This window comes from Rhinoderma darwinii, chromosome 7 (assembly GCF_050947455.1).
Source record: "Rhinoderma darwinii isolate aRhiDar2 chromosome 7, aRhiDar2.hap1, whole genome shotgun sequence".
Lineage (NCBI taxonomy): Eukaryota > Metazoa > Chordata > Amphibia > Anura > Rhinodermatidae > Rhinoderma > Rhinoderma darwinii.
The window spans coordinates 35,015,611-35,159,789 of record NC_134693.1 but is presented as its reverse complement, the minus strand read 5'-3'; the positions used below and the strand labels follow the sequence as shown (position 1 = coordinate 35,159,789).

The window sequence follows — 144,179 nt, the reverse complement described above, 5'->3', positions numbered from 1 at the left end:
TTTTTAAAGTATTCTTACTTTGCAGCTTTTTTCCACAACTTCCTAAAACTTTTGCATAGTAAATGATTCTATTCTCAATGCGGTAGTGCCATTAAATAATGCTTTTGTTTTTACACATACTGATTCGTAATGTGACGATGGGACTAGGTCACATGATCGATGTATGTGATGTCACTATGGACAACACCTCACCAACAACAGCATTTTATACTTTTTAATGGTGGGTGACAATCCCCGATGGAGCAATACTACTACTAGTATCCGGACCACTGACAAAAGAAAATCCATGTTGCATTTAGGAGAGTGCATCATGGGTACTATTCTCACTGTGAAATCCACATATGGAAAAGATCATATACAATGAACTAACTAGATAGTAAGGACTTTAAAGGCTCATGAATATGGCAGAGCCATGCGTACAGAGCCTGTACTGTGACACAATGAGAGCCTATGAAGCCATATTACCCTGTGTGTCGCCGTATGATGCCTCTGTATGGCATTGTATTACAGAGGTATTCTTCCATAGTCATATAAATGGGTCAGAAAGAAACTGTATGAAATGAGTGGCATATGGAGATACAGTATGGCCCTATAAACTTCTATGGGTTCATATTACGGCTCTATACAACTTGGAGCTTGTACAGCTCACGCTCTGGCAGATTCCGGCTCTCCATGTATTACGTGGATAGTTGGCGACTTCAATGGCCGCGTGAAATACTACATTTAAGAAAATAAGCAGATGATGGCAAAATCAGTTATTTTACATGGGTTTTGGGAGCCAGCCCGAAGCGATTAGCTGATTGCAACGGTATCTCTCCTATTATAGGGGTGTCTGTGATGAGACAACTCCTTTAACAATAATTGTTATGTCTACGGCCACCTTTATTTATCATGGTTTCCAAGGAATACAAATAGGGGTGATACGAAACATCTTAAGATAGGTGTTTATTCAGAAAAAGCACTTTCATAAATGTCTGAGCTGTTCCAGATTCTCTATGTAAGGTATAACAATAAATTCAAGTAAGAGCCTCTAAAAAGGAGCAGATTTAGCATAAATTTCCTTTTTATAACATACTTCAGATATTTGGTTTTACATATGTTTGGGTTGGCAGAGATTGCTTGAAAATACATAAAGGTTATATTTCATATGAAAAAAGCATTAAAATCAACATGGGCTTTATTTGATGATATATCAATTTTACAAATGTGAAGGTGTATTAAACCACAAATAAGACTGAAGTATTAATAGAAAATTGAAATCCCTAACTTAATTAAAAGTAGAGTCTCCCTTGGGAACTTTTTAATTTGAAACCATTTTTATAAGAAATATTCAGACATTAATTCACAGTGAAGCCATGTTGATATCCATCTTAAATCTTTAAGAGCTGATCTCTAAAGGAAAGACGCAAATTGGAAAAAAAAAATGAGAAATTGACAACTAAGACTACTCAATTTTTTCGTTTTCTCTCCAGAGACGTTTCAGCTTCAAGTTATATATGCATTTAATTATTTTTTGTAATTTGCAAAATATTTAGTTAATGTTACGTGCATCTGTACTTATAGTTATGCTTCAACTTGATTCACGATCAAATACGTCAAAGAGTCATAGATTATTTTCTGTACCCTAAGTGCTTTCTTTGAGTACAGAAAAAAAGCACTTATTTAAATTTCCTTCTAGTGGGCTAGAATTGCTTTAACAGTCTTAGTTTCTCTGTTTTAGAAAGGGCTATTACCGATAATCCTGTAACATTTTTAAAGTGATATTACATTGGAGAGTTACATACTATAAATACAATTTTACTTTGCACAGTTCTTTTGAGTAGAAAAACTTTTCGAGTTTAGGAAATGTTGCATCTCTAGAATTGTACACACATAATGTTAACCTTACAGATTTTGATCAGGTCTCCCCTGACTTCCAGTCCCCAGCAAATATGGCCATCAAATTGACAACTGTTTAACCCGTTGGCAACATCCGCCTTATATATACTGGTCCTTCTCAATGAATTAGAATATCAACAAAAAATACATTTATTTCAGTAATTCAATTCAAAAAGTGAAACTCCTATATTATATAGATTCATTACACACAGAGTGATCTATTTCCAGCATTTTTTTCCTTTTAATGTTGATGATTATGGCTAACAGTTAATGAGAACCCAAAATTTAGTGTCTCAGAAAATTTTATTATTATATAAGCCTAATTTCAAACATGATTTTTAATACCGAAATGTTGGCCTACTGAAAAGTATGTACAGTATATGCACTCAATACTTGGTCAGGGCTGCTTTTGCATGAATTACTGCATCAATGCGGCGTGGCATGGAGGGCGATCAGCCTGTGGCACTGCTGAGGTGTTATGGAAGCCTAGGTTACTTTGATAGCGGCCTTCAGCTCGTCTGCATTGTTGGGTCTGGTGTCTCTCATCTTCCTCTTGACAATACCCCATAGATTCTCTATGGGGTTTAGGTCAGGTGAGTAACTAAAATAGCTATTCAAGGGGTTAATTTGTCCTCTAAATAATATGGGTAAGCATCAGCCACCTCTATTCACAAATCAAAGTCAATCATAGGGCCCCATTGTAAAACACGTAACGGGGCCCCATAGCAATTAGTGTGTGTTATATTACGTGAATGTTCACCTTGAACATCATTTCATTGTCGTACAAAAGTCTGTGCTGATTAATTTCATAATATATCTTTATAGGGGCTAGGGCTCCTTTTTTCTCATATAGAGCTCCAAATCCCTTACTTCCATTTCTACAGTAATAATGAAATTTGTCAGCTTGATTCAGTCGCTAGGGAGGCTTACTGCATTGACAGCTGTATAAGGCCCCATGCACACGACCGTAAAAACTCCCGTAATTACGGCCCATATTTACGGGCCCATAGACTTCTATTGGCCACGGGTACCTCCCCGTATGCTTACGGAAAGGTGCCCGTGCCGTTGAAAAAGATAGAACATGTCCTATTTCAGGCCGTAATTACGGCACGGGCAGCCCATAGAAGTTTATGGGGCTCCCGTAATTACAGGTGACTACGTGTGTGCACCTGTAATTACGGGAGCGTTGCTAGGCGACGTCAGTAAATAGTCACTGTCCAGGGTGCTGAAAGAGTTAAGCGATCGGCAGTAACTGTTTCAGCACCCTGGACAGTGGCTACCGATCAGAATATAGATAAAGCTGTAAAAAAAAAAAAAAAAAAAAAAAGACGTTCATACTTACCCAGAACTCCCTGCTTCTTCCTCCAGTCCGGCCTCCTGGGATGACGTTACAGCCCATGTGACCGCTGAAGCCAATCACAGGCCAATCACTGGCTGCAGCGGTCACATGGACTGCCGCGTAATCCAGGGACGTCGGACTGGATGTCAGGAGAGGGACGCGTCACCAAGACAACGGCCGGGTAAGTATGAATTTATTTTACTTTTATTACGGAAAGGGCTGTCCCTTCTCTCTATCCTGCACTGATAGAGAGAAGGGCTGCCGATTACTGCAGTGCAATTTTGCAGCCAAAAACGTGCCCCTAAATACGGGTGGAATACTGGTGACACCGGACCCATATTTACGGGCACGGGTCCTTAAATACTGGTGCAATACGGGTCGAATACGTGTGACCAAGGACCCGTATTTACGCCAGTATTTACGGGTGGACAAAAATATGGTCGTGTGCATGAGGCCTAAATCTGTAAGCACTGAGCTCCCCCTAGTGGAGGCTACAGGTAACCTAAATTTAATAGTTTAACTCCATGACAGTGTGAAGCACACTTTGTCCTGTAACCACATGTCCTGCTGCTTTTCTTCCTGAGATACAACAAGTATTTAGGTGTGCATACAGCAGGGCAGCAGGAGACGTGTTTGTGGCACCTAGCAGTGGCAGCCATATTTTCTAGTGACCGCTCAATAACTCAAATTGGTGATCCCCAGCATAAATACATCGCTAATAGGGGTGTTTGCGTTGAATCTGAAGACAAAGCTACATTTCAGTTTATGGCTAGAAAGTGACTGAATTTTGTTCATTGGCATCTGTTCTACAGACAGAAGAGATTGTGGGTGTGGGTTCACATACTTTGTAGTTTCTAAATGTTATTTTGTGACATATAAAACTAAGACTACTGTGACTGTAAGGTGGCACAGCACATGCACAATGTAAATGAACCCTCAGTTGATCAAAGGTTTTTACTAGGGAAAGCTGGAGGAACCTTCCATCGTAATCCAAAATAATGTATTCATTCTATTGGAATAAATGGAAGACATTTCAGTTTTTCTTGGCTGAATAAGCAGCAGACCTTCATATTCTAAACACTAATAGGTACAAATGTGCATAGAAATGAGGTTCTCTATGCTGAAATATTTACGTCCATATGTTATTCTAACATTGCCAGAAAATAAGCTGGAAAGAAAGCCCAGCTCATAAAAATGTCTGCAGAACCTATGGTAATATGTGTTACATATATGCAGTAAGTTTAAACCTTTTAGATCAGTGTTTCTCAAGCTGTAGGACCAGCCTCGCTGGTGAGACACCCCCAAATATTGATGAGGTGCAGCTGGGGGCAGTTTTGCTAGAAAAAGTCTACACACACCTGTTAAAATGCCAGGTTTTTGTCATATCAAAAAATCTGTACAAAATGCAGAAATTTCAGAACTTTTTCCACCTTTAATATGACCCATAATCTGTACAATTCTATTGAAAAACAAACTGCAATCATTTAGAGGGGAAAAATAAAAATAACAAAATTACAATAATGTGGTTGCATAAGTCTGAACACCCTATTATAATTGGCTAATTCTGAACACAACCACATCCCCAATCACATTTAAACTCGTGTTAAATAGTAGTCAGTACACAGCTGCCATTATTTAAAGTGATTCTGAGTAACCCCATATAAAGGTTAGCTGTTCTATTAGGATTTTCCTGATATTTTCTTTGTTGCATGTAGCAGCAAAAGTAATGGTCCGTAAAGTGCTTACAACACATCAAAGGGATATGATTGTTGAAAGGCATCAGTCAGAAGAAGGGTACCGAAGAATTTCCAAGGCATTAGATATACCATGCAACACAGTGAAGATGAAAATTGGTCCGGGAGGCTACCAAAAGGCCTACTGCAACATTAAAGGAGCTGCAGGACTTTCTGGCATGTACTGGTTGTGTAGTGCATGTGACAACAATCTCGTATTGTTCATATGTCTGGGCTGTGGGGTAGGGTGGCAAAACGGAAGCCTTTTCTAACAAAGAAAAACATTCAAGCCCGGCTATGTTTTGCAAAGACCTACATCAAATCTGCCAAAAGCATGTGGGAAAATGTGTTATGGTCTGAGGAGACCAAAGTTGAGCATTTTGGCCATAATTCCAAAATGTATGTTTGGCGCAAAGCCAACAATGCACATCACCAAAAGAACACCATGCCCACAGTGAGGCATGGTGGAGGCAGCATTATGCTTTTGGGGCTGTTTTTCTGCAGCTGGAACTGGGGCTTTAGTCAAGGTGGAGGGTATTATGAACAGCTCCAAATATCAGTCAATATTGGCACAAAACCTGCAGGCCTCTGCTAAAAAGCTGAGGATGAAGAGGAATTTGACCTTTCAGCATGACAACGACCCAAAGCATAACCTCCAAATCAACAAAAGAATGGCTTCACCAGAAGATCAACATTTGGAATGGCGTTTCATCCCATGTGACCGCCGCTACAGCCTGTGATTGGTTGCAGCGGTGACATGGGATGAAACGTCATCCCAGGAGGCCGGCCTGGAGTAAGATACACAGAGTTCTGGGTAAGTCTGCCGCTCAGAGGTCTTTGGCTGCTCACTTTTCCAACATTTCTGCACCTATAAACAAAGATAAAATTCTCATGGTGCCACACTCTATGCCCCTGAATATAATAGTATCATACACTGTGCCCCTGAATATAATAGTTCTACACAGTTCCCCTGAATATAATAGTACAATACACTGTGCCCCTGAATATAATAGTACCATACACTGTGCCCATTAATAAAATGGTGTCAAACTTCTAAAGTGAAGCACCATACACAGTGCTCCCTGCAGATAGTGCCACTAACACTGTCCCCTGTAGTCGTTTGTGCCCCATGTAGATAGTGCCCCTCATAGACACCACCTGTAGTGTCCCTCATAAAGCCCCCTGTAGACAGTGCCCCTCATAGAGCCCTCTTGATATGGTGTCCCTCATAGAGCCCTCTGTAAATAGTGCTCCCCATAGAGCCTCCTGTAGTTAGTACTCCCATAGAGCCTCCTGTAGAGTGCCCCCAAAGAGCGCCCTTTAGATAGTGCCCCCAGAGTCCCATGTAAATAGTGCCTCGCAGAGTTCCCAGTAGATAGTGCCCCCTGTCAATATTGGCCCCTGTAGTCTATAGGCTGTAAATAGTGCCCCTGTATATAGGGCCCATAAAGTCCCCTGTTGATAGTGCCCCCTGTAGTCTACAGGCTGTAAAAAGTGCCCCCTGTCGAGTCACTTGTAGATAGTGCCCCCTGTAAATAGTACCCCTATAGATGGGGCCCTATCTACAGGGGCCCTCTGTAAACAGGAACCTCTGTAGAATCCCCCTGTAGATAGGGCCCCCCATAAAGTCCCCTGTAGAAAGGGCCCCCCCATAGCATCCCCTGTAGATAGTGCCGCCCATATTGTCCCCTGTAGATAGTGCCACCTGTAGTGTCCCGTGGATAGGGAACCCTATAGCGTCCCGTGTAGATAGGGCCTCCAATAGAGTCCCCTGTAGCTAGTGCCTCCTGCAGAGTCCCCTGTAAATAGTGCCCCCTATAGCATCCCCTGTAGATAGGGCCCCCTGTAAATATTGGCCATGGTAGTGTCCCCTGTAGATCGTGCCCCCAACACTGCCCATTGTAAAAGAAAAAGATTATGCTCATCTGTACCCATTCCCTCGCTGTCCAGCGATGGCAGGCCTAATCCAGCGGAACAACGCAGCGGCGCAATGACATCATCGCGCCGACTGCATCATCACTAAAGCACTGAATGGCGAGGAATCCTGTGCCCCTCCAGTCAGCACTCGACAAATTAATTGTATCCGCGTCCTAAGGACCCGGATATACTTGAATGCAGGGGACCGGTTCTGGGTTCCCGATTCACTGAACTTGTTGTAATTTTAACAACCGGTTCGGGAGAACCAGGGAAAACAGGCCGGATCCCACCCCTGAGTGTGCACTTGCACACATTACATATATATATATATATATATATATATATATATATATATATATATTTATAAACAAAAAAACCAGCTCAAATAGCACGTGTGGGGCTGGATGTTTAAGGTATAACATACTACCCTAATAAGAGAGGGCAACTCCCGTATATAATGATATACACTAGAGACACAAAGGAGCATACTAGCCAGTATTAAAAGAAAATAATTTTATTAAACATATAGAAACATGTATGAAAGATAAAAAGGTACAGAGCTGGACATGAAGACTCTGAATAGTTACACTAAAACACAACTAGCAGGAATATCTCTATATAGCAGAATGAAGGGCAGCGTACAATACACAGACTAAAGTGAGTGGACCAGTATAATCATGACGCAGGTCATATACAACAGCACTGTAAGACAATAGTGTCTTGGGTAAATTTATAAAGATACAGTATCATAAGTAACAGGTGATGTATGACCTACAGTCACGCAAAAGTCTAGGAAGAGTTACAGACCATCAGTCATGTAAGATGAAAGATAGGAAGTTCACAGACTGCAGCCTAAATAAGCCGAACGTCCACCCACTGATACAACAACTTACCCATACTGAACGATAAATGCAGAGAGTCGAGCTAGTGTGAGTAGAAAAACCCCAACGCGCGTTTCGCGATGTGCTTCCTCAAGGGGTGTGAAGTGTCTAAAGAGATACGGAGTATAAGTAGCGCAAGCCCCAGGTGAATCGAGTCAAACTCAGTCCAAGAAGATTCCGGCGCACGTCATCTGCCGAGACCGGAAGTGAGGCATGCCCCACATCCAGCCCCCAGCGCTCGAGCGCACACCAGAGATCCCCGACGCGTACAGGGATCCCAGGTATGCGCAGTGCGCTATAGGGGGCAAGGAAGAGGGCCGGCCACACAACAGCGTCGCGCAGAGGACGCGCGCACCTGATTGGACGGTGAGCACGGGAGGAGAAGAAAGATATATATTGATATCCTACTGCCTATAATGAGCCATGTCAGAATCTCCTTAGTTAAACCGAAGATACAGTAGGTTAAGGGAGAGAAGACAAATGTCTAGTAAGCGGTATTACAAGTACAGTGTCAGAAATTCAATGAAAAAAGACATATATATTAACGTCAGACCCAAAGATAAAAGTAAAAATATATAAAAGTGAAGGTGAGTAATAAGACCCACACATATGAAAAATATGAGGGGAAATAGTAATGTAGCCATAAGCAGTGATTTAAATAAAAAATAATAAATAAAAAATAATAAAAATGAAATAATAAAAGTGAAACACATTACACCATAAAGTGACATAACAAACAAATAGAATCAATAATGAATAACATAAATTTACAAGTGTAGGATAAATAACAACGAATCAGAGACAATATATATATCAAATTGCAAATAACATGCACTATGCAAACAAAAGTGATATTTAGATAGCAGACATATAGTTGAGGGGATTGTTATATCCTCCATAAAGGATAGGGCTACGAATAGCCAGGAAATCTTCTCCCTCCGTTTTCCAAATGCATACAAATCAGGAAGGACGAGTTCTCATCACAGGGAGCTGTCAGAACTATGGAATAGCAAGTACCTATATGATTAAGAAAAAACAGACACACACAATTAAAATCCAAAATTAAAAACCAGTGGAAATAAGGGATTCTAAAGAAAAGAGGTGAAATTAAGTTGTTCGTTAAGACCAACAGGAGCCATGGATCCCAATTTTACAATCCACATGCACTCCTTTTGGGCTAGAACCTTCCTCAGATTGCCCCCTCTGATGCCACAATGCACATGTTCAATGCCACGAATCATCAAAGAGACAGGATTGCAATTATGGAATTGTTTAAAGTGTCTCGGCAGCGTTTTCAGCTGTCCAAGATCACTTATTGTTTTCGCACCGGAGATATCACGAACGTGTTCCCTTGTGCGAATCCTCAGCTGCCTGGAAGTCAGGCCAACGTAGATCTTAGGGCATGCACATAGTGCATAATACACTACATAAGTGGAGCTACAGGAGATGTATTCCCTGATTTTAAAAGTTCTTAATCCATCAGCTGTTGAAAAGTCTTTGGCTCTACTAATGTTAGGGCACGCCATGCATCCACCACATGGATAACATCCAATAATGGGTTCCCGTGGGCCAAAGGGGTTAGTATGTTTAGGTACGTAATGACTCCTGGTAAGAAGATCCTTAAGGTTTTTGCTCCTTTTGGCCGTCATCGTGGGTTTTAGGGGAAGACATTTAGCGAGGCACGGTTCTGATCTCAAAATAGACCAGTGATGTTCAAGGATTGATCTTATTTTGTCCCATTGACTATTATAGGTAGTAATGAAACGTACACTGTTGTCTACTGGTCGAAATGTCTTAGTTCTTAAAAGGTCACATCGCGGTGTTCTCCTAGCCCTGCTGTACCCCGATTTAATGAGACGTCTACTGTACCCTCTATCAGCGAATCTAGATTTTAATTCGTCTGATTGGCGCTCGAAGAGTCTATCTGTGGAGCAGATCCGCTTCATCCTGAGAAACTGCCCAACCGGGATGGCTTTAACTGTTGGACGAGTATGAAAAGATGATGCATGCAGGAGAGAGTTGACTGATGTGGATTTACGGTAAACATCCGTCTGAAGAAATCCATCACAGTCAGCAAAAATCTGAACATCCAAAAAGTCTATTTGTTGTTTATGAGCTTTATATGTCAGTTTGATGTTATACGGGTTCAGATTAAGCTGCTGCATGAACCCAGTCAACTCACTCTCCGACCCTTGCCAGATGAACAATACATCATCAATGTATCGTAACCAACACTGCACATGTTCGGCGGCCTGGGCGCCACCCCCAAGGAAAACCTGCCTCTCCCAAAGACCGAGAAACAGGTTTGCATAGGATGGCGCGCAGGCCGCGCCCATGGCAGTGCCGGTGGTCTGTAGATAATAGTGATCCTTGAAAACGAAAAAATTGTGGGTCAAAATATATTGCAGCAATTCTAAAATAAGATCACACATTTCTACATCCCGGTTGCTAGTCCCCAGGAAGAAGCGGACCGCCTCCATCCCATCACAATGCCGTATACAGGTATAGAGGGACTCAACGTCTGCCGTGACTAAAAGCATATCCGGTTCGATTTGGATACCATCTAATCTCCCCAGGACTTCCGTCGTGTCTCTAACGTATGAGGGCAGGTCAATGACTAGTGGCTTAAGATAGAAGTCAATGAATTTGCAGATGGGGTCACAGAGGCCTCCCATACCCGACACGATCGGGCGTCCTGGGGGATCCACAAGATTCTTGTGTACCTTAGGTAACAAATAGAGCGTTGGTATCTTGGGATCATCTGTTAGGAGTCCCTCATAGATTTTTTTAGGAATAAGTCCCTTGTCCAGCGCTCTATCAAGAATCTTGACCAAATCCGATGAAAAAGAGGATACGGGGCTATGTGTTAATTTAACATATGTGTTCCTATCACGCAATTGTTTAAAGGCCTCCCTTTCATATTTGGCCACAGGCCAGACCACGATGTTCCCCCCCTTGTCTGCTGGTTTAATGACAACATCGCTCAACAGTTGTAATTCACTCAATGCTTTCCTTTGGCGAGAGGTAAGGTTATCACCCTCCCTACGGGTAGATAGAAGTTTGAATTCATCCACCACCAATTTGGTGAAAATCTCAACTTGGGGACACAGAGACAAAGGGGGGAACCTCGTGGATCTAGGGATGATAGACGTGGGAAAAGGACCTGTTACCTCGATAGTCTGTTCACGTAAAAGCTCTTCAAGAGCCTGTAGGGCCTCTCTCTCCATTTCGGAAGAAGCAAAAAAATTGTCACCACTCCTACTGTGAAGTTTTTTCAGAATCAATTTACGGGAAAATAAGTGAAGATCCTTCAGCGCTGTAAAAAAATTGAAATGATTAGTGGGTGAGAAAGTCAACCCTTTACTGAGGACTTCACATTGGGCATCAGAGAGGGCATGTGAGGATAGGTTTATTACCTCTAATTTGTTGGTTGGGTTCCTGTCCTGTTGATAGTTGCGTGTGTTCTTATGCTTGGCATTTCTATCATACTGCCGCCTTGGACCAAAGGATCCCTGATTAGTCCCAGTGATGATATTGGTGTTAAGGTCCCTCGCTTTATTACCCTCATCACCTGACATTCGGGATGATACTGATGATGATCTTGAGTGGGAAAATGATCTGGATCTGGATCGACCCTGTCTCATGCGCCACTTGTATACTTTATTTGAAAGATAATCTTGGGAATCACGTTGGAATTTCCCAGATTTGATGGCACAAATATCCTTTTCCCACTTTAGATAGTCTTTGTCTAGATCATCTTGGATCTTGGCAATGATCTCGCTAGGGAAATCTCTTTTAAGGATACTCTGTAGCTCCTCTATCTCCTTCTCTAGGTCGACTAATGTGTTAGAGTTCGACTGGACCAAAAGGTCCATAAAACCCATGGAGCAAATATCAGCCAATTTTTCCCATTTTAGTTTAAATTCATCATTTTCTGTTTCAAATGAGGGAAACACTTGAACTCTTAGTCCCCTAGGTATCATGCCACGGGAGATATACTTGGTAAGAAAGGCCTTATTCCACCAGATTTTAGTTCTTTTACTTAAAAGGAGCTTCAATTTGTGGCTGAGCTCTCTACTGTCCCTATCACCACTGGTTGAAACTAAAACAGGGTCCTCATTGAATATCTTGTCCAGTTGTAAGAGCCATGTATCGTCACGGGCTCTGAAATTCATATTTAGCTGTGAACCAGTAGCTGTGAAAAACACAGAATGCAGAATTATAAACAAAAAAACCAGCTCAAATAGCACGTGTGGGGCTGGATGTTTAAGGTATAACATACTACCCTAATAAGAGAGGGCAACTCCCGTATATAATGATATACACTAGAGACACAAAGGAGCATACTAGCCAGTATTAAAAGAAAATAATTTTATTAAACATATAGAAACATGTATGAAAGATAAAAAGGTACAGAGCTGGACATGAAGACTCTGAATAGTTACACTAAAACACAACTAGCAGGAATATCTCTATATAGCAGAATGAAGGGCAGCGTACAATACACAGACTAAAGTGAGTGGACCAGTATAATCATGACGCAGGTCATATACAACAGCACTGTAAGACAATAGTGTCTTGGGTAAATTTATAAAGATACAGTATCATAAGTAACAGGTGATGTATGACCTACAGTCACGCAAAAGTCTAGGAAGAGTTACAGACCATCAGTCATGTAAGATGAAAGATAGGAAGTTCACAGACTGCAGCCTAAATAAGCCGAACGTCCACCCACTGATACAACAACTTACCCATACTGAACGATAAATGCAGAGAGTCGAGCTAGTGTGAGTAGAAAAACCCCAACGCGCGTTTCGCGATGTGCTTCCTCAAGGGGTGTGAAGTGTCTAAAGAGATACGGAGTATAAGTAGCGCAAGCCCCAGGTGAATCGAGTCAAACTCAGTCCAAGAAGATTCCGGCGCACGTCATCTGCCGAGACCGGAAGTGAGGCATGCCCCACATCCAGCCCCCAGCGCTCGAGCGCACACCAGAGATCCCCGACGCGTACAGGGATCCCAGGTATGCGCAGTGCGCTATAGGGGGCAAGGAAGAGGGCCGGCCACACAACAGCGTCGCGCAGAGGACGCGCGCACCTGATTGGACGGTGAGCACGGGAGGAGAAGAAAGATATATATTGATATCCTACTGCCTATAATGAGCCATGTCAGAATCTCCTTAGTTAAACCGAAGATACAGTAGGTTAAGGGAGAGAAGACAAATGTCTAGTAAGCGGTATTACAAGTACAGTGTCAGAAATTCAATGAAAAAAGACATATATATTAACGTCAGACCCAAAGATAAAAGTAAAAATATATAAAAGTGAAGGTGAGTAATAAGACCCACACATATGAAAAATATGAGGGGAAATAGTAATGTAGCCATAAGCAGTGATTTAAATAAAAAATAATAAATAAAAAATAATAAAAATGAAATAATAAAAGTGAAACACATTACACCATAAAGTGACATAACAAACAAATAGAATCAATAATGAATAACATAAATTTACAAGTGTAGGATAAATAACAACGAATCAGAGACAATATATATATCAAATTGCAAATAACATGCACTATGCAAACAAAAGTGATATTTAGATAGCAGACATATAGTTGAGGGGATTGTTATATCCTCCATAAAGGATAGGGCTACGAATAGCCAGGAAATCTTCTCCCTCCGTTTTCCAAATGCATACAAATCAGGAAGGACGAGTTCTCATCACAGGGAGCTGTCAGAACTATGGAATAGCAAGTACCTATATGATTAAGAAAAAACAGACACACACAATTAAAATCCAAAATTAAAAACCAGTGGAAATAAGGGATTCTAAAGAAAAGAGGTGAAATTAAGTTGTTCGTTAAGACCAACAGGAGCCATGGATCCCAATTTTACAATCCACATGCACTCCTTTTGGGCTAGAACCTTCCTCAGATTGCCCCCTCTGATGCCACAATGCACATGTTCAATGCCACGAATCATCAAAGAGACAGGATTGCAATTATGGAATTGTTTAAAGTGTCTCGGCAGCGTTTTCAGCTGTCCAAGATCACTTATTGTTTTCGCACCGGAGATATCACGAACGTGTTCCCTTGTGCGAATCCTCAGCTGCCTGGAAGTCAGGCCAACGTAGATCTTAGGGCATGCACATAGTGCATAATACACTACATAAGTGGAGCTACAGGAGATGTATTCCCTGATTTTAAAAGTTCTTAATCCATCAGCTGTTGAAAAGTCTTTGGCTCTACTAATGTTAGGGCACGCCATGCATCCACCACATGGATAACATCCAATAATGGGTTCCCGTGGGCCAAAGGGGTTAGTATGTTTAGGTACGTAATGACTCCTGGTAAGAAGATCCTTAAGGTTTTTGCTCCTTTTGGCCGTCATCGTGGGTTTTAGGGGAAGACATTTAGCGAGGCACGGTTCTGATCTCAAAATAGACCAGTGATGTTCAAGGATTGATCTTATTTTGTCCCATTGACCATTTCACAGCTACTGGTTCACAGCTAAATATGAATTTCAGAGCCCGTGACGATACATGGCTCTTACAACTGGACAAGATATTCAATGAGGACCCTGTTTTAGTTTCAACCAGTGGTGATAGGGACAGTAGAGAGCTCAGCCACAAATTGAAGCTCCTTTTAAGTAAAAGAACTAAAATCTGGTGGAATAAGGCCTTTCTTACCAAGTATATCTCCCGTGGCATGATACCTAGGGGACTAAGAGTTCAAGTGTTTCCCTCATTTGAAACAGAAAATGATGAATTTAAACTAAAATGGGAAAAATTGGCTGATATTTGCTCCATGGGTTTTATGGACCTTTTGGTCCAGTCGAACTCTAACACATTAGTCGACCTAGAGAAGGAGATAGAGGAGCTACAGAGTATCCTTAAAAGAGATTTCCCTAGCGAGATCATTGCCAAGATCCAAGATGATCTAGACAAAGACTATCTAAAGTGGGAAAAGGATATTTGTGCCATCAAATCTGGGAAATTCCAACGTGATTCCCAAGATTATCTTTCAAATAAAGTATACAAGTGGCGCATGAGACAGGGTCGATCCAGATCCAGATCATTTTCCCACTCAAGATCATCATCAGTATCATCCCGAATGTCAGGTGATGAGGGTAATAAAGCGAGGGACCTTAACACCAATATCATCACTGGGACTAATCAGGGATCCTTTGGTCCAAGGCGGCAGTATGATAGAAATGCCAAGCATAAGAACACACGCAACTATCAACAGGACAGGAACCCAACCAACAAATTAGAGGTAATAAACCTATCCTCACATGCCCTCTCTGATGCCCAATGTGAAGTCCTCAGTAAAGGGTTGACTTTCTCACCCACTAATCATTTCAATTTTTTTACAGCGCTGAAGGATCTTCACTTATTTTCCCGTAAATTGATTCTGAAAAAACTTCACAGTAGGAGTGGTGACAATTTTGTTGCTTCTTCCGAAATGGAGAGAGAGGCCCTACAGGCTCTTGAAGAGCTTTTACGTGAACAGACTATCGAGGTAACAGGTCCTTTTCCCACGTCTATCATCCCTAGATCCACGAGGTTCCCCCCTTTGTCTCTGTGTCCCCAAGTTGAGATTTTCACCAAATTGGTGGTGGATGAATTCAAACTTCTATCTACCCGTAGGGAGGGTGATAACCTTACCTCTCGCCAAAGGAAAGCATTGAGTGAATTACAACTGTTGAGCGATGTTGTCATTAAACCAGCAGACAAGGGGGGGAACATCGTGGTCTGGCCTGTGGCCAAATATGAAAGGGAGGCCTTTAAACAATTGCGTGATAGGAACACATATGTTAAATTAACACATAGCCCCGTATCCTCTTTTTCATCGGATTTGGTCAAGATTCCTGATAGAGCGCTGGACAAGGGACTTATTCCTAAAAAAATCTATGAGGGACTCCTAACAGATGATCCCAAGATACCAACGCTCTATTTGTTACCTAAGGTACACAAGAATCTTGTGGATCCCCCAGGACGCCCGATCGTGTCGGGTATGGGAGGCCTCTGTGACCCCATCTGCAAATTCATTGACTTCTATCTTAAGCCACTAGTCATTGACCTGCCCTCATACGTTAGAGACACGACGGAAGTCCTGGGGAGATTAGATGGTATCCAAATCGAACCGGATATGCTTTTAGTCACGGCAGACGTTGAGTCCCTCTATACCTGTATACGGCATTGTGATGGGATGGAGGCGGTCCGCTTCTTCCTGGGGACTAGCAACCGGGATGTAGAAATGTGTGATCTTATTTTAGAATTGCTGCAATATATTTTGACCCACAATTTTTTCGTTTTCAAGGATCACTATTATCTACAGACCACCGGCACTGCCATGGGCGCGGCCTGCGCGCCATCCTATGCAAACCTGTTTCTCGGTCTTTGGGAGAGGCAGGTTTTCCTTGGGGGTGGCGCCCAGGCCGCCGAACATGTGCAGTGTTGGTTACGATACATTGATGATGTATTGTTCATCTGGCAAGGGTCGGAGAGTGAGTTGACTGGGTTCATGCAGCAGCTTAATCTGAACCCGTATAACATCAAACTGACATATAAAGCTCATAAACAACAAATAGACTTTTTGGATGTTCAGATTTTTGCTGACTGTGATGGATTTCTTCAGACGGATGTTTACCGTAAATCCACATCAGTCAACTCTCTCCTGCATGCATCATCTTTTCATACTCGTCCAACAGTTAAAGCCATCCCGGTTGGGCAGTTTCTCAGGATGAAGCGGATCTGCTCCACAGATAGACTCTTCGAGCGCCAATCAGACGAATTAAAATCTAGATTCGCTGATAGAGGGTACAGTAGACGTCTCATTAAATCGGGGTACAGCAGGGCTAGGAGAACACCGCGATGTGACCTTTTAAGAACTAAGACATTTCGACCAGTAGACAACAGTGTACGTTTCATTACTACCTATAATAGTCAATGGGACAAAATAAGATCAATCCTTGAACATCACTGGTCTATTTTGAGATCAGAACCGTGCCTCGCTAAATGTCTTCCCCTAAAACCCACGATGACGGCCAAAAGGAGCAAAAACCTTAAGGATCTTCTTACCAGGAGTCATTACGTACCTAAACATACTAACCCCTTTGGCCCACGGGAACCCATTATTGGATGTTATCCATGTGGTGGATGCATGGCGTGCCCTAACATTAGTAGAGCCAAAGACTTTTCAACAGCTGATGGATTAAGAACTTTTAAAATCAGGGAATACATCTCCTGTAGCTCCACTTATGTAGTGTATTATGCACTATGTGCATGCCCTAAGATCTACGTTGGCCTGACTTCCAGGCAGCTGAGGATTCGCACAAGGGAACACGTTCGTGATATCTCCGGTGCGAAAACAATAAGTGATCTTGGACAGCTGAAAACGCTGCCGAGACACTTTAAACAATTCCATAATTGCAATCCTGTCTCTTTGATGATTCGTGGCATTGAACATGTGCATTGTGGCATCAGAGGGGGCAATCTGAGGAAGGTTCTAGCCCAAAAGGAGTGCATGTGGATTGTAAAATTGGGATCCATGGCTCCTGTTGGTCTTAACGAACAACTTAATTTCACCTCTTTTCTTTAGAATCCCTTATTTCCACTGGTTTTTAATTTTGGATTTTAATTGTGTGTGTCTGTTTTTTCTTAATCATATAGGTACTTGCTATTCCATAGTTCTGACAGCTCCCTGTGATGAGAACTCGTCCTTCCTGATTTGTATGCATTTGGAAAACGGAGGGAGAAGATTTCCTGGCTATTCGTAGCCCTATCCTTTATGGAGGATATAACAATCCCCTCAACTATATGTCTGCTATCTAAATATCACTTTTGTTTGCATAGTGCATGTTATTTGCAATTTGATATATATATTGTCTCTGATTCGTTGTTATTTATCCTACACTTGTAAATTTATGTTATTCATTATTGATTCTATTTGTTTGTTATGTCACTTTATGGTGTAATGTGTTTCACTTTTATTATTTCATTTTTATTATTTTTTATTTATTATTTTTTATTTAAATCACTGCTTATGGCTACATTACTATTTCCCCTCATATTTTTCATATGTGTGGGTCTTATTACTCACCTTCACTTTTATATATTTTTACTTTTATCTTTGGGTCTGACGTTAATATATATGTCTTTTTTCATTGAATTTCTGACACTGTACTTGTAATACCGCTTACTAGACATTTGTCTTCTCTCCCTTAACCTACTGTATCTTCGGTTTAACTAAGGAGATTCTGACATGGCTCATTATAGGCAGTAGGATATCAATATATATCTTTCTTCTCCTCCCGTGCTCACCGTCCAATCAGGTGCGCGCGTCCTCTGCGCGACGCTGTTGTGTGGCCGGCCCTCTTCCTTGCCCCCTATAGCGCACTGCGCATACCTGGGATCCCTGTACGCGTCGGGGATCTCTGGTGTGCGCTCGAGCGCTGGGGGCTGGATGTGGGGCATGCCTCACTTCCGGTCTCGGCAGATGACGTGCGCCGGAATCTTCTTGGACTGAGTTTGACTCGATTCACCTGGGGCTTGCGCTACTTATACTCCGTATCTCTTTAGACACTTCACACCCCTTGAGGAAGCACATCGCGAAACGCGCGTTGGGGTTTTTCTACTCACACTAGCTCGACTCTCTGCATTTATCGTTCAGTATGGGTAAGTTGTTGTATCAGTGGGTGGACGTTCGGCTTATTTAGGCTGCAGTCTGTGAACTTCCTATCTTTCATCTTACATGACTGATGGTCTGTAACTCTTCCTAGACTTTTGCGTGACTGTAGGTCATACATCACCTGTTACTTATGATACTGTATCTTTATAAATTTACCCAAGACACTATTGTCTTACAGTGCTGTTGTATATGACCTGCGTCATGATTATACTGGTCCACTCACTTTAGTCTGTGTATTGTACGCTGCCCTTCATTCTGCTATATAGAGATATTCCTGCTAGTTGTGTTTTAGTGTAACTATTCAGAGTCTTCATGTCCAGCTCTGTACCTTTTTATCTTTCATACATGTTTCTATATGTTTAATAAAATTATTTTCTTTTAATACTGGCTAGTATGCTCCTTTGTGTCTCTAGTGTATATCATTATATACGGGAGTTGCCCTCTCTTATTAGGGTAGTATGTTATACCTTAAACATCCAGCCCCACACGTGCTATTTGAGCTGTTTTTTTTGTTTATAATTCTGCATTCTGTGTTTTTCACAGCTACTGGTTCACAGCTAAATATGAATTTCAGAGCCCGTGACGATACATGGCTCTTACAACTGGACAAGATATTCAATGAGGACCCTGTTTTAGTTTCAACCAGTGGTGATAGGGACAGTAGAGAGCTCAGCCACAAATTGAAGCTCCTTTTAAGTAAAAGAACTAAAATCTGGTGGAATAAGGCCTTTCTTACCAAGTATATCTCCCGTGGCATGATACCTAGGGGACTAAGAGTTCAAGTGTTTCCCTCATTTGAAACAGAAAATGATGAATTTAAACTAAAATGGGAAAAATTGGCTGATATTTGCTCCATGGGTTTTATGGACCTTTTGGTCCAGTCGAACTCTAACACATTAGTCGACCTAGAGAAGGAGATAGAGGAGCTACAGAGTATCCTTAAAAGAGATTTCCCTAGCGAGATCATTGCCAAGATCCAAGATGATCTAGACAAAGACTATCTAAAGTGGGAAAAGGATATTTGTGCCATCAAATCTGGGAAATTCCAACGTGATTCCCAAGATTATCTTTCAAATAAAGTATACAAGTGGCGCATGAGACAGGGTCGATCCAGATCCAGATCATTTTCCCACTCAAGATCATCATCAGTATCATCCCGAATGTCAGGTGATGAGGGTAATAAAGCGAGGGACCTTAACACCAATATCATCACTGGGACTAATCAGGGATCCTTTGGTCCAAGGCGGCAGTATGATAGAAATGCCAAGCATAAGAACACACGCAACTATCAACAGGACAGGAACCCAACCAACAAATTAGAGGTAATAAACCTATCCTCACATGCCCTCTCTGATGCCCAATGTGAAGTCCTCAGTAAAGGGTTGACTTTCTCACCCACTAATCATTTCAATTTTTTTACAGCGCTGAAGGATCTTCACTTATTTTCCCGTAAATTGATTCTGAAAAAACTTCACAGTAGGAGTGGTGACAATTTTGTTGCTTCTTCCGAAATGGAGAGAGAGGCCCTACAGGCTCTTGAAGAGCTTTTACGTGAACAGACTATCGAGGTAACAGGTCCTTTTCCCACGTCTATCATCCCTAGATCCACGAGGTTCCCCCCTTTGTCTCTGTGTCCCCAAGTTGAGATTTTCACCAAATTGGTGGTGGATGAATTCAAACTTCTATCTACCCGTAGGGAGGGTGATAACCTTACCTCTCGCCAAAGGAAAGCATTGAGTGAATTACAACTGTTGAGCGATGTTGTCATTAAACCAGCAGACAAGGGGGGGAACATCGTGGTCTGGCCTGTGGCCAAATATGAAAGGGAGGCCTTTAAACAATTGCGTGATAGGAACACATATGTTAAATTAACACATAGCCCCGTATCCTCTTTTTCATCGGATTTGGTCAAGATTCTTGATAGAGCGCTGGACAAGGGACTTATTCCTAAAAAAATCTATGAGGGACTCCTAACAGATGATCCCAAGATACCAACGCTCTATTTGTTACCTAAGGTACACAAGAATCTTGTGGATCCCCCAGGACGCCCGATCGTGTCGGGTATGGGAGGCCTCTGTGACCCCATCTGCAAATTCATTGACTTCTATCTTAAGCCACTAGTCATTGACCTGCCCTCATACGTTAGAGACACGACGGAAGTCCTGGGGAGATTAGATGGTATCCAAATCGAACCGGATATGCTTTTAGTCACGGCAGACGTTGAGTCCCTCTATACCTGTATACGGCATTGTGATGGGATGGAGGCGGTCCGCTTCTTCCTGGGGACTAGCAACCGGGATGTAGAAATGTGTGATCTTATTTTAGAATTGCTGCAATATATTTTGACCCACAATTTTTTCGTTTTCAAGGATCACTATTATCTACAGACCACCGGCACTGCCATGGGCGCGGCCTGCGCGCCATCCTATGCAAACCTGTTTCTCGGTCTTTGGGAGAGGCAGGTTTTCCTTGGGGGTGGCGCCCAGGCCGCCGAACATGTGCAGTGTTGGTTACGATACATTGATGATGTATTGTTCATCTGGCAAGGGTCGGAGAGTGAGTTGACTGGGTTCATGCAGCAGCTTAATCTGAACCCGTATAACATCAAACTGACATATAAAGCTCATAAACAACAAATAGACTTTTTGGATGTTCAGATTTTTGCTGACTGTGATGGATTTCTTCAGACGGATGTTTACCGTAAATCCACATCAGTCAACTCTCTCCTGCATGCATCATCTTTTCATACTCGTCCAACAGTTAAAGCCATCCCGGTTGGGCAGTTTCTCAGGATGAAGCGGATCTGCTCCACAGATAGACTCTTCGAGCGCCAATCAGACGAATTAAAATCTAGATTCGCTGATAGAGGGTACAGTAGACGTCTCATTAAATCGGGGTACAGCAGGGCTAGGAGAACACCGCGATGTGACCTTTTAAGAACTAAGACATTTCGACCAGTAGACAACAGTGTACGTTTCATTACTACCTATAATAGTCAATGGGACAAAATAAGATCAATCCTTGAACATCACTGGTCTATTTTGAGATCAGAACCGTGCCTCGCTAAATGTCTTCCCCTAAAACCCACGATGACGGCCAAAAGGAGCAAAAACCTTAAGGATCTTCTTACCAGGAGTCATTACGTACCTAAACATACTAACCCCTTTGGCCCACGGGAACCCATTATTGGATGTTATCCATGTGGTGGATGCATGGCGTGCCCTAACATTAGTAGAGCCAAAGACTTTTCAACAGCTGATGGATTAAGAACTTTTAAAATCAGGGAATACATCTCCTGTAGCTCCACTTATGTAGTGTATTATGCACTATGTGCATGCCCTAAGATCTACGTTGGCCTGACTTCCAGGCAGCTGAGGATTCGCACAAGGGAACACGTTCGTGATATCTCCGGTGCGAAAACAATAAGTGATCTTGGACAGCTGAAAACGCTGCCGAGACACTTTAAACAATTCCATAATTGCAATCCTGTCTCTTTGATGATTCGTGGCATTGAACATGTGCATTGTGGCATCAGAGGGGGCAATCTGAGGAAGGTTCTAGCCCAAAAGGAGTGCATGTGGATTGTAAAATTGGGATCCATGGCTCCTGTTGGTCTTAACGAACAACTTAATTTCACCTCTTTTCTTTAGAATCCCTTATTTCCACTGGTTTTTAATTTTGGATTTTAATTGTGTGTGTCTGTTTTTTCTTAATCATATAGGTACTTGCTATTCCATAGTTCTGACAGCTCCCTGTGATGAGAACTCGTCCTTCCTGATTTGTATGCATTTGGAAAACGGAGGGAGAAGATTTCCTGGCTATTCGTAGCCCTATCCTTTATGGAGGATATAACAATCCCCTCAACTATATGTCTGCTATCTAAATATCACTTTTGTTTGCATAGTGCATGTTATTTGCAATTTGATATATATATTGTCTCTGATTCGTTGTTATTTATCCTACACTTGTAAATTTATGTTATTCATTATTGATTCTATTTGTTTGTTATGTCACTTTATGGTGTAATGTGTTTCACTTTTATTATTTCATTTTTATTATTTTTTATTTATTATTTTTTATTTAAATCACTGCTTATGGCTACATTACTATTTCCCCTCATATTTTTCATATGTGTGGGTCTTATTACTCACCTTCACTTTTATATATTTTTACTTTTATCTTTGGGTCTGACGTTAATATATATGTCTTTTTTCATTGAATTTCTGACACTGTACTTGTAATACCGCTTACTAGACATTTGTCTTCTCTCCCTTAACCTACTGTATCTTCGGTTTAACTAAGGAGATTCTGACATGGCTCATTATAGGCAGTAGGATATCAATATATATCTTTCTTCTCCTCCCGTGCTCACCGTCCAATCAGGTGCGCGCGTCCTCTGCGCGACGCTGTTGTGTGGCCGGCCCTCTTCCTTGCCCCCTATAGCGCACTGCGCATACCTGGGATCCCTGTACGCGTCGGGGATCTCTGGTGTGCGCTCGAGCGCTGGGGGCTGGATGTGGGGCATGCCTCACTTCCGGTCTCGGCAGATGACGTGCGCCGGAATCTTCTTGGACTGAGTTTGACTCGATTCACCTGGGGCTTGCGCTACTTATACTCCGTATCTCTTTAGACACTTCACACCCCTTGAGGAAGCACATCGCGAAACGCGCGTTGGGGTTTTTCTACTCACACTAGCTCGACTCTCTGCATTTATCGTTCAGTATGGGTAAGTTGTTGTATCAGTGGGTGGACGTTCGGCTTATTTAGGCTGCAGTCTGTGAACTTCCTATCTTTCATCTTACATGACTGATGGTCTGTAACTCTTCCTAGACTTTTGCGTGACTGTAGGTCATACATCACCTGTTACTTATGATACTGTATCTTTATAAATTTACCCAAGACACTATTGTCTTACAGTGCTGTTGTATATGACCTGCGTCATGATTATACTGGTCCACTCACTTTAGTCTGTGTATTGTACGCTGCCCTTCATTCTGCTATATAGAGATATTCCTGCTAGTTGTGTTTTAGTGTAACTATTCAGAGTCTTCATGTCCAGCTCTGTACCTTTTTATCTTTCATACATGTTTCTATATGTTTAATAAAATTATTTTCTTTTAATACTGGCTAGTATGCTCCTTTGTGTCTCTAGTGTATATATATATATTTGTAGCAGTTTGGGGAATGTAGATAGGCAAAGAGACACTCTCGGCGCAGAATTCTTTTTTAACCAGGACTTTAGATGCTTTATTTCTATTTCAATCAGGGTAATCCAATAACCACAACAGTAGCTTGTCTCATCAGCATACACAAAGGTTAGAATAGCAAGAAACTTTTCACGTAACAAAAGTCCAGGTATAACTCACACAGTCCAGCCCTTTGCAGGGGTTAGCTCTCACCCCTCTGTAAGGCTGGGTTCACACGACCTATTTTCAGACGTAAACGAGGCGTATTATGCCTCGTTTTACGTCTGAAATTAGGGCTACAATACGTCGGCAAACATCTGCCCATTCATTTGAATGGGTTTGCCGACGTACTGTGCAGACGACCTGTCATTTACGCGTCGTCGTTTGACAGCTGTCAAACGACGACGCGTAAAAATACAGCCTCGTCAAAAGAAGTGCAGGACACTTCTTTGGACGTTTTTGGAGCTGTTTTCTCATAGACTCCAATGAAAACAGCTCCAAAAACGGACGTAAAAAACGCCGCGAAAAACGGCGCGAAAAAACGCGAGTTGGTCAAAAAACGTCTGAAAAGCAGGGTCTGTTTTCCCTTGAAAACAGCTCTGGATTTTCAGACGTTTTTGGTCACTACGTGTGCACATACCCTAAGGCACATACCCTAAGGGTATGTGCACACGTAGTCAACAAAAACGTCTGAAAATCCAGAGCTGTTTTCAAGGGAAAACAGGCCCTGCTTTTCAGACTTTTTTTACCAACTCGCATTTTTCGCGGCGTTTTCACGCCATTTTCGCAGCGTTTTTTACGTCCGTTTTTGGAGCTGTTTTCATTGGCGTCTATGAGAAAACAGCTCCAAAAACGTCCAAAGAAGTGTCCTGCACTTCTTTTGACGAGGCTGTATTTTTACGCGTCGTCGTTTGACAGCTGTCAAACGACGATGCGTAAATAACAGGTCGTCTGCACAGTACGTCGGCAAACCCTTTCAAATGAATGGGCAGATGTTTGCCGACGTATTGTAGCCCTATTTTCAGACGTAAAACGAGGCAAAATACGCCTCGTATACGTCTGAAATTTGGCCGTGTGAACATACCCTTAATGTCAGATCTGGTCAGTAACAAATCAGTCTTCATCTTCTCTGCTCCCTCTCTCTCCGTGACACACTCCCCCAGCAGTGTTTTTCTCTTAGATAATTACCCTCCACCTGTGTGGAGGGAAGAGCCTATGTTAACCTCCTAATAAGCGTCTAGCGATATATCTCCCTTGGCATTCTAACCCCCTCAACATACATACATACATACATACATACATACATTCAACTATCGTTCAAAAGGGGTCACCCAGACAATTTTGTGTTTTCCATGAAAACTCACACTTCTATTTATCAAATGAGTTGCAAAATGACTAGAAAATATAGTCAAGACATTGACAAGGTTAGAAATAATTATTTTTATTTGAAATAATTATTTTCTCCTTCAAACTTTGCTTTCGTCAAAGAATGCTCCATTTGCAGCAATTACAGCATTGCAGACCTTTGGCATTCTAGCTGTTAATTTGCTGAGGTAATCGGGAGAAATTTCACCCCATGCTTCCAGAAGCCCCTCTCACAAGTTGGATTGGCTTGATGGGCACTTCTTGCGTACCATACGGTCAAGCTGCTCCCACAACAGCTCTATGGGGTTGAGATCTGGTGACTGCGCTGGCCACTCCATTACAGATAGAATACCAGCTGACTGCTTCTTCCCTAAATAGTTCTTGCATAATTTGGTGGTGTGCTTTTTGGTCATTGTCCTGTTGTAGGATGAAATTGGCTCCAATCAAGCGCTGTCCACAGGGTATGGCATGGCGTTGCAAAATGGAGTGATAGCCTTCCTTATTCAAAATCCCTTTTACCTTGTACAAATCTCCCACTTTACCAGCACCAAAGCAACCCCAGACCATCACATTACCTCCACCATGCTTGACAGATGGCGTCAGGCACTCTTCCAGCATCTTTTCAGTTGTTCTGTGTCTCACAAATGTTCTTCTGTGTGATCCAAACACCTCAAACTTCGATTCGTCTGTCCATAACACTTTTTTCCAATCTTCCTCTGTCCAATGTCTGTGTGCTTTTGCCCATATTAATCTTTTCCTTTTATTAGCCAGTCTCAGATATGGCTTTTTCTTTGCCACTCTGCCCTGAAGGCCAGCATCTCGGAGTCGCCTCTTCACTGTAGACGTTGACACTGGCGTTTTGCGGGTACTATTTAATGAAGCTGCCAGTTGAGGACCTGTGAGGCATCTATTTCTCAAACTAGAGACTCTAATGTACTTGTCTTGTTGCTCAGTTGTGCAGCGGGGCCTCCCACTTCTCTTTCTACTCTGGTTAGAGCCTGTTTGTGCTGTCCTCTGAAGGGAGTAGTACACACTGTTGTAGGAAATCTTCAGTTTCTTGGCAATTTCTCGCATGGAATAGCCTTCATTTTTAAGAACAAGAATAGACTGTCGAGTTTAACATGAAAGCTCTCTTTTTCTAGCCATTTTGAGAGTTTAATCGAACCCACAAATGTAATGCTCCAGATTCTCAACTAGCTCAAAGGAAAATCAGTTTTATAGCTCCTCTAAACAGCAAAACTGTTTACAACGGTGCTAACATAATTGCACAAGGGTTTTCAAATCATCCATTAGCCTTCTAACACAGTTAGCAAACACAATGTACCATTAGAACACTGGAGTGATGGTTGCTGGAAATGGGCCTCTATACACCTATGTAGATATTGCATTAAAAAACAGACGTTTGCAGCTAGAATAGTCATTTAGCACATTAACAATTTATAGAGTGTATTTCTGATTAATTTAATGTTATCTTCATTGAAAAAAAACTGTGCTTTTCTTTCAAAAATAAGGAAATTTCTAAGTGACCCTAAACTTTTGAACGGTAGTGTACATACATACATACATACACAAAACACATACACAGAAATTATATATATATATATATATATATATATATATTTACACATACAGACACATATAGACATACAGGCAAATATATACACACGGACAGAGACACAAATATACACACATACTGGAACATATACACATATAAACACGGGGACATATATAAACATATATAGAAACACGGGGACATACACACTCAGAGACACATATAAACACCTGTAGGCACATATACAGGCACAAACCGCACAAATATACTCCAAAAGGCACCTGCCTCCTCTCTTGCTGGACAGTCTGACAGGCTTCTTGCAGGGCAGCCGCCACTTCAGAGTAACGAGCGGGATCGCGCTCGAGCGCGATCCCGCTAGTTTAACTTGTTAAATGCTGCGGTCAATACCAACCGCAGCATTTGAATCGTTAGAAAGAGGGGGCAACCCCCTCTAACAGCTCATTGCGGCCCCCGCAATGCAATCGCGGGGTGGCGATGGTTGCTATGGCTGCCTGGGGGCCTAATTAAGGCCCCAGGTCTGCCATCTTTGTGCTCCTATTAAGCCCTGCCTCCGCACTCTCAGTATCACAATATACTGCAATACATTAGTATTGCAGTATATAGTGCAAGTGATCTAACGATCGCTGGTTGAATTAGTAAAATAAAGGGGTTATGTAAAAAAAATTACAAATTAAAATTAAAAAAAAAAAACTTTTCCCATTTTCCCCCTAGAGCATAGCAAAAAAATTAATAAAAATAAACATAATTGGTATCGCCGCATCCGTAAAAGTCTGAACTATTAATATATAATTATTTAATCCGCACAGTGAACACCGTAAAAAAAATTTATAAAAAGTGATCAAAACGTCGCATGTACCCCAAAATGCTATCATTAAAAACTACAGCTTATCCCGCAAAAAATAAACCCTCATACCACTTAAATTGACGGAAAAATAAAAAAAAGTTATGGCTCTCAGAATTTGGCGACACAAAATAAATTACATTTTTTACACTTAGGTTTTTACTTGTAAAAGTAGTAAAATATAGGAAAAAAAACTATATATATTTAGTATCGCCGTAATCGTGTTGACCCGCAGAATAAAGTTAACATGTTGTTTTAATTGCACAGTGAATTCCGTAAAAACAATGGAGGATTTGCTGTTTTTTTCATTTTCTACCCCACAAATTATTTTTTTCCGTTTCCTAGTACGTTATATGGCACAATAAATGGTGCTACGAAAAACTACATCTCGTCCCACAAAAATCAAGCCCTCATAGGACTATATCAATGGAAAAATAAAAAAGTTATGGCTTTTGGAAGGTAGGGAGGAAAAAACGGAAATGAAAATTTGAAAATTGGCTGCAGCGGGAAGGGGTTAAAGAGGGTGGTGTGGACCTAAAGATTAGTCAAATCATTTTAGGATGTGTAAGTAATACGAGATCTGTATCGGTCTAATAACCCTGCCCCTAATCACGAAAATTAAGTAATCTTAGCCATTACAGCCCCGCTCTTATCCATAGCCTGTGTTTGGTATTGCATGCTACAATAGAACCAGGTAGCTGGTGGGCACATTTAAATGGTCATTAACACTGACTTGCCAAAAGGAAAGATAAAGGTACCTATAGGCTGGTAAATATAGAACTAAAACATAACTTTTATTCAATATAAATAAACTAAACCACACATCTTTACAATATCCTCTGCAGTCTGATGATGAGTTGTGATTCAATCTGAATTTGGCCCCAATACCCGAGGATGCCAAGGCCACTGGCGTAGCTATAGGGGTCGCAGCGGTCGCAATTGCGACCGGGCCCCGAAGCCAGGGGGGCCCACGGCCCCCCGCACCACATCAATAAAAAGTTACTATAGTAACTCGGGCCGCGGGCCCCTGTTACTATAGTAACATACTTTACTTACCTTCCTGGTTCCGAATCGCAGCGGAGGTCCTGACGTCAAGCGCTGTGCGCAGCGCATGACGTCACAGCGCTATGCGCCACGCACAGCATCGAGACGACAGAACTCCCGCCGCGGCCGAAGAGGAAGGTACGGTTAGCCCTGACTGGCGGGGTCCGACTCCCGGGACCAGCCAATCAGCTGTTTTGAAGGGGCCGCAGCACTCGTACGAGAGCTGCTCCCCTTCATTCCTGTCACTTCATTCCGGTCACACTGTGAATCCGTGTCGGCGATTCAGTGTGGGCGAGTAGTGAAATGAAGGGGAGCAGGTCTCGTACGAGTGCTGCGGCCCCTTCAAAACAGCTGATTTGCGGGTCCCGAGAGACACATCAGCTATTGATGGCCTATCCGGAGGATAGACCATCAATGTTTAGGGACTGTACAACCCCTAAGCCTACGATGTAGCAGGCTTAGGGGGCCCATGAGACAGGATCACAGATTGTGTGATCCTGTCTGCTGGGCCCTGTATCTAAGCCAATCACATGGTAGGCTTAGATACATGGCCCATGCGTGATCCTGTCTGCTGGGCCCTGTATCTAAGCCAATCACATGGTAGGCTTAGATACATGGCCCATGCGTGATCCTGTCTGCTGGGCCCTGTATCTAAGCCAATCACATGGTAGGCTTAGATACATGGCCCATGTGTGATCCTGTCTGATGGGCCCTGTATATAAGCCTACCACACTGTAGGTTTAGATACAGGGCCCCAGCACACAGTAATCTTATACTGTATAAGATTACTGTATGCTGGACCCTGTATCTAAGCCTACGTTGTGGTATGCTTAGATACAGGGTCCCACAGACAGTATCACACATGGGCCCTGTATCTAAGTCTAACACACGTGTTACTAATCATTTTTTGTGTGTTTTCTTACAGGTTCGGTCTTTGGACTACGGCGGATTCCAGGACTACTTCGATGACAGCTTTTTTTTTATTATCAATAAAATGGTTAATGAGGGCTGTGTGGGGGTTTCCTTTATTTCAATAAAATATTTTTTCTATGTCTTTGTGGTTTTTTTTAAACTATATTACTACCGCCTTATTAATGGCCGCCGGCTGATTGACAGTATCCATTGCTAAGGCGGGGCTTAGTGTTAGCCGATGCAGAGGCTAACACTAACCCCCTTTATTACCCCGGTACCCACCGCCACCAGGGGTGCTGGGAAGAGCCAGGTACGATCCAGTACCTGACAATCTGTAGTGATGGTCGGCCACTGGGGTGGCCGCAGGCTGGTATTATCAGGAAGGGAAAGGCCAAAAACAGTGGCCCTTCCTACCCTGGTGATGCTAGGCTGCTGCTGCTTTATTATATCTGGCTGGTTATGAAAAATGGGGGGGACCCCACGTCATTTAAAAAAAAAAAATAATAATTGGAAAGAACGATGTGGGGTCCCCCCCAATTTTCATAACCAGCCAGATACAACACAGCAGCAGCAGGCAGCATTACAAGGGTGGGAAGGGCCACTGTTTTTGGCCTTCCCCAGCCTAATACTACCAGCCTGCGGCCACCCCGGTGCCTTCCCGTCACTACAGATGGTCGGGTACTGGTTCGTACCCGGCTCTTCCCAGTACTCCTGGTGGCGGTGGGTACCGGGATAATAATGGGGGTTAGTGTAGCCTCTGCACCGGCTAACATTAAGCCTCACCTTAGTAATGGAGGTTGTCAATCAGCCAGCGGCCATTACTAAGGCGGTGATAATAAAGTTTAAAAAGATACAAGCACATAGAAAAAATATTTTATTGAAATAAAGAAACAACCCTCATTAACCATTTTATTGAGAATAAAAAAAACACCGTCATTGAAGTCCTCAAATCCGAAGTCCAACAACCGAACCTGTAAAAAAAACACAAACACACAAAAATAATCAGTAACACATAAAGAAGCAAAATTATTATTCTTACCTATCCTGAGTCCAGCGCTGGAGACGCAATGTCAGCGAGCTGAGCCCTGTATCTAATCCAATCATGTGTGATACTGTCTGCTGAGCTGTGTATCTAATCCTATCATGAGTGATACTGTCTGCTGGGCCCTGTATCTAATCGTATCTTGTGTGATACTGTCTGCTGGGCCCTATATCTAATCCGATCATGTGTGATACTGTCTGCTGAGCCACTGTATCTAATCCGATCATGTGTGATACTGTCTGCTGGGCCACTGTATCTAATCCTATCATGTGTGATACTGTCTGCTGAGCCACTGTATCTAATCCTATCCATAGTTTATATGGTCGTAGTGCTATAGATATGCTATGCTGTCTCATATGCACACTTTTTTTTGGGCGGACACATATGTATTGGGGCTATTTCCCTGACATTTTAAGCCCTGAGGGTATGTTCACACGGCAGCATCCGTTACGGCTGAAATTACAGTGCTGTTTTCAGGAGAAAACAGCACCGTAATTTCAGCCGTAATGGCATGTGCAGGCGTCTTTCGCTGCGTCCATTACGGACGTAATTGGAGCTGTTTTTCTATGGAGTCCATGGAAACAGGCTCCATTTACGGCTGAAGAAGTGACAGGCACTTCTTTGACGCGGGCGTCTTTTTTACGCGCCGCCTTTTGACAGCGGCGCGTAAAAAAATATGACCGTCGGCACAGAACGCTTTTGAGCCGCATTTTCGGACGTAATTCAATGCTAAAACGCCCAAATTACGTCCGTAAATAGGGTGTGTGAACCCAGCCTTAGTGACGCCCCCGGCTGCTAGTGCTGCATTGTTGGGTCACTTAGGAGACCCAGCGATGCAGCTGAAAGCTGCGGACCGTCGGCCATGAGAAGTTTGCGGGGGGGGGGCCCAGTAAGAATTTTTGCATCGGGGCCCATGAGCCTTTAGCTACGCCCCTGGCCAAGGCTGTGGCGAAACATGTCGGGGGGGGGGGGCTCTGTGTATTTTAAAGCAGTAGGGTTATCTGATATCAATATACTAAAAGCTGCAAGTTCAGATAATATACAATGGAGATATTTGATTAATCCTGAAAAAGTTATTGCTAAATGCAGATTGAATCACCCCTCTTATCAGATCGCAGTGGAAATTTTAAAGATGTGTGGTTTAGTTTATTTATATTGAATAAAAGTTATGTTTTAGTTCTATATGTACCAGCCTATAGGTACCTGTGAAATAAGGGATTTATCTTGCCTTTTGGCAAGTCAGTGTTAGTTGGTATTGCATCTCAATACCAAAAAAGTAAAATAACCTGAGCTGCAATACCAAACACATACCTTGTATGAGAGCAGTGCTGTGTCTGGTAAAACTAGGAACTGGAACTTTGTTCTTTAGATTGGTCGGGGTCCCAGTGGTAAGACCTGCCCCAATCATACATTAATGGTATACCCTGGGCATAGGCCATCTGTGTTTAGGACCTAGGAACCATATTTTTGTAAGAAAATCTATTAAAAGTGGGAAACCTACTGAAAAAGTCCTTGTCAGCTGTCAATACTGGCATGGTGCTGTTCCTCTGTTATTTCTCCTGAAAATATATGCATAAATTGACAACTGTTACCATTCTCCTTGTCAATGGGGCGTGTCCTCTGGTACTGTCCAATCAGTGCTGACACTATCAGACACACCCGTTTTAGTCTACAATAGTGCTCAGCATTGCGATCATTGTGTGATTATCACAGAGCATGCAACGTATATGTAGAAACCGAAAGGCATCAGGACAATTACCGTACTCAGATCCCAATATGTTATTTGTTCCCTGTATGTCTGTATATTTCATTGTGCGATTTAATAAAATAATTGGATATCCGTTCTCGAACTTCACACAAGATTGCTTCCTCATTCCCGTCATCCACAGAAGATTGACTGGAAGGTTAAAACACTATCTTTGATAGCATAAAAGAAGGACATTCACTTTTATGTTCTTTTTCAACAGCCGACAAGCTGTACTCACATCACCTGCCAGAGTATAAGGTTATTAAAGTATGCCAGATTAAGCAGAAAATCTATAGTCAGTCCTGGAGTTGTACCTGTCACCCGCACAGAACTTTCCCATTTGAGAAAAATTGTAGATATGGCTTTTCTTAAACAAACTGACAGTTATTCACTTACAGAAACAATGTAGGTGGCTACCTGTTAAGAAATATGAAAGATTAAAGCAGGTATTATTTCAGACACTCACAAATTGATTAAAGAAAACTCACTGGCCTGTCTGGCTGACAATTTCCTCAGCGTATACTCAATGAAACATCTCCCCTATAAAGATAGAATTACATTACAGAAAATTGTTTGAGAGTCTGCCAAACCGGATCTACCAATCTGTCATGAATAGTATCCTACGGAGAACAGTCACCCGCCTGCTAATTGGGAGATACGGAAATAGCCAGATTGTATAGCATCAGCTGCTTCAAGAGCTGAAAGCCAAGTATGAGTTAAACTGATGATCGGCATAACAGGCTAAATTCTGACCCCAAATTATTTACAAAGATCCCCAAGTTTTTTTTTATTTTTCTTCCATCAAGGGGTTTAGTCAACAACAGATTGTAATAAATACGCTGTTAATGTCTGATAGATACGGGTCCCACACATATCCAAAATGGGGGTCCCCCAACCCCATCCGATCCGGCGAGGTGTGGATATGCATTCACTGTATCATGACACAACCCCTTTAAAGACTCATATGGCTACTTTCTTACAAAAACAGCATCACACCTGTACAAAGGTTGTTTCTGGTATTGCAGCTCAGCTCCATTGAAGTAAATGGGGCTATGCTGCAATACTACATACAACCTGTGGATAGGTGTGGCACTGTTTTTGGGAAAGAGCAGCCAGGTTTTTCTAATTCTGGACTACCCTTTTAATCAGAATTATTTGATCAATTTTTACATATAATCGTGACATGTATGTAGTGAATTACTTCATAAAATTCAAATCACAATTACATTTAACCATCATTGTAAAATGCTAAAACATGTTAAAGAACCTTAACGAATGATTGAAACCATCTCAACTTATCATATCCAATTGGTCTGGTACAGCAGAAGGATATCAATCCCAATGATTTGAATGGGGCCCCTGGCTGAAAGCACCAAGGCCCATACATTCTAGGGGTGCACCCAGCTTATGGTTCCCCACTTGTGAATACTTTTGATACGTCTTTATGACATGCCAAGAGCTTTAGAAAACTGCGGCGGTACGTAACATATATAAAAAACATACAAAAAAATTAAACAAAATCCAAAAATGACCACTTTCATTACACCTAACAAAAACTACCTGGGATCTATCCCAATAATCTATTTACTTGTCAATTTCCATATGTTGGGAGCTCCGGAGATGACATTGAAAATGAATCCACTAATAAATAAAGTCATGTTCAGTAAGGTATTAAACTATTTTATACATCAAACAATTCCTTGAAATAAGCAGGGCCGTCGCTACAGATGGTATGTAAATTTCTTAAATAAATCACTTCTCAAAACTAAATGTAATTTTAATTAAAGATGACAAATCTAAGACTCTATGCGCCGTTCTGAGAACATGAATGGAGGAGACAACAAAGTATATCACGTCACGTACACTTAACCTATGATGTGAACTTCACATGTTAGGGAGCTTTCAAGTCGGGGTACAACATAACCAAGAGGATTTGTTTATGTAAATGGGGACCCGTCAGTACGGCTATTCTTCTATATTATTTTCTATGTGTATCATGCATCATCATTCAGAAAGAATTTAAAAAAAAATCATAGTAGTGCTGAGAACGTCTATTCTGTGTAAGGTGTTTCTTCCTATGCCAACCGCGTGATGCACTATGATGGAGTATCATGTACAAGTAACTGTATATATATTTATACATATGAGTAATTGTTATATCTATTTATATGTAATTCATCAAGTTCGGAGAATATGTATGCAATGTACACGGGTTTACTAACAAATTATTTTTATTTATATGTATTATAGGAATTACAATGGAAAGACAGATCGCTGGGTTTATTAACGTTTTCATTGAAATGTACCGCTCCTGTACCGGTTTGTGGAAAGTAAAAAGCCCAGAATATTGCAATCGTCGGAAGAAGACTGAGGCTTTTGAAAAGCGAAGAGAAGTTAGTAAGAAGTATTGTGGTATATTCATACAGGGCAGCTACGCTTTGTAAAAGCATACAGCGTGCCCGCCCTGTGCGCCGAGGAGGATTCCTGACAAAAAACTGCACCAAATTGTGGTGCAGTTTTTCGACCGGAATGTCCGCTGCAGAAGACTGCACCAAAAATTTTTTTTTAAAATTCATGCTTACATAACCATCGTGACGCGTCCCGCCGACCGGCTTCCTGGGATGACGTTTCATCCCATGTGACTGCTGAAGCCTGTGATTGGTTGTAGCAGTCACAAGGGATAAAATGTCATCCCAAGTATAAGATTTTATTTTTTTCTGAGTTGCGTTTTTTTTGTGGCGGAATCGCTGCTTTTCTGCCGCAAAAAAATGCAACTTCTGCTATTGGTTGCATTGAATTCAATGGGGGAAACTCGCAACAAACATGCAGCGTTTACGCAAATACAATGGACATGCTGCGGATTAAAAAAACGCAGGTAAATTTCTGAAAGTTTTTTCCGCTCAGCATTTACGCAATGTGTAGATGAGATTTGTTCAAATCTCATCCACTCTGCTGCTGCTGTATTATGCTGCGGATTTTCCACAACGAATTCCGTTGCGGAAAATCCGCACTATTTACGCTACTTGCGAACTGACCCTTACAGTGGTGAGACCGTATTTACGCCTCCAAGGAAAATGTTTTGGAAGAGGAGGATATATTTGTTTCTTTTTATATTTTATTTTGCTAATTTTTAAACTTTAGTATCTCTTTAAAGAATTATATAAAAGTAAATAAAATACAGGACAACCTAAGAGGCCCCCTTTAAACAATCGGAAAATTTTCATACAGATATTTTCTCTTTGGTGTTTGTTCAAAATGCATTAATTTCTTCTGTGAGGAACATTTTTTTTACTTTTCAAAATAGACCCATTACAAATTCTGTGAAGATCTTGGACAGCCCGGCCATTTCAAACTCTTTCTCTAATTCACTAATTGATGAATACTCCTTTACTTCAAATGCTGGAAATCTGCAACACAAATGAAAAACATTTGAATTGTTTTATACGAAGAGAGATTATTAACATTAAAATTATTAACAGTATTAAAAAGGTTGTCGAATGAAGAGAATCCCTGTCCATATGGACATCGGAGGGGGGCTCTCCCAATTGTGGCCTCCCTCTATGATCAAGAACGGAGAACTGCTCTGGTCAAGCCGATCCCGTTCAGGCGGCCTTGAGCCTTTCCTATATTACATGGCTGAAATGCACAACTGGCCATGGTGTCCCCTGCCAAAATCAGCTAATTGTCCCAGCGAACAGATTTTGAATCTCTGATTGGACAACTCCTTTAAATAAACATATTTTTTTTATACTATCCACATAAAACTTTTTTTTAATATTTCTGTTTTCACAATGGCCACTACAGAAGTCACAATAGGTTGATATTTCCAGTTTTCTGTAGCCAGCTCCTTGTTTTCCCAGACATCTGTTGGGTGGCCCCCACATACATTCGTCTTGTCTAGTGTATCGAAACCTTTAGGGCTTATTCAGATGACCGTTGAATACGTCCGTGTGACGGCTGTTAAAACAACGGCTGTCACGTGGACGCATGTATTTCAATGGGGCCGTTCACACGGCCGTTGTTTCAATGGACCATGTGAAGGGTCTGTTAAAAAATAGAACATGTCCTATTTTCTTCCATTTTCACAGATCCCTCCATAGACTCAAGTCTATGGGGATCCATGAAAACGGGACCTGCACGGGGGCAACGCGGACGTGAAAAACGTTTCAGCTGTTAAGAAGGGTTCCATGTCACATTTCCGGCGGCCCCGACTCCTATTAAACCATAATAATTAAACGAGCTGTCAAGGATTAGAAAAACATGGCTGCTTTCTACATAAAACAGTGCCACACCTGTCCACAGGCTGTGTCTGGTATTGCAGCTCAGCTCCATTGAAGTATATAGGGATGAGCTGCAATACCACACTAAACCGATGAACAGATGTAGCGCTGATTTTAAAAGTTTGCAGAAAAGTTCTTCTAATCCTGTACAACCTTTAAGTTTTAGGGTACACTACTTCTGGTCCCCAGACTGGTCATTTAGGCCTCATTCACATCACGTTTTTGCTCTATATGTTAAACGCATACCCCGGAAAAAGCTCCCAAAAGCATATGTTAAACACATGTGGTGACTGATGTCTAAGGGCACATTCAGATGTGGCGAAATTGCTGTTGAATTCCGCTGTGGACAGTCCAAAGTGGAATTCTGCAGCAGCCGTTTTTTTACATTTCTTTCTATACATTTTTAGGAAACTTAGTTCAGACGTTGCAGAAAATAACTGTGCGGAAATTAGGCTGCGGTGCAGATTTTTCCCACCGCAGCATCCTCATTACGTTGCAGAGAAGAAGCGGAATTTCACTGCAGATTACAGCCTTTGCAATGCAAAAACTGAAATCTGTGGTAAGTCGGCTGTGATATCTGCAACGTCTGAATTACCTGTCAAATATGCAAATGTTGGTGCTGATTCGTTGCGTAATTGCCCCAAATCTGTACCAGCATTTGCAGCGGAAAAACTCTGCCACGTCTGAACGTGCCCTAACAGTGGCATTTGTCACTCAAAGTATTATGGGATACGTTTAACGTATACATCATGAACCCTTGTGACCTTTTCATGATGTATACGTTAAACGGATCCAATAATAGTCTGTGGGTGATGGATGCCCCTGTTAGGCATCCGTCACAGACATCAATCACAGATTATGGTATATGTGTAAATATACGTCATGAAAAGCTATTAAAAAGCTTAACTCATACACTCCCATGTTAAAAACATATACTGCGCAGTATATATATTTTTTAATATTGAATAACATTCTATTATGCTCTTCCATAGCACAAATAAATAAAAAAAAACGTATACCAGCCCGACGGAGGTAAAAAGGACACATTTTTGGCTTTCATCAGGCTAATGGAGCTTTCCTGGCATAAACGCTAAATGTGGGGCCAATATGTGATGTGAACAGGGCCTCCGTAAGTGGACCTACAGATTCCTTAGTCTGAAGGGAGTTTGTACGAGTGATGTTTTCTTTAACGCGCACAATACGAATATTATTTTACCATGCAAGCAAGTACCTTTCATGTTCAGGAGGTAATTTTATTTCACACAAAACACTGATCATTCTTTCTTTACATTTCTTTCCACTCGAATCAACATCAACTTTACAAGTTTTCTGGAGGACCAAATATTCCTGCAAGAGAAATCAAAAAAACAAAAAAAAACAAAGTGTTATTTGCTAACAATACTAAAAAACTGATTACACCATCAGCCATTCAAGGATAGAATACTGGTTACAGAAGGCACCCATCCTGGTAGAAGACACAATTCTCACAGCAATTATTTCAGTCGCAAAGTGACGGTATTCATATCGGAAAATGTACAGCACAGCTTCATTACTGTACTGCAATCCCCTTCTACAGCCCATGAGGGACCTCTTCTCGCTGCCGAGGAGTGTGTGAGTTCACCCCCCCACTGGAGTATGCAGTGGCTTCACTACTTTCTCTGTACACTGATAGCTTGTGTAATTCCCCCTCCCTGTGCTTTCCTCCCTATCTTCACTCTGGTACTGACGGCCTGTGTGATCTGTCCTCCCTGAAGACTTGGGTATTATTCTCCCTCTCCACACTGGTCTGCCATGTACAACCTCCTCTCTGCTGCTATTTTGAACACAGAGAAGGAAGGGGGAGAGAATGGAGGGGAGACAGAGTCAGGAGCAGTGTGCGGTCTGATCTATGTCAGAATAAGTAGAACAGACAGCTATGTACAGGAGTTAGACATACTATACAGAAACAAAATGGAAGGAAATTTTTTAATGTAGACCATTTAGAAAGTTGCTTAATTTTGCATTTAAAAAGCAAATGCACAATAAAAAAAATTCCATTGCAAAGGTGTCCATAGTCTTTAACAATAATGTTTGTCTCAGTATACACATTATTTCAATAGCACCACTTATTTCCAGGGGAAACATTTAAATCCAACCCTATCGGAGCCTTGTTACCGCCCCGGCTGTAATGTCCACATACACATTAGAGTGTCGGTGTATACTATTGAGATCAGTGGAATCTGCTGACAAATATCTAATGTGTACACGTTCTCATGTTAGGGAGGAAATATTTTCTTTCAATTTTTCAATAAGTGACAAAATAGGAGTGAGGGAGTTAAAAAACCCATCCCCATATGTGGACCAGAATGAGTAGGACCTAGGGGAATGGGAAAATGGATATATGTGGACATATACATAGTATAAAAAAAACAATATCTGTATCCAAAATAAATGTTACTGTTAATATTATATACTTTGTTTTTTTTAAAAAAATAAGGGCCTGTTCACATTAGCGCTCGGTTTCCGTTGATCGTTCCATCAGACCTTTCCATCGAAGGATCCCATCAACGGAAAGGCAAACAGAAACCATAGCTTCTGTTTGCGTTATCATTGATTTCAATGGTAATGCTTCTGTTGCTAATGGTTCACGTTTGTCTCCGTTCCGTAAGATTTCTGTTTTGTTTTAGGAAACAATAGCGCAGTCGACTGCGCTATTGATCCCGCCAAAACAAGGAAACCTTACGGAACGGAGGCAAACGGAAACCATTAGAAATGCAAGCATTACCATTGAAATCAATGGTAATCCAAACGGAAGATATGGTTTGCCTTTCCATTGATGGGTTCCTCCGACAAAAAGGTCTGTCAGAACCCATCACCGGAAAGCAAACGCTGATGTGAACAGGCCCTAAAACACAGTTGAAGACAGTAGTGTTTGTTTTTCAACTCACCCGAATATTACTTCTGTCCCCTTGCAGAAGAATCAGTATTATCCTTCCCAGGAACATTAGTTTCCCAGTCAGCTTGAAATCAGAAGTCCATTTTTCTACCGTTTTGACATATTTGTTCTTAGCTCTCATGTGATCTAAATGTAAAAGTGTTGTCCATGTCCCATCGTCCGTCACTTCTGACAGAAGGTGTTTTTCATCTTGGATGGAATTCCCAATTACACTGTTAAAATTCTGCTGTGTCCACAAGACCAAGTCATGTATCATGGGTTCTGAGAGATGCTCCCGGGCTTGGTCAAGTAATTTGTCTCTTAGTTCTTTACACTGTGCCCTAGTAAGGTCTTCGGAGCTGACAGAGAGATTTGGTAGGCAAGATGGATAAGTAACTGGCAGATCAAATACAAGACGTAGCTGAATTTCAGATTCCGCTATCCTCCGCACGTTGGTCTGAATCATTACAGTTATTCCATTCTCTACAAAACATGGAAACCCAATCAGCCACCATGAAATATCCTGACAGCAATAAATCAGGGAAAGATTACATTTTCCAATAGCTCTTTGGGTCATTTATCTTTGGTTAAGGGCATTAGACTCCAGATATTAATGGACAATTCAGGGTTATAAAAGCCTCACTAACAACATACTATGAAATGTTACTTCCGTCCAAGTATATTAGGAAAGACGTTTCAGATAGATATAATCTATTCACATATTTAATATATGTACTTCATACCTACCAAACCTGACCTGTTGGGGCAAACTTACCATTTAACCGAGCGTAAAGCAACACATTATGGACAAGCGCACACCCAAAATTCACAACAATATATCTTTATTTATATGGTACAAAAATAAAAAGCAAAAAAGGTAATAGCATCTAAAACCAGACAAAGACCTGGTCCATATGAGTTATAGCACAGGACCAACTGCAGCACCAACCCATGATAAGGTATAATGAATATATACAAAGCGTAGGGTCATGACAATTGTAATAATATACAAGTAGAATGAAAGAAAGCAGGAAATGTATGTCCTAAAATATATACCTAGTCTGATGATACAAGTAATTAAGAGTATGAAATAAAGAGCAAATTCAAATAATCCCCCTCAAAGTAGAAATGGGTTACAGATCGGTCTATAATGACACCACCACAACACAAAAGGATAGGCAAGCAAGTGAGCACTGCGCAGACTCCGAGGAAGTGGCTGGCGCATGCGTAGAAATACTTCAATCATAAATTAATACTACGCAGGCGCTGGTTACAAAATGGCGCATGTGTAGAGTAGAACAAGCTATCTAGGCAACAGGACGCCAAGGTGCAGATGAAAAAAATCGAAACAGCCCCACAAAGAGAAGAAAAACATAGCACTGGTAAAAGGAAAGGTGGCCCCTCATTAGGTACTCCAACCAATGAGAGTAACTAGTATACAGTCCTGGCCAAAACTTTTGAGACTGACACAAATTTTGCTTCTTCAGTGTTTTTAGATCTTTTAGGCCCCATGCACACGAACGTGCTTTTGCGGCCGCAATTCCCCCGAAAATCCACGGGAGAATTGCGGCCCCATTCATTTGTATGGGGCCATGCACACGACCGTAGTTTTTACGGTCCATGCATGGCCCGGGAGCCCGCACCGCAGAAAGAAAGGAAGGACCTGTCTTATTACGGCCGTCTTCTGCGGTCCGGGCTCATTGAAAATAATGGCCGCGGCCATGTGCATGTCCCGTGATTTGCGGGCGGCTTGCGGCTGACAGTCCGCAACCGGCCGACCCGAAAATCATGGCCGTGCACATGGCTACGGTCGTGTGCATGAGGCCTTAGTCTTCAAGTAGTTATCCTGGTTTTTAAAATGTATGGCCTATCTTTAGGATAGGCCATCAATATTGGATTGGTGGGGGTCCGACTCTCGTCAATATCGCCAATTGAATGTTTGAAGGGGCCACGGCACGCTTTATTTTTTACATGGTTTTCTTTACCCTACGTACTTGTATATGCCGTTACATTCATAGCAGCTATGCAAAGTATTACACCACTGTCCCATTGGAAAGAAAAACTACAGTATGTAAACAATGAAAAGGCTCCGGCACTCAAACAAGTGCAGCAGCCCCTTCAAACAGCTGATCAGCAGGGGTGCCGGGAGTCATCCCCCCCTCCCCCGATCTAAGGGCAGATTCACACGAGCGTTGCGTTTTTGCGCGCGCAAACAACGCGGCGTTTTGCGAGCGCAAAAACCATTTGACAGCTGCGTGTGTCATGCGTGTCTGATGCGCGGCTGCGTGATTTTCGCACAGCCGGCATCATAGAGATGAGGCTTGTCGACGCCCGTCACTGTCCAAGGTGCTGAAAGAGCTAACTCTTTCAGCACCCTCGACAGTGAATGCCGAACACAACAGCGAAAAACCTGTAAAAAAAAAAGATAAAGTTCCTACTTACCGAGAACTTCCCGGCCGTTGCCTTGGTGACGCGTCCTTGGTGACGCGCCTCTCTTGACATCGGGCCCCACCTCCCTGGATGACGCGGCAGTCCAAGTGACCGCTGCAGCCTGTGATTGGCTGCAGCCTGTGCTTGGCATGTGATTGGCTGGAGCTGTCACTTGAACTGAAGTGTCATCCCGGGAGGTCGGACTGCAGGAAGGAGACAGGAGTAATCGGTAAGTTAGAACTTCGGTTTTTTTTACAGGTTCATGTATTTTGGGATCGCAAGTCACTGTCCATGGTGCTGAAACAGTTTAACTCTTTCAGCACCATGCACAGTGAATCTCTCCCGACGTCGCGGACCGGAAATGTTTTTGCCGAGTTTGGCCGAACCCGGTGAAGTTTGCCTCGGTTGTCGGGGTTCGCTCCTCGCAAAGACACTCCGTTTGGATGCTTGGAAACAGAAAAGCACGTAGTGCTTTTCTGTTTCCACTCATCCTTTTGACAGCTGTTGCGCAAACACGCAGTTCGCACGGAAGAGCTTCCGTGCGACCTGCCTGGTTTTCACGCACCCATTGACTTCAATGGGTGCGTGATGCGTGAAATACGCAGAGTTATTGAACCTATCGCGTATTTTGCGCAGCGAACAAACGCTGCGCAAAATACACGGACTGTCTGTACTGCCCCATAGACTTCTATAGGGCATTGCGTGCTGCGCGAAAACCACGCGGTCTACACGCTGCCAAATCACGCTCGTGTGAATCCCCCCTAATACTGATGGCCTATCCTAAAGATAGGCCATACATATTTAAAACCAGGACAACTCCTTTAAAGGCTATGTACACCTCTGGAGGACAATTTTTTTATTTTAATAAAAAGGTTAGTAAGCATGCAACTTTCTAAATAGCTTTTATTACAAAAATAATTACTTTTTGAGATACAGCTGCTCTGTATTCTCTATACATAGCAGCTGTATCTAGCGCTAAATCCTGCAGCCGTCAGGTCCATGGGAATGACGGATTCAGGTCAAAGCGAACTATACAGCGGCTCTGTATACAGGATACAAAACAGCTGCATATCAAAAAGTAAAACGAATTTTTAATAAAAACTATTTCCAAAGTTGCACTAATAACACTGACTAACCTTTTTATTAAAAGAATAAATAAATAAATTGCCCTCCAAAAGGTATACATAGCCTTTAGATGGATCTTGAGTCATCTTTGTTTTTACACTGTATATTTACTTTTAACGCTCTTTGTACTAGACTATAAAACACCTTCAATAAAAGCATACGCAACATTAAGGCCTAGTTCACACAGTTTTTTGGCGCTGTTTTTGGCGCAGAAACTGCATCTCCACAGGGGAGAAAAAAAACGGCATGACATTTCTTAAGACGTTTTCTGCCTCAAAAAACCCATTGAAATCAATGGTAGAGGGAAAAATGCTGCGAACGGCCGCGGCGGTTTTTGATGCTGTTTTTGATGCGGTTTTTGGCAAAAAACGCTCATGGTTTTTTTCTTTGCCTATTGAAGAGGTAAAAAAAAATGCCTTAAAAACCGCCTAAAAAAATTGCACCAAAAAAAAGCGTGAAAAACCGCATGTGGTACAAAACCATTTAAAAAAGAAGAACGGCGTTGATTTTTCCAGCCAGAATTTTCTGCCTGCAAAAAACTTAGTGTGAACTGACCATTTTAGGGGATGTCCCACAATTAAATATTACATTTCCCTGTTAGATCAGTTTAATTCTCTTTAAATTTACTAATCTAGAAAGAATACAGGAAGCCAGATTCATACAATACCGGGTATTTGCAGCCAGACGCTTTTGTGTAGTAACAATGAGTCAGCGCAGCAGATCCGTGACCGCTTGTCCTGAACAGTTGTGTTTGTCACTGTCAAGTACACACTTTCATTTCAAGTCACTGACCTCTCTAGGCTTTGTCCTATTGAGTGTCTGAATTGCATTTTCATATTGCCGCCAGTGCACGGTCACTTCAAAACAGCCCTACAATGGCATTCTTAGCCATACTGAATAAGAACGCCCATTGTTAGGCTTCATTCACATCTGCGTCAGGGCTCCGTTCCGTCTGAGGTTTCTGTCAGAACGGAGCCCTGACTGACACAAACTGAAACCAAAGGTTTCCGTTTCCATCACCATTGATTTCAGTGGTGACGTATCCGGTGCCAATGGTTTGCGTTTGTCTCCGTTGTGCAAGGGTTCTGTCGTTTTGACGGGATGAATAGCGCAGTCGACTACGATATTCATCCCGTCAAAACGACAGAACCCTTGCACAACGGAGACAAACTGAAACCATTGGCACCGGATCCGTCACTATTGAAGTCAATGGTGATGGAAACACAAACCTTTGGTGTCAGTTCGTGTCAGTCAGGCTCCGTTCCGACGTAAAGCTCCGACGGAACGGAGCCCTGACGCAGATGTGAACATTGCCTTATATAATGCATACTACAGAACGATGATTTAAAAAAATGCTCTGCAAAAAGCCTTGTATTTAGAGAGATCAATGAAACTGACGGCTGAGAACATTTACAATAAGTAAGGAATTCTATTAACACAATAAACACCAAACACAAAAATTCCAGGGCACATATCCCAATTCCAGCTATCATTGGTTTTTAATTTCCGTTTTTTCTGTACCGTCATGGGAACATAACGAAAAGCAGTAGTGCAGAGCCATTGCATCACGGACACTAACGGCACGCAACGGAACCCATTGACTTTAATGGGTTCCGTTGGGTTTCCTTGAGGGTGTCCTTCATTTTACCAGAAGAAATAACGGAGCATGCTGCGCTATTTCTTCTAGGAATTTTATACCAGAACTGCGACGGATGTGAAGAGGGCCTAAAACATCCGTTTGCAAGTTTTTTTTCCCTTTACCAACCCATTAAACAAATTCCTAGGTTTACAATAGAGCGGTCGTCATGGTAGTTTTGTCTCCATTCTACAAGTTTCCGTCAGGATCCGTTTTTTTCAACAGAGCATACAAACGGAGCCTGTCTTATTTTCTGCCCTGTTGAACAGCTATATCCTGTTAAATCTGTTCTTCTGTACAATACAAATCTATGGCAACAGGATGATACATGATAGGGACTGGTCACATTGCATTGGCGGCTCAGTTAGAAGCCTACGTCACAGATTCCATTGATTTGGCCGAACAAAATAGCGCTATTATGTCCAGCAAAATGACAGAAATGACGGAGACCCGTCAGAACCCATTAAAGTCAACGGGTTCCCGTCAGGCGCCGTTGTTTTCCGTCGTGCAACCGATCCCAAGCTTCCAGTATTTTCATTGTTTTGTTCCTATGAAGAAGCAGAGCAACAGAAACGCTGAACCAAGACGTGAACCCAGAAGCGGGTATCCGGTTTAACATCAGCTTTCCTGTTCCATGATAAAAAATAAAAAAACAAGAGCTTCGCTTACAGTTTCCATAAAAAATGCCGAAAATAATAGTGCAGAATGGTGTGCGAGGTAAAATGATGACACCCTGATGGAAACCCAATTGAACCCATTAAACACAATATGGTTAGTCAGTTGCTGTCCGCCAAGTGTCAAATCCGTCACAGCATTGAATTCCATTTTTCCGCTCCTATGACAAAACTGAGAAACAGAATTCATAGCGCCAATGTGAACAGAGCCCAATATGTGTTCGGCCGGCAGCTATCTTATGTGTATGGCCAGCATTACACATTGTATTATTTTACTACAAATAGCAGAATTTATATGTAAAGCCGAATTCAGAGGACCGTAGTATATGTCCGTGTGACGGCCATTAAAACGAAAGCGTGTATTTTAATGGGGCTGCTCACAAGGCCGTTGTTTCAATGGACCGTGTGAAGGGTCCGTTGAAAAATAAAACATATCCTACTTTCTTCCGTTTTCACGGATCCCTCGATAGACTCAAGTCTATGGGGATCCGTGGAAACGGGACCCGCACGGGTGTAACTCAGATGTGGAAGACGGCCAGTTTGCACTTGTTCGTGTGAATCTGGCCTAAGAGTGTCAGACTTCTGAAAAGTCACTAAAAATAACAAACGAGCACAATGGAGACAGGGAAAACATTGAAGCACAGTTATTATGCAAGACATTTATCAATAGCATCACGAGTACGACGCTTAGCAAAGGAGGACTGACTTGTGAAATTTGCACAAATGAGCACATTACAAAACACATTTGCTGCAACTGATGGACTGATAAAAATAATTTTCTTCCTCCAGATGTAGCCGTCTTTATCTTGATTTTTAACGCATTAAATACACAGTGGCAAGATCCTTTATCTTGAATTTTTCAATGACTTTTCAATGGCTTTTGTGTGATATCACGCCGCAGCAAGTGATCAGTCAAGATAAAGATGGCTACATCCATGTCCACAACAGTATTTCGCACCCAAATTTTTTTTAGTTCTTAATAAATTTGTACGTTATTATCCACGTCCCAGCGAAGCATCTTTTGTTGTACATGTCACCAAAAACAAAAAGTGGCACAAGTCTTTTATACACATGGCACTCCCCACGGGCGCCATAATAGGACGCTCTCTCCCTTTGTAAAGTGTTGTTCTTATGACTGCTGATAAATGTGCCACTGAGACCGGTCTACAAGTGCGCCAGTGCATTAGCTTAGGGCATATACAATAATCTGGGGCAAATGCCTCATCACACATATATAATTGTATATACAGTATATATAACATGTGGTATTTGCATATGGTTGGAGCAGTGCACACTATAAGTGCTGCAACATTACATACTGTATTTCACCCAGCAGAAGTCTTGTGGACTGTGATCCATGTGAGATAAGAGATGATCTAGTAGTGCAGTCACCTGAACATGAGAGGACTTCACATTCCCCCGGATCACAGTATATGGCTGACAGCACAGAGATCTCCTCCAGCGCTGCTCCTGACATCTCTCCTCATGCAGCTCGTACACTATTTGGGTTTCTGACCAGGACTTCTTGTACTTCCCTTTCCGCCTGTCGTATTATAAGTGCTGTCAGTCCTGCATCGGCCACTAGGGGGCAGCAATTCCTAAGGAATGTATAGTATTGAGCACGGATAGAGATATATATATACATACACACGTAGATGAGTGGAGGAGGCCGCACAAACCTCTAGTGACGGAGAATTATTTATTAAACTTGTGTGATAAAATTGGCCATTTGTGGTGTCTGTTCACACCAGAAGACTATAGTTTAAATGGATGCTATTGCTTTCAGTGGAAGTCATATATTTAAAAAAAAATCATTCAGGGCAGTGCTTTGCTCACATCTGCATTGGAGACTATGTTAGGGGCCTCTGTCGCAGATTCGGTTAAAAATGCAGGACAAAATAGCGCAGAATGCTGCGCTATTTTGTCCAGTAAAACGATGAACACCATAACAGGGACCTGACAACCCACTAAAGTCAATAGGTTGCTTTGGGCGCTGTTGGTGGCCATCATGCAACAGATACGGCGCTTAGGAAACACCGAACGCAGATGTGAATGAAGCCTTCGTTTTTTTTATTTTTTTGCACACCTGTAGCAACGTGGAACAGAAAGGGATATGGCACTGTTCACATCTGCATCATGACCGACACCTTGGCGGAACTCGACAGACCCCATTAATAGACAATTGGGCCTGTTGGGCGCTACTGGTGTCTGTGACGCAACATTATAAACGGAAACCACAACACAGATGTGAGCAGAGCCTAGGGTATGTGGCCGTCTTGTCTGTACATGTAGAGGCAGGTATGATACACAGGTCTAATACATATCATTCATATTGTCAGTATAGACGCACTGGTTAATGCTTCATCAACTTGTTACCGGTCAGAGCAGCCAAATTATCAGCAGGTCTATGGACAACCTAACCAAAAAATATAATAAATAATATATAGGGTGTCATGTAAAGTCAGGGCGCAGCACGCGCTGAAGGAAGCACCCGAGGGCCCAGCCTATTGGACACGTATGGAGCGGTTATTTATATACTGCATGGAGATAGATTCGAAGACATTCTGTGGGGCTGTTATTTAGGCACTGTACAATATATTATTTTTCCAGTGCATGGTAGTGACTGCACTGTATAGAATTATTTAGGCAACTGTATAGCACACCATAGAGAGGGGGGAGGGTGCCAATAGAAGGTACCGTACAGGGCTCCATATAACGTAAGGCCAGCGTAGCTTTTGCAGCGAGGCCCAGCGCACACTCAATCTACACATCCACTTGATTATTTGACTAAGTTCAGAACTTGCATTGTGGTGCACACAACCAGAGGGAAAACCAGTGCAAAATCTCTACATAGTCTATTAACACTTGGTTGTTGGTTTTTGTTACACAGTTGTAAGGCAGGTTAACCAGCGGAGTTTTGGATCAGCCATGTTATCGCACCTCCTAACAGCATGGGATTCCACTAGAGGGGCACAAGCTGCCCTACAAGCTTACCTAGAAAGTCTGACACTGCAACGCAGCAAGTTGTTACCGTCACGTCCTCTCCCTGCAGATCCCACGTTACCATTTCAAAACCTAGGCCCAGGTGAAACGACACACACTCTGATCACTACAAAGACTTACCTTTTACCCAGTGGGTTCCCCTGCCGTATGGACTGATCTTGACATTTTGCAACTGGATTTTCGTCCAGGTGAGGCTCAACTACCCTATTCCGGTTTCTCGGGGTAGCGAGGTCTCTTTTTTTGTTTGCCTCTCCTAAACAAAGAACTTCTGGGACTGCTTGGTCCTCCTGAAGACTTAGGCCTGAAGTACTTACCCCTCCACGAATCTTCTAGAACCCGATATCTCATATTATTGTAACGATGATCAGCTAGGGTTTTGTCGGATTGTACTAATACATGAAGGCGGATATCTGCTCCTAATATCTGTATGATTCTGTCTCATAAATGGACCCTTTTCTGGGTTGACACTTTTTTTCTCACCATCAGTCATCCATAATTGTTCTTATGTCGATTGTCTTTCTATTGTATGAATTGTTCAGATGTTTAGATGGTTTCTGATGCTTTGTACCTTTCATAAAATTTACTAAAAAAGGACTACATCCCATGCTGCTTTAACACAGATTTCAGTAGGTGCGTCTCTCAAATGAAGAATTGTGCTCTAAAACAAATGGGCCAAAAACAGCCAATTCCTTATTATGCTGGTGTTAATAAGGATTCTCTTCTTACCAGGTATTATATATTACTACATCACATTTCCCTAGAAAAACCTACTAGCTGTCATATCAAATATTATGAATCATATAGTCATATTGATAAGCAAGAAATGGCAAACTAGAGATTAAAAAGCTGGATTGCTGGCCTACAGATGCGGTTTGAATAAAGTAGCCATGAAGTGGTAAGAAGACGTCTACAGACTGATAGTAATGTGTACCAAGGGCCTCATGAAAAATGAATTTTGCGCAAATAAAAACAGAAAAAGCCTCATTCACAAGTTTTCCTAAATTTTTGAAGAAAAACAAAGCCTCGATTTCACAAAAAATGGTTTTATAAAAAGAAATCCTGGCAAAAATAAAGAAAAACCCACAACTGGCACATGTGAATAAGGCCTTATTGCAAAAACGAGATGAGCGGACCATGTTTTGTAAAAAAGCAATCCTGGTAAAAACAATAGATGAGCGGACCAAGATAGAGAATGAGGTAGAAATGATAAAGAAACATCCACATTCATTGAGAAAGCGATCTGTCCACATAAACCATGTACGTAACCCCGGTGATCGAAAGCACGGAGGCGCAGGAAAACCTGGAAATACTGTTGGTCACTTTGGGTAGCAAACATAATATGCGCTATGGAATTAGCCTAAAAATCTGCAGCATAGCTAGAATCCTCTGCAGATTATTTAAGCGGCTTGTCAAAGGGGTTGTCCAGTCATAAGAAACTGCTGGCCTATCCTCAGGATAGACCATTAATAACTGACCGATCAGGGTTCCAATTACCATCACCCCGCCGATCAGCAGTTTTAAAGGGGCTGCAGCGCTCCTATTAGAGCTGCTTCCCCTTCATTCCTTACCTGCTCGCACTGGGAACTGCCGACAAAATTTTTAACGGCGGTTCACAGTATTAGGCCGGATTCACACGAGCGTGCAAGCAAAAAACGCTGCGTTTTCCGTGCGCAAAAGTCACTTGACAGCTCCGTGTGTCATCATATGATGCGCGGCTGCATGTTTTTTGTGCAGCCGCCATCATTATGACACTCCGTTTGGATGTTTGTTAACAGAAAATCACGTGGTGCTTTTCTGTTTTCATTCATCCTTTTCACTGCTGTTGCGCGAATCACGCGCGTCCCACGGAAGTGCTTCCGTGTGGTGTGCATGATTTTTACGCACTCATTGACTTCAATGGGTGCATGATGCGCAAAATACACACAAAGAACGGACATGTCGTGACTTTTACACAGTGGACTCACGCTGCGTAAAAATCACGCAACTGTCGGCACAGCCCCATAGACTAATACAGGTCCGTGCGACACACGTGAAAATCACACGCGTAGCATGGACGTATATCACGTTCGTCTGAATAAGCCCTTACAGCTTTCTCCCATTTAAGTGAATGTGAGAAGGCTGTAATACTATGAACCTCCGCAACTAGTGTGTCGGCAATTCACAGTACAAGCAGTCATAGTAATGTTGGGGAAGCAGCACCCGTACAAGTTCCAATGCCCCTCCAAAACAGCTGATCGCAAGGGGTGCCGGTAGTTGGACCTCCACCAATCGAATATTGATGGCCTATCCTGCCATCTTTTTATTTTTTGGACTGGACAACCCCTTTTAGACCCCTTTCACCTACAGTACATTATACTGTACTTTGTTGCAGAAAAGCTCTGCAAATACACGTTGTGTGAACCCAGCCTCACACTTATATATGCGCAACGTATCCTCAATGTATCTAGCATTATTAAGTCATATGGCTGTCATAGAGTGGGATCCCCACATCTATGAGCCAGGACAGAGCTCCTCTGAGAATGGCTCCCATTTCGGTGGGCTTGAGCTACCCATGTATTACATGGATGTCTAGTCATCTAAATGGCTTCCAGATAACACTACATTTCTCCTACAGCAGACGCTGCAGGGGAAAATGTCTGGCCAGAGAAGGCTCCCCCAGACAAAATCACCTGTTTGATGGGAGTGCCAGACCCAGAGCGATCAGCTGATGATACACTTCCTTTAAGTGACATCATTCTAATAACAGGATTGCAGGGCTACAGATAATTTTTCCTATCAGGAGACTACAGGGTGCCATTTACAGCAGCCTGTATTGTGCCTATGGAACCACAGGCTGTCATAAAACAGATGGGTTGACTGGGAAGCAACAAGGATTCAGAATTCCCTGAAGGTTTCCGGTCTAATCAGATTTAACCTGCTTGCAAAGAAAAAAAGGGAATAAATGGATACTTATACAGTTCCCTAATATATGTGCAGGTTCACCTTAAATTTAGGTATACGAGTATCCAACACTATACAAGATGCCAGTTTTTTTTTTTTTTGCTAATGCTACATACATATTATAGTTGTATGGATACGCATTGCAGGTTAATATATTCCTTATATATTAGAGAACAAATGAAAATGTTTCAAGTTTCTTAAAAGTATTTTTTTTTATATACAACACATTAAATACGAAGCTGCATTTCCAATGGAGATACTGTAACAGTCTGGAAATGGAACAATGCAATAAAGGCCGGCAATTATTCCAGTTTCAAGATGTCTGACAAGCACGTCCTTAAAAAGATTAGGAGGTCCAGCGCCACCAGGCAACTTTCATTCTGTCCCAAACTGCAGTCATGGAGTCAAAAGCCGGGCGGACATCCAAGATTGAGAACTGATAGTTTTTATCTACTTCTCCTCCATCATAATAATCAATGACATATCGGACTTCCTGTCCACACCGATTTACAATCCAATCATGACGATCAAAGGGAAGTTCATATCTGTGAAAAAGAAGAATAGGAAAATTCAGAACTGCTACTTGACACAAAAGCAAAATAGAAATCAATTGGCAAATGTCAAAATACAATACCCCATTAGTGATCGGATGCGGGCTCTGGGAGAATACTCCTTTGCTTTACCACCAAAACGAACAAGAGTTGGTCCACAGGGACATTCTCTGAAATGCACAGATAGAGGAGACACTTACACTCCCAGGACACACTAATACACAATGTTTTGCCAGATGAAACATCAGGCCCAGGTATTGATGTGGAAATAAAACTATTTTTCTGTCTGAAGTATTGTCAGCTATTTTTTTTTTCTTTTAGGAATATATGACATATAAGCAATCACCAAAGGGCAACCTTCATGGTACCATGCTGGGCACTTCAAATAAATATATAAAACTAGTAAAAACAATAGCTCGGATATCAATAACTTATTCGAGAAAAAGTGGCAAACCAGTCCAAGATTCAATGTTTCAGTGCAGTTTAGAACACTATTACTTCATGGATATGTTATATTGGCAATCATTGACCAGAAAACCGTGTGTGACCAAAACCTAATGCAATTTTTATTTTTTTTTAAATCAATTTATTTTTTTTTATAAATTTTTTATGTCTGTTAATCAGAGTGAACCAAGTAAAAACCTTAATAAAAACACAGTAACCTATACTATCAAAATACATCACTGAAGAACTACAAGTAATATAAAGTGAATAAGAAGTTGTGTAGTTCAACTAAACAAAGAAATGTGGAATAATAAAAAACAACAAAACCCGTGACTGTGTAAAGGAACCCATATTAGACAGGAACCACACCACGGGAAGGCTTACTTGGCATGGAGAGTTTCCCATTTCAGGATTTCGGACCAGGCCTGTTCGTTATTCTGATTGTGAATCTTGATTATATTATTCATATCCACAGGTTTAAGTTCATCCTCCTTCCATTTCCACCTTAAAGACAGAATGATGGCTAATTTTTCATATTATTATTATATTCAATTGCCAGATAGATTATGTACATCACCCAAACAAGCCTCCCCTGCACGCCCACACCAGTTGTCCTCAACCGCAGCTGCCTCTATGGTGAGGATAGAGACCCCCAACAAGATTCTGCTTATTCTCAGCATCTCGTTGGACGGGGCCTGTGGTCCACTGCACCTCTAGACCTTATTCCAATGAAGAATTTGGGTTTGTTTTTTGGTTTTTTTAAATTCTTTTATTTGTCATTTTGTTATTTTATACCACAAATCGTACAAATAATATACACAACATAGTGCAAAAATGGCATTGAAAATCATGCAACCGATCACAGGACAGTTATCTACCTCACATCAACACATGAGTTCACCTGAGAGTACCATGTCACTGAAAACACTTATGTAAGAAAACTCCGGTATGCACCCTGAACCCGCAGCCGTGCATGGTGTGTCCTAAATGTGCATAAGAGCATTAAAGAGAGCACCAGAGACAGAAAGAAGGAGAGGCCAATTAGTAAGGAAAGAAAGAATAGAAAATGGGGAGTGAGAAAACAAGAAGGGAAGTGGGGGGAGCGGACCTGACACTCCGGGTCTGGACAGGAATTCACGAGGCCATGATGATTTTATATTCCTCGGTCGTTTGGAAACGAATCCATTCACGCCATGTTTTTAGGAAGGAGGCATGAGTCCCCTTCATTGATGCCGTGAGGTCCTCCATTCTCATGATTTCCTGGATCTTGCTGAACCACATGCCCACCATCGGCGGACAGGACTGTCTCCACAGTGCAAGAACACATGCCCTAGCCGCGTTTACCAGGTGTCTAACACTGGCAGTGGGACCTCACACAGATGAAGCAGGAAAATGCCCGGGGATCTCGGCAGAGGGTAAGCCGTAAACTTTGAGGAAATGCGCCACACCTCGGACCAGAACCCAGTCAGGAGTGGGCAGTCCCAGAAAATATGCAGGATCGTACCCACATGGTCCCCACATCTCCAGCATAATGGCGAGACCGCCGGGAACATAGCATGCAATCTGGAAGGCACCCTGTACCAACGGGACAATATCTTAAACCCTGCCTCTTGGAATCTACTGGCCATGGAGGACTTGTGTCATGGCGAACATACGGTCTTGTTGTTCAGGTGTAAGTGTTTCGCCCAGATCCCTCTCCTAGCTGAGCAAGTACGGAGGTGGCGGCAGGTTGGTGGGCGAGATCAAGAACGCATAGATTCTGGATAAAGCATGTCGGATGGTGCCTGTGCCTGTGCACAAGAGTTCAAACGCGGAGCAGTCTCGCAATTGCTCTCCAGGATTTTCTAGGGACGTTAGGAAATGTCGCAACTGGTTAACCTGCCATGTCGAGAAGGGGACAGGGTCCGCCAGGGCTTGAATTTGATCGCTCTTCATCCACCTCCCCTCCTGCTGAAATTGTCGGGCCTGCCCCTTACCCGCCCGCAACCATACTTGGAATGGACCGCTATCCAGTCCCGGTGGAAAGGCAGGGTTGCCCAAGATCGGGAATAGCGGGGAGGGGGACGGCGAGATCTCTGCCCGAGTAAACACCCGCTCTGCGACTGCCAGAGTGGGGCCGATTGTCGGGTGTAACCGCGCGACCCTGGGAACATGTCTGCCCAACCATGGCATAGCCTGCAATGGGATAGACATGAACGCCTGTTCGATAGACACCCATTCTTTCGTCCCGCCGTACCGGAACCAGTCTAAGATTCGTGTCAAGTGGGAGGCGTGATGATAGGAGACAAAGTCCGGAAGACCAATGCCCCCTCCCCCTTTACACGAAAGAGCAAAGATCGGGCGATACGTGCTGGTTTCCCTGCCCATATGAATTTGTGCATCAGGGACAGCAGGGACTGAAAGAACGGGCGTGGGATATGGATCGGTAGGGCCTGTAGGAGATACAGAATCCGTGGCAAGATGTTCATTTTAAAAATCGCACACCTACCGAACCAGGTAAAAGTGCCCGACGTCCAAGAGTCCAGGTCCGCTTTTATACGTTGAAGAAGCAAAGGGAAGTTCACCGCATAAAGGCGAGAAAGATCCCCGGGAAGTCGGACTCCCAGGTATTTTAGCGAATCTCTTGCCCACTTGAAGGAAAAGGACTCCGACAGTTCAGTGACCAGAGCCTGTGGTAACGAGATATTAAGGGCCTCTGACTTCTGGTAGTTTATTTTAAAGTTGGATAATCTCGAGTATCTAGAATTTGGGTTTGTAAGTAACTGTTAAGACGCAATAACCAATCCCAACTTCACAGAGCTTGAACTGTTTTGCAAAGAAGAATAATGGAAATACTCCAGACTGAAGGCAATAATTACTGTCAAAGATGACTCTACTAGATAATGAATTAGAGGGGGTATGTTAGTGAAGGTGTTGTGGGTCGGCATAAATATGGCGTTCAGTATGAAAAACTAGTGGATTTACATTTTCCCAATCAGTAACAAAGGACAAATTTAGCTCTGCTATAACTGAAATAAACATGGTTCAGTAAGGGTATGTGCACACACACTAATTACGTCCGTAATTGACGGACGTATTTCGGCCGCAAGTCCCGGACCGAACACAGTGCAGGGAGCCGGGCTCCTAGCATCATAGTGATGTACGATGCTAGGAGTTCCTGCCTCTCCGTGGAACTACTGTCCCGTACTGAAAACATGATTACAGTACGGGACAGTTGTCCTGCAGAGAGGCAGGGACTCCTAGCATCGTACATCACTATGATGCTAGGAGCCCGGCTCCCTGCACTGTGTTCGGTCCGGTACTTGCGGCCGAAATACGTCCGTCAATTACGGACGTAATTAGTGTGTGTGCACATACCCTAACAATATCAAATATCACGCAGTGATAATGTGGTAACCAAGTATGTAAAAGTGCAGAATTAAAAAAAACAAAAAAAAAAAAACAGGCATCTTGTGCAACTTACCCCTTCCTGAGCATTGCATTCCAGAACATCTGCTCTGATGGATACACCCAATTTTTATCAGCATTGGCTCTAGGAATAGTGGATTCTTCTCTGTTTAATGAAAGCGAGAAGGGTTGATCTGGAGCCGGAACCTGGTTTGGAGGAGGCATCTAAAGAAATGAACGTATGTTTATATACACTGTCTTCCAATACTATATATAACAGTATCTAGGAGGTAAAGAAATATCTGCCTTTAATATCTAATCCTCAGGAATATAATATAAAAACAATGTCCCATTAAAGGCCATTTCAGTCACGTGATAACCAGTAAAAGAGTTTGGAGCATTGCAGATTTGATTTGGGTGGGGGAGAGGGGGGGGGATGTAAATTGGAAGGACATATTTAATGCATGCCGCTTAGACTATTTAACCTTATTTGAGCGCATAGGCCGCTCCTCAGCTAAACAGGGATTGTGTTATTAACTGGCTCAACATAAAATGCAAGGCAAACACAAACTGGAAGACATTTCACCCACAACTCCCGTATACTCTCATCTTACCATATTGCTGGGGTCAATGTCATCATTAGAGCTTCCTTTCATTGGACACTGGACATATTCATAGGCTCTTTCTTGGTGACCTGGGCCGGAGCAGCTTTGGCCATCTGTATTCTGTGAAACTTCTTTGTGCATTGGGCATCCTGTCGCTTTAATGAAATGCAAAAAGTTAATAAATAAATATTATAAATAAGTTTAGCAATGTGTTGCCTAAAAAAAAATATTTCTATGTTTGTTTGGGGTAACGGAGTAAAGAAAAAAAAGTTTCACTTCTTGCTGCAACCTCCATTGCCATATTCATTTTCAGACCCCCGATATGTCGTTTACAGCCTGCTCCTAGTTTAGACTCTTCTCCTGTGGATGTGTCCCTCCCAGTAATACATGCTGGACGTGAGGTCTGCAAGTCCAGGATGCTGCTGTCTTCACTAACTCACGTGTACTAGCACAGCTTCATTCCTGTACTCCCCCCCCCCCTTCTACAGGCAATAAGGGATCTCTTCTGAATTGTGCTGACAGACACTGATGCTGAGGAGTGTGTGATTTCCCCCACCTCCTGCAGAGTCTGCTGTGGGTTCTCTGTATGTGATTCCGACCATTACATCCAGCAGACTGCCATGTATTCCTTGCGCCCTAGCTACATTCTGATATAGGATAGATCTGCCCTCCCTCAAGACATGGATGCTTCACCCCTTCTCCACACTTTGCGGTGAAGAGCAGAGAGAGTTGACACAGCCAGGAGCAGGATGTCAGGTCTATGTCAGAATCAGCAGCACAACCAGCTATGTACAGGCGTTACATAGGCTCCTCAGCAGAAAATCGGTAGGACATTTTTGATGAAGACTATTTACAAAGTGTCTTTAATTTGCATTTAGGAAGCAAGTGAACAATAAAAAATAAAATGAAAAAAAATCAGTGCAATGGTGTCCATACTCTTTAAACAAACATAACATTTATATTTAACTATATCCTCATTTATACATGACTTATGAAAAAAAAAACAACACTGTAAAACCTAAGAATTTAAGTAAGCAGACAGACAATGAGTGGGATGATCTGATGAACTGGTCATTGACCTTGAAAAGCTATAAGCACAAGCAGAAAAAGGCAGAATATAAATATAACATTGACAAACCTTAAAGGGGTTTTCCCATCAGGGACATTTATGACATATCCAAAGCATATGTCATAAATGTCAGATAGATGTGTCCCACCTCTGGGAACCGCACCTATCTCTAGAATGTGGCCCCCCTCTACCTTTCTACCTTTTTCTGCTGCAGCTGCCTCCCGGCCACTTCCTGACTATACGGTCGGTAGTAGGAAAACATAGCACGCTGAGCTACGCTGTTTCTGTAAGCCCCATCGAACCGAATGTTAGCTATGGAAACAGCGTAGCTCGCATGCTACGCTGCTTGCGTAACTACTATTCACTATTATGGGAGTTAAGAAAACAGCGTAGCTCAGCGAGCTAAGCTGTTTTCCTACGCTCAACCATATAGTCAGGAAGAAGCAGCTGCAACAGAAAGAGGTAGAACAGAGTTTAGGGGGCCCCGTTCTAGAGATAGGTGCGGTTCCCAGAGGTGGGACCCGCATCTGACATTTATGACATATCCCAAATGCACACGATGAGAATTACGTGCGGATTTGATGCGCGTATTTTCGTGCAAGAAATCCAAAGCGTAATACCTACCAGCAAAGTAAATGAGACTCCAAGAAATCTCATCTACACGTTGCAGTTTTTTTTCTGCACGTAAATTGACCTGCGGTGCATATTTTAAAATCCAAAGCATGTCAGTTTATCTCGCGTTTCCACTTGAGAATATTATCGGACTAATTTATAAAAAACACCCCAAAATCCGCAGCATAAAAATGCACCTATTTCCCCATCAAAATGTAAAAATAGGAACCTAAAAACCCATTAAAAAAAACGCATTATTAGGTACGGATTATATCGGAGTTTACCTGCCATCACCAAATTCCGCAACGTGTGCGTATAAGCTTAAAACACATTTTGTGGGAAACTATGCAGTCCTGTTATTATTGGACGGTTCCTGCAGGTAAAGGGAGCAATGCGAAAAAATATTACATTAAAGGGTAACTAAACTTTTGATCGGTGGGGGTCCGAACACTGAGACCCGAACACTGAGACCACCACCAATCCCCAAAACAGAGCAGCAGAAGCGCTCGGGTGAGCGCTGTGCCACTTAAGTTTCTGATCGGCTTTTCCCGGAGAAGTGTACGGGCTCATAGACTTTCTAAAGAGACAGCGGTACACCACTTGCTCAGCTTTCCAAGAAAAGCGGGCCAGAAAAGACTCAGCACAGGGCTCACCCGAGCGTTTCTGCTGCTTCGTTTTAGCGTTCTGCGGGGGTTTCAGGGCTCGGACCGCCACTGATCAAAACTTCTGACGTGCCAAAAAATTTTGGAAAGTATAGTTACCCTTTAAATCTTCCATGAACAAAACCCCATCAGCATTGGGTACGAAGAGTAACAAAACAAATACCTTCCATCTTTTCTTGATGCATTGGACATCCTGGAGGAGGCGACGCGGCTGACTCTGTGTTTACTAATACAGCGGGTGAAGGGTGTGGAGTAGATGGAGCGGATGTAGATGTACCCATTTTACCTATGGAAAACACACAGGTCAGTCCACGGATATCATCCCTGATTACTTTAGAGGCATTTACAGTTCAGCAAGGGCATCTACATGTGCTGCATTCTCTATTGTAAAAGTAGTAAAACACCACTGTTCCCGGTCAGGCCTGTTAACGGATTAGAACACAGTGATACAACATCACAAGGTCGTGACATCCATTCACTGCAGCCAGCAACGACAATGTGTCCATAGTGACGTATCGATCCTCGGCAGCAATTGGACCAGGTGACCAGGTCACAGAACATCGCTATGGATTAAACATCACTAGGGCTTAGTATACACAGGTCCAGAAGCAAGGCACCGGAGCAGAATTCAGGCAGGAACGCGTATCCCATTCTCCACAAAGAAGGCTGTATGTATAATGAATGGGAGAGACACAAAGAGCCGAATGAGTATCTCCTATTCTTTTCAATGGCGAATGACCAGGCACGAACAAGCACCTCTCTGCCAAGAAGTAGGACCAGGACCTCAACCACACTTTTATGGCATTTCTAATGGACATGCCTGAAAAATATTTGAGTGAAAAAAAACAAAAAACGTTTACACTATTACCATGTTTAGTGAACTATTACATACATGAATATACGCTCTGCCATGTCAACGAAGTTATTTCCATAAAGCTTGTGACTTTTTCCTGGAAACTATGTACAGATGGAAACTATGTAAATATATAATCCTGTAACAGGACGCTGGTAATGACTGGTCCTTGGTGGTTCAGAACGACGGTATATCTACAGGCACCTCTGCTGAATTAACCCGAATGTGTGTGCCATGTGCCTGGCCGGGATATACTCAAGGGCACTTTCCTTCTCCTAGGAGAATGGGGCGGTCCGGTGGACTGTTTTTGTGGGGTTCCCCTTTGCATGTGATCCTTGGAGGGTTTTCCCACCTTAGACATTTAGGGCATATCAACAGTATATGATAAATGTCTAAAATGTAGGCATTTCACCTCTAGAAGTTTGCTCATCTATTATCATAGTCTCCACAGACACCACAACAACTTATCACCTATCTAGGGGATAAGTGTTTGATCGCTGGGACCCCGACCGATCAAGAATACAGGGGTCCCAAGTCCCCTGCCGCTCTATTCATTCTCTATGGGACTGCATACGCCAGGTGCCAGCTTGTAATGACGTATCTCCGGCCTGTGGGAGGTCAATCAAGCCAAGACTTCATGACTCTTCACAGGTAGCGAACGCTACTTTATAACTTTTCTTTTTTTTTTTCTGCAAGGGACATTACCATCCTATATAACAATAGGGTGGTGGTTGAGGGGCTGCATATGTGATGACAGATTCCCTTTAAATAGGGAGCGAGGCTCATCCTATCCCCGGACGCAGCGCTACCTTCACCCTACAGAACTGGGGGCAGGGCAGCTTCACAAATGAAATGCAAAAGGATATAGAATGTAAAGATAACCTCACTGACAGAGTCCAGGAAAAGGTTTGACCCCATAATCTTTATTTCTGAGACGCAGATATTTACTTGTAGAAGAGTTCTACTTTAGGGTGACCGCTCCTTTAAATTTATGAAGGGGTTAATTTGTAGAAAACAGACGTAAAACGTGCGTGTTATGCCCAGTGTGAGGTCAGACAGAGGGCATGGATGTCACCGCTATACACAGGGATCATTACGGTGTTATGTCCTGCATGCCGCAGAGGTCACAGTAACAGCTCCGTACTCAGCCTTATAGCCCGTGTGTATAAACTAAGCCGAGGTCACAGCCGCCATACCGCACAATCTCCCCACTGTCCAACTCCCGCCTGCCCCTCCATTTACCCGAGACCGTAGAGATTTCCCCTCAGAAGAGTCTCCAGTCCTTCTACACGAGGAGAAGTCGCCGGTATATGACGTCACGATCATATGGTACTGCACATGCGAACTGGCCTGGCTGTGGCTGTTGCCTAGACAACAGGTATATAGTCATGTGACTAATACATAACACGGAGAAGCGGGCACGATGGTCTGCGCGTCTCCTGCCTGGCTCTATAGCTGTTATGAAAGCAATTCCCTGCCGCCCGCAGCATGCTGGGAACTGTCCTTTCATAGCCGCTAGATAGCCGCAGGTTAGAGCTGTAATCCTGGTCCGCAGCTGTGGCGGCTTCTCTGTACTAGACCCAGTTACATAAAGCCGTGCTGTCGCCATTTATAAAGTCTCCACATATATTCTCCTCTGTCATTGGGGACCCAAGGGACAATTCAAATTGCAAAATAATCATGTTCTGTTGGAATTTTAACCCCTTAGTGACCAGCCTATTTTAATACCAAGGTATTTTTAAAGTTTTTCCATGAGACGTACAAATGGCTTTAACTTTTTTATTTTTGAGTCGACAAAACTATAAGGACTTTTTTCAGGACAAGTTGTATTTTTTAATAGCACCATTTTGGGGTACATAGAATTTATAGATTAACTTTTACTAACTTTTTTTTAGGGGGGGGGAATAGAAAAATAGCAATTTCGCCACACTTTTTATTGCGTCCTAAATTTACGCCGTTTACCGTGTGGTATAAAAAAACACAATAAATTTATTCAGTGGTTTTTTTTTCAAAATTATTTAGTTTTGTGTCTTCATAATTCAAGAGCCATAACTTTTTTCATTTACCGCCAATGCAGTTGTATGAGAGGTTTTTTTTGCGAGACGACTTGTAGTTTCTATTGGTACCATTTTGGAGTAGATGCGACTTTGATAACTTTTTATCACATTTCTTTTGAGGCAGAATTCACAGAAAACAGTAATTTTTGCATTGTTTTTTATTTTATTTTTTATGGCGTTCATAATGTAATAACCTTATAGTTGGGGTCGATACGCACTCGGCGATACCAAATATGTGTAAGTTTAACTTTTTTTTTTGAATAAAGCATTTTTAATTTTAATGTAACTTTTTTTTAATTAACTTTATTAAAGTTTTTTTAAACTTTTTTACTAGTCCCACTAAGGGAATTCACTATGCGATCCTCCGATCGCTTTCTGCAATACTTTTGTATTGCAGTGTATTAGTGCCTGTCCGTGTAAAACGGACAGGCATCTGCTAGGCCATGCCTCAGGCATAACTAGTGGCAGACCTGGGGGCCTTTATTAGGGCCCCCCGGCTGCCATAGAAACCACCGACACCCTGCGATCTTACTCAGGGTGCCGGTGGGGTGACAGGAAGCTCCCTCCCTCACTCCAAAACCACTCACATGTGGCGCTCGCTACTGATCGTCGCATCTGAGGGGTTAAACTGGCGAAATCGATACCGATATCGATTGTTCAAGCAGGACTGCTCCCAGCCTTAAGCGCCATGAAAAGGCGTATGCATCGGAATAAAGCCCATTAGTGGCCGCTGTGAAAAGGTGTATTGGCAGTCACTAACAGGTTAAGAAGCAACAATTGCAAATAGTGTGAAACATGGCACCTATCACAGCCCAAAAGCTGACGCTCACCTTGTCACTAAAACATTACCTTCATATGTTCTCGCTAAGGCTTTGTTCACATCAGCGTTGCCATTCCGTTGAGAGATATTCCGTCTGAGGTTTACAACTGAACCCTTTCACAGCGGTGACAAACGGAAACCTTTAGCAACGTTTCCGTCACCATTGAGATCAATGGTGAGGGAGATGGAAGCTAAGGGTTCAGTTTGCCTTTCCGTTGAGGGGTTAACCCGACGTAAACCTCCGATGGAACCCCTCAACAGAAGGGCAACATTGATGTGAACAGGCCCGAACAGATGCTCTTTATTTACCAGTAATAGGCCTCATTCAGACGCACGTAATACTGCATCCGTATTACAGCCACAGAACCCCCCACAGTTCAAGTAAACGGGATCCTCATCGAACCTTATTGTCATCTAATTTCTGTTCACTTGAACAATGAGGGGTTGGGATCTTGTGGCAGTAATAGGGATGATAAAATGGCGCAGCATTACAGCAGAGCCGTGTGCAGGTGGCTATACTCCGGCACGCAGGGTCTCTCCACCTCTATACTACAGAGCTGTATGCACTCAGTGCCGCTGCATGGTGCTTCATACTGCGCTGTATTACAGAAATATTCTCTACAATCAATACTTCTAGTGGATAATTGCTCCGTAATACGGCGACGAAACATGGCACAATTGTTTTTCTCGGAATTCCGTACATTATGAGGCATACAGAGGTACAGTGTGGGCTCATAGACTCCTATAGGTGCAGTATTACGACTCTGCATAGTTTGGAGGTTATATGAAGCCATAATATAACCATGTGCATGAGGCTTTTGGTAATGTGTGCAGTGACCCTGTTTGGCGGTACCATGAGGTACCTTGTTCTCCTCTAGGAGAAATTCTTCCCAGGAAGAACACCTCTGTACCACACTTCACGTGATGGAGCTTACCACAATTTTATCTCTCACAGATTCTGCATGAATAACTTGTGTGCACTGTCTGATTTACACGAGCGTGCCTGATTTGCATCTGCAAAAATGTACCATTTTTCATCCATATGAACAGCCGTGTGGTTTCCATGCGTCATCCGTTTTTCTCCTCTGCAAGCACTTCCTAATTTTACTTTTATTTATGCATTTCTTTAGCAACTGACCTGTGAAAAACAGACAGCACACAGATGTTGTCCGTGTACTGTCCATTTTTTTCATACACCCATAAACTTTAATAGGCGAGTCTGGTCGACAAAAACAGACTAGAATAGGATATTGTCACGATGCGGGGTGTGGACCCACTGGGCCGTACCGCGTAGCGGAAAGACAGCTGGCCAACCAGGTACAATACAATGTCTATAGTCCAGAAAGGGTACCTGTGGCAATGTAGACCGTAGCGGTGATTCAGGCAAGGCTCAGGCAGCAGGCAGACACCCGGTGGGGGTAACACATTAGATGCAGCGGAAGACACAACTCGACTTCAACTCTAGACGGCATAGAGGCACGGTAGCACAGGATACAGGGTACAGGCAGCAGGAACGGGTAACACTGGGAACTGGAAAACACTAGGAGACCATTTGCAAGACAAACTAAGGTAACACAAGAACGCTCAGGCAAGGATCAAGAGGGCAGAGGCCTTTTTATAGTCCAGCAGCATTCTGGGTTGATTGCAGATTCACTGCAACTGGACGCGTACTGGCCCTTTAAGGCCGCGCAGGCGCGCGCGCCCTGCGGGAGGCAGTCACTGAACCAGGAGGGATATGCCGCCGAGAACTCACACGTCCCTGGCCGCAGCCGACAGAGGGTAAGTCAGAACTACGGTCCGTGGCCATAGACGTTACAGATATGCTGTGACTTTTTCGCAACGGACACAAAAACGGATGTGTAAATAGACCTATTAAATTGCATAGGTCTGTGATGGATGGACCTTTTGCTTATATTCTCTGTATTAAATTAGATAATGGATTATCAAGCAGGATGCCGGATCATGCAGAGATGTAATTTATATTCCAACTGCAATGACACCCCCTATCATCAGAAATATATAAAATGTCTGTGTGTTCTTTATGTGGCCTCGATGAAGGGCAGTCTGGCTGAACGCCCAGACATAAAGTTATCACATTCCTTATTATTTGTTTCTATCCTAATATTCACATACACACTCCCCATTTAAAAGAACAAGCTATTGTATTCTTGCCAAATAGAACAGATGCAAGTCTGACGTAAGCATCTAATGAAATTAAAATATTACATTTGAAATGTATTGTATATCTGTGATTGGCTCAATATGACATTGTATGCGATTTGCTGAATCAGAGTTATTGTGATATTGTAAAATGATTGGCTGAAGTCAAGCCTATTCCCCTTTTAAAAAAATATTATTGTAATTGTTTTTGGCAATAAACCACAGAGGAGTAATTTTGAGCATACAAGCAATGTCTGTGTCGCTTACTTCTCTCCGATATATATCGATATAATCTATGATCTGGATACATTTCCGGAGTGTGTGTCTGAGGCCCAGAACATCACCCTGGCTATTATACAGTAAAATCTCGTTTTATCTGCCAACAGTATGGCTAGCAACTCTCATTTTTCAAAGACTTCTATGTTTGTTAGGAGGAATGATAACGACTGTATGCAACACACATGCACACTGATGATTTTCTAAAATTGTCAAATATAAAAAATATATATTTTAAGCCAGATAGTCTTTGAAGCATATTCTTTAGTCCTACAGTGTTACCCGTATTATACCACCAGGTGGTGCCACATCTCTATCTCAGTGTCTGTTATAAGCACTAAAGGCTTTGTATGCAACATTACGTATCATAAGTATAAACTAATATAACAAAGTTACTTAGCATCATAAAAAAAAGTCTCGCCACAACAACCCCATGCGCTATTAGAGCATATGAACATCTTCGACTCGGGACCCCCCTCTATAAGCCAGAATGAAGATCTTCTCTATTTGAATGACTCCTGCTCTGATGGTCCCGACTACATGGATGGCCATTCATTTGAATGTCTGTCAGGTAATGCAACACTTGCAGCCACTGCAGGAGAAACGTATAGCTGGATGGAGCTTCCCCTGTAATAACAGCTTATCACTGGGGGTCAGAGAAGTCTGGCCCATAAAGGTTTGACCACAAATCTTCAACCAAGTCCCAGCTTTCTTGCAGACTGCAGCAGGTTTTCTCCAGGACTTCCCTGTATTGGAGAGGCCAGGATTTAAATTTCTTAAAAATCATTCCATTAAACATATTCTCAGAGCTAAATAAAGGAATACTTTGAGTCGCATGCAACTGTGGCCTGCACCTGTATAGGTTAAACTGAAGAGTCCCACTACAAAAAGGGTGAGGCCACATGTAGCAACTAAGGTACAGGAAATGTCCAGTCGAAAACGCAGGAGCATACGGTATTACCACAAACAGGTGTAGACTTGCAATAGGCAAACATACCTGTTAGGGTTTTTTATACATCATAAAGGCCTATTCTCATCATAGAGATTTATAGGTGACATTTATAGGTCCTAGAGGTGGGACCTGCACTCCACTTTTGTGGGTATTCACAAGTTCTGCATTCTTCTGCACTTCTCTTATATTTGTAATGTTGAAGTCAGGATTCAGGAACAAATCCATAAAAGAGTCATGGATTTTCAAAAATAATAAATTAATTCATGGTACCAGCAGAAGAACTTGAAGCTCTTAGGCCCAATGCGAAGTATGTAACAGGGCCCCCAACTATGGTGCATTATTTAGCACTGGTAAACTAAAATTGTACAAAAAAACATATGGACCCTGTTTTTAAAAAATTTTTTTTATCTAAAGGAATGAATAGGGATAGGTTTATGGCCTTAGAAAATGTCATACAATATGGGAACCTCTAGTCAATACAACTTAGTACACTCCTGTGGATTGCAGCTGCCACTAGATAGTTAAAATGGGAAAGTCACACTACATAAAGCTTCCAGGCTAAGAAAGATCCTTTTATGTGTATGTTCACACTGAGTTTTTTTGCAGGCAGAAAAATCTGCCTCAAAATTGCCCTACCTGCATTTTCTGTGCCGCGTTGCTCGCCGCATTTTTTAGCCGCGGCCATTGAGCGCCGCGGGAAAAAAACACAGCGAATAACGCTTTCTCTGAGTCCCATTGATTTCAGGAGACGGAATCACAGAGACGGAATCACAGGAAGAACGAGCATGTCGCTTTTCTTTTACCGCGAGCGGTTTTTTTTCCGCTCGTGGGAGAAAACGCTTCCGCCTCAGATTAAAAGTTTCCGCATCAAACAGCACCAAAAAAAATCCATGTCAATTACTGTTAACTCTTTTAAAAGGTTGCTTTTTTTTTTTTTATATTAGAAATATTAGAATTTTTCTGAGTGGAAACATAGATACATAATTACTTAGGTTAAAAGAAGACATGTCCATCTAGATCAGGGGTATCAAGCATGCTGCCCCTGAGGCTGTCATCTGCAGCCCGTGGGCACAGAGCCGCTAGTATAGGCTCTGCTCCGGGACTCTGTGGAATTCCCTGACATCGCCGTCCATATATGGACAGTGTTGTCAGGGTCTTCCCCAGAGCGGAGTCCCGGGCAGAGCGCTAGCATAGGCTCTGCTCCGGGACTCTGTGGAATCCCCTGACATCGCTGTCCATGAATGGACACTCGATGTCTGGGGCTTCCCCAGAGCCTGAGTCCCGGGCAGAGCGTTAGAATAGGCTGTGCTCCGGGACTCTGTGTAATCCCCTGACATCGCTGTCCACATATGGACAGTGATGTCTAGGGCTTCCCCAGAGCCTGAGTCCTGGGCAGAGCGCTAGTATAGGCTGTGCTCCGGGACTCTGTGGAATCCCCTGACATCGCTGTCCACATATGGACAGCGATGTCTAGGGCTTCCCCAGAGCTAGACAGTGATGTCAGGAACACAGCTAGAGTCCCAATAGGAGCGCTAGTAGCGCTCTGCCCGGGACTTCAGCTCTGGGGTTGTCCCCGAAATCTCTGTCCATATATGAACAGTGATGTCAGGAGCAGAGCTGGAATCAAAGTGCTAGAAGCGGCTCTGCTCCGGGAGTCCATATATGGACACTGATATCAGGGGCTTCCCCAGAGTTCAGGAGCAGAGCTGGAATCCCAGGCAGGGTGCTAGAAGCGGCTCTGCTCCGGGACTTCAGCTCTGGGAAAGCCCCTGATATCACTGTCCATATATGGACACTGATGTCAGTTGCTTCCCCAGAGTTCCGGAGCAGAGCCTATACTAGTGCTCCGCTCTGGGACACCGGCTCTGGGGTTGCCCCTGACATCACATTCCGGTCCAGTCACTGTGTATGGACAGTGACATCAGGGGCTCCTCCAGCAGAGGAATCCTTGGCCAAATGCTCTGGCTGGGGATTCCACTCCTAGAGGGAGCTCCAATGGAGATATCTACTGGGGGTGTCTGGCACTATCTACAAGGGGTGTGTGTGGCATTATCTGCAGAGGGCACTATGGCAGCATCTACAGAGGGCACTGTGGCAGCATCCACAGGGGGCACTGTGGCAGCATCTACAGGGGGCACTGTGGCAGCATCTACAGGGGGCACTGTGGCCGCATATACAGAGGCCACTGTGGCAGCATCTACAGAGGCCACTGTGGAATTATCTACAGAGGGCACTGTGTAGATAATTCCACAGCGCCCTCTGTAGATAATTCCAGAGTGCGCTGAGGCATTATCTACAGAGGGCGCTGTGGCATTATCTACAGAGGGCACTGTGGCATTATCTACAGAGGGCACTGTGGCAGTATCTACAGAGGGCACTGCGGCAGTATCTACAGAAGGCACTGTGGCAGTATCTATAGAGGGCTCTGTGGCACGACCTAAAAAGGGGCTGCTTAATCTTGACATTTGTGTGTCTGCCAACTGAACCGCCGGACTGCATTTAGTGACACTTAGGGGGGATTCACACGAGCGTGTATTGGGTCCGTGCGGGCCGCGTGGTTTTCACGCGCCCCGCACAGACCAATACAAGTCTATGGGGCAGTACAGACAGTCCGTGCTTTTTGCGCAGCGTTTGTCAGCTCAATATCTCCGCGTATTTCGCGCATTACACAAAGTCAATGGGTGCGTGAAAACCACGCAGGTCGCACGGAAGCACTTCCGTGCGAACCGACTGAAACAGCGCACCAGCTGTCAAAAGGATGAATGTAAACAGAAAAGCACCACGTGCTTTTCTGTTTACAAACATCCAAACGGAGTGTCTTTGAGAAGAGCGAACCCGGACAACCGAACCGAACTTCACCGGGTTCGGCCGAACTCGTTTTGGCCGAGCCCGGCAAAAAAATTTCCGGTACGCGACGTCAGGAGATAGTCACTGTCCAGGGTGCTGAAAAAGTTAAACTGTTTCAGCACCATGGACAGTGACTTCCGATCCCAATATACATGAACCTGTAAAAAAAAACGAAGTTCTGACTTACCGATAACTCCCGGCTTCTTCCTCCAGTCTGACCTCCCGGGATGACAATTCAGTCCAAGTGACAGCTCCAGCCAATCACAGGCCAAGCACAGGCTGCAGCGGTCACATGGACTGCGGCGTCATCCAGGGAGGTGGGGCCCGATGTCAAGAGAGGCGCGTCACCAAGGACGCGTCACCAAGGCAACGGCCGGGAGGGAAGTTCTCGGTAAGTACGAACTTTTTCTTTTTTTTTAACAGGTTTCTCGTTATTGTGTTCGCCATTCACTGTCGAGGGTGCTGAAAGAGTTACTGCCGATCAGTTAGCTCTTTCAGCACCTTGGACAGTGACGGGCGTCGACTAGCCTCATCTCTATGATGGCGGCTGCGCGAAAATCACGCAGCCACGCATCATACACGGATGACACGTGGTCAAGTGGTTTTTGCGCGCGCAAAACGCCGCGTTTTTTTGCGCGCGCAAAAACGCAACGCTCGTCTGAATCTGCCCTTAAACTGTAAGGGTATGTTCACACGACAGGAGAAAACATCCCCGTAATTTCAGCCGTACCGGCATGTGCAGGCGCTTGAACGCCGCGTCCATTACGGACGTAATTGGCACTGCTTTTCATTGGAGTCAATGAATAATGGCTCCAATTACGCCCCAAGAAGTGACAGGTCACTTCTTTGACGCGGGCGTCTAATTACGCGCCGCCATTTGACAGCGGTGCGTAAATATACGCCTCGTGTGAACAGACAAACGTCAGCCCATTGCTTTCAATGGGCAGATGTTTGTCAACGCTTTCAAGCCGCATTTTTCGGACGTAATTCGGGACAAAAACGCCCGATTTACGTCCGTAATTAGTGTGTGTGAACATACCCTCAAACTGGATTGTTGAACTAAGCACGTAGAGAAATCTCGCAAATTTCCATTAAGTTTAAACCTAGCGCTATTATTATAGTAATGTAATGTAGTATTCTTATAGTAATGTAATATTAGAGTAATGTAGTATTATTATAGTAATGAAGTATTATTACAGTAATGTAGTATTGTTATAGTAATGTAGTATAATAATGTAGTATTGTTATAGTAATGTAGTATAGTAATGTAGTATTGTTATAGTAATGTAGTATTGTTATAGTAGTGTAGTGTTATAGTAATGTAGTATTATTATAGTAATGTTGTAGTATTATACCGTAGTAATGTAGTAGTATTATAGTAATGTAGTATTGTTATAGTAATGTAGTATTATTATAGTAATGTAGTATTATAGTAATGTAGTATTATAGTAATGTAGTAGTATTATAGTAATGTGGTATTATAGCAATGTAGTATTATTACAGTAATGTAGTATTATTATAGTAATGTAGTATTGTTATAGTAATGTAGTATTATTATAGTAATGTAGTATTGTTATAGTAATGTAGTATTATTATAGTAATGTAGTATAAATACTATTTAACCCTCAATGCCATTTGACATTACTTTTTGCCATTACTACTTCTTGAGATAGAGTAGTTATCTATGAAACATCCTAACTGTAAAGAACTCTTTTCTATATTGATGTCTGAATCTCCTTTCCTCCATACATAAAGAATGTCCCCTGGTCCTTTGTACATTAATTGAAAATAATAAATCATGTGTCAGCTCTTTGTACTGACCATACATAGGATCGCCTCTAAGGCGTCTTTCTTTCTAAGCTAAACAAGCCCAATTTTTCTAGGTACTCATTGTGAGGGTATGTTCACACTGAGTGTTTTCAGCCGTTTTTCGGGCCGTAAACGTTCCGGAAAAACGTCAGAATAATCGGAATCAGAACGCCTCCAAACATCTGCCCATTGATTTCAATCTGAAAAACGGCGTCCTGTTCCGGCGGCCGTTTTGTTTGCGGCCGTTTTTCAAAACTATTAAGCTATTACTCTTTTTTCTCTCAGTAAGGGTCTCAACAGACCGTAATCCAGCACTGACTCCATTAAGCACTTCTTGGAGTTGTTTTGTATTTGAAAAAGTGCCCACTTAGGCTCAGTTCACATCTGTGTCATGGCTTCAGTATATAATGGAAGCCACAATGCAGTGCCGGATCCCTTGTACAACGGATACCACCAGTGCCCAACAGAACCAATTGACAGTCTGTCGTGGTGTCTGTCGTTTTGACAGGAATAACACCACTGCCTGCAGCACTATTCTTCCTGTCAAATCTGACCGAACTTGCCACGGAGGCTCCGAACGGACAATTCAAGGCAAATGTGAACAGCACCTAATTTAGCTGTATTAAGGCATTTTTCAAATGCCACTATTTAAAGTTCATTCTAGTAAGATTCTCTTCAAGAATTTTTAGTGGAAATACCATTCAAAGTATATAATTTGTCACAGTCTGTGGGTATGTGGACCAACTAGGCCGCACCGCCATAGCGGTGAGGCAGCTGGCCAAGCAACAGAGCACCCAAGCAATGCAAAGTCCAGCACTAGAGTACCTGAATAGTTCAGACAGTGGCCGAGACTTTAGCATGGATGGAGGTTGGTGCAGCAGGTTACGCCAGACGTGGCGGATGACAGAAGGTTGCGCCAGGCGTGGCGGATATCACTGGACGTGGCAGATGACACCGGACATGGCAGATGACAGCAGGTGCAGTACGACACGACTTCAACATTAACAGGATCAGGAACAAGAACACAGCACGGGATACAGGTAGCAGGGCACGGGTAACAACAGGAACAGGATAAGACTAAGGGACCATTTGCAAAACTGACATGGGAAAACAAACAACGCTCAGGCAATGAGCAAAGGGGCAGGGCCCTTCTTATAGTCCATGGAATCATGGGCGAGTTGATGAGTATTCCATTTGTGTGCGCGCGCTAGCCCTTTAAGGCAGGGCAAGAGTGTGCGCGAGCACCCTACGAGGCACAGCGGACCGGAGCGGATGTGAGCACTGGCGCCTCCTCTGGGAAGGAGATGCGAGCCAGCGCTTAGAGATCCATGGCTGCGGCCACCGTGAGTAAACCCGCCGGTCTACGGCCATGGACACTATATCATTGTTGGTCACTAGAATTGAATCTTTAGAAAAATTGAACAGTGTATGGTCAGCTTTATACAATTCTTTACAATTTATTTAATGTCATCTCTCACAATTCACATCCTGCACAACATAAACTAAAAGCCACTCGGATTTAAGAGAAACTTTTATTGCATTCATTATTCAAAATAGCATAATAAATCTGAAAGGGGCCTGAACGGCCCAGACGTGGTGCAACAAACCTAGACAAAAATAACATTTAACCTTTCAAAATGTCATAATCCATTGCATCCAAGCAACTGTGTCATTGGACGTTAAGATTAGGAAAATAAAATCTCTGTTTATTTATTGCCCTCCTAGAATTAGGAAAAATAAATCAAGAGTATTATTTTGTGTGCAGACACAAAAATATCAAGTTTTCTGTTAGGCCCTGTTCACACTGAGTTTTTTTTACGCGGAAACCGCGTCGGAAAACACGCCAAAAATGCCTCCCATTGATTTCAATGGGAGGCGGACGCGTTCTTTTACCGCGAGCAGAAAAACCGGCTCACGGGAAAAAGAAGGGACATGCCCTATCTTTGTCCGTTTACGCTTCTGACCTCCCATTGACATCAATGGGAGGCAGAAGAAGCGTATTTTGCAGCGTTTTTTGCCCGCGGCGCTCAATGGCCGCGGGCAAAAAATTCCAAACGGAATTTTGAGGCAGATTTTCCTCCTACAAAAAACTCTGTGTGAACCCAGCCTAACTGGTGCAGTTTCTTCTTTACTGCTTCTGTAGCAGGTTAAACAAAAACATCAAACCATCAACAAAGATGAATCTACATTTTTTTTTTTACGCAAAGCACAATAAATCATAAAATACGATAAAAAAAATGGATCCCTTTTCGAGCTCGGTCTTAACACAACAGAGAAGCTTCAATAGATGTGATGGAAAATGTCCTAATGACCCTCCCTTGTAAATGAAGGTGAGCTTCATTAACTATGCAAAGCAATATTAATTATTTAGGATCAGCAGAATCAACTATTTAACATGCTAGGATTATTCTCTACTCTACTAAAACCATTTGATTTGTGAAGTGCATAAAAAACACACTATCAAAAAAACCTGAGTGAATAGTTCAGAATACCTGCTGAAAACGCCAAGGTAAGCAATTTGTATCTTTTCAATAGGTTGGTACATTATGTGAGGCTATACCTGTGCCATATGAATTATTCACAGCATGAGACAATGCAATTAGTATGCAAGGCACTGGACTTCTTAACACCCTCAATGACAAGTATACAATGCACAGTCAAAATGCCCCGGTTCACTCTTACATCATCTGTCAGTGCCTAATGATCATGTTTCAGTTCTTTTTCAAATTATAATTAAACACTAGAAGCTCCTGCTTTAACTGTAAGAATACTGACATTTTGCTGAAACCCATGGATAGGTTAGCACATAATTTTAGAAGAGTAATCCTTGTTAATGTAGAATTTTGTAAGAACTTGTTTTTGGTTATAAATTTGACCCTCTCCAATCTCTCTGGGAGAAGGAGTTGAGGGTTGGATCGTCCAGCCTGTTAAGGTAAGCAAGCAGTCCCATAAGCAGCACTGTTAAGACTGTGCCGTCTACAGTCCTGCTGTCATATGAATACCTGACTATCATACCCAGCTTAGGCAACTCTGCTCACTAATGAGACCAATTAAACAGGTGGGAGGGGTTGAAGGTGGAATCTTAAAGAGGCTCTGTCACCAAATTATAAGTGCCCTATCGCCTACATAATCTGATCGGCGCTGTAATGTAGATAACAGTGGTTTTTATTTTGAAACACGATCATTTTTGAGCAAGTTATGAACAATTTTAGATTTATGCTAATTAGTTTCTTAATAGACAATGGGGCGTTTTTTACCTTTTTACCAACTGGGCGTTGTAAAGAGAAGTGTATGACGCTGACCAATCAACGTCATACACTTCTCTTCATTCATGTGTAGCTGTACTCTCAGCACAGCGTGATCTCGCGAGATCACGCTGTGCTGTCACATAATCCCACATTAACTTTACCGAAGTTTCTTGAAAGTGAATAGACATCACCTCCAGCCAGGATGCGATGTGTATTCACACTCCCGACACTTCGATAAAGTTTCTGGGGGACTTGCTCACAGCACAGCGTGATCTCGCGAGATCAGGTAATCATGAATGAAGAGAACTGTATGATGCTAATTGGTCAGAGTCATACACTTCTCTTTACAACGCCCAGTTGGTAAAAAGGTAAAAAACGCCCAGTTGTCTATTAAGAAACGAATTAGCATGAATCTAAAATTGTTAAAAAATGATTGTTTTTCAAAATAAAAACCACTGTTATCTACATTATAGCGCCGATCAGATTATGTAGGAGATAGGGCACTTATAATGTGGTGACAGAGCCTCTTTAAGGCCCTATTACACAGGCCAATGATATGAATGCTCGTTCCCAATCATTGCCCTCTGTAATCAGGGAAACGATCAGCCGATAAACGAGCGCTTGCTCGTTCATCGGTTGATCTGCTCTTTTATGCAGAATTAAAAATCATCGTTGTCGGCAGCAAATCTCTCCGAGTAATCAGGGAGATGCGCTGCCGACGTGATGACAATTTATGGGGAGGAGGGATCATAGTAATGTTCACACGTCCCTATGCATACGTCGGGCCGTATAATAGGTCTCTTAGTGAAATGTGAGTTTTCCGTTTTTGGTGGAGATTAAATTATAAAACCTTAAGATTTAAATTTAGTTGCCCTAATATTATATATTAACTTATTAGCAAGCATTTAGCAGAATCTGAATGCAATATACTCTAGGTGAAGCACCTCAACACAATGCTTTTTTAAATTCTTCCCAAAATAATTTGCACCAAATTAAAGTCAACCTTCAAGAAAAGGGGACTAATAAATAATATAAAACATACTTTGAACATAAAATGGTGAAAATATATATTTTTTTAAAACCAGATATTTTTAGTTATTGGGTCACCTACCCAACCCAAACTACTTAGACAATAATGTACAGCAGAGCAACATTCCTTTATATGGAAATCTGTGCTAATTCTCCTACGACAGATGGATTTTAAATAAAAATCATGTAAATGCAAGGGTATGTACATCAAATGCTGTCCGATTTTATGCAAATGGAGCCAACTGGTGAAACATCGTGTGTAATAGGACTAAGGTCGGTTTCAGATGGCTGTAATGAGGCTGCATTCTCACCTGTTTTGTTGTCACAACACTCTGCACTGTTCAACTGCCCAACTTAAATTACCATACAACCCTATAGTGATTCAAGTTCCATACAACCCTATGGTGATTCAAGTTCGATACAACCCTATAGTGATTCAAGTTCCATACAACCCTATGGTGATTCAAGTTCCATACAACCCTATGGTGATTCAAGTTCCATATAACCCTATGGTGATTCAAGTTCCATACAACCCTATGGTGATTCAAGTTCCATACAACCCTATGGTGATTCAAGTTCCATACAACCCTATAGTGATGGAAATTGTATACAACCCTATAGTGATTCAAGTTCCATTCAACCCTATAGTGATTCAAGTTCCATACAACCCTATAGTGATCTACGTTATATACAACCCTATAGTGATCTACGTTATATACAACCCTATTGTGATCTACGTTATATACAGCCATATAGGGATCTACATTATATACAACCCTAAAGTGATCTGTTATATACAACCCTGAAGTGATCTAAGTTCCATACAACCCTACGGTGATGCAAGTTAAATTCAACCCTATAGTGGTCTAAGATATATACAACACTATAGTGATCCAAGTTCCACAGTACCCTATAGTGATCTCGGTTCCATACAACCATATAGTGATCTAACTTCCATACAACCCTATAGTTATCCACGTTATATACAACCCTATAGTTATCTAAGTTTCATTCTGTAAAAAATGTTGGCTAATCCCGGGTCTGTGGCTGTATTACTGCCATCTGAAACCAGCTTTACTATACAAAACAATATTAGAAATGTGCTACAAATGTCATACCGGACCATTAGTTTAGTTTTTCTGAGCACTTTTGCTATGTCTAAAGTAATAAAACCTAGTGTCAAATCTATCAGAGTTTTTTTTATACAGAAACTATGCTTTAGTGGATGGGATTATGGGCCTTCAAGTATAGATAGTTTTGTCAGCTTTCAAATCTGCAAAAATACATACAGTACTGCTATTTAAAGACCGTTTAGAAATAGTACTAATGCCCATTACAATGAATAGGTTCCCAACACAAATCAAGCATACTAGAGAAGACAATATCACTAAATAATGTAATAAAAAGATACTGGGGTAATATATGAAAACTGGCATTTGAATTGACAAACTTAGACTAATTTATGTTGGCGGGAAATGTGCCAATTCTATTAGGAGGTAAACCTCTTAATAGATTTGGTGCATCTTTGGCTGTCCATATGTCAGAAATGCACATTTAGGCATGCTATGAGTAGATTTAGATTTGCGGCGTAATTTATGTCAATTTCTGGCGTAAATTATGTAAATCTGTAATTAATCGGAGGCCATGCCCCCTCCCACTAAATCCCGCTCTATTTGGAAATTGGCAAGAGGCGTAAAAAGTCAAAGATTTCAGCGCAATCTATATATATTCCCCCCTTTTGACTGAAATAATTATTGAGAACTATGAATTCCCAAGCTTAAAGATCATAAAGCAACTGCACAATGATATCCCTATGTACTGAATGTGTAAGATAAGATTAGAGGGTGACTCAATATTTATTACATGATCAGAACAATTGAAAGCTAGTAACTAAGGCTGTGTTCACATCACCGTCGCTTTCCGCTGAGGGGTTCCGTCTGAGGTTTCAGTTAGGTTGACCCATCAGCGGAAAGGCAAACGCAAACCTCAGCTTCCGTTTCCCTCACCATTGAACTTAATGGTGACGGAAACCTAGCTAATGGCTTCCGTCTGTCACCGTTGTGACAGGGTTCCATCATTTTGACGGAATCAACAGCGCAGTCGACTGCGCTATTGGTTCCGTCAAGAACAACAGAACCCTGTCACAACGGTGACAGACAGAAACCATTAGCTAGGTTTCCGTCACCATTAAGTTCAATGGTGAGGGAAACGGAAGCTGAGGTTTGCGTTTGCCTTTCCATTGAGGGGTTAACCCGACAGACAGACAGATCCCCTCAGCAGAAGGGCAACGATGATGTGAACAGGCCCTAAAGAGTAAGGGTATGTGCACACACACTAATTACCTCCGTAATTGACGGACGTATTTCGGCCGCAAGTACCGGACCAAACACACTGCAGGGAGCCGGGCTCCTAGCATCATACTTATGTACGACGCTAGGAGTCCCTGCCTCGCTGCAGGACAACTGTCCCGTACTGAAAACATGATTACAGTACGGGACAGTTGTCCGGCAGCGAGGCAGGGACTCCTAGCGTCGCACATAACTATGATGCTAGGAGCCCGGCTCCCTGCACTGTGTTCGGTCCGGTACTTGTGGCCCAAATACGTCCGTCAATTACGGACGTAATTAGTGTGTGTGCACATACCCAAACAGGTTTTTTTTGTTTGCTATAATTTTACACAAAATTATGTTTCAGTAAGTTTGTAGTAGATATCTTTTTAGATGTTCACTGCCAACAATACATCATGTGCATTGTTAACATCAATCTCAAACAACCATTGGTTAAAATCATTTCCAGTATGCAGATATCTGAAATTTTTATTAGTAAAAAATTGAAAATTGTCATTCCAAATATTGTTAGGCTAGATTCACACGTAACATATTTGTTGAAGATTGTGATGCAGATTTTTGAGCACAACCAAGAAGTAGTGTCAAAAGGAATGGGATATATAAAGAAAAAACGTCTTCCTTTTGGATCCACTTCTAGCTTTGGCTCAAAAATCTGCAACAAATATGCGATGTGTGAATCTACCCAAATGGGCTCTAACCTGAGGGTAATTGTACCCTGTATAACAATACATAGGGAGATGCCTTGTTGACATTGATGACTGAGGAGAATCCTCCTGTTCACAGAGCCCTATGCGCCGTTGGCACCAGAGGGATCTGGCTCTTCCCTTGGCTATGAAAATGAGCAAACAATGGTTAATCACAAAAAGATTTTCCATCACACATCTGTGTAATATTCAATGCTTCTGATTATCAGAAGCACCTGGGATCTCCCCATACATGGGTGAAATTATAGCACTATGTATGGCTAACTTTATACAACTCAATCTATGATAAGATAATTATAGAAAGAAATTTACACTATTTTCATATAATTGCTCACACAGTGTTAAAGATTGCTAAGTAAAAGGGAATGCAAAACAGGTGCTTAACATTACTTTGTTACTTTTAGCTCAGGAACATGGAGATGGCATTTATGTAGAATTGCTGAAGACAGCACAAGGAACTTAGTCCAGGCACATTTATATGCGTCGCTGGATGCCAGCTGGCAAAAATCATGCAAATTTGTGGCTACACTGTAAACCCTATGACAATTTAAAAAACAATAATAATTTAAATTAAAAAACTTGCACAATTATTCTTACAGGAATTCTCAAAGTATCAAACTGTATTTAAAATAAAACACCCTTCCTTTTAACCCCTTCCAAATTATGTTCCAGTGATCTGCAAGCAGTAGAAACCATCAAGAGAAATATAACTTTTTATCATTAAAATAGTCAAGGTAATACAACTGGAAAACCAACAAACATAAAACAAGAAATGTTGCCATCCAGAGCTTACCATATTTTTCTCTTTAGTGGAGTAAGCATTAAGTGGAGGGTTACTATTAGTGAACATTTACATGTTTATTAGGGAATCTCATATACAGCAAATACCTAATTTACGTCTATTACCCAAATTATTTCCTTTACGAGCAAGAGCAGAGCAGGAGCATGGTAATAAAATATTCAGCGGTTGCTCTATCTGGCTTCATCAACAGCATTTGAGGGTTGTTCACAGCACCTGTAGTTGTCAATGAAAAGATTGTAACAGCCCTGTATTCTGCTGACAGGAAATCTGGATTTCCCATCCCCTACTCTTCCTTTTTATCCAGATGGCTTCTGCTTGTAAAAGGAACTACTCAAGTAATAGAAGTTTGATCATGTTCGTATATGTAAAGACAAGCTTTACCTAATAATAAACCAAAATTAAAAATGACAGATGCTTTGAATACCTTAGGTAAGAATAGAATTCAAATGGTCATTCAACAGATTGACGATGAAGAAAGAGGTATAATTGTAAATGACATAATTTAAACGTAGATCCGCCCATGAGGAGTTTATATGACACTCCGCTATAAAGAGAGAGTGAGTGTGTGTGTGTGTGAGTGTGAGTGTGAGTGTGTGTGTGTGTGTGTGTGTGTGTATGCATGTGTCTTGGCAAATAAAAACATTTTAGATTATGTCCCTCCAAAATAATCTCTCTCTGACCTCTTTACCTCCCAATAATAGCTCTTTGGTGGTGCTCTATCTCCCCCCCCCCCCCAGTCCTCACTCTTTTGAAGTATTTATAACGTTCCAGAAGCTCATGTAAAGCTATGTCTGCCACAAAACATGACATTTAGGGTATGTTCACACGAGGGCGTCCGTTACGGCTGAAATTACGGGGATGTTTCAGCCTGAAAACATCCCCGTAATTTCAGCCGTACCGGCATGTGCAGGCGCTTGAACGCCGCGTCAATTACGGCCGTAATTAGCGCTGCTATTCATTGGAGTCAATGAATAACGGCTCCAATTACGGCCAAAGAAGTGACAGGTCACTTCTTTGACGCGGGCGTCTATTTACGCGCCGTCATTTGACAGCGGCGCGTAAATATACGCCTCGTGTGAACAGACAAACGTCTGCCCATTGCTTTCAATGGGCAGATGTTTGTCAGCGCTATTGAGGCGCTATTTTCAGACGTAATTCGGGGCAAAAACGCCCGAATTACGTCCGTAAATAGGCCGTGTGAACATACCCTTAACTTCAAGGATACCTGTTTTTCTTCTAAAAATGTTCTTTATAGTTTACAAAATCGTGGCAAGACGGAATTTTTCATATTTCAAATTACGATGCTAATATCAAATACTATAAGTGAATGTCGTGGACTATTCAAGGTAGTTTACAAAGTTCAATTGGCTATACCAAGTAAGGATGAAATTGATATGTTTAAGAGTTTAATTTATAATGACAGCTGAATAACTTCATAGAAGCCCACCTAAGCCCCTTGCACATCACATTTGGGAGATCTGCTCTCCCATACATCTTTTCAGGTAAAAAGGAGGATTGGATCATGGCACAAGAGAGACTGGAAACATCTCTGACATGAGCCACGGTCCAATCCTTCTTTGGATCACAGATGCATGGGATAGGGAATCTCCCAAATCTGATGTGCAAGGGGCCTTATGTGCTAGTCAAAACCTTTAAGAACAAGCAAATAATGTTGTTAATTAGAGAGGATATACCCAAAAAGTACTATTATTATTATTTGTAAAGAAAATCAAGATCGAATGAGCTGTGACTTTTCTACCAACGTCATCCTACCACCCAACCCCTATACTAGTATACAAGAAGCATATGATGGTCACTGAGTGTCAGGATTATAGACGGAATTCTTGTTGAGTTATATTCTACAGTGACAAAAACATTTTTCTCAGGAAAGAAGTTCTCGCTCTTTGGAACAGTGTTTATCGAAGTGCAGGGTGTGAATATGAAGGAGCAACATTATAAAGAGGTAATCATGGAAGTTCATTAAAATACATTTTATGTCAGGGAAAAAAAAAAAACATGCAAGTCCTGGCAGAGCCTGCAACATCTGAAGAATGGAAGAATGGAAGACACAAGGAAGTCTGCTGCTTCTACTCCGCTTTCCCATTTTTCTGAGATTTGGTCGATACACCATCAGTGTGATACAGGACTTTGTAGCATCCCTTTGCGATTTTCATCATCCACATAACGTTCATTATATCCAGGGAGACGCTGGAGATGATCCAAGCACACTGTGCACCTAAGCCCAGTCTATAAAATGCCTCTGTGCCAAAGGTAGAAAAGACACGCCTGTAATAGGTGGGTATGACTGCTATTCTAACAATGAAGAAGACGATTGTCATCAAGACTCCATTCACCATGTTAGGCAGGGAGTGCTTTTGGTATCCCAATACTTCTAAGAACCACCTGCAAAACTCAATAGATGCAATAATATTAATGATAGATATTGCCAGTTATAACCATATACAAACAATTAAACGTTATAAATGATCATACATTCCTCTGGCAGGATCTAAGCATAAAAACTTAAAAATACACTTGAAATACACCTTTAAACTGTGTCCAACGGGAAATACACTGTGCTGTTCACATGAGGCGTATTTTTACACTGCTGAATTAAAAAAACGCCTCGTAAAAAATAAACCATTTAAAAAGAAGTAGCGTGTCACTTCTTGAGACGTTTCTGTATCTTATTTTCCATTAAAAAAAAAAATTACGATTCAAAAACACCTTGAAACCAGAGGCTGTTTTCCCTCGAAAAAAGCCTTGTAATTGTACGTGTGTACATACCCTTATGGTGGAAGCAATTTGTAAAAAAGGCATGTCTCGTCTTGTAGTACATGACTCCATGCATGAGCCGTATATCGTAGGTTTATAACCTGTCAGATCAGTTCTGGAAGCCATTCCCAAAGGCTTTTCAGATCCAACAGGAGCCCGTCCTTGGCTCTCAAAACACAGCTCATGGACAGAGCCAAAATACATTAGTTTGCTTGAGCCCTAATGTTCTGCAACAGTAGTCCAAAAAATGTTAACACCGGCAATAAATATTATCAGGATTGATCATAGATGTATCAAACAAACATTGTTACATCTATGACCACCTTATGGGTGTATTTACATGAGATGTTGTTATTGCGGCTTTAACCAAAATAGTACGGGTTTGCCACGACTAAGAAAATTGCGACAAAAACGACTCATGTAAATACACCCTGAGAGTAAGTACACACAGAACAGCTTGCCGTGCATTTGAGGCGCATACCCATGTACAGATTTTCTGAAAATCAGCGTAATTCTTAAATTAATGTTAATGTCCACAAATTTTTTGCAGGTTAAACGACGGTATACTTGCAAAAATGTGCAGACATAATTTAAGCACCACGGCAATTTGCAGTAAAACCACACGTCAGCTCAGTGTTCGGCCGCACAACATGTATCCTTACCCAAAGGGAATCTTTTTGTAAAAGGAAATTGTAAAAGGAAAAAAATAAAAATACACCCTATGGCTGGGCCTGCATAGGACCGAAATGTTGCAGATTTTCCTACAGTAGCAGGCAAGTGGATGAGGTTTTAACAAATTTCATCCACCTGCAGTGAGAATTGTATGCATGGAAATTGACCTGTGGTGCAGATTTTTTTGTGACCTGTGACATATCAATTTTTGTTGGGGTATAAGCACGAATTTGTTGCAGATTTTCCCCATTATTTTCCTGAGGATTAGGGCTTATTTAGACGAACGTGTAATACGTCCGTGCAACGCGTGTGATTAGCACGCGCCTCGCACGGACCTATGTTAGTCTATGGGGCCGTGCAGACTGTCCGTGAGTTTCACCTAGCTTATCCGCTGCGTAAAATTCACGACATGTCCGATATTTGTGCGTTGTTCGCGCATCACGCACCCATTGAGGTCAATGGGTGCGTGAAAATCAAGTGCAGCACACGGAACCACTTCCGTGTGATGCGCGTTATTCGTGCAACAGCAGTAAAAACTATGAATGAAAACAGAAAAGCACCACGTGCTTTTCTGTTTACAAATATGCAAACCGAGTGTCATAATGATGGCGGCTGCGCGAAAATCACGCAGCCACGCATCATACGCGGCTAACACACAGAGCTGTAAAGTACCTTTTGCGCGCGCAAAACACCGCGTTTTTTGCGCGCGCAAAGCGCACATGCTCGTGTAAATCCAGCCTCAATGGTCCGACTTGCTGCAGAACTATCTGCAGCATATCTGACCCATGTAGACCCAACCTAACACTATACTGTATACAGCCTCAATTAGCATATTGCCAATGCAGCTAATAAGGCACTGCGGCTTGTTTAGCTAAGGGTGCTTTCAGGCATGGCAAATGGCACCAACTTTGCCATTCAGCACGTGTGAAAGCACTCGTACACAGTAGTTAAATCAGGCATAAAACGAAGGCCTCATGCACACGACCGTATCGGTTTTGCAGTCCGGAAAGCCACGGGTCCGCTGTGGTCTGTCGGATGTGGTCCACATCCGTTTGTCATCCGGACTCATGAATCCACAACAATTCATCAATATTGGTGAATCCGCAAATCCGGACCGTAAAATGACTTGTCCTGAGTTTTTGCGGTCCAGATTTGCGGCCCCCGCACCGATCCGTGTAAATCACAGTTGTGTGCATGGGGGCCATAGAAAAGAATGGGTCCGCAATTTATCCGCAACAATGAGGATAAATTGCGGCCGCAAAAATACTGTCGTTTGCATCAGGCCTAAGGCTGGGTTCACCTACCTATTTTCAGACGTAAACGAGGCGTATTATGCCTCGTTTTACGTCTGAAAATAGGGCTACAATACGTCGGCAAACATCTGCCCATTCATTTGAATGGGTTTGCCGATGTATTGTGCAGATGACCTGTAATTTACGCGTCGTCGTTTGACAGCTGTCAAACGACGACGCGTAAATTGACTGCCTCGGCAAAGAAGTGCAGGGCACTTCTTTGCCACGTAATTTGAGCTGTTCTTCATTGAACTCAATGAAGAGCAGCTCAAGATATACGACCGTCACAGACGCCTCGTATATTACGAGGAGGAGCATTTACGGCTGAAACGACGCAGCTGTTTTCTTCTGAAAACAGTCTGTCATTTCAGCCGTAAATAACAGCTAGCGTGTGAACATACCCTAAGGGCTTCAACCCTCTACAATGCATAATTATATATCTAACCTCATACATAACATATTTCTCTGAATTACAATGTTGTGGTTAACCTCCCCACTGACTGGACAACGTCACGTGCTGAATGGCACCGTCCATTTGCCGTTCAGCAACACTGTGCCTTTTACCGCAAATTGCTGTCGCTTTGTGATGCGGTTTTTGACTGTACGATTTCTACAGGTAACACAAGTTCTTTCAACTTGGTTTTGCGGCATAGCAGAAAGACCATTCCATTCGGCACAGAGTGAAAGCACCCTTAGGCATAGAAGAAAAGGTTACTTTACCTACCGTTGATTGACAAAAGGTGTCGAGAATTCAGCTAAGAGACGGAAATTACCAAAATATGGCAACATTCCTTCACCCTGGAAAGTGAAGCAAAGATGTAAAAATATCTGTCGCAAACATTTGTTATATACAGTGTTCCCTCTTCACTGCACCTGAATAAAACACAGGCTAAATGCTGTTTTATTAATGGTGGTAATAGCAAGGAGTTTTGTACTGAATTCTGACGAAGTAAAATTCCATGTACAGATAAAATTCCTGGGGATAGGTGGAGGTAGCATTGTAAAGGGAAGCGCTGTATATACAGTACAAGAATAGCAGAGCACCGCAGAACGCAGCACCACATCTAAGGCTAATTAGCAAATCTTCGTAAATATTTACATACTGTACACCATAACAGATTTAAAATATAAAAGTCATTCAAGTATATTCTGGGTAATATAAAATGGTAACTCACAACTGTATATCTCTAGTACATTGGTGCTCACCTTTCCGTACTGCAAATGAGAGTTTACCCCTGTGGATCATTGGTGTCATAGTCCCACTGTTCTAGAATTACACAATGTTTGTTTCTCAACAGAATTTATCACATGCTCAGTAATTGACATTATAGCCTTGCCATACCGGGGTCCTGGGTTCGAATTCAAGAGCAATACCTGCATGGAGTTCGAATTGCAGGAGGAATGTGTGTCCGAGATACTGAAATTATACTGTATTACATGGGCGATTACTATATTTCCCCTAGAGTGGCCGTAGCAGGGAAAATGTAGGGCTGGTCGCAACCGCGATGTTCTAGTATCGTCTGAGGTTTCTAAAGTCGGCTTCATTTAAGAAAGGAGTTGTCTTCATGAGACAACCTTTAATTCTTCCAAATAATTGCTATGGGCGAAACTATAACTATGGCCCCCATTTATTAATAATGGCGTGTTTTGCACCAATTAAATTGGAGAGGGTAGTTGGCAAGAATTGCACCCGATTTATTAAAAGGTGCACGCCTGTTAATAAATCTGGTGAATTTGGAATTGTTTGACGGTTTGGATTTATTTTTCTGCATGCCGTACATTTGCACCACTAGTTCGTACCTATTTTAACCTTTTATAAAGGAGTCTAAAAGTACTACAGCTTGAGCATGCCCTCTTTTGTAGATGGTTTTCCTTTTTGGAGTGAAAAGACACATTTTTCAAATTGTTATGTTATTATGGATGCGACTTTTAACCTGTGCAATTTCTGCCAAAATGAGCGGTAAGGGTACAGTCACACGACACTGAAAAACGGCTGTGTGACGGCCGTTGTTTTAGCGGCCGTCACACGGCCGTTTTCAGAACGATGAAGTTCTATGGGTGTATTCACATGGTGGGGTTTTTTTAACGGCCCGTGAATACTGGCTGTCAAAAAATAGGACATGTTTTATTTACGGTTGTGTGCATGAGGCCTAAATGTGGGCCTTTGTCTTCAATAGATTTGTTTTATTTATTTATATATATTAGACTCTTTTCTGTGTAATTATGTTCTATAGTTATTCAAAATGATTACGGTTGAAATATATATTTTGTGTCATTGCTAATTTGACAGTAGGAAAGGATATTCCTTCTTCAACTAATGCTGGCAAGTCATAGGAATTGGACATGAATGCCAAAGTGAGGTGAGAACTGTGGTTCCCATGTACATGAACTAGTGCCAGCGTGGCCCATAGCAACCAATAATATTCCTGCTCTCATGTTTCTAGTGTAAGTCATAAAATGAAAGCAATGATCTGATTGGTTGCTATGGGTAACTGTTTCACTAGTTTTATACATGAGGCTGAGTTGTCAGTTACCACTTACTGTAGTAGCAGCCATCTTGTAAAGCATTAAATAGAAGAGACAGGGCTGACCACATATCAATATCCTTACCATTTTGGAAAGAAAAAAAGCTGTAATATAATAAATTAAATCAATCATTAAAATCACTTTCAATGAGGTATATGAAGCTGAACACCTGCTGCCATTCACTGTGTGAAATGAGATAGAGATAATCCATTCACTAATAGGGGGCATAATAAAATAATATGAGGAGATTACACATCCAGTATATTCTGGAAAATTGTTCCAAGCCATATCTTGTACAATGAAGACATGTGCCGGTAACTCTCCTTCCATAGCACAATTGTATTATTAGACATTATATAATAATAGTGGACTGGTAGGTAATAAATGTCTATATGAAGCAAAAAATTATATAAACAAAATCTTTACATAGAAGAGCTTGGATCATGATCACGATGACATGTATGAAAACTGAGGAAAAAGTCATAACGTAATTTCCAATGCAATTTAGAACACGTAAGTGTAATACGTAATAAGGTCTCTTTTTCTCTAAGGTCCCCTAAACACAAAACGGAAATGCTGCAGCATTTACGTGAGGATTTGCGCACAGTAAGGCAGCGGATTCCATCTATGTGGATGTCCTGCAGAACATTTTTCCACACGGAAATCAGATCTGCAGCATGCTCATTCTGTTATGGATGCTCACAGCGGATTTCATCCTTTTTCTAGGTAAAAGGGGTGAACTCTGTGGTAAATACACCTCAAAATCCGCACGTAAAACATGCAGATTTTGCTTCGGAATTACTGCATAAAATTCTGCAACAAATCCGTCTCGTGCGTGGGTACCCTGAAACAGTCTTCATACATGACGCCCATTGTGTTCCACATTGGCTGTCCACAGGAATCTCTCACAAAAGCGCTCCATCACACACATACAAGATGACACAATGTTCATGTAAAGTGAGAATGAAAACCGTGAAGTGATAAAATAAAAATGGAAATTAATAAACATAAGGAAACGAGGGAACGTGTCAGAGAGAAACACAAGACAATCCACATTCACGTCAAAACACTTTTACTCCAAACTTATATTGGCCATATAGTAATAAATTAAAAGCCAAAGTTCATCAATAATTGTGGGGGGGGGGGGGGCTCTATTCTGTTGTGGCTGTCATGCAAAAGTGACAAATAGATCTGCCACCATTGATTGTCACGTTTGCAGTAGCTTCACAGGAACTGGCACTATTGTCATTTTCTTAGAAGTACTGCTAATAATAAAGCGACAGCTTGTCATCGGTCGCTATAACTTTACTAATATATGACCATTTTTTTCGTTTTTTTTTTTGTGGTAATACCCTTCGATGCAGACAAATTAAATAATGTTTTCGTCTGTGTTGGCCATTGGTAGTAGCAGGTGACCTGCAGCATTTTCAGCTGTTAAGAACCTACTCCACCCAAAATGACCTAGCAATGGGCAGGCCATGCTGAAAGTTGTAGTTTCATAACAGATTGCCTACCATCACACATTTGTGATAAAACTGTGATGGTCCAGCTGTTCTAGACATAAAACTCTTATCATTCTTACCCGGGTAGTACATCAATGACCGCTGTCACGTTGGTGATTTTTACGCTAACAAGATGTACTTACAGGTCCATAAGCGAACAGATGCCTGAAAAGCAAGCGGTGTCTCCAACGCAACAGATATGAACAGTCTTTATACCAGTGCTCTTACATACTGGTAAATCCATACCATGGTCAAGCATGGACACGGCTTGGCTTATACTATTAGTACTACACACAGACAAGTCCGTAACTGGCTTATTAAATGTTTGGGAATGCTGAATATTAGAGTTAAAGAGTGAATAACAACGCAGTGTTGTCATGTTAAGCATTGAGTATAGAGAATGAGAACATTAGTTGGGGTTAATACTTTTGGAGACACATAACCATGCATTCAAGCCCTCAACTAAATGGGATTTATCACTCATAGATGTAAAGCTAAAAAGGTCCATTTTTTGGATTTCTTTTAAAGTGGTTGTCCCTCTAGTTAGTAGAACCCCTTTTCTCTAGGCAGACCACCAGCGATGAGTGGTCCAGCAACTAAACCTCCCCATGACATCCTTATGCGCCGAATGAGCAAATGGACAGGGATTGTCCTGGGTGGACAACTACTTTAAGAAATATTTCCACACTTCGAATCTTTGCAAATTTTTTTTATTCAGCTTTTTCTTGGTTATATCGGTTTCTAGGAAAGTTATTATGGCTGCCATTACAGCTCCGACAAGCTTTCTAAGAGATCTGATCAGCAAATCTGACAAGGTTATAAAATCTGCATAACTTTTGGCAAATAGATTTGCCAATAAGGTAAAACTGGTTGATAAGCCCCTTTCGGAGCATATGTGCACCATTTTCCCCACACACAGATATAATTATGATACATCTGGACAGAATTTTAAAAACTTCACAGAAGAAATGGCGTAATATGGCACTAATAACCATTTAGGGTCAGTACTGTACATCCATATGCCTCTGATTTTATACAGGGGCATACTGAGGTTCTTCTGTAAAACTTTCAGTGAATACGAAGAAATGTGGCATGCATCTGATGGACTATTATGGAGGTATAGTTTCCTAAAACCATTTCTTCGAAGGGAGATCTTCGTTATATGGTGCTATACCAAGGCACTATATGGTGTCACATGGAGTGCCTATGGCTTCGTAGACTATGGAAACTATGGATATAAAGATAGTGCTGAGCTTCAAGGTTCATAAGTCAATCGGGCACTAGATTCAGAGTATCAGCCCCAGTGCACTCACAACAGTGTACATATGACACCCACAAGCTTTATGCATTTAAATAACATAAAAACTAATGGAAGGGTGTAGATAACTATACAAATCAATTCCAGATGTAAAACATATATCACACATCAGTTGTAGGGATGGTATATAATGGCTAAAATGTCTGGATAAGCAAAAGAAAATATGAATGGAAAGAACATATTTTAAATGGAATTGATGAAAATATAACAATTCTCGCTACATCTATAGAGTTCAATGGACACAGTGTACGTAGACTATGCTATATACATGAAACAAACACACATGCCATGCGGTCCCCTCAAATCTCAATTCATTGACTGCATTGGGACAGCATAAACTTTGTGTGCTACAAATCATTTCACTAATTTCTTAGGCCCCATGCACATGGCCGTGCCCGTAATCACAGCCCGCAATTGTGGGACCGGCAGCCACGGACAGCCACCCGTATTTGTGTGCCGTGCTCGCATACAAAGTATGTAAAAAGCAAATGAACAGACATGTCCTATCTATTGCAGTACACTTATACGGCCTGGACACCTGGACACATATGGGAAGGTGTCTGCGGTCAATAGCAGTAAATGTATCCATAATTGCGGATTGCAATTACGAACGATTTTTACGGTCGTGTGCATGTGGCCCTACTCCTGGAGGACCCCTTAAGGCCGGGCTCCCACGGAATTCTGTGCGGAAATTCTGCAGCATTTACAGTAGCAGCAAATTGTATGAGATTTTGAAAATCTCATGCCCACGCTGCGGGAAAAATGCAGCAAAAATGAGAATTGACCTGCGGTGCAGAATTTAAAACTGCAGCACATCAATTTATGCTGCGTTTTGGTTGCTGTTCTGTTGCGGGTTTTTGCCATTGAATTCAAATCGGGATGCAAAGCTTGCAACAGAAAGCCAAGTGATGGGAATTTCCCGGCAAAAATCACAATTAAGAAAAAAATAAATCATACCCAAAACTCCCTGCTTCTTCCTCCAGTCCGGCCTCCTTGGATGACGTTTCATCCCATGTGACCGCTGTAGCCAATCACAGTCTGCAGCAGTTACATGGGCTTTAGCGTTATCCAGGGAGGCCAGTCCGGACAGCCACAATTGGACGCGTCACCATGACAATGGCCTAGATAAGTATGGGTGTTTTCGTTTTTTATTTCTACGTTGCTTACTGCAGTGGAAATTCCGGTGCGTTTTTTCAGACGGAATGTGCTGTGGGTTCCAGATCGGCTACGCTACGTGGTTTCCAACCTGTGGAAACCCTGCATAAGAGTCGTACTCAATTGTTCTAATGCACCAAAAGGTTAGATTATAATCTGTTAGTTATGTGCTCAGGTATAAAACAATCTTTTTTTTTTAATGTACAATAAAGAAATATTTTTCCTCTCTAAAACTTAGGCTATTTTCACACTTGCATTGTGGCTTCCGTTCAAAACGAAAGCCACAACCCAGTGCCGGATCAGTCTTATGATGGATCCTATTGACTTATAATGCGGTCTGTCGGGTTCTGTTATGGTGGCCGTCATTTTGATGGGAAGAATAGCGATTTTTCACAGATATCTGCCTTCATCAGCATCTGCCACGCTAGTTCGTGTTACGACAAGCGAGAAAACAGCAGGGACCGCGCATGCACTTTCCTGGCTGTATAACAGAACAGCCCATACACGACATGTCACTAGTGACATGCCGTCTACCAGACAGATACTTTAAACAGTTTGACCACGTGATAGGTATACGGCTCGTAAACAGAGGGGGCAAAGTGAGTGACGTCGCCAGTCATGTGCCCCATTGCAGCGTCGGGAAACGGGGCCAATTTTTGCATTACAAATATAATCACATGCAGAGGTTAAAAGCACCGACACGTAAAAGTGTTAATTCGGAAAACCCCTTTAGCTGAGCCACAATTCTAGAATCAGTATCATACAAGGTACTATCAATAAAGAAGTTACTTGAGCATGTGTTTTGGCACTACATCTATTTCTAATAAGTCCTGGCAATAATCTATATAAGTCAGCTGGATTCAAAATAAATGTATCAAATCCTAGGTTAATAAATATCCCGCATGTATTTCTATTGGGCAACCACTCTATATTTTTATTATGGCTTATTGAAGAGAATAATAAATACACTAAATCCATCAAACATCTGGGACAATAACCATAACAATAACCATATATTTTTTGCCACCTGGCCCCTTTTTAAAAACATAAAAATACAACAAATATTTGTTATACATACACTAGTCCTTCTCAATGAATTGGAATATCATCAAAACGTTAATTTATTTCAGTAATTGAATTCAAAAAGTGAAACTCATGTATTTTATAGATTCATTACACACAGAGTGATCTATTTCCAGCATATTTTTTCTTTTAATGTTGATGATTATGGCTAACAGTTAATGAAAACCCAAAATTTAGTGTTTTAGAAAATTAGATTATATAAGCCCAATTTCAAAAATGATTTTTAATACCGAAATGTTGGCCTAATGAAAAGTATGTACAGTATATGCCCTCAATGCTTGGTCGGGGCTCCTTTTGCATGAATTACTGCATCAATGTGGCGTGGCATGGAAGCGATCATCCTGTGGCACTGTTGGGGTGTTATGGAAGCTCAGGTTGCTTTGATAGCTGCCTTCAGCTCGTCTGCATGGTTGGGTCTGGTGTCTCATCTTCTTCTCGACAAGCCTGTCATCAGAGGGAAGCATGAAGTGCTCTAAAATTTCCTACTAGATGGCTGCATTGACTCTGGACTTGATATAACCCAGTGGACCAACACCAGCAGATGACATGGCTCCCCAAACCATCACTGACTGTGGAAACTTCACACTGGACCGCAAGCAACTTGGATTGACGCCTCTCCACTCTTACTCCAGACTCTGGGACCTTGATTTACAAATTATATGCAAAATTTACTTTCATCTGAAAACAGGACCTTTGAACACTGAGCAACAGTGTTGGTCCACTGTGTTATATCAAGTCCAGAGTCAAAGCATCATCTACCATGAAATTTTAGAGCACTTCATGCTTGCCTCTGCTGACACGCTTTATGGAGATGCTGATTTCATTTTCCAGCAGGACTTGGCACCTGCCCATACTGCCAAAAGTACCAATACCTGGTTTAATAACCACAGTATCACTGCGCTTGATTGGCCAGCAAACTCGCCTGACCTAAACCCCATAGAGAATCTATGGGGTATTGTCAAGAGGAAGATGAGAAACCAGACTCAACAATGCAGACGAGCTGAAGGCCGCTATCAAAGCAACCTGGGCTTCCATAACACCTCAGCAGTGCCACCAGCTGATCGCCTCCATGCCATGCCGCATTGATAACACCTCAGCAGTGCCACAGGCTGATCGCCTCCATGCCACGCCACATTGATGCAGTAATTCATGCAAAAGGAGCCCCGACCAAGTATTGAGGGCATATACTGTACATACTTTTCAGTAGGCCCACATTTTGATATTAAAAATTATTTTTGAAATTAGGCTTATATAATATTCTAATTTTCTCAGAGACTAAATTTTGGGTTCTCAATGGTTAGCCATAATCATAAGCCTTGAAAGAAAGAAAAAATGCTGGAAATAGATCACACTGTGTGTAATGAATCTATATAATATTGGAGTTTCACTTTTTGAATTTAATTACTGAAATAAATAAATTTTTTAATATATTCTAATTCATTGGGAAGGATTAGTATATGTATATATATATATATATATATATATATATATATACACACACACAGAAACACACACACACACACACACAACTGTACATTCGACACCTTGGCACATGCAAGCCTAGCGCCACTTATGACTATTACTAACTCTACTAGCACATGCACATATAGGTTTGACAGGAGCTTTCACTATTTCACAAGCTAACAAACCATGCAGTGAGATTTCCTCTTCAACCTCAAAATACTACTATCATGCAGGCATACATGTATTGTAGAGGAGACAGAAAGACAGTTTCAGCATTCCATGCAAACATACAGAAATACTTTACTGCCAGCAGGACCCAAAATAAATTGCTATGCAAGTCACTGCAGGACCTGCCTGGCAGCAGGAGGTAAAATAACTCAAGCCATGTACATAATAGATTGACCAACAATGAGCTTAAAAGGTAAAATTGCTTTGTTTTTCACCTTTTCTTATTTTTGATGTTTTGAAGTCATGATTTACAACAAAACGCCAAATGTGTTTGTTCAAAAGAACTGAGATTTACACGACCGTGCTCGTATTTATGACTCGTAATTACGAGCACGGGCGGGCACGGCCGGCCACGGGCAGCCGGCCGCTTTTGCGAGCCGTGCTGTCATTATAAAGTATAGCAGCATGGCCCGTAAAATAGAAAAATAGAACATGTTCTATTTTTTAACGGCACGGGCACCTTCCCGTGAGAAAACGGGAAGGTACCCGTGGGTAACAGAAGTCTATGACCCCGTTATTGCGGGTCGTAATTACGACCCGCAATAACGGGTGTTTTTACGGTCGTGTGCATGAGGCCTTACAACGTGTTTTAATCCGTTGATGAACTAATTAGGATTAAAGGTATTACATGGCATGATGCCCTCTTAAGTAATGCTGATCTCTTGTCAAATTAGATCGTTGTGCCTTAAAAGTTCATTTATGGCCAATCTTTCCTTGTCTGCTTGCACTACTGCAGTATAAGTTAATATGGCACTCACCAGTACATAGTAGTAAGCATACAGAGCTGCCACATGATGCGTCACAAAATACTTATCACCGATCGCCTTCCAGTAAGAAATAATCAGTAACAAGTCTGCAAGAGAAAAAGCCAAACTGACTTACAATATGCATTGAATATGAACTAATCCAAGGTGGTGGGGAAGAGAGTGGGCTATATAATGTAACTAATAATATGAATGGTCATCTTAAGTCCAGTTCCTATTGATATAATTATACATAGTGCAGTAATTATTCTTAAAATTTAGTGGCCAAGACATCTAAACAATGGATTTTGCTAATTATTTCTTTTTCTTAATTTTACTTTCATCATTGAACATAAATCACATCTCCTTTCTACACTGAGCATACGGTCATCTAACAAAAACAAACAAAGAAAAACAAACACATTGCTCACATGTTAATTTGCTTGCCGTTCCAGCACTGATGCTCTTGTGGTCACCGCCGATTTTTATTTTCCTGCAGTGATGACGTGTTGTACATCCAAGTGCCCACTGCAATCATTCACTGGCCTCTGCGGTGATGCTAGCATGTGTAGCACATGACCATTGAAGCCAGTGATTGGCTGCAGCAGTCATAGCATGTCACCGTTCCAGAAAAATAATCAGACAGGGACCACCAAAGCAACGGCGCTGGAGTGGTGGGGGATTTAACAGGTGAATAAAGTTTGTTTGTTTTTTGTATTTTATAACATTTCCTGCAGGCAGTTTAATTTATTTAACTTTTGGACAACACCTTTAGGCCTTGTTCACACAGTGCAGATTTTGTCTTTTTTGAGCCAAAGTTAGGGACAAACCCTAAATAGAAGAAATATATAAAATAAAGGCCCTAAAAAAATCAATTCTGATTTTGGCTTAAACAATTAATGCAAAATCTGCACTGTGTGGACAAGGCTTAAAGGTGCCCATACACGGACTATCTAATGTTAACGGGCGTGTCCCGATGACAGATGTCAGGGGAAAGATGGATCACTTATGTTGAATTTCAACATGTCCAATCCTTTGTTCCTGCAGCTGCCAGAGGTGTCCGGCAGCGACTTATTCTCTTCCCCCCATTGAAATAAATGCATGTATATGGCAGTCGGGGGAATAGCCATCAGCCAAGTGAGTAGGCTGAGTCAATCAGTAGCGCTACAAAATGTCTAGGTGTAGTCCTGGCCTTAGAGTATGCTCTCAGCACATTCAGATGTGGCGGAATTGCTGTTGAATTCCGCTGTGGACAGTCCACAGTGGAGTTCTGCAGCAGCCAGTTTTTACATTTGTTTCTATACATTTTTAGGAAACTTAGTTCAGATGTTGCAGAAAATAACTCTGCGGAAATTAGGCTGCGGTGCAGATTTTTCCCTCCACAGCATGCTCATTCCATTGCGGAGAAGCGGAATTTCACTGCAGATTTCAGCCTTTGCAATGCAAAAACTGAAATCTGTGGCAAGTACGCTGTGTTTTCTGCAACGTCTGAATTACCTGTCAAATATGCAAATGTTGGTGCAGATTCGTTGCGTAACTGCCCCGAATCTGCACCAACATTTGCAGCGGAAAAATTCCACCATGTCTGAACAAGGCCTTAGGGCTTGTCCACACGCAGCAGAATTGCTTTAAATTTTCCGTCTGGAATTGTGGATGGAAAATATGCAGCGGAATACAGTAGCAGCAAAGTGGGTGAGATTTAACAAATCTCATCCACACGCTGCGTAAAATTTCCGCAGCAGCATTCATACCGCAGCATGTCGAATCCTGCTGCGGAAAGTGGCCAGAATTGCTGCGTTTTTCAGAGGAGATGTCACCATCTCCCAACATTGAGGGAAACGCAGCAAAGTCCGCACCATTTTCTGCAGTAAAAAACGCAGGCTATGGTGCGGTTTTTCCGCAGCCAAAATCCTGCTCGTTTCTGCGGAATTGCTGCAGACATTTTCTGCAGCAATTTCGTTATGTGTGGTCAAGCCCAGTTTTGATCACAAAAGTGGCTGTCAATTCACCATCCCACTCAACAATTAGCTGTGAATATCTCTGATATGCTTCCTATGAAAAAGAATATGGATCTCTCTAGGTAAGCCGTGATTCAGACGAACGTGTCTGTTTTGAGTTCGCAAAAAATGGACCGTATTTCATGCATTTCAGTTCTTTGTGGTATCAGTGTTCCTGTTTTTCACGCACCAGTTGCTAAAGAAGTGATGAGAAAAAAAAACAGACAGCACACAGATGTCATCCGTGTGCTGTCTGTGTTTTTCACGTACCCATTGACTTCAAAAACTGACCAAAATAGGACATGCAGCGAGTTTCACACAACGGACACACTCTGCGTGAAAAACCATGGATGTGTGAATAGCCCCATTGAATTGCATAGGTTTGTGTGTTGCCAATTTTTATTAACGAAAAGCACACAGATGTATAATACGCTGGTCTGAATAAGGCCTAAGAATTTTTTTATATCTAACTTTATTTGCCTCTTTCTCCCGCGTCTACAATACAAAAATAGTAACAACCATTATAAAGGTGGTGGATAGCCTTTGGAATTGTTCACTAAAGAAAACCTGGACTACACCAAGTACATATGTTGTATCCAAGCCGGGCTACACTGTTCTGACTATTATTATTTTATATTATTATTATTGCTACAATATGGTGGCACACTGAGGGTCAATGCACACGATGCGTATTACGTGCGGTTTTGCCGTGCTATTTGCATGCGGCAAAACTGCAGCGTAATACAGTACCTGCATAGACAATGAGATTCCAAGGAATCTCATGTCCACGCTGCGGTATTTTTCGGGATGTAAATTAAACCGTATTTTCGAAACCGCAGCGTGTCAATTTCTCCCAGAAATGTACATGCAAATTCTATCCTCGTAGTTATACAGAAATACGCCAAAAAACCCGCAGCATGAAAACGCTGCGATTTACGCAGCAAAATTTAAAAAACGCACAGAAAAACGCATCATTTGCTGCGAATTTCTTGCGGTTTTGCTGCGTATTTTCCACTGTTTTGCTGTGTATTTCCCGCACCGAAATACGCACCGTGTGCATGTAGCCTGAAATAGCACAAAAAGAGAACATGCACACCAGGCACCTAGATGTGGGATGCAGGGCATCTGAATCCACTAAATCAACAATATCCATCCGTGCGCCATGCAGAGTCGTAGCTTGAAGATCCTGGGCCCTGAGGCTCTCCAATCGTCACATGGAGATGATAGATAGATAGATAGATAGATAGATAGATAGATAGATAGATAGATAGATAGATAGATAGATAGATAGTATTCATTTGTATAGTAAAAGCTCTGTCTAGTGTACTGTAACTACATTAATGATATTCAAGGACATGTGCCCATTCATAGTACTGCTGTTCCCATGAGAAAACGGGCATCAGAAACTACTGGTAGCATGGTCTTCAAGTCCTTTTACACCGGCCTATTTTGGCTGGTACAATGTGCGCCGATCAACGACACAGCTCGTTGATCGGCGCTCGTTTGCTCCTTTCACAAAGAGCTAGTATGGGGTCCAGCGTTTGTTACTACGATCGTCTGTCCCCATGCATTATCATCATGTTTACACAGGGAGATGCGCTGCCGACAACGAGAATAGTTTCTGCATTTAAAATGATGCTTAAATAGGAAAACTATAATCAATATGATAAAGGGAATTGATAAACAACAGGAATGGCCTTGCGATGGTTTATCCATGTTGCGCTGGTGTCCATTTACCTGAGATGAGGTAGCCTGAAGTTATTGCAACATTCAACTTCACCATAAAAGGGTCTCCCCTGGAAAACATATTATAGGGTATTATGTACCAAATATATGACGTTATATTTGTACATCAACAGACATCAACATAAAAAGAAACAAGCAACACCACATATTATATATTTATAGAGTGACAAGGAGGTATTTACAGTAATGCTGGCACTGACACTCATATCATTAAATGATGTACACAGACTATAAACTATATATAGAGCTGGATATATAATACCATCCAACCTACTGAACAGTATAAAATGCCATTTGCTAGTTAGACTATTAAAGACATGTGTGACTCAAGAAATGACGTACCTTTTAATATTAGATGATTATAAAGCCCAGTTCACACTTTGCAGTTTTTATGCAGCTTTTCCGGTTTCTTTTTATCTTGTCCAAAAGCAAAAGGGAAAGCTAATACGAGTCTCCTCTTTTTTTTTTTTTTATAGATATTACTAGTTTTGCCTAAGAAAACCTGCAACAAGCTGCAAAGTATGAATATGGCCTAGAAGACCATTTAGGGCAAAGCCACACGTGGCGGAATTGCTCTTGAATTCCGCTGCGGACACTCCGCAGCGTTAATCCGCAGCGGAGCCGTTTCTCCATTGACTTCCACTTCTATTTAGTAGGGTTCGTTTAGACGAGGCTGAAAATTCCGCTGCGGAGCATAGGCTGCTGTGCGGAATTTGGTGTCCGCAGCATGCAATGGATGTTGCGGAGTTGTGGCGGACTGGTTGCAGACTCATGGCGGAATTTCTCCATTGACTTCAATGGAGATTCTAATTTCCGCAATGAAGTCCGCAGCTGTCATGCACATGTTATGTGTGCTGCGGATGCGTCTTGCTTTTTTGACATGACATTTCTTCATTCTGGCTGGACCTATGTATTTCTAGGTCTACAGCCAGACTGAGGAAGTCAATGGGGCTCCCGTAATTACGGGAGCGTTGCTAGGAGACGTCAGTAAATAGTCACTGTCCAGGGTGCTGAAAGAGTTAAGCGATCGGCAGTAACTGTTTCTGCACCCTGGACAGTGACTACCAATCCCAATATACAGCAACCTGTCAAAAAAATAGAAGTTCATACTTACCGAGAACTCCCTGCTTCTGTCTCCAGTCCGGCTTCCCAGGATGACGTTTCAGTCTAAGTGACGGCTGCAGCCAATCACAGGCTGCAGCGGTCACATGAACTGCCGCGTCATCCAGGGAGGTCGGGCTGGATGCCGAAAGAGGGACGCGTCACCAAGACAATGGCCGGTAAGTATGAAATTAGTTTACTTTCACTAGGGAAAGTGCTGGCCCTTCCCTCTATCCTGCACTGATAGAGAGAAGGGAAGCACTTTTACCGCAGTCCGCAGCAGCTAGTCCGCATCAATTTACTGCACATTTTGGGCAGATCCGCCGCAGAATCTGCAACGCAGATTCTGTGCGGCATTGATGCAGACAGTTGCGGAGGAAATCCGCCACGTGTGGGCATGCCCTTAGGGTATGTTCACACATGGCAGATTTCCCTTGCAGATATTGGAATGGAATATTCAATGGGAAATCTGCCCCATTCATCTGAATGGGGTTGTAAAAATACATACACATGCAGCAGAAACAAGACCGTTCAGATGTATAGAATAGATTTGCAGTCGCAGAAATTTCTGAAACAAAACTGATACATGTGAACATATACAAACACACACGCAAATGTACACTAGATGTCTATGCAAATCATCTTGAGAATATATTTTTGTAATTCATTAAGTTCACATTCAGAAATGGTTAAATACTAAAATAGCAAACACCAAATCTAAACTATTATTAGTTCTACGCTATGTGCCTCCTTCTAGAGAATATCAGCTGAATCAACAACATGTGCAGATTTACAGCATATGGCCAGGATCACACATGCAGTTTTGATGCCGATTTTGGTGCAGTTTTTCGTTCTGTTTTTTTAACCAAACACAGGAGTGAACACAAAAGAAAGGAGCTGCATCAGTCTTTTCTTTATGCCTTTTGGATCTACTTTTGGCTTTGCTGAAAAAAAAGACATACCTAAAAACTGCACCTTAAACTGCATTTGTGACCCTACACACGGACCTATGCAATTCAATGGTGCCATTTAGACATTCAGTGTTTTTCACGCAACGTGTGTCCGCTGCATGAAAGTCACTGCATGTCCTATTCTTGTGGGTTTGTTGCGCATCACGCACCCATTGAGGTCAATGGGTGTGTGAAAATCACGGACAGCACACAGACGCACATTCGTGTGCTGTCCGTGATTCAAGAAACAGTTGCTAAAGAAATTATGAGAAAAAGAAAAAAACAGCTGGTTTTTATTTGCGGCTGTAAAAAACGCGTGAGGTACGGATGACATACACACGTAAAAAACAGACGCGCGCCATACACGGATGTCACACGGATCTGCAACACGTGCAAAATGTTGCATTTTTTACACGTGAAAAACGGACACGCTCGTGTGAATAAGGCCTGGATCACACACACAGTATTGAGGCAGTTTTTGTGGCAATTTTTAGTTCCGTTTTTTGTGCCAAAGACAGTTGTGAATTCAAAAGGAAGGAAAGGTATAAAGAAAAGAGTGATGCATCTTCTTTATTTTGTGTCCACTTCTGTTTTTGCGCAAAAAAACGGAGCCAAAAACTGCGACAAAACTGCATCCAAACTGTGTGTGTGTGATCCTGGCCCTAGAGACAGATAAAGCTTTCTTGATATAATGGCCATCCAGACAATCTAAACAAAAACACACAGCAGCTACGACTTACCACACTGGATCAATATTGACAGCGTCATCATAAACTAAAATATACAAGCAGAAACATCCAACCACCACTGCATGGATTGTTGACACGGTCCTGTGTAAATGAAAGGAACAGGTTTTAGATCATTACTGAATATCTTCTCTCATAGATGGAATAATTGTTCACAAAAATACATGGCACAGATCAAAACAGACAGTTTCTACAGACCGGTGTTATTTTTTTCGATTTCTTGTAGTGTGAAGAACACGTCTACAGGAAACTTTGACCAAATACTTGATACATATTTAGGTGCAATCACACATGGAAAATTTTGTTGCAGAAATTTCTGTGACTGAGAATGAGTCCCATTCATTGCAATGTGGTTGTTTTTGCAGTAAGCAGATGACGGGAACGGATATTTAGGCACAGAAATTTCTGCAACAAAATGTGCCACATGTAGAGCTAAGGCTTCATTCACATCTGCGTTGGGACTCCGTTCATGGCTTCCGTCTGAGCTTTCCGTCAGGGGAACACATGAATGGAATCCAAACGGAAACAAGCGGAAACCATAGGTTTCCGTTTGCATCACCATTGATTTCAATGGGGACGGATCCAGCTAAATAGTTTCCGTTTGTCACCGTTGTGCAAGGGTTCCGTCATTTTGACGTAATCAATACCATAGTCGACTGCGCTATTTATTCCGTCAAAACGGAAAGTATTTGCACCGAATCCATCACCATTGAAATCAATGGTAATGCAAACGGAAACCTACAGTTTCCGTTTGGATTCCATTCATGGGTTCCCCTGACAGAAAGCTCTGACGGAACCCATGAAGGAGTCCCGACGCAGATGTGAACAAAGCCTAATATGCAAGGTGAGGTGTCCTACAACACCTATACTATCTATTGTCTGGTGTCATATACATGCCAAAATGATTCTGAAGAACATTCAATTATATATCTGGAAGGGTGCAGTCATATATAAGAAATGTTTTATTTTGCTGTTTTACTATAACGGTATATTTACTTTAGCAATTAAATATGTAATTATAGTGAATGGGCATTTATAAAATCCTGATTTTGAGAGATGAAGATTATTCAGATTTTAGTGCACACCGCATTTTTTTCTTTAATCCATTTAGATTTTGTCACAGATTTGATGCGTTTTTCCATATTGACTAATGGGAAAAACACTGGCATTAAGAAGCACGTATGAAAGAGGTATTTATACACGGCCCTTCATCGAGGTTTACTATAATAGCAGTTCTAGAAATATTTCCTAAAATTGCTTTTTTAAGAAAAATCAGTTGCAACACCTGTGTAAGACCTCATGTATTCAATACACTGTTTCATAACACTTTTATCGCATTAACTAACTGTACAAGTGACCTTCCCCCAACCTCCTGGCGGCGTCCACATGCAGCCAAAACCCCACTCACTTGTATTGGCCAATCGCCGCACGATTTTGCCAGTAATACCCGGCAAAATTGTGCGGCCATTGGCCACCACAAGTCAGCAGACACCGCTACGTGAAACCATACCCTGAGGCCTCCTGAATATGACAGCGCATTGTGTACATAGGCAGTATGGACACACAAAAAGTCCCTGCGGCTCCATCCGACTGAGGAGCCGGCACGCTGTGTGCCACCAAATTGTGTTCCCTATGGAGATATAGCGCCATAATACAGCATCTGATGTGAACATGTATTTTATATGAATGTGACAGGAAAAAACAGTATTCCTCTAATGTAAAGAAGGTTCCCAAAGAAGTCTATGGGTGCCATATTACTGCTCTGTACAACTTGGAGGATGTATGAAGCCATAAAATGCTTGTGTGCATGAAGTCAGAGAGATTGTAAGAAGCTCATGAGAAAAGATGTTAGAGTCTTTTGACAATATTTAAAAAACAAAAAAAACGCTAATGTGTAGATTATACAACAATACTCAGGAGAATCTTGGGTAATCAGATGCTGAATCCGGCACTTGTTACTGCAAGTTACGCTAATTGTGTTCACTTAAACACATTAATAGTAATGTATTAATTACAATATATTAAGAAGGTTATCTAGGGAAAACACTCTAGAAAGAGGGTTGCTATCATAGATAGGAAAAGAATTAAAGGCTAACTAAACGTTTGACAAACTTGTGACATGTCAGAAGTTTTGATTGGTGGGGGTCCGAGCACTGAGACCCCCACCAATCACTAGAATGAAGCAGCTGAAGCGCTCGGGTGAGCGCTCAGCCGCTTCGTGTCTGTTCAGCTTTTTCCGGAAATAAATGTATCAGAGTACGGGCTCAATAGAAAGTCTATGAGCCCGTACTCCGATACATCAGCTTTCCGGAAAAAGCCGAACAGACACGAAGCGGCTGAGCGCTCACAGGAGCGCTGCTGCCGCTTTGTTTGAGCAATTTGTGTGGGTCTCAATGCTCGTACCCCCAACAATCAAAACTTCTGACATGTCACTATGATATCTCAGATGTTTTGTCAAACGTTTAGTTAGGGAATGTTCACACGCAAAGCAAAATACGTCTGATATTACAGAGCCGTTTTCAGGCAAAAACAGATCCTGAATTTTTGAACATTTTTGCAAGTACTCGCGGTTTTCACGGTGTCCATTATTGACGTAATTGGTGCGGTTTTTCATTGGAGTCAATGAAAAACGGCTCCAAAAACGTCCCAAGAAGTGTCCTGCACTTCTTTGACGCGGGCGTATTTTTACGCGCCGTCTTTTGACAGCAACGTGTAAAATTACACCTCGTCTGAACAGAACATCGTAAAACCCAGTGCAAGCAATGGGCAGATGTTTGCAGGTGTAATGGAGCTGTCTTTTCAGGCGTAATTCGAGGCGTAAAACGCCTGAATTACGTCTGAAAATAGGTTGTGTGAACATACCCTAAGGGTATGTGCACACGAGAAGTGCCTTTTACGTCTGAAAAGACAGACTGTTTTCAGGAGAAAACAGCTGCGTCGTTTCAGACGTAAAAGCTCCTCCTCGCATTATGCGAGGCGTCTGTGACGCTCGTAAATCTTGAGCTGCTCTTCATTGACATCAATGAAGAACGGCTCAAATTACGTTGCAAAGAAGTGTCCTGCACTTCTTTGCCGAGGCAGTCATTTTACGCGTCGTCGTTTGACAGCTGTCAAACGACGACGCGTAAACGACAGGTCGTCTGCACAGTACGTCGGCAAACCCATTCAAATGAATGGGCAGATGTTTGCCGACGTATTGGAGCCCTATTTTCAGACGTAAAACGAGGCATAATACGCCTCGTTTACGTCTGCAAATAGGTCGTGTGAACCCAGCCTTACACTTTAAGATATTGGTTGCGCTCCAAGAAGACATCTCCAACCAGAAGTTCAGTCACTCTGAGGCAGTAACTTCCCACAAGGGACATTTATGATATATCCACAGGATATGTCATAAATGTCAGATAGATACGGGTCCCACCTCTGGGACCCGTACCTATTTCTAGAACGGGGCCCCCTAATCCCCGTTCTATCTTTTTGTGGTCACGCTGACTCCCGGCCACTTCCCGATTACATGGTCGGGAGTTACGGAAACAGCGTACCTCACTAAGCTACGCTGTTTCCGTAACTCCCATAGTAGTGAATGGCAGTTACGGAAGCAGCATAGCATGCTAGCTATACTGTTTCTATAACTACCATTCAATTATATGGGGCTTACGGAAACAGTGTAGCTCAGACAGCTACGCGGTTTCCTTCTTCATGGTCGGAAATCAGCCGGAATACAAAGATAGAATGAGGTTTAGGGGCTTCATTCTAGAGATAGGTGCAGGCCCAAGAGGTGGGGCCCGCATCTATCAGACAGTTATGTCATAAATGTCCCTTGTGGGAAAAAACCTTTAAGGCACAGAAATTACAAAATGATTATTTATTGCTATTAAATATGTTATTTGAATTGTAAGTGTATGTGCACACACTAGCTGCCTTTTACGTCTGAAATTACAGACTGTTTTCAGGAGAAAACAGCTCCGTCGTTTCAGACGTAATTGCTCCTCCTCGCATTATGCGAGGCGTCTTTGACGGGCGTAAATTTGAGCTGTTCTTCATTGAATTCAATTAAAAACGGCTCAAATTACGTCCAAAGAAGTGTCCTGCACTTCTTTGACGAGGCAGTCATTTTACGCGTCGTCTTTTGACAGCGACGCGTTAAATGACAGGTCGTTGGCACAGTACATCGGCAAACCCATTCAAATGAATGGGCAGATGTTTGCCGACGTATTGTAGCCGTATTTTCAGTCGTAAATCGAGGCATAATACGCCTCGTTTACGTCTGAATATAGGTCGTGTGAACCCAGCCTGAGGGTATGTTCACACGGCAGCCTCCGTTACATCTGAAATTACGGAGCTGTTTTCAGGAGAAAACAGCTCCGTAATTTCAGACGTAATCGCTTGTACTCACATTTTGCGAGGCGTGTTTGACGGCCGTAATTTGGAGCTGTTCTTCATTGGATTCAAGGAAAAACGGCTCAAATTACGTCCAAAGAAGTGTCCTGCACCTCTTTGACAAGGCAGTCATTTTACGCGTCGTCTTTTGACAGCGACGCGTAAAATGACAGGTCGTCGGCACAGTACGTCGGCAAACCCATTCAAATGAATGGGCAGATGTTTGCCGACGTATTGTAGCCCTATTTTCAGGCGTAAATCGAGGCATAATACGCCTCGTTTACGCCTGAAAATAGGTCTTGTGATCCCAGCCTGCTGCAGAAAAAAAAAAATCTTGCTTCAGGATCTCCTATACAACTCTCCTTTCCTCCAGCTCTGCATCTCAAAGAGCCACATTAACTTGCTTGGTTGCCAAGACAGAGGGGAAAGCTACTTTAAATTCCCCACAGGCACATCATTTTACACCCAGAGATACCAGTCAGTGAAATTCAAAGCTGAAATGTATTTGTGCATTGCAGAGAAAGCGAGGCCAGGAAATGGCTTGTTATAAAAGTTCGGAAGTTCCCAGAGAATCTGAAACTCAATCAACATCCCATATGGCGATATAGGCTCATATTGTCAGCCAGCGCTAAGTGCACAATTGCCACATTCTAGCAGATAACATTATTGTGTGTCTGTAGTCTATGACCCGACACAGGGAGAAAAGGCTCCAGTCACCAATAAATTATTAATAAGATGCTATGATGTCATTTTTCTCACCTTGCTGAGTAATGCAATGGCACAACTACAATGAAGCAAAGATGACGGACAAGTGTCTTCCAGGAAAAGTAGAAATAAGGAGACCCCAGTGCAAACTGGTTCCCCTTGGTACTGTCAATTTGATTAAGCTGGCCCCTGAGAAGGTCTGTGTCTGCAGGATATGTAACTAGACAAAAATAAAAGGATGGGGTGGGACTCGGGAGGAAAGGAGATGCACGTTTAAGCTATTATCTTATGGTTGTACTAACCTTTGGGTTATACAAAAAGCCCTGTTGGATTAAGGTGGTACGTAGCTTCACTATTGCAGAAGATGGTTATTCTTGTTATGTTTGCCGTATGCATGGGATAGCAGGACAGTCTTTCCTGACTTCCCCATAAACATGTATGCTGCAATCGAGCAAGCTTGCATGTTTATTTCAGTAAGGAAATGGGATAAACTGCTGCCAGACATGTCTGACATTGCTTCTCTCTTAGGCTGGGTTCACACGAGCATGTTATGTCCGTAATGGACGGAACGTATTTCGGCCGCAAGTCCCGGACCGAACACACTGCAGGGAGCCGGGCTCCTAGCATCATAGTTATGTACGACGCTAGGAGTCCCTGCCTCTCCGTGGAACTACTGTCCCGTACTGAAAACATGATTACAGTACGGGACAGTTGTCCTGCAGCGAGGCAGGGACTCCTAGCGTTGTACATAACTATGATGCTAGGAGCCAGGCTCCCTGCACTGTGTTCGGTCCGGGACTTGCGGCCGAAATACGTTCCGTCCATTACGGACGTAACATACTCGCGTGAACACAGCCTAAATCTGCATGATTTTTACTCAGCGTATCCGACCCATGGGAACCTGGCCTAAACATGGTGTAAACAGAGCCTAAGGGTATGTTCACATGCTTAACAAAAAACGGCTGTAAAATACGGAGCTGTTTTCAAGGGAAAATAGTGTCTGATTTTCAGCCGTTTTTTATGCATCAAGTGTTTTTTTATGTGTTTTTTCTATTGAGACCATGAAAAACAGCTCCAAAAATGGCTCAAGAAGTGACATGCATTTCTTTTTTACGGGCGTTTGCCCCGTGGGAACGAAACGCCGTTTTCCCCATTTAAATTAATGGGCAGATGTTTGGAGGCGTTCAGCCCCAGTATATTCAGACGTTTTTCGGGGCGTTTATGTCCCGTAAAACGTCTGAAAATAGGCAGTGTGAACATACCCTAACAATGAACTTCATTAACACATTTCCCACCAATGCAAAACAGCAGAGCATTTTTTAATCAGACAGTGGACAGCACAGAACTTCACTATCTGATACTTGTGGCCTCTGGCACTTCTTCCCTGTATGCAAAATATACAGGAAATTCCATTTATGGTCTAATTTATAAAGGGTCATTAAATCAACCATCACATAATAAACAAATACATCCCGAAAAGCAAAACAAAACCATCATTTTTAGGGCACGGCCAGACGTGGCAGCGTTTTTCCGATGCAAATGTTGGTGCAGATTTGGGGCAATTACGCAACGAATCTGCACCAACATTTGCATATTTGACAGGTAATTCAGACGTTGCAGAAAAGACAGCGGACTTGCCACAGATTTCAGTTTTTGCATTGCAAAGGCTGAAATCCGCAGTGAAATTCCGCTTCTTCTCCGCAACAGACAGTGCATGCTGCGGAGGGAAAATTCTGCACCGCAGCCTATGGTCCGCAGCGGAGTTTTACGCAACGTCTGAACTAACTTACCTAAAACTGTTTTGAAACAAATGCTAAAATCGTCCGCTGGAGAATTCCACAGCAATTCCGCCACGTCTGGCCATGCCCTTAGGGTAGGTTCACATGTAGCATAAACACTACAGAATTTCCGACCAGATTTTCTGTGTGGAAATTTTGCAGCGTATTACAGAAGCAGCAAAATATGTGAGATTTTAACAAATTTCATCCACACGCTGCAGAAAAAATAAACAGAAATGAAGCGTGGAAATTGACCAGTGCTGCAGAGTCTTAAACTGCAGCATGTCAATTTCTCTTGCCAACGCAGAATTTCCGCACACAAAAAACGGTCGGCAACTTTGCATTCTTTACGCAGTGTGTGAACATACCCTAATGACAACCATTTAATGAAAGTCAGATTGATGGATTCTCTAATCCTGAGAATCATTGCTTCTGCTCCCATTTTTGGTGGAGATTGGACATTTATGGTTCCACTTATTGAAATAAATTTCAGTTCAATTCAGTTCTGTCACTTGTAGGTTTCCATAACTCCCTTTCATTCCTATGTATAGGCCATCATTGTTTTAGTCTTATAAAACTCCATTAAAGGGGTTGTCCCAAGTTGATAAATGGAGCTATAAAGCTCCCCCATGTAAAAATAAGAAGAATTCTAATTACCTGTCCGTCGTCCAGCGATGTCGTTTTCTTGATATCGTTGATTGAAGTTGCGGTCGGTCCCTCTTTGTATCCTGCTCGTTGCCTAGGTTCCCGGCCACCGCTATTTACCTTTAGCGGTGGCCGCGCATGCGTAATGACATCCTCTGCGTCCGGAGCAGAGGATGTCATTTACTCATGAACGCGCATCCCGGCGCATCTCGGCGCATGCGCAGGAGATGCAAGGAGATGAAGTGGAAGGTACCCGTCGCGAGAAGTCTGCGCTCCGCTAAAGGTAAGTGTGTGTGTGTGTGTTTGTGTATATATGGGTGTGTTTGTGTATATGTGTGTGTGTTTATGTGTGAGTGTATACATGGGTGTATTTGTGTGTATATGTTTGTGTATATTTTTGTGTTTGTGTATATTTGTGTGTGTGTATATATGGGTGTGTTTGTGTATATGTTTGACTGTGTGTGTGTTTTTGTATATGTGTGGGTTTGTGTATATATGGGTGTGTTTGTGTACATATGTTTGTGTGTATATGTGTATATGTTTGTGTGTATATGTGTGTGTGCTTTTTTGGTGTGTTTATGTGTGTGTGTTTGTGTATATATGGGTGTGTTTGTGTATATGTGTGTGTATATATGGGTGTGTTTGTGTATATATGTATATGTTTGTGTATATGTGGGTTTGTTTGTGTATATGTTTGTGTGTATATGTGTGTTTGTGTGTGTGTTTGTGTGTTTATGTGTGTGTGTGTGTGTGTGTGTGTGTGTGTGTGTGTGTGTGTTTGTGTATGTGGGTGTGTTTGTGCATATGTTTGTGTGTATATGTTTGTGTGTTTTTGTATATGTATATGTGTGTGTGTATATGTGTGTGTTTGTGTATATATGGGTGTGTTTGTGTATATGTATGCATATGTGTGTGTGTATATGTGTGTGTGTGTGTTTGTGTATATATGGGTGTGTTTGTGCATATGTGTATATGTTTGTGTGTTTTTGTATACGTGTGTGTTTGTGTATATGTGTGTGTGTTTGTGTATATGTGTGTGTGTGTGTGTGTGTGTGTGTATATATGTTTGTGTATATGTTTGTGTATATATGGGTGTGTTTGTGTACATGTGTTTGTGTATGTGTATATGTGTGTGTGTGTGTGTGTGTATATGTGTGTGTGTGTATATGTGTGTGTGTGTGTGTGTGTGTGTATGTGTGTGTGTGTATATGTGTGTGTGTGTGTGTGTGTGTGTGTGTGTGTATGTATATGTGTGTGTATGTATATGTGTGTGTGTATGTATATGTGTGTGTGTGTGTATATGTGTGTGTGTGTGTGTGTGTATATGTGTGTGTGTATATGTGTGTGTGTATATGTGTGTGTGTGTATATGTGTGTGTGTGTATATGTGTGTGTGTATATGTGTGTGTGTGTATATGTGTGTGTGTGTGTATATGTGTTTATGTGTGTGTTTGTGTAATATATGGGTGTGTTTATATGTGTTTGTGTATATGTTTGTGTGTGGTTGTTTGTGTGTGTGTAGGTGAGTATAAGTATCGGTATTGTTCACATTGCTAACTTTTTTTTAATGTTGTTGCAGATTTTGATGTACCGATTGGACTACGTCTTTCGATTCGTTGGACTACTGCGTAGATCTACGTTTTTTGAAAATTTTAATAAAATGGTTAACGAGGGTTTTGTTGGGGATTTCTTATTTCAATAAAAAAAAATTGTCTTTGTGTTTTTTTTTCAAACTTTATTAGTGCCTAGATAATGGCAGTTGGCTGATTGACAGCGTCCATTATTAAGGCGGTACTTAGTGTTAGCCGGTGCAGAGGCTAGCACTAACCACCCATTATTACCCCGGTACCCACCACCACCAGGGGTGCCGGGAAGAGCTTGGTACGATCCAGTACCCGACCATCTGTTGTGATGGTCGGGTACTGGGGCGGCCGTAGGCTAGTATTATGAGGCTGGGAAGGGCCAAAAACAGTGGACCTTCCCACCCTTGTAATGCTAGGCTGCTGCTGCTGTGTTGTATCGGGCTGGTTATAAAAATGGGGGGGGACCCCCACGTCGTTTTTTTTGTAAAATTTAACAATAGACGTTGGGTCCCCCACATTTTTAATAACCAGCCATATACAAGGCCGCAGCAGCCTGGCATTACACGGGTGGGAGGGGCCACTGGTTTAGTACATTCCCAGGCTAATAACACTGTTTGTGGCTGGTTATGATAAATTGGGTGGAACCCCATGTCTTTTTAATAAAAATAATAAATAAATAATTTAAAAAAATGACGTGGGGTCCCCCCCACTTTTATAACCAGCCAGATACAACACATCAGCAGCAGCCTAGCATTACAAGGGTGGGAAGGTCCACTGTTTTTGGCCCTTCCCAGCCTCGTAATACCAGCCTGCGGCCGCCCCAGAGCCCGACCATCACAACAGATGGTCGGGTACTGGATCGTACCCAGCTCTTCCCGGCACCCCTGGTGGTGGTGGGTACCGGGGTAATAATGGTGTTTAGTGTTAGCCTCTGTACCGGCTAACACTAAGCCTCGCCTTAGTAATGGATGTTGTCACTCAGACAGCGGCCATTACTAAAGTGATAGTAATAAAACTTGAAAAGAAAAGACAAAGATATAGATAAAATATTTTATTGAAATAAAGCACCCCCAACACAACCCTCATTAACCATTTTATTGTAGAAAAAAAAACGTCATCTAAGTAGTCCTCGAAACCGACGTAGTCCAAACACCAAACCTGTAAAAAATCAAAAATATAAAAAAAAAAAATGAAATAAAACATGTCGTAGGCTTACTTTCACTTTCATGTGTGATACTGACTGTTATACCATGTATAGAAGCCTGCCACGAAGTTGGCTTAGATACAGGGCGCCAGCAGACAGTATCATACATGGCCATACAGACATATATACAAACAAACATACATACATACATGCAAACATACATGCACGTATACACATACAAACATGACAACATACATACATGAAAACATACATACAAACATACATACATGCAAACATAACTACATGAAAACACATACATGAAAACATACACACATACAAACATGACAACATACATACATGAAAACATACATACATGCAAACATACATGCACATATACACATACAAACATGACAACATATATACATGAAAACACATACATGAAAACATACAAACATGACAACATACATACAAGAAAACATACATACAAGAAAACATACATGCAAACATACATACATGAAAACATACATACATGAAAACATACATACATGAAAACATACATACATGCAAACACATGCACATATACACATACATGCACATACAAACATACATACAAGCAAACATACATACAAGCAAACATACATACAAGCAAGCAAGCATACATACATACATACAAGCAAACATACATACAAGCAAACATACATGCACATATACACATACAAACATGCAAACATACATACATACATACATACAAGCAAACATACATACAAGCAAACATACGTATATGCAAACATACATACATGCAAACATACATACAAGCAAACATACATACAAGCAAACATACAAGCAAACATACATACAAGCAAACATACATATATGCAAACATACATACATGAAAACATATACATACATACAAGCAAACATATACATACATACAAGCAAACATACATACCTACAAGCAAACATACATACAAGCAAACATACATACAAGCAAACATACATACAAGCAAACATACAAGCAAACATACATACATGCAAACATACATACAAGCAAGCATGCATACATACAAGCAAAAATACATGCACATATACACATACATGCACATATACACATACAAATATGCAAACATACATACAAGCAAACATACATACAAGCAAACATACATACAAGCAAACATACATACAAGTAAACATACATATATGCAAACATACATACATGCAAACATACATACTTGCAAACATACATGCACATATACACATACAAACATGATAACATACATACAAGAAAACATATACATACATACACACATACATACATACATACATACATACATACATAACAACATACATACAAAAATAAACTCACCTAAGACGTTCCCACGAAGAGCTGAACGGTCCCGTCACTTTTCTTCTCCCATTCACAATAACAGAGCGGTGGGCGCAGATGAAGTAATCACGTGGGCCTGATATGATTACGTCATCTGCGCCACAACGCATTGTTACTATGAATGCGAGCGGCGCCAAGAAGAAGGAAGATGGCAAGTGACGGGACCGTTCAGAGCGCCGTTAGAACGTCTTAGGTGATTATTATTTTATTTTATATATTTTTAGTTGTTCGCCGGGTGCTGATGCAGCACCGGTGCGGCGGGTACAAAAATGTAGTGACAGGGTGGGGGAGGGAAAAGTGGCTTGCCGAAACGGGGTGAATGTAGTGTAGTGTAGTGTACAGTACATTCACGGTAAGTTCGTCTCAATCGGGCTTACCATGCCCGCTTGAGACGAACATTCTCCCGATGTTGCTAGAACTACAGTATCTAGCAACATCGGGAGCGCGCACACTGCAGAGCGGAGCGGCTTGATTGACATCGAGCCGCTCACGCCCCTTTTTAGAAAAGATAACCAGCACTTGCTGAGTTATCAAGTGTAAAAAAAAGGCACTTAGGAAATGAATTTTAAATTTTTTTTAACACCAAATGTTTTAAAATTCATTTCCTGCTTAGAATGTATAAAAAAAAAAATTTGAGTCAACTTGGGACAACCCCTTTAATGTTGATGAATGACACCCCTCCCCCAATAGCCCATTAATGAACACACCCTTTATGGCCGCACAATTTTGAAGGTAAATAGCCGTTTTACCCACAACAACACGTGGCCAAAAACTAGTAATTTGACAACCGCGCCGACACTTCTGCATCGCGGTTTCGTCAATGTTGCTCTGTGGGGCCTTAGGGTATGTTCACACGCTTATCAAAATACGTCTGAAAATACGGAGCTGTTTTCAAGCGAAAACAGTCCTGATTTTCAGACGTTTTTGTAACAACTCGTGTTTTTTGCTGCGTATTTTACGGCCGTTATTGGAGCTGTTTTTCAATGGAGTCAATGAAAAATGCCCCCAAAAACGTCCTGAGAAATTACCTGCACTTCTTTTGACGTGGCGTCATTTTACGCACCGTATTTTGACAACGACGCGTAAAATTAAGCCTCGTGGGAACAGAACACCGTAAATCCCATTGCAAGCAATGGGCAGATGTTTGGAGGCGTAATGGTGCGTTTTTTTCAGGCGTAATTCGAGGCGTAAATGGCCCGAATTACGTCTGAAACCACTGTGTGTGAACATACCCTTACCCTTACAGCTTCACCTTTGGAATACATTTGGAAATGGCAAAAATTATAATTCTCCAATATAATCTCAGATCCAAAAAAGGAGTACAGCAACAGTACACAAAAACAGTATAGGTGTCTATACTACAGTAATGCAACATTTTGGCTGTAAAAGCCTTTTTTAAGCATCTAAAGTGATATATTTTCATGTGAATCTGAGGGTATGTTCACACGCAGAAACAAAAACGGATGTAAAATATAGAGCTGTTGTCAAGGGAAAACAGCCTCTGATTTTCAGCCGTTTTTTCAAGAATCAAAGGTTTTTTAGCCGTTTTTTGGAGCAGTTTTTGGAGCTGTTTTTCTATTGAAACCATGAAAAACGGCTCGCGTAAAAAAAAGAAATGCCGTTTTTCCCATTAAAATCAATGTGCAAATGTTTTGAGGCGTTGAGCTTCCGTTTTTGTCAGGAGTTTTTCTAGGCGTTTACGCCCCGAAAAACTAAACACTGCGTGTGAACACACCTTAAGGGTATGTTCACACACTTAATAAAAAACGACTGAAAATACAGAGCTGTTTTCAAGGGAAAACAGCTCCTGATTTTAAGCCGTTTTTTTAAGCAACTCGCATTTTTTGCGGTGTTTTTTATGGCCGTTTATGGAGCTGTTTTTCTATAGAGTCAATTAAAAACGGCTCCAAAAACAGTTCAAGAAGTGACATGCACTTCTTTTTACGAGGTGTTTTTTTCACGCAGAGCGTAAAAAACGGCCCGTCGGGACAGAACACTGTATTTCCCATTGAAATCAATGGGAAGTTGTTTGGAGGCATTCTGCTTCCGATTTCTCAACCGTTTTTAGGGGCGTTTATGGGCCGGAAATAGGGAGTGTGAACATACCCTAAGGCCTTCTTCTGCTGTTGGTTTTTTCGGGCTTTTAAAAAAACACCATGAATTTCCAGCATTTTTCATCATGGTTTTTACAGTACATACTTTTTTGGTGGAGTTTTTCCTATTCATTACATTTGTAACATGCGTTTTTTCTCATGGTTTTTTCAAGTCCTATAGAGAAACCTATGGGAAAAAACGCCATATCTAGAGCATTTTGAAAAAAAGACAAAAAAAAACAAACACCACTGACCCAAAAAATGCACAAAAAGGCAAAAAAGACAGAAACAAAAAAGCATTGTTTGTAGTGTGTTTTACATTTCACTAGACTTTTAGATGACATCTGGCTCCAGAGTTTTAGGCAAAAAAAAAGGCCACAAAAAACAAACCGTTTTTCACAAAAACGCTATGTGTGAAACCACCCTAAGGTCTTATTCACACGACAGGGTCCCGACCGAGCCCGAGTGTCAGCCAATAAAATCGTCCGTTTTTCCCGGCCGGTTTTCATTCGTTTTGCATGTGGCTGGTGATTCCACTTCAGGAAAAGCCCCTGTCGTCTGTGTCCATTTATGGACACTGAAAGTTACTGGCTTCGCCTGTTGTGGAATCCCCGTCACAGAGTGTTCGGGGATTCCGCTTCAGGAGTTTCCCCTGATGTCACTGTCCAGATATGGACAGAGACATCAAGCGCTCTGTCCAGGAGCGGAATCCCCGAACACACGGGGATTCCGCTCCTTCAGGGAGCTAAAGTGGGCCTAGCACATAGCAGAGCAGGGAGATACCTCCCTGCTCTGCTATAGTGGTGTCGCTACAGCAGTAGCAGCCGCAGCAGCTGCTAGCGGCGCCATCGGCCATGGGAGGTGTCGCCGGGCCAGGGCGCTTTTAAAACAAGCAGGGGATGGGAGCCAGCGCAGTGCTTCCTTCCACCTGCTGTACACCTGGGCCCTGCCACACAGTGTAGAAACTTACATCCAGCGTACAGCCATTCGTCCGAATGGCATAAACTCCTCCTCCTCACATGCACGCTGCGCTGTGAGTAGAGAGCGATGGTAGACACGGCCGTCACTCGTGACACATTCCGGTGATGGCCATGTATTACCCGGCCCCATAGACGTCAAACACTTTTCTCACAACTTTTGTGCAGTTTTTTTTTCCGCTTCGTGGGGCATGAGTTTTTCTAAATCTCATTTACTTTGATGCTACTGTAAATGCTGCAAGATTTCCGCACAGAATTCTGTTGCAGAATTTCCGCAATGTTTACGCTACATGGGAACCCAGCCTTAGCCCTTAGGGTATGTGCACACACACTAATTATGTCCGTAATTGACGGACGTATTTAGGCCGCAAGTACCGGACCGAACACACTGCAGGGAGCCGGGCTCCTAGCATCATACTTATGTACGACGCTAGGAGTCCCTGCCTCGCTGCAGGACAACTGTCCCGTACTGTAATAATGTTTTCAGTATGGGACAGTTCTCCTGCAGTGAGGCAGGGACTTCTAGCATCGTACATAAGTATGATGCTAGGAGCCCGGCTCCCTGCACTGTGTTTTATCCGGGACTTGCGGCCGAAATACGTCCGTCAATTACGGACGTAATTAGTGTGTGTGCACATACCCTTATTCACACGACAGGGTTTCCCGGCCGGGTGACAGCCGTTCATAGCAGTAGGAACAATAGACCCCGGCCGCAGTAGGAACAATAGACCCCTAATGGGGCTATTCACATGACCGATTTTTTGACGGCCCGGGAAACCTGGCCGTCAAAAAATGGGACATACCCTATTTTCATCCATTTATCCGGCCGCCCGGCTCCCATAGAAGTCTATGGGGCCGGGTAATACATGGCCAACGCCGGAATGTGTTCCGAGTGACGGCCGTATCTACCGTCGCTCGCGCTCTCTCTCCTCCTCCTCACAGTGCAGAGTGCTTGTGAGGAGGAGGAGGGTCTTTTTTTGCTCCCTGTATGAGTCGGAATCCCCAATCCTCGGCCGGGGATTGGGGATTCCGCTACAGGAGAAGTGAGTGACTACACTGTCCATATATGGACACAGTGACGTCACTCACTTCTGAAGCGGAATCCCCGAACCTGTGGCCGGGGATTCCTCTCTAGGAGAAGTCAGTGACTACACTGTCCATATATGGACATTGAAGTCAGTGACTTCTCCTGGAAGGGGGGGGGATGGGTGCAACCTACAGGGGACTGTGTGGCATTACCTACAGGGGGCTGGGTGGCATTACCTGCACGGGGCTGGGTGGCATTACTTACAGGGGGTTGGGTGGCATTACCTACAGGGGACTGGGTGGCATTACCTACCAGGGGGGCTGCGGGATTATCTACAGAGGGCTGTGTGTGGCAACAAATTTAAATGAAATTCATCCGATTTTAAAACGGCAGGGAAAAAAACGGATGCAAAACGGATCAAAATCGGCCGTTAAGAACGGCAACACAGCCCGAAACGAAATCTGAGCGGATGCAAAACGGCCGGGAAAAACGGCCCAAAACGGCCGTTTTTATCACCCGACACTCGGACCCTGTCGTGTGAATAAGGCCTTATTCACACGACAGGGTCCCGACCGAGTCCGAGTGTCGGCCTATTTTTCCCAGCCGGTTTGCATCCGTTCTGGGCCGGGCATATCTGGACAGTGACATCAGGGGCAACTCCTGAAGGGGAATCCCCATGTGGCCGGTGATTCCACTTCAGGAAAAGCCCCTGACGTCTGTGTCCATTTATGGACACTGAACGTTACTGGCTTCGCCTGGTGTGGAATCCCCGGTCACAGAGTGTTCGGGGATTCCGCTTTAGGAGTTTCCCCTGATGTCACTGTCCAGATATGGACAGAGACATCAAGCGCTCTGTCCAGGATTCCGCTCCTTCAGGGAGCTAAAGTGGGCCTAGCACATAGCAGAGCAGGGAGATACCTCCCTGCTCTGCTATAGTGGCGTCGCTACAGCAGTAGCAGCCGCAGCAGCTGCTAGCGGCGCCATCGGCCATGGGAGGTGTCGCCGGGCCAGGGCGCTTTTAAAACAAGCAAGGGAAGGGAGCCAGCGCAGGGCGAGCGATGGTAGTGACACATTCCGGTGATGGCCGTGTATTACCCGGCCCCATAGACTTCTATTGGAGCTGGGCGGCCGGGTGACCGGCCGAAAATAGGGCATGTCCCATATTTTGACGGCCGGTTTTCCCGGCCCGTCAAAAAATCGGTCGTGTGAATAGCCCCATTAGGGGTCTATTGTTCCTACTGCAGCCGGGTGACAGACGTTTTATGAACGGCCGTCACCCGGCCGGGAAACTCTGTCGTGTGAATAAGAGCTAAGGCCTTAGGGTATTTTTAAACATAGCATATACATTGCCAACTTACGGGCACGGTCGTGTGCATGGGGCCTAAGCCAGAAGTGGAGAGATCCAAAAGGATGGAAAGATATAAGGAAAATACTGATACATCTACTTTGTTTTGTGCCCACTCCTGTATTTATAGACAAGCCCATCCAAAGTACTGTGCAACAGTTGGAAAATGCGCATGGAAAGTTACCTCAATATTACAGAAAGTCAAAAAAAGCATAGGTAGCTATTATAAAATATAACCTTTAATGATTGCCCCTATAATTAGGTGTATAAACTCACAGGACAAACAAGAAAAATAATAAACGGTATGTGTACGATAACTGAAAGAGCCCCTAAAAAGTCCACAAACAGTAAAACAGTACTACTACCACACTACTATCTATTTTACTGTTAGTGGACTTTTTAGGGGCTCTTCCAGTTATCGTACACTGGAGGTCTCCACATACCGTTTATTGTTTATCTTGTTTGTCATGTGAGTTTATACACCTAATTATAGGGGCAGTCATTAAAGGTTATATTATATAGTAGCTACCTATGCTTTTTTTCGACCTTCCACTCCTGTATTTGGCTAAAAAGACACAGACAAAGACTGCATCAAAACTGCGTGTGTGATCTGAGCCTAAAGGAGCTTTACTTTAAAGACGACCTATCACCTCTCCTGACATTTCCATTTTAGTAAATACTTGTGTTTCTCATGAAATAACAATTCTGGAGCACCATTTCTTAGAACTCTGTGTTGTGTCATTCCTCTGTTATTCCACCTGGAAATGTATGAATGAATTGCCAACTAGATGTTACCATTTCGCTTATCATTAGGGTTACACTCATTCGGTATTGTCGCAAGGTACAGTCAACCGCGATTTGACTTTAACATGAAATTTGCCAGTCTGTGTAGGGACACATCCTATTGACAAGGGGAATAAATACCAATTAATTCATACATTTCCAGGAGGAATGACAGAGGTATAACACAATGCTTAGTTCTAGGAGAGCTGACATATCCTCTTTAAGGCCAAGTTCACGCGCTTTGGATTTGGCGCACATTTTTGTTACAGATTCTGCATAGGAGGTACCTCAGTGCATGTGAATAGGATTTTTTTTAAATAGCATGCCCTATCCATTGTAGATTTCATATGATTATATTGCAGGTTTCACGCATTTTAACTGGATAATAAAACTCTCATATAAATCCTAGTCACCAATCATTTCTAATCCTACCTGGAATTCCATTCGATCTTTTGCTTTCCATTGAGCTTGGTGAAGCCACAAGTAAAACGCGTTGAGAGCCAAGAGCTTCCGACGTGAAACAGAAACTGTGAAATGGCAAAGCTCGTTGCGGAGATGCACAGTGTCAGCGGGCTGAAATTAGGCATGGTAACCTACAAGAGAAAGAGATTAAATACAGCATGCTTCAAATTTAGAATATGCTTACAATTCACTTTATGGCTCACATTACTTCCAGTGCCAACAGCGCATTTCTCTGAAGCAGTCCTCTAAAATGCAGCATTGTTGATACTCCTTGACACATTAACTTATTGCCTTGAACCGAGCCAGCATATCTGAAGGAGGGATTGATTATACATACCGGAGGATTGATTTACCTCACCAAAATAGCAAATGATGCATTGCAGATATTGGAATACATGTATGTATTATATTGTATTAAACAGATATACAAAAATGCAATCACTGATGGCACAATGTGTTAGTGAAGAAAAAGGGATATAAACAACTTTCTTTTACTTTTCTGGATGTCGTTTGTATTTAGTCCCAGATTTATGGCTCTCAGGCTAAATAAGCATGGGGGTCACTGACTGTAAGACAATGTCCCCTTAAGGGATTTCCCAAAATGCAATCCTCTGAGTGGGTGTAATATAATCGGTTCATTATCAGTCACATGAGAGGGTGGTCTTATAGTTTAATAAAACCAAGTTGTTTCCCGTCACTAAGCCTCTTTTCCCGCTCCCCTGCTAAGGAAGAGAAACCCCCACCCATTTGGTCATGAATATGTTGTTTAGTATCTTGTTTTTTATGTTTAATTCAATGTGTAATTTTCTTTTGTTACTCATTTGTCACAGCTGGCGTATTGTAAGGACCTTGTTCCGTTCAGTAAATGGTATTGTAATTCGGGTCACCCGTCAAACCAACAAAAACATGGCCACCGCGGCTGCGGAGGCACGGCATGCGAGGTGATATTATTCCAAATAATTAAAAAAAAGTCAATATACAATTGACATACAAGGTTTTTTATTTAAAAAGGTTAATAAAGCTGTGGCCTACCCCCACTTATTTACCCACAAGAACGTCTCAGAATTGTTATTTAAAATGTGGTGGTCTTCTACCGAAAGGTTCTAAGGTGCCTACAGTCATAATAGAATTTTCTTAAATTTTGACTTAGCCCATAGCCTTATATTGTATAGCCATCTATAGGAGCCCACACCTTTCGGGAGAACAAGGGTGCCTAATGCTTCTACTTTTTCGGCCATTGTCAGCCACTTTGGATTGCTTAACATAGGTCTCAGGTGTAATGGATTTGCCTGACACAGCTTCTTTGTCGACGCCCGTGGTTAATCAGCCTGCATCTGTGCCTAGGTCTGTTAGAGTGACTCGTTCTGCTACCACTCAGGCTGGGAGGCTGAGGAGTGGGAGAACCTATCACAGCCTGGCCAGACGGAGCTAGCTCCCGCCCTCTGTCTATTTATACCTTCATTTCTTGCTCCTCCTTTGCCTGTGATTCTGTCTGGTTTCCTGGCTCTGCTGCTCCTGCTAGTACTATTGACCTCTGCTTCAAATTGACCCTGGCTTTACTGACTACTCTCCTGCTCTGCATTTGGTACCTTGTACACTCCTGGTTTGACTCGGCTCGTTCACTACTCTTGTTGCTCACGGTGTTGCCGTGGGCAACTGCCCCGTTTCCCTTAGCTTCTGTGTACCCTTGTCTGTTGGTCTGTCGTGCACTTATTGAGCGTAGGGACCGTCGCCCAGTTGTACGCCGTCGCCTAGGATGGGCCGTGCAAGTAGGCAGGGACTGAGTGGCGGGTAGATTAGGGCTCACCTGTCTGTCTCCCTACCCCGTCATTACATAAACTGTAATGGATTTGCCTGACACAGCTTCTTCGCCCGTGGTTAATCAGCTTGCATCTGTGCCTAGGTCTGTTAGAGTGACTCGATCTGCTACCACTCAGGCTGGGAGGCTGAGGAGTGGGAGAACCTATCACAGCCTGGCCAGACGGAGCTAGCTCCCACCCTATTTATACCTTCATTTCCTGCTCCTCCTGTGCCTGTCTGATGTAGGCTTCGGTGCAGAATTTTTCCTCCGCAGCATGCACTGTCTGTTGCGGAGAAGAAGCAGAATTTCACTGCGGATTTCAGCCTTTGCAATGCAAAAACTGAAATCTGTGACAAGTCCGCTGTCTTTTCTGCAACGTCTGAATTACATGTCAAATATGCAAATGTTGGTGTAGATTCGTTGTGTGGCTGAGTTTTTCCGCTGCAAATGTTGGTGCAGATTTGGGGCACCAACATTTGCAGCGGAAAAACTCAGCCACGTGTGAACATGCCCTTAGGCACAGAAAACTTGTAAATATGGCCTGAACTGCACAGCGACAAAATTATAGGATTTTTTTTTATTTTTTAAAAATAATACTATTTAGAAAGTTGCTTAATTTTGCATTTAGGAATCAAATGAAAAATAAAATAAAATAAAAAAATAAATGAAATGTCCAAAGTGTATAAAATTTCATGGTAGTGCTCTGTTTTTTTTGTTTTCGGCAAAACCTCAACATTCAGTTGTGCTAGTTTTCATTATTAAGTGCACCCCATGATGTAAGAATTATCAAGCAATGAGGAAATGGATCCTTTCACTACAAAATGCCTTATAATCTACCAACAGAGTTTAGCCCTGTCTAGGAAATATTGTTTGAAAGGAGGAGCAGAACCTAAATCCACTCATCAACAGGGAATAAGCTGTGAATGATCTAAATAAACACACATCTGGCGAACGTACAATAGTGTTTCACAATCTCATGTGAGTGAAGTGCAGCAACATCGGCTTTACAGGCTTAGAACTTCAATAGAATTTAAATGATACGGTCACAAATTTGGAGACTGTGGTTTAGGCTCTATTCACACCACGTTTTTTACCTACATCAGACATATAAATCTTTATCCCAAAAAGACATTTACATAAACCCATAGGCTTCTGTTGAGCAGATGTATGCCAAAAGTGTCATCTTGACAAATTTACATCTGGGTAGCTTTTTGTTATTGGGCTGAAATGTGTGATGATTTTAGGCTGGGTTCCAGATCCAGACGGAAACCTGTTAAACATATGCCAATATCTGCCTATGAGTCCCCTACCCAAATATATTTCTTCTTAACGTACGTCTTTAATTGGATGCACAAACATGACAAATAGGCATTAGTGTGAATCTTTCTTTTACATTAATTGTATGTTGTATAAAAATTTTATTGGACCAATCCCAACAAGGGGACAGTCCCAGCTCTAAATTGATCAAGGTACTAAAGGGACAATTTAAAGTAACATTCTGGGCACAATCTGAAAATCCAGAGTGAAAGAACCCACACCTCGCATACATGTCCCTGCCGATCGGGAGATCCTTCTTGAAGGCCGCTCCCATAATCAGTTCTCAAGCAATGGTTGTTATGACCCACCTGGGAACCTGTATATGAAGTAACTCACTGTGCATGCATGCTGAGGTATTTCCTATACAGGTTATGGCAATAGCTGCCCTGGAGTGGCCTACAAGAAGATAACCGTGGATCTCCCAATTACCAGGACCGCATAGGTGAGACGTGGGACGGGCAAGTAGCTTAAAACTTGACTTATGCATTAACTTTCTTCCTAAAATCGAATGGTTATAGGGGCTGCTAGCCTGACTTTAGGGTATGTGCACACACACTATTTACGTCCGTAATTGACGGACGTAATTCGGCCGCAAGTACCGGACCGAACTCAGTGCAGGGAGCCGGGCTCCTAGCATCATAGTTATGTACGATGCTAGGAGTCCCTGCCTCTCTGCAGGACGACTGTCCCGTATTGAAAACATGATTACAGTACGGGACAGTTGTCCTGCAGCGAGGCAGGGACTCCTAGCGTCGTACATAACTATGATGCTAGGAGCCCGGCTCCCTGCATTGTGTTCGGTCCGGTACTTGCGGCCGAAATACGTCCGTCAATTACGGACGTAATTAGTGTGTGTGCACATACCCTTACTTGTCCATTTCTCAGCTTTCTGATGACACCCAAGGCTCCATTGCTCCATTGTTGGATTGCTAACTTGAGTGATTCCATTATTAACACTTTATTATAGAATTGCTTGTATTACTTTGAACAGTATACGTTGAACTAAATGTATAATTTAATAAACATCCATAGCCAATCGAATACATCATACTTTCTTATCTTTCCGGCAAGTCTGGATTTCATTCTGCGTGCATGATTTATATATATATTTACTATTAAGAAAAAGGCAACAAATTTATCATTCTATCAAACTGCAGTGGATCAATTCACCCGTGAAAGTAAATTTCAACACCTCTCATCAGCAGAATGCTGCCTTCCATGATCCATCACGGTCACGCTGAAGGATGGAGTTTTGACATGAAGCTCTACAGGGTTTATATCTAGGTATAGTAAAAAGCCATCTCATGTAATCACATATCTTATGCTGGATGAAGAGAACTGGAGGCGATCAGATATTCTTTGCTATAATAAACAGATCTATTATTAATGGACCGTTGTACAGTCTTTCTAAATAAAGCAGAATGGTTTTTATTTAAGGGATTGCCCAGTCTTCAATAAATAAAGCTTAAATGGTTATGCCCACCTTAGGCATGTATGGCATATCCACGGGATATGCTATAAATGTCTGATAAATGCGGGTCCCAGCTAATGGACCTGCACCTATCTCGAGAACAGAGGTCAGGTGCAGGTCTCTCTTTATTGATTGACATGGGAGTTATGGAAACAGCCGAGCCCGCTTGTAGTACAGCGCCATTCACTTTGATAGAGCTGTGTTGCATGACCCTGAACACCAGGTGACCGGGACTGCCGCTGTGCAGGTAAAAACAATGAACGTGCCATAATGCTAAAGTAGCACTCTGGCCCCTTCAATATCAGGATCGTGAGAGTCCCAGCAGTTGAACCCCCACCGATTGCAAAGTGATGGTATAACCTAGCAATACGACATCACTTAGTGTCATGGGAATACCCTATTAATTACAGAGTAATGAAAAGTTCTACTTGCTGGCATTGAATAGAAATGTATTTATTTTTTGTCATTCTGAGGCTGAAAGCCTATCCTGACTGTGCAGTGTAGACAATCCTCTACTTGCTATGAAGAGCAGCAGCACAAATCTTTTTCCTGTCCTAATCTTCATATACAAGCCATAATAGACCTTACCAATACATTGAAACAAACTCAGTTGTGTGGCAGGACTAGATCAGGATGTGTTTTCCGGTTCTAAATGTATACAAGAATGTTTGTATTGACTGATAGCAAGCAGATATTGTGAAATTACAGAGTAAAGTATATTAGAAAGTTGCATAAACTTGTCATCATGCAAAACATAGGATTTATTTACAAACAACTTTGTGCAAATATAGGCAATCGATTTCAATAGAATTTAGAGATATTTTTTTGTTTTTTTTTAAATGCAGTGAAGATCATTCCGGTTCAACATTTGCATTGCTTTAAAAGGAATCTATAGCACATATTTTATGGTTTTTTTCTCCTAAGTTCGTCCTCCGGTTCTATCCAAGCACTGCATTTAAAATGAAAAATCCTGAGGTGGATTAAAGTGTGTGGCCATGCTGATGACAGGTATCAATAGGCAACACCAGGGTTTCTACAGGAGGTGGGCATTGAGCGGTGTCACCTGCAGGCAGCGGCACCTGTTGCTAGGCATCTGGACAAACTTTATTGGGATCTTACTATTAGGGCTTATTCAGACGAACGTGATATACGTCCGTGCAACGCGTGTGATTTTCACGCCCCTCGCACGGACCTAAATTAGTTTATGGGGCCGTGCAGACAGTCCTTGATTTATACACAGCGTGAGTCCACTGTGTAAAACTCACAAGATGTCCATACTTTGAGCATATTTCGCGCAACACGCACCCATTGAAGTCAATGGGTGCGTGAAAATCACGCGCACCACACGGAAGCACTTCCGTGGAACGCGCGTGATTCGCGCAACAGCAGTAAAACTATGAATGTAAACAGAAAAGCCCCACGTGCTTTTCTGTTTACAATCATCCAAACGGAGTGTCATAATGATGGCGGCTGCGCGAGAATCACGCAGCCGCACATACTATGTGATGACACACGGAGCTGTTAAGTGCCTTTTGCGCACACAAAACGCCACACTGTTAAAAGGCGGGGCGTAAAAAAGACGCCCGTCTCAAAGAAGTGCCTGTCACTTCTTCAGACGTAAATGGAGCCGTTTTCCATGGACTCCATAGAAAACCAGCTCAATTTAACGTCCGTAATGGACGCAGCGAAAAGCGCCTCAACATGCCATTACGGCTGAAATTACGGAGCTGTTGTCTCCTGAAAACAGCCCCGTAATTTCAGCCGTTACGGATGCTTCCGTGTGAACATACCCTTAATATTTGTTCTCTAGGAAAACAAGTTTAACAACCTATAACTGCTTATCTAACAACGTTTGTACTTATAAGGGCAGATACAGACGGACGTTGCGTTTTTGCGCGCGCAAACAACACAGCGTTTTGCGCGCGCAAAAACCATTTGACAGCTGCGTGTGTCATCCGTGTATGATGCGCGGCTGCGTGATTTTCGCGCAGCTGCCATCATAGAGATGAGGCTAGTCGACGCCCGTCACTGTCCAAGGTGCTGAAAGAGCTAACTCTTTCAGCACCCTCGACAGTGAATGCCGAACACAATATCGAAAAACCTGTTGGAAAAAAAGAAAAAGTTCGTACTTACCGAGAACTTCCCGGCCGTTGCCTTGGTGACGCGTCCTTGGTGACGCGCCTCTCGACATCGGGCCCCACCTCCCTGGATGATGCGCCAGTCCATGTGACCGCTGCAGCCTGTGCTTGGCCTGTGATTGGCTGGAGCTGTCACCTGGACTGAATTGTCATCCCGGGAGGTCAGACTGGAGGAAGAAGCCGGGAGTTATCGGTAAGTCAGAACTTCGTTTAACTCTTTCAGCACCATGACAGTGACTATCTCCTGACGTCGCGTACCGATAATTTTTTTGCCGGGTTCGGCCAAAACGAGTTCGGCCGAACCCGGTGAAGTTCGGTTCGCTTGTCCGGCTTCGCTCATCACAAAGACACTCCGTTTGGATGTTCGGAAACAGAAAAGCACGTGGTGCTTTTCTGTTTACATTCATCCTTTTGACAGCTGGTGCGCTGTTTCAGTCGGTTCGCACGGAAGTGCTTCCGTGCAACCTGCGTGGTTTTCACGCACCCATTGACTTCAATGGGTGCGTGATGCGCGAAATACGCAGAGTTATTGAACCTGTCGCGCTTTTTGCGCAGCAGACAAACGCTGCGCAAAAAGCACGGACTGTCTGTACTGCCCCATAGACTTGTATTGGTCCATGCGTGCCGCGTGAAAACCACGCGGCCCGCACGGACCGAATACACGCTCGTGTGAATCCCCCCTAATACCGGTCTTCAAGGTCAGTACTATGTGACTTGTGGTCAAAATTAAAGTAACAAAAGAAAACCTGCAGAGCAGGTTGATTCTTGCATTTCCATAGTCTGCCCCTTACCCAGGGAGACGCGCTGCCGACAACGATAATATTTCACTTTTTTAAAATGATACGATCAGAAAATAATCGAGCGTTTGCTCGTTCATCTGCTGATCGCTGCCCTGTTTAAAGGGCAAATATCGGCAACGAGTTTTATACGAACGCTCATTTGCTCCATAATCGCCCAGTGTAAAAGGGCCTAAATGTTTGGCTCCCACAGTGCAGATTTGCTGCAGATTTAGCATTGTTTTTTTTAAACCAAAACCAGAATTGGATCAAGGAGAGGAGACCTATAAGGCTTTTCTTTATATATTTCTTTTGTTTTGGTTCCGTTCCTGGTTTTGGCTAAAAAAACGCATGCAAAATCTTCACTGTGGGCTCCCAGCCTAAGGGATGATACTGTTCTTCACCTTTAACCCCCTCATAGAGGTATGGACTTTCCCCAGGTCACAGCCTCCTGAAATAGTCATCAATTGGTGGTAGGTGCTTAGATAAAGATGTCAGGCAGGGACGTGGCAATGATACAGGTGAGCAGATCATGATAGCCAAGGGTCAATACTAGAAATGCAGTCAGAGACGAGCAGAAGTATCAGGGACAATCCAAGCCGTAGATCCAAAAGTCCAAGAAGAGGGTACCAGGTGTAAATCCGAAGGGATAATACAGGAGTGAGATTGGGCTGTGGCAAAAGTTCCTAACCATTATCAGCTGAGCCGCATCTGGTTGCTATAATATTAACCACTGTAACATCTTCTGGCTACATCTATTTTCATCCCAGGTACTTCTGCCTTTCTTTGACCACCTCGGTTATCCTGACCTGCTCACCTATATCATCTCAACATACTCAACAGCGCACCTGCCATCAATTGAATGACTACATCTGGGGACTGCAAACTGGGGGTATGACATGGGAAAGTTTATAATTCTGTGAGGAAATTAAGGTTGTAGAATAGAGGTTCCCACACACTCCGTGGCCTGGTGGTTGCGACACTAGAGGTTCCACTATCTTAGTGAGCTCTGTAACAAGCAGAAAAACACAACTTGATAATGAATCAAAATTATTTAGGATCAATGAGCATTTAGACACAAATATAAATACAGATTAAAATTAGAGGGGTATACCCCTATTACACATGTATGCCATATCCTGTGGATATGTCATAAATACGCTATTGGTGTGGGTCCCATCTGTTGTGAGGTCGGAATCCTGTGACCCATATTTACCAATTCTGTTCAGCCAGTTTCCCCATTGAATTCCTGTGGATATGCCATAAATGTGTACGATTGGAATACCTCTTTACATCAGATCTCCCAGCTGTATATGCTGCCCTAAGTAAGGGCAGGACAATCCCACCGATCGGCAGTGATTGACAGCTATCAATCACTGTAAGGACAATGGGGAGAGGCCGGGGGAGCACTATCCTCTTAAATGAACCGAAGTCATAACTATGATTCCCATGTAATCTTTGATTGCTCCAAGTAGCCAAACAGCACCATATTTTTTTATGACATTTTGGCTAATAGGAGAATAGGCCTGACCCTGTAATATGTTGCCCTTACTTTTGGCAGCATATTTAGCTGATAGATTCGCTTTAAGGCTATGTTCACACGGAGTTTATTTCAGGCGGCATTTCTGCCTCAAAATTCCGTTTGGAAGTTTGAGGCAGATTTTCCTCTCCCTGCACACCGATTTTCACAGCGTTTTTCGTGGCGTTTTTTGCCCACGGCCATTGAGAGCCGCGGGCATAAAACGCAGCGAAATACGCTTTTTCTGCCTCCCATTGATGTCAATGGGAGGTCAGAGGCGTAAACGTCCGAAGATAGGGCATGTCCCTTCTTTCTCCTGCGTGACGGCTTTACCGCTTGCGGGAAAAAGACGCCTCCGCCTCCCATTGAAATCAATGGGGGGCATTTTCGGGCCGTTTTTGACGAGTTTTGAGGAGCGGTTTCCGCATCAAAAAACTTGCCTTAAGGCTGTGTGTTACATTTATTTATATGGAAACAATATTCATTATCAGCATCTCTCCCTAGAGCCGCAGAAGTGTTCTGATAATATAACATGGCATATTGCTATTTCCAATAGCTTCACTGTCAGCCCTTCAGCAGACGACACACTGTTTTATGGAATGCTGCAGACTGGAGTCAATTGACAGACTACTGGCTATATAAATTAGTGTCTACTGATGGAATTGTAGTATTTATAAAATTTCTGACACATGCCGATGAAGAAAGTGATTCCACTAATACCAATATAAGACTAGGACAAGACAACAAGTTCGTAAAACCCCAGCCAGAGGCGGATTGTGGGTTTGAAAATGCATAATTTGACAGTTTCATAATTTGAATTGCGCAGGTTTCTTTTCTTGACTTACACTCCAAAGTAAGTAAATGGGAAATGCCATGGAACTGCTATGGTCTACAATCACATCTACTGGAGTCCGACTGTCACATAACAAAGTTGTAAGTCATGCCAAAGTTGCATCAAAATGAGTTGCAAGTGGGTGCTATTGATGCGTCAGTCATATTCTAGCCAAGGCCTCAAAAGGAAATTGCAATTTTTGCATTTCTTTGGTCAGATCTAAGTAACAAATTATGACTTTTACCTTTAGGGTATGTTCACACAACCTATTTTCAGCAGTTTTTCAGGCCGTAAACACCCCGAAAAAACATCTAAAAATACGGGGGCTGAACGCCTTCAAACATCTGGCCATTGATTTCAATGGGAAAAACGGTGTTCCGTTCCCACAAAGCATTTTTTACGCGGCCTTTTTAAAAAATGGCGCGTAAAAAAAGCCCCGCAAAAAGGAGTGCATGTTACTTCTTGGGCCGTTTTTCATTGACTCAATAGAAAACCAGCTCCAAAAACGGACGTAAAAATCGCCGCAAAAAACGCAAGTTGCTTAAAAACCGGCAGAAAATCAGAGGCTGTTTTCCCTTGAAAACAGCTCCGTATTTTCAACTATTTTTTGTTAAGCGTGTGAACATACCCGGTGTTGAGAAAGTTGTAAGGCTGGATTCAAATGAGCACATTCGGTCCGTGATATATACGGTCCGTATGTAGGCCGCATTTCCCGGACCGAACACACTGCAGGGAGCCGGGCTCCTATCGTCATAGTTATCTATGATGCTAGGTGTTGCTGCCTCTCCACGGAACTACTGTCCCGTACTGAAAACATGATTACAGTACGGGACAGTTGTCCCACAGCGAGGCAGTGACACCAAGCGTCATAGATGATAATTATGATGCCAAGCTCCCTACTGTGTGTTCGGTCCGGGAAATACGGCCAACATACGGACCCTATATCACGGACCAAACACGCTTGTGTGTGGGAGGCCTAAGGGTTACTGGAGACGTCCTCCTAGAATAGTTACATCTATGAGAGGTGTGCAGGACAAGTGATATCATATTGAGTAAGGCCCATGGTAGGGATCATGTAAGTCAACAGACTGATCAAATATCATTGCACTGTCATAATGTGGGCACTTCTAGTAACCGAGAAATGGATTTCACACATGCAGAGAACGATTGTGCATATTTGTGACAGAGCATGGAACCAGCCTTTCAGGCTGTATTACAAATCAAGGAAAGGGGCAGACTATAGAAATGCAAGAATCAACTTGCTCTGCAGGTTTTCTTTTGTTACTTTAATTTTGACCACAAGTCACATAGTACTGACCTTGAAGACCGGTATTATAAGTACAAACGTTGTTAGATAAGCAGTTATAGCTTGTTAAACTTGTTTTCCTAGAGCACAAATATACAACATGTAAATGAGGTTTTACACAGGACGATTATCGGGCAGATGAGAATTCATATAACGCTCGTTGCCGATAATTGCCCTGTGTAAAAAGGGCAGCGATCAGCAGATGAACAAGCAAACGCTCGATTATCTGCTGGTCGTATCGTTTTAAAAAAGTAAAAGATTATCGTTGTCGGCAGCACATCTCACTGTGTAAACAGGGAGATGCGCTGCCGACATGCTAATAATGTATGGGGACGAGCGATCGGAGTAACAACCACTCGTCCCCATCCATAGATCCGTGTGACAGGAGCAAGCGAGCGCCGATCAACAATGTCTCGTTGAAAGGCGCTCGCTGCACCGGCCGAGTACCCAAATTCTGCCAGGTAGAAAAAAAAACCCTTATCCCTACCTCTAACCCCGGACAATTCTTGCCATATATTCCTCTGTACAGCACTGCAAATCCAGAGATTTGATGACTCCCCCACCCCAGACGTGCTGGGGGAGTCATCAATGCAAGCACTTTAAAAGACTGAAGAGTGAACATCAGTAGCTGACTAAGGTTGCCTTGGGCCCATCAGAGAAATATTTCTTTAAGGACAGCTGCATGACAATTATGTTTTTATCATTTCATATCATCAATAACGGTCATAGTCGACTACTCTATTTTTTCCGTTAAAAAAACGGAAACCTTACAGGACGGAAACAAACAAAAACCAATTGCAATAGAAGCATTACCATTAAAATCAATGGTAATGCAAACAGAAGCGATGGTTTCTGTCTGACTTTCCGTTCATTGGTTTCTCCGACGGAAAGGTCAAATGCAAACCATGAACAGAAGCCTGACGCTGATGTGAACACAAGGATTAAAAGACTGTTTGGGGGGAAAAAAAAGACAATTCCCAGCGGCAAGTGATCCTCTTCATTGTCAGCTTCAGATTGGCTTGGCCTATGCTGGACCTCAGGGGCTCCCTTTTCGTCTGGGGCCTATTAGGCATCCTAAACACAAGATTTTTCTGACAATTTAAAGAGGCTCTGTCGCCACATTATTAGTTCCCTATCTCCTACATAATGAGATCGGCGCTGTAATGTAGGTGACAGCAGTGTTTTTTATTTAGAAAAACGATCTATTTTCACCAAGTTATGAGCGATTTTAGATTTATGCTAATGACTTTCTTAATGCCCAACTGGGAGTGTTTTTACATTTGACCAAGTGGGCGTTGTGGAGAGAAGTGCATGACGCTGACCAATCAGTGACCAATCAGCATCATGCACTTCTCTCCATTCATTTAATCTCACATAGTGATCCTGAGTTGTTCACTATGTGCAGTCACATACTCACACATTAACGTTACTGAAGTGTCCTGACAGTGAATAGACATCACTTCCAGCCAGGACGGGATGTCTATTCACAATCCCGACACTTTGTTAACTCAATCTTTAAACTCAATCATAAAAAGCTTCTAAAAACACTAACGTTATTAAAGTGTGACCTGCTATTTTTAGGTGTTTTAGTGGTGTTTTTCAATTAGTGTCATTTTGTACATGATTTTTTTCTGGTGTTTTTGAAGTCCTATAGAGAAGTCTATGGGAAGAACTCAGCCATACCCAGAGCATGCTGCATATGGAAAAAAAACACCACTGACCACAAAATTGCCTAAAAAAACACCACAAACCAAAATCATCTGGCCACACTAAACCAATATAAAAAACTATTTAATTTAATTGAATTTAAAAACGTCACAAAAAAACACACAGAAATGCAGAAATGTGAATCCAGCCTTGGTGTGTCAAAACCTGAGTCCATCATAGGATTCTATGGTGGGCCAGTGCAACCGAGGTAAACCATGCCGAGTTCCACATAACCACAGCGATCTAGGATAGTCTCATACTGACAGAAGCATTATTTAAATGCTGCCTAGCAAACACAATGCATTAAAAAAAAATTAGGGAGCCTACAAATGAATAATTACAATGCAAAAGTAGGGCTCAAACAAAAGAGGACATCATTTTATGCATTGTTTAGGGAGCTGACCTTGCATATGAAAGAGAAAGACCCCAGCAGTTGGTAGGAATCAAGGACAAAGTATTTACAAAAAACTGCTACCAGCAGAAAAATTCCTTTTAATCCAACTGCCTATGACTAAATAAATGGACAAATAAATAAATGAACACATTTTATTGTGCTTCTATAAAGCAAAAAAGACTGACTACACTAAATAATTAAAATGAGTAATATCACCTCCGTTTAAGGTATAGACAGACTGTGCACATTAGACCACGTGTATGTATGTTGTATTCAGTATTGCTCGTGGCTGCAGACCAGCGAGTCAAACATTAACATATGTGGAAAGCAACGGAGGTTCATATTGGATTAAAAATTGTAGGTATCAGAGCCCCCCCGACATGTTTCGCTGTGCTAGACAGCGTCCTCAGGGGTTCAGGGGCTTAATGGCAGCGCGCCGACGAAACAGGCCTGTATTAAGCTGCCCGGGAGGAACAGCTCGGAATCAGGCCAGCCAATCACATGCCATCATTGCGGCCAAGCCCCCGGGACGGCCTGATTGACATCCCAATAAGCCAATCAGTGACTATCATCAAGAGCCAATGAGAAGGGCACAACGGCTCTGTCCAATAGAGCGTGGAGGGGAGAGACATAGCTCCCATCTCCTCAGACGGACATAGGAGGCAGCCAATCAGGGAGGAATCACGGCGGGGCTGTGACAAGAGTCCGCCCCCCGTGTATTTTCACACACTAAACCTCCACCTCAATCGCATTTTGCTGATGTACAAGAAGCCCATCTAGCAGTACACTAAAGGGCAAACAGCCAAGCAAACACTGCACAACTGTGCAGGGTTCTTTGAAATTCTTAGTGAATCAAGTACGTAGAGGAGAGAGACATAGCTAACCATCCCCCCTGACGGACGCAGAGGGCAACCAATCAGAGGCTGACCTTGGGAACCAAAAGTTGTTAGGGAGGAGGTTTATTGACTTGCTGCTCAACTATACGGGCATGCCCCCACGTGGCGGAATTCCTCCGCAACTGTCCGCATCAATGCCGCACCTAATCCGGGTTGCGGATTACGGCTGCGGATCTGCCCAAATGTGCAGTAAATTGATGCGGACTAGCTGCTGCGGACTGCGGGAAAAGTGCTTCCCTTCTCTCTATCAGTGCAGGATAGAGAGAAGGGACAGCACTTTCCCTTGTGAAAGTCAAAGAAATTCATACTTACCGGCCGTTGTCTTGGTGACGCGTCCCTCCTTCGGCATCCAGCCCGACCTCCCTGGATGACGCGGCAGTCCATGTGACCGCTGCAGCCTGTTATTGGCCTGTGATTGGCTGCAGCCGTCACTTAGACTGAAACGTCATCCTGGGAAGCCGTACTGGAGACAGAAGCAGGGAGTTCTCGGTAAGTATGAACTTCAATTTTTTGGACAGGTTGCTGTATATTGGGATCGGTAGTCACTGTCCAGGGTGCAGAAACAGTTACTGCCGATCGCTTAACTCTTTCAGCACCCTGGACGGTGACTCTTTACTGACGTCGCCTAGCAACGCTCCCGTCATTACGGGAGCCCCATTGACTTCCTCAGTCTGGCTGTAGACCTAGAAATACATAGGTCCAGCCAGAATGAAGAAATGTCATGTCAAAAAAGCAAGACGCATCCGCAGCACACATAACATGTGCATGACAGCTGCGGACTTCATTGCGGAATTTAGAATCTCCATTGAAGTCAATGGAGAAATTCCGCCATGAGTCCGCAACCAGTCCGCCACTGCTCCGCAACAGACAGAGCATGCTGCGGACAGCAAATTCCGCTCCGCAGCGGAATTTTACGCATCGTCTAAACGAACACTGCTAAATTAAAGTGGAAGTCAATGGAGAAACGACTCCGCTGCGGATTAACGCTGCGGAGTGTCCGCAGCGGAATTCAAGTGAAATTCCGCCACGTGTGAACCCAGCCTACTGGTGACATATACAGTACTGTGCAAACGTTTTAGGCAATTGTAGCAAAATGCTGCAATGAAAGAATGCTTTCAAAACTAGAAATGTTTATAGTTTTTTTGTGTTAATTAACAACATGCAAAGTGAATGTACAGAAGAGAAATCTAAATCAAATCAATATTTGTTGTGACCACCCTTTGCCTTCAAAACGGCATCAATTCTTCTAGGTACGTTTGCACACAGTTTTTGAAGGAACTCGGCAGGGCAGTTCTTCTGTGGATGTAGGCATCCGCAAATCCTTCTGTCTCTTCATGTAGTACCAGACAGACTCGTAGCCCTGTTTCCACGTCGAAGGTACGAAGGTATGGCTTTTTGGACACAATTCTTCCATGAAGACCACTTCTGGCCAGACTTCTCCAAACAGTAGATGGGTGTACCTGGGCCCCAGTGGTTTCTGCCAGTTCTGAGCTGATGGCACTGCTGCACATCTTTGGATTTCGAAGGGAAGTAAGCATGTTGTGTCTTTCATCTGCTACACAAAGTTTCCTTGGACAGCCACTGCGACTACGATCCTCAACATTGCCCGTTTCTTTGTGCTTCTTCAAAAGAACTTGAACGGCACATCTTGAAACCTCAGTCTGCTTTGAAATCTTTGCTTGGGAGAGACCTTGCTGACGCAGTATAACTACCTTGTGTCTTGTTGGTATGCTAAGTCTTGCGTCATGGTGAACGTGTGACATGAAACGGTCTTCTACAACCTCACATTTGTAGCAGAGATTGGCTGTTCCTCATCCAGTTTTAAGCCTCCTAAACAGCTGTTTGTGTTACAGTTAATGACTGTTTTTCAACATACATATGAAAATAATGATCATTATCACCTGTTTTATATAATTGGTTAATCATTCATATGACTATAATCCTAAAAAAATCCATTACTTGTCCAACTGTACTTAGAAGAATTGATGTTGTTTTTAAGGCAAAGGATGGTCGCACCAAGTATTGATTTGATTTAGATTCCTCTTCTGTTCATTCACTTTGTATTTTGTTAATTGATTGAAAAAAAACTATCAACACTTCTATTTTTGAAAGCATTCATACTTTGCAGCATTTTTCCACAACTGCCTTAAACTTTTGTGCAGTACTGTATATATGCCCACGGCTCTTTCTACATGTGCTCTATCATTTCATTTCTTTATATAAAACTCCAGTGAACAGTATAAAAGCCCAGCTCTATAAGGGGTTTTCCACTGAAACACTATGATGGCTTGTCATAAAAGGGTTATTGGTGGGTGTCCAGCAGCAAAGACCTTTATGATCTCGAGGACAAGTTGATGCTGTTCCCCATTCAAGTTGAGTGATGGCCGTGCATGTGCAGTCACGCTTTTTTAGATAGTCAAACCTATAAATACTTTTATAGCTCACTGACCTCTCCTTAAGAGGAAATGCAAATTACTTTAAATTGTTGGGGGTTCCAGCTGCCAGACCCCCACATATCACATCTTCAAGACATGTCTGTGATAAAAGTATTTAAGTGGAAAACCCCTCTAAGAGCATAGCTATCAACCACCTTAATGCTAGGGAGTACTAGAAATGCACTAACACAGGTATTTACTCATTTTCATTATGAGAGCACTTCTGGTATGCTCCATAGTACGTTGCAAATGCATTGAAGGACACTTCTGAAAGACTTTCTTAAAGAGACTCTGTCACCAGATTCTAAGTGCCCTATCTCCTACATAATCTGATCAGCTCTGTAATGTAGATAACAGCAGTGGTTTTTATTTTGAAAAACGATCATTTTTGAGCAAGTTATGAGCAATTTTAGATTTATGCTAATTAGTTTCTTAAAGACCAACTGGGCGTGTTTTTACTTTTGACCAAGTGGGTGTTGTAAAGAAGTGTATGAGGCTGACCAATCAGTGACCAATCAGTGTCCTACACTTCTCATTGTTCCCGCCCAGCATGATCCACAGCACAGTGTGATTGTGCAGTGAAAGAAGCTGGGCTGGAACAATGAGAAGTGTATGATGCTGATTGGTCACTGATTGGTCAGCCTCATACACTTCTTTACAACACCCACTTGGTCAAAAGTAAAAACACGCCCAGTTGGTCTTTAAGAAACTAATTAGCATAAATCTAAAATTGCTCATAACTTGCTCAAAAATTATCGTTTTTCAAAATAAAAACCACTGCTTTTATCTACATTACAGCGCCAATCAGATTATGTAGGAGATAGGGCACGTATAATCTGGTGACAGAGCCTCTTTAAATAGCTGACAAGGTACAGTAGATAAGGAATCAAAATAACTGTACAGGGCACACAACACATTATTTGTTTCTACTGCCAGACATTAAAAAAAGTATAAAAGAAAAAAAAAATGTGAGAAAGAGGCATGGGCACTGCACACCACACACTTCCTTTTTGTTAGGACACCATTAGTGCTTCTAGACCTTTGTTGAACCTACGCAATGTTAGGAAATTGCTTACATGGAACCTCCAGTAAAAAAATCTTCAATCCTTCCCTAATTAATATTTTTATTGTATATTGTTTGCCAAGCATGGCCCATATGTGATGTAAGATGTACAGCAACATATGCCACATTAAGTGGTAACATGACCAGGTCTCCACGGTCCAGAGCAGACCACAGTGTTACTTGATATTCTTCAGAAGTTTGTGGCTTGTGTTAAGGACTTTTTCTGCCTTGGGAGGAAGATGCCTGCTAGTCCAAAGGCTGGATTCAAGATTTCTACGATTTTTATTTGTTTTACATCCTGATATAATAGACGGAGGCAGGAAACATTTTTATGCACAGAATACAAATATCTAAAAGATGTCCATTCAGGGTTAAATCAATGGGTGCTTTGTGGACCCACAGTACAGCTCATTGAACTGCAGTTTAAGGCCCTGTTCACACAGAGTTAAGTCGGCCATTCGTGGCATTTTTTCCTGTCTCCCATTGATTTCAACTGGGTTTTTGAGGTGGAAAACATCTCAAGATAGGGCATGTCGTTTCTTTTTCCCGCAAGCGTTTTTTCAGAATCGGTGTGGGGTTTGACTAAGGCCTCATACACATGCCAAAGCCGTATATGAAGCCTGTATGGCGGCACATAGAGCCTCTATGGTTCCTTATAATGGCTTCTTATGCAGCACTGTATTCTACCCCAGAAGCAATACTATCCTAGAATACCTCCATAGTACGGCATATGATGGAACATGGCATCATGTTTTTGCAGACCAGCACCTATGTTTTTTCTGATGTGTCCTCCAAGTGTGCGGGTTTGGAAAGTACAGAAAAGATTGTGACTCGATTGTAACTTTCAAATACTGTGGTGCTGCTATTACTACTTTCCTGAATTCAGACAATAATCTGTGAGTTTATAGGCATTCGGACGTTGCACAGCACCTGAGCCTGGAAGAAGTTAGTGAACTTCTGTAAGTGCTCTGTTAAGAGAACTCTGGCAATGGCACTTATTTGGTTAAAGTGGCTGTAACTTATGAGGACACTGTTGGTGGCATTTGTGGGGTCAGTGGCTGAAATTTAAGAGGACTCTGTTGGCACTTATGGGGCACTGTGGCTGGCACAGTTATATCAGCATTGTGGCTTGCTCTCTCATGAGGTCACTCAAGAAGGGGCATGTGAAAAATCTTCTGCAGCGCGCATGTGTGTATCTCATGTGGGGTTGTACTTAGTTTTTTATTTCACAATGTTAGAGGGTTGGCACTGTTCTTTTATTAAGTGGTTGCATAGGTACGGATATAACTAGGCTCAATGATAAACACGTGTAATATAAATGCTCACAGTACCTGACTAAGGGGAGGATTTATTCATCTACAGGCCAGGCACAAAAAGCTCTATGAATGGGATAAATCCATAGGTCTTTATAGGAGGCAGCCCAAATATCTTGTCCATTGACTGTCTATATTGACAAGTAAAATGTACATAAATCATATTCCTCACAGTTGTGGTGTCAGGGGGCTGAATTTATACTCCATGCATGTCAGAAAGTTTTACATGTGTCTATGGTTTGGGTTCAATTTAGATCATATTGAAACTGTTTAATGCATCCATATGAACGTCAGTTGATCTGCATTTAAGGAGTTATTTTGTTGGATGAATTTTTTCTTGGTTGCCTCATAAAAATACCTCTTTCTATGACATCCTTATTAGTGGGCGTCATAGAAGTGGACATAAGATCCCTTTTAGGAGCCAGAGCAGTCAACCACTAAGTGAGATCAACCACTATCATGGCTTATCTGGCCCGTCCATGTGTTACATCATACCTCCCAACTTTCAAGTATCGCAAAGTGGGACAACCGATGCGGCATGCGTGTTAAGTCATGCCTCTAACCCATCCCAATCCCCACTCATACAAACCTGGTTCACCCACACAGAATCATGCTCCCATAGTGCCTCCCCACAGTATAATGTCCCCGTAGAGCCCCCCATACAGTATAATGCCCCTATAGCTGCACCTCAAAGAGTGTAATACTTTATATTGCCATCCACATAGTACAATGCCAAATAGCTGCCCCCACACAGTATAATGCCCCCATTAAAGCACCCATACATTATAAAGCCAACACAGATGCCCCCATACACTATAATGCCCACACAAATTCCCCCATACAGTATAATGCCCCCATACAGTATAAAGCAGAATACCTGCCCCCATATAGTATAATGCCCACACAGAAGCCCCCCTACAGTATAATGCACACACAAATTCCCACATACAGTATAATGCCCCCATAGCTGCCACCATAAATTCTAATGCCCCGTAGCTGTCCCCATACAGTACAATGGCCCATAGCTGCCCAATACAGTATAATGCCCCATTAGATGCCAACATACAGTATAATGCCCCCTTAGCTGTCACTATACAGTATAATGCCCCCTTAGCTGCCCCATACAGTATAAATCCCCATAGCTGTCCCTAAACAGTATAATGCCCCCTTAGCTGTCACCATACAGTATAATGTCTGCATAGCTGTCACCATACAGTATAATGCCCCCTTAGCTGCCACCATACAGTATAATTCCCCCTTAGCTGCCAACATACAGTATAATGTCTCTATAGCTGTCACTATACTGTATAATGCCCTCTTAGCTGCCACCATACAGGATAATGCCTTATTAGCTGTCCATATACAGTATAATGCCTCCTTAGCTGCCCCATACAGTATAATGACCCCTTAGCTGCCAACATACAGTATAATGTCTCAATAGCTATCACTATACAGTATAATGCCCCCTTAGCTGCCCCATACAGTATAATTCCCCAAAGCTGCCCCCATAGAATATAATGCTCCTTTGGATGGCCCATACAGTATAATGCCCACTTAACTGCCCCATACATTATAATGACCTCTTAGCTGCCAACATACAGTATAATACTTCCATAGCTGTCACTATACAGTAAAATGCCCCCTTAGCTGCCCCATACAGTATAATACCCATAGCTGCCGCGATACTGTATAATGCCCCCTTAGGTGCCCCATAGAGTATAATGCCCCCTTAACTTCCCCATACAGTATAATGACCCCTTAGCTGCCAACATACAGTATGTCTCAATAGCTGTTACTATACAGTATAATGCCCCCTTAGCTGCCCCATACAGTATAATTTCCCATAGATGCCCCATACAGTATCATGCCCCCTTAGCTGCCCCATACAGTATAATGCCCCGTTAACTGTCACCATACAGCATAATGCCTAATAAAAAAATAATACCATAAATACTTACCTAGCCTCGATCCCACAATGAGTGGAGGAGATCCCTCTGCTCTGTACTATGAGTGGCTTGGTGCAGACCGGCGCGATGACTAAACTGCATCGCGCCTGTCTGTGAAGAGCCGCTCACAGCCGCTTCACAGAGTGAATCCTGAGGACACAGATAAGCAGTTGACACCGGGACATACCAACGACCGCCCGGGACAGCGGGGCACCGCCCCAAATCCAGGACTCTCGCTGAATCCGGCATGGTGGGGAGGTATAGTTACATGTTTGGCCATTTCCCCACTGAAGGGAAAGGTATGGCCAGTAGAACCTTACCCCGGCAATAAGGCCTTATTTACACAAGCGTATTTTACGTCCGTGATACGAGCGTGAAAATCACGCACGTCGCACGGACCTATGCTAGTCAATGGGGCCGTTCAGACATTCCGTGTTTCTCACGCACAGCATGTCCTATACTTTAGCGTTCTTCGCGCATCACGCACCCATTGAAGGCAATGGGTGCGTGAAAATCACGCACAGCACATGGACGCACTTCCGTGTACCGCGCGTGATTCACGCTACAGTTGTTGAAGAAATGAAGGGAAAAATAAAACCACCTCCTTCATTTCTGTTTCTAAACATCAAAACCGAGTGACATAACGATGCCATACGCGCACAAAACACACAGCCACACACCAAACACTGATGCCACACGGAACTGCAACGCACAAAAAATGCTGCGCTTTTTGCGCGCACAAAACTCACACGTTCGTGTGAATTTCGCCTAACAGTCAAAGTTTGCAGTGACCAGCCGATCGTTTTGACAGCTGTTGTTAGAGAATGGCTTGTCTCTCTAAGACAGCCTCTTGGAGACAGCCCTGCTCCTAGGTCCTTTTAGGACATGCCGACAGGGCATTTTACGTGTTTAATACAAAAACATACCACTATGTGTTTAATAAAGAAAAAAAAAACATACTTAGTGTCAACTTAATATATATATATATTTCAAAGGAACAATAAAGGCTTATTCACAGTTTGCAATATGGTGTGGCTCAGAGCCGCATCATAAACATAGAGTGAAAACCGCATCAAAAATTTCTCTTTGGGAGTGAATGGAGAGAGCCGTGTACATGCGTTGCCACTTCTCCATTCATCCACTGCCAGGATGCGGCGACCACCTCACCGGGCAGGACAGGGGTTGAGTGACCCCCATTCTGAAGATAGATGGGCGTCTCAGCTCAGGGACCTGAACCTATCAAGACATTTATGGCATATCCCATGGATAGGCCATTAGTGCCCAAGATGTAAATAACATCAGAGACTACCCTTTTATATTGTAGCCCCCAGCAAACAGCTGATTTTCTAGGGGAAGCCTTTTCTGGCCAGTCACATCCATTGCAGCGGCCGCTGATGAAGAAATGTAGTATTACATGAACAGCTCAAGTCCTCCAGAACACGCTGGCTCATAAAGTGGTGTCCCGGGCGGGAACACATATATTGTCAACTAGTGCTCCTGGGTCTATATTGTTTTACAAGTTAAGGCTGGGTTCACACAACCTATTTTCAGGCGTAAACGAGGCGTATTATGCCTCGATTTACGCCTAAAAATACGGCTCCAATAAGTCGGCAAACATCTGCCCATTAATTTGAATGGGTTTGCCGACGTACTGTGCCGACGACCTGTCAGTTTACGCGTCGCTGTCAAAAGATGACGCGTAAAATGACTGCCTCGTCAAAGAAGTGCAGGACACTTGTTTGGATGTAGCAGCAACGTCTTGTTGAATATCAAGAACTCTTCAAACAGATGCATGACATCATAAAGAAAGAGGATTTTGTACAGGAAACCATTATCCCTGAAGGATTTAAAGAGGCTCTGTCACCACATTATAAGTGGCCTATATTGTACATAATATGATCGGCGCTGTAATGTAGATTACAGCAGTGTTTTTTATTTAGACTGTCTTAATGCCCAACTGGGCGTGTTTTTACTTTTTGACCAAGTGGGTGTTGTGGAGAGAAGTGTATGACGCTGACCAATTAGTGACCCATCAGCATCATACACTTCTCTCAATTCATTTATTCATACATAGTGCTCTTGCTAGATCATGATGTGCAGTCACTTACTCACACATTAACGTTACTGAAGTGTCTTGACAGTGAATAGACATCACCTCCAGCCAGACTTCGGTAACGTTTGTGTGGGACTTACAGCACAGCAAGCGTGATCTCGCTGTAAATGACAGCTTACAGCGTGATCTTGCGAGACTACGCTTGCTGTGCTGTAAGTCTCACACAAACGTTACCGAAGTGTCAGGATTGTGAATAGGCATCAGGTCTTGGCTGAAAGCGATGTCTATTCACTGTCAAGACACTTCAGTAACGTTAATGTGTGAGTAAGTGACAGCACATCATGATCTAGTAAGATCACTATGTGTTAAATAAATAAATGAATGGGGAGAAGTGTATGACGCTGATTTGTCACTGATTGGTCAGCGTCATACACTTCTCTCCACAACGCCCACTTGGTCAAAAAGTAAAAACACGCCCAGTTGGGCATTAAGAAAGTCATTAGCAAAAATCTAAAATAGGTCATAACTGCTGTAATCTACATTACAGCGCCGATCACATTATGTACAATATAGGCCACTTACAATGTGGTGACAGAGCCTCTTTAATGTTAAACAATATGTATGTGGTTATATTAGGGAATCCATTTGGGATATAAGATAAAGCACCAATGTTGCGCTGCATAATAAGGCCTAAAAACCAAGAAAACATTGAAAACATTGGCGCTCGTATAGTGCAACATATTTATGAATGAGTTACACCATTTTCTTCGGTATCTCAAACATTTTCCTTTTTTGCCATTATAAGAAGAGCGGTTTAACACTTTCCGCATATTTAGCAAAATGATACTCTTCTTAAATGTAAAAAAAAAAAAATGCTGCACACCAACTAAAGACTAGGCCCATTGTAGTCACTTCAGATAGGGATTGCCATATTCTGTAAACATTTTGCAACATTTTGAGAAGTACAGCATGCAGACTGAGAACCAAAGCAACAATTTCAAAACAATGCTTCGATTCAATCGAGCGACATTATTGATACTTGCTCCCCTATAGATATACCACAGTGGAGGATGAACAGTTCTCCATGGTGACAAGTGTGGGAATGTGTTGGGAACAAAGGAAGGCAAACAAGGCAGGATGATACAGAAGTATACATAATACACACATTTATACATGCATCATGACCATTGTAGACCCTGGTGAATATAGGAGAGGCCTAGCAAGCAAGCAGTGCATTACCTGTGGGTAGGGGTCCTACATGCAGGTCAGTGTGAGGCAGTGGGGAGCTCATTGCTGTCCTTGCTGCAGGGGGACCATGCTGTCTGCTGCATTCAATGCTGATCCAGGCATAGATGCTTCAAATCCAGGCTATGGCAGGAGCTCTGTTCCTAGACACTGCTGTATGTGTGAGATCTCTGCCCCCTCCCAGGGCCTCACTGAGTAGGAGGAGGCGGTGATGAGAACTGAATAGGGGATGCTGCTGTAGGAAGACAGGGCTATACAGTGTATGGCAATATAGATGATGGTGGTCATGTGGCATCTGCTCTGCCAATGTGATCTGCACCCAGCCTTTGTGGCTACCACCTTTGCTGCCAGCCCTGCCCATTCATAGGAGAAATGCATCGTACACCTCCCTTTCATGAATTTCCATGTGCTGCTGCAGATCACGCTTACATATTCTGTGGCTATGCACAATCATTTGCTTGTTGTTTGTAAATAGTGAAAATACATTTATATTTTCTCTGTGTGTTTATAAATACAATACAAAAATTATACTTCCATCAGGCAAATGAAACATATATAACCAATGTTGTTATTACTGTACAAACTAAAGCAAAACAGCGGGGGTTAGGCCTCGTTCACATCTGCGTTGGAGGCTCCGTTAGGATCCTCCGTTGCAGATCAGGCCAAGATTACCGGAAACAATAGCGCAGCATGCTGTGCTATTGTCTCTGGTAAAACCTCAGACACGCCAACGGAAAGCAGACGGAACCCATTAAAGTCCATGGGTTCTGTCGGCCGTCTGGTGGTATCTGTTGTGCAACAGAACCGTTGCTTCTGTTATTACCTTGTTCTGCTCCTCTGACAGAGCAAAAATAAGGGGAGAGTCAACGAGGGTGTGAACATAGCCTAAAATTATGCTGCAAGGGTCTTTATTTTCAGATATTATATCATTAATATATAATATTACTGGAAATAATCACCAGTGAAAGGGTTAAATAGGTCTTTGAAAGCACAGTGCCACCTGGTGGTCAGTCATATAACTATGCACGTGTGTCGGCCGATAAAAACAGCCGTTTTGGTCAGTTTTTCTCTGCCATTTTGCATCTGTATTGTTTCCATTCCGGGCCGTTTTTCAGTTTTTAACAGCTGGTTTTGACCCGTTTTGCATCCGTTTTATTCATTGTCCGTTTCAAAAATTGATGAATTTCTTTTGTACATTTTTTGCCACATACTTCCCTCTAGATAATGCCGCACACTGTCCTCTGTAGATAATGCCACACACTGCCCTCTGTAGATAATGCCACACATCTCCCCCTGTAGATGGTACCACACACTGCCCTCTGTAGATAGTACCACACACTGTCCTCTGTAGATAATGCCACACACTGCCCTCTGTAGATAATGCCACACATCTCCCCCTGTAGATGGTACCACACACTGCCCTCTGTAGATAGTACCACACACTGCCCTCTGTAGATGATGCCACACACTGCCTTCTGTAGATAAAGCCACATATCCTGGTAGTGCCACACAGCCCCCCGTGTAGGTAGTGCCACAAGACCCTTTGTAGATAGCACACACCCCACCCCACCCCCGTGGATGGCACATCCCCCCTTACATAGTGCCTCTGTAGCTCCCTATAGGAGCGGAATCCCTCGGGCCGGGAATCTCCGCCTCAGGAGTTGCCCCTGATGTCACTGTCCATATATGGATAGTGACGTCGGTGACTTCTCCTGGAGCGGAATACCCGTCCAGAGCTTCGGCAGCGCTGTGGCCAGTGATTCGAGGGCTTCCGCTCCTACAGGGAGCTACAGTAGCGCTATCTACGGACCGGGGGGTCTGCCATCTACGGAAAGTGAACCTACAAGGGGGCTGTGGCAGCAAAAAAACTCCTCCTCTTTGCACACTTTGCACTGTGAGGAGGAGGAAAGCGCGAGCGAGTGGCAGACTTCTATGCGGCCAGGAGAAAGCCCCAAAATAGGGCATGTTCCATTTTTTGACAGC

General features: G+C 42.5%; 3 protein-coding genes and 1 long non-coding RNA gene across 4 annotated transcripts; 1 reads left to right on the top strand and 3 right to left on the bottom strand.

Annotated features, from left to right (window-relative positions):
• Positions 1-33,386: 33,386 nt before the first annotated feature.
• On the bottom strand, positions 33,387-46,753 carry RWDD3 (RWD domain containing 3). The gene is made up of 4 exons (XM_075832185.1): positions 46,599-46,753; positions 39,355-39,824; positions 37,659-37,774; positions 33,387-35,554 (listed from the first exon to the last, which is right to left on the bottom strand). Exons 1-4 carry the CDS (start codon positions 46,681-46,683, stop codon positions 35,443-35,445), a joined length of 783 nt encoding a protein of 260 aa, XP_075688300.1. The 5' UTR covers positions 46,684-46,753; the 3' UTR covers positions 33,387-35,442.
• A 4,574-nt stretch (positions 46,754-51,327) lies between these two features.
• Positions 51,328-60,707, bottom strand: HCCS (holocytochrome c synthase). Its single transcript, XM_075832184.1, has 7 exons — positions 60,575-60,707; positions 58,643-58,765; positions 56,146-56,291; positions 55,608-55,756; positions 52,529-52,648; positions 51,784-51,870; positions 51,328-51,694 (listed from the first exon to the last, which is right to left on the bottom strand). The coding sequence occupies exons 2-7, from the start codon at positions 58,758-58,760 to the stop codon at positions 51,496-51,498; spliced, it is 819 nt and encodes a 272-aa protein (XP_075688299.1). The 5' UTR covers positions 58,761-58,765; positions 60,575-60,707; the 3' UTR covers positions 51,328-51,495.
• An 18,784-nt stretch (positions 60,708-79,491) lies between these two features.
• On the bottom strand, positions 79,492-142,477 carry TLCD4 (TLC domain containing 4). The gene is made up of 7 exons (XM_075833167.1): positions 142,191-142,477; positions 117,955-118,115; positions 99,677-99,766; positions 96,877-96,935; positions 93,158-93,252; positions 83,848-83,921; positions 79,492-80,787 (listed from the first exon to the last, which is right to left on the bottom strand). Exons 2-7 carry the CDS (start codon positions 118,107-118,109, stop codon positions 80,472-80,474), a joined length of 789 nt encoding a protein of 262 aa, XP_075689282.1. The 5' UTR covers positions 118,110-118,115; positions 142,191-142,477; the 3' UTR covers positions 79,492-80,471.
• LOC142657790 (uncharacterized) lies at positions 111,431-123,569 on the top strand. The gene is made up of 3 exons (XR_012849978.1): positions 111,431-111,490; positions 122,308-122,386; positions 123,498-123,569. It is a non-coding gene; the product is annotated as an uncharacterized LOC142657790 (long non-coding RNA).
• Positions 142,478-144,179: the final 1,702 nt, after the last annotated feature.

Excerpts from the sequence above, each read along its gene's own strand:
- RWDD3 (XM_075832185.1), bottom strand. The coding sequence starts at position 46,683 with ATGTCAGGAGCAGCGCTGGAGGAGATCTCTGTGCTGTCAGCCATATAC. Across the intron at positions 39,825-46,598 it reads TGAAGTCCTCTCATGTTCAG|AGAATGGAATAACTGTAATG; the intron begins GTGACTGCACTA and ends CATGTTTTGTAG. Across the intron at positions 37,775-39,354 it reads GGGACAGAAGTAATATTCGG|GAATATTTGGTCCTCCAGAA; the intron begins GTGAGTTGAAAA and ends TTTCTCTTGCAG.
- HCCS (XM_075832184.1), bottom strand. The coding sequence starts at position 58,760 with ATGGGTACATCTACATCCGCTCCATCTACTCCACACCCTTCACCCGCT. Across the intron at positions 55,757-56,145 it reads ACATTGACCCCAGCAATATG|ATGCCTCCTCCAAACCAGGT; the intron begins GTAAGATGAGAG and ends TCATTTCTTTAG. Across the intron at positions 52,649-55,607 it reads AATGCAATGCTCAGGAAGGG|GTGGAAATGGAAGGAGGATG; the intron begins GTAAGTTGCACA and ends TCTGTCTTTAAG.
- TLCD4 (XM_075833167.1), bottom strand. The coding sequence starts at position 118,109 with ATGCCTAATTTCAGCCCGCTGACACTGTGCATCTCCGCAACGAGCTTT. Across the intron at positions 96,936-99,676 it reads GTCAATATTGATCCAGTGTG|GGGAGACCCTTTTATGGTGA; the intron begins GTAAGTCGTAGC and ends TATGTTTTCCAG. Across the intron at positions 83,922-93,157 it reads ATGCTTACTACTATGTACTG|GGTGAAGGAATGTTGCCATA; the intron begins GTGAGTGCCATA and ends TTCACTTTCCAG.